The sequence below is a fragment of the Misgurnus anguillicaudatus genome, chromosome 13 (assembly GCF_027580225.2).
Source record: "Misgurnus anguillicaudatus chromosome 13, ASM2758022v2, whole genome shotgun sequence".
Lineage (NCBI taxonomy): Eukaryota > Metazoa > Chordata > Actinopteri > Cypriniformes > Cobitidae > Misgurnus > Misgurnus anguillicaudatus.
In genome coordinates, this window is record NC_073349.2 from 5,362,477 (window position 1) to 5,466,031 (window position 103,555).

Here is a 103,555-nt window from a genome sequence, read left to right on the forward strand (position 1 = left end):
GAAACAAGGCATATAAATACAAAGACAATTAAAAATAAGACAGGTGTGGTGTATTGGCGTAATGAGTCAATGAGAGTCCAGGTGAGACGGATCAGTGCAATACACAAAACATGTCACGGACTAGCCGTGACATAACCCCTCCCTCTACGAGTGGCTACCAGACACTCACAAAAACACAAAACAAAAACAAAGTCTGGTAGCGAGAGTCCAAGGGAGGGGTGGAGGGCTTGGGGACCCTGGCGAAGCCGGCAGCCGCCGGGATGAGACCAACAGGACGGTTGGCCAGACTGCATCAGGAGAACCGGAGCGATCGCTTCGAGAACCAAGGCAGACGAATTACCCCCCTTCTGGGAATCGTCGACGATCAGATGCCCCCGGAAGTCATCTCCCATCCCCTCGCGAAAACGGAGACCCTCCCTCGGTAGCCACCCCGGGGAAATGATCGGGCGTGGTCCGTTCCGGATCCCCCTGCGAGCAGGATGGTGGTCCTCCGAGGGACCGTCGACGAAGACTCAACCGCCTGGGCCGATCCTCCTCCCGCAGGTCCGCAGGAGCGAGCGATCGCTCACGGTGGTCCCCAAGAGACATCGGGGCTGATGGGGAATGAACCCCGATGTCACTACTCCCTCGACAAAACTCCTGGGGGAGCCGCCCTCCGTGAAACCGCTGCGTCCAGTTTGGCCGGATTATTCTGTCACGACAGGGTTGTAATGACAGGACGCAAACGCAAGGCTCCAAATAAATACTAGCCGTGACACCTGAGCAGCCTCCTAGCTGCTACAAGCACACTCTGAAAGTGGCGGTGGAATGTAGGAAACACAGCCCCGCCCCTCCCCCTGCCTGCAGAAGAGTGTCTGATACCAGGCACTGTTGCGCTTTTCAACCACATGGGGGAGCTGTTAGTCATTTTTACATGGAAACTACATAGTGTTGCTTTAAATCCCGTTGACACTGCTATTGGTCAAATTTGCTTTCCTTCATCCTCTGTTGAACACAATAATCAACAGGTTCAGGCTCTTTTTCAAAGGGATGTTGTATCTAGACCTCCCATTATAACTTTTCGGAATAGCCGTGTTGATAGTTTGATCTGGCATAGAATTTGGAAATTACTTCATAAATATTTATTAACAAATAAAGTAAAAGAGATCTTTTAAACTCATTTTTAAATATTACCCCAGCAAATACTTCCTTGTAAACAGAGTTAATTGTCACATTGACATTTTATGTGGTCAACATAAAGAAACATTTTTTTTTCATTTGTTTTGGAGTTGTGCTGATTCAAAAAAAAAAAAAAAATTGGTTAGATTTGTGCTCTTTTGTTAGAATTCATATTTTGCCCAGCTTTCAACTTTGCTTTGAAAATATTTTTATTCGTTTTTTCTCTTACGACATGTCATTACATAAGGAATTTTTCTGGTTAATTTGTTACTTTTGTTGGCAACAGGTGATTATAAACCATTATTCCAAATTTTGCTATATGAAGTTAAGAAATACCTAAAATGTATACGTTTTATTTATAATCTGATAAACAAGAAAGCTGGTAAATGTATTAATGTATATAAGCATTTTCGTGTTTTTATTTTTTAAAAATCCCTTCTTTTTTCTTTCATCCGCAGGCTAATGTAAAAAATTGTTGAATATGATTGATTCAATAAAAAAAGCTTCCACACGCGCACACACACACACACACACACACACACACACACACACACACACACACACACACACACACACACACACACACACCTGATTAAAAGTCTAGCACACCTTAAGTTAACAATCACATTTTTTCACCAAAGTTGTTTAAAACAGCTTACCATCTATTTGCCCAATTGCCGACGTCCTTAACACACCCTCTGTGAAGCCTAATGTGCAAAAAGTAACTTGTTTAAGATGCAGGTTCCGTTTTACGTCGCCTAATGCAATGTTGTTTGGTCACGAGCAACTTCGCGACCGTCAGCATTTGCCACAGATATGAAAACAACAAAATACAGACTGTCATAACCTGACACTGTTTACAAATACATCACGGAGCTCGCCAAAAAACAACAACAACAACACCGAGCTCTCTGTGCTACAGGTAACTTCCACTTTCTCTCCGAGTTAAACGGTATTTTGATACTGATGTTTGAATAATATAAAATAAAAAAACGGAATGTCACTGCGTGTGCAAATAGCATATTTTTGTATATTTAATGGTAAATTTATTCTGTTAAATTCATGGCAATTTACCGAAATTACCGTGTGCATACCTGTCAAGTATCCCGTTTTGGCTGGGAAAGTCCCGTATTTTACCCTCCTTTCCCGCCGTCCTCCAGTATTAGTATTTTCCCGTAAATCTCCCGTATTTTTACCTCCGTTATTACAAAAATAATAATGCCCGGGCGGAGTAATAAAAACATTCCCAATCTGAGCTCTGTCACTGTCTTATTATTCGTTATGTTATAACGATGTTGCACTGGACGTGCAGTTTGAAATAAGGAGACGTACAGAGAGTATTGAATAAACTTGGAGCTTTACTGATAACCGTGCAGCAGTATTTACATGTGACATATGACTGCCGCCAAGCGACCAGTCTCCTCACCACTTCCCTCATGCCGTAAATCAGTGTCGTAAATATTCAGTTCTTACATGAATATTACATCCCCTTTCTTTTAATAAAAACAAAGAAAACATTATTCATATAAATTATATACAGCATACATACTCCAAACATTACTATAACATAAACACAGAGTTTGCTGCATTTCACGAAACATCTCAACATTTCTGACACTTCATGTATCACATTATGCAACTGAATTGAACATTCAACATGTCTGAACAAAATGTCTGCAATTTTTTTTTTCTTTAGACAGCTCATACCAGATCTTAGGTTCCTTTTCTCATAGGGGCAGCGATCCGCCTACACCCCAGACGAATCACAAATCACAAGTCAAGAATTGCTCTAGGTCGTACTGCTCGACCTGATCTGGTATGATATTGTATGGGATGGATTTCACTGTCAATTGAACGTTGTGTTGATACTTCAGGGCATACCTGAGGTATAGATGAAGCTTCGCTGTCTTGCTTTTCCTTTATGTTTGCAGAAACGGCAGCGTTCTCCACAGGCTCTGTGGAAGCTTTTGTGTGGAGGAGATGACGACGGTTTCTGCGATACATCCGACCATCTGGGGTACAAACATGGTAGGATCTTTGAGAATTGGCAGGGTGGACAACAACAGCTGGCCTCCATAGGCCATGCTCCTGCATGCGAACAGACTGTCCAGTGTAAAGCTGTGATAGCGGACGAGTCGAACGATCATAGTACTTCTTCTGACGCCGCTGCTGTTCCACTCTTCTGGAGCGTGCCTCTGTGAAACTGACGGTTTTAGGCAGAAGCTGCTTGTTGGTGTTTGGCAGAATGGAACGCAGCCTGCGACTCATGAGGAGCTGGGCAGGCGATTTGAAGTTGTCGACAGGTGTGTTCCTATATTCCAGTAGACTAATATAGGGATCTCTCCGGTCCATCCTGGCTTTTGTCAGGATCGATTTTGCGATCTGCACAGTCTTCTCAGCCAAGCCATTACTCTGGGGGTAGTGGGGACTGGTGGTGGTGTGTGTGAAACCCCATGTCTTGGCAAAGTCCTCAAACTCCTTGCCTCGAAATTGTGGACCGTTGTCGGAGACGACTTTCTCTGGAATGCCGTGTCTCGCGAAAATGGCTTTGAGTTTGCTGATGACGGTAGCGGCTGTTGTGGTGTGAAGTTTGTCCAGTTCGAAAAAACGGCTATAATAGTCTACTGTAACCATGTATTCCTCGTTGTTCCAGGTAAGGAGGTCGGAGGCTATCACCTGCCATGGTCTGGTTGGTATCTCGTGGGGAATCATGGGCTCCTTGGTGTTTGAGCAACGTCGCTCCAGGCAAGTATCACATCTCTCAATCATGCGCTCTATCTGTTTGCACATTCCTGGCCAGAATAACACATCTCGTGCTCTTTGCTTTGATTTTTCTATGCCCATGTGACCGATGTGAATGCGTGTGAGCATGTCTTGTCTAAGTGAGGTGGGTATGACTATCTTCTCACCTTTAAGAATGATTCCATTTGTCAGTGACAGTTCATCTCGAAAATTCCAGAAGTCACTGATGTCTGCGGGGCATTTTCTCCTTTCCCCAGGCCATCCATCCAGAATCGCCTGTCTAAGCTGGACAAGCTGGCTGTCTGACTCAGTCTCAGCACGGATCTGTAGGAGCTTTTCATCACTGACAGGTAAGCTTTTGTAAACCATGTGAACTTGCATGTCCATTCCTTCGCTCAGATTGTCGTGCTCTGTCTCGATGAACTTCCTGGAGAGAGTGTCCGCCACCGGAATCTCCTTTCCTGGCCGGTGTGTGATGGTGATATCGTATTTCTGGAGCTGTAAGATCATTCTTTGGAGCCGCGGCGGAGCTGCAGCTAGTGGTTTTTTCATCACTGATTCAAGTGGCTTGTGATCAGACTCCACTATGACATTTCGACCATATACGTACTGATGAAAGCGCTTACAGCCGAATAAGACCGCATAGAGCTCCTTCTCTATTTGAGCATAGCTAACTTCACAGTCAGTCAGTGACCTTGACGCATAGCTGAGTGGCTTCCCGTCCTGCAGCAGAACTGCACCGAGACCGTATTTCGATGCGTCCACTTGAAGGTGCAGATCTTTCTGTGGGTCATAGTATGCAAGAACTGGTCCCGGTTCTGTAGTTATGAGATCTTTCATTTTTTTGAATGCTGCATCGTGCTGGGAATCCCATATGAACTCGCTGGACTGTTTGAGGAGCTGCCAAAGCGGTGCATTAATGTCCGATAAGCAGGGTGCGAACTTGGACAGGTAATTTACCATTCCCAGGACTGTTTCAAGTTCCGCTTTGTTCTTTGGTGGCTCCATGTGCTTGATTGCTGAGACCTTTTCAGGGTCTGGCTTGACTCCTTCAGCAGATAAGCAGTGACCGAAATAGCGAACTTCAGTAGCACTCACAATACTTTTCTCAGGGTTGAGCTTTACGCCTTTCTCGCGAGACCTTTGCAACATTGCGTGTAAATTGTCGTCATGTTCCTTTTGGGTTCGTCCGTAAACCAGAATATCATCGACGATCGCAACAACACCGCTTAGACCTTCATATGTCTCGTCGATTTTGCGCTGAAATTCATCCTGAGCTGAAATTATGCCAAACGGAAGACGCCGAAATCTGTATCGTCCAAATACAGTGTTGAATGTCGTCAACTTGGAAGACTCCTCTGTTAGTTTTATTGCCCAGTACCCTGAACGGGCATCTAAAACACTGAAGTGTTTTGCACCAGTTAGCTTGGGCGTGATGTCTTCTATTGTTGGCAAGGGGTAGTGCGGACGTTTAATGGCTTTATTGAGGTCGCGGGGATCCAAGCATATTCTGAGTTTGCCGGTTCTCGGTTTTTCCACGACCACAAGTGCATTTACCCAGTCAGTGGGTTCTGTTACTTTGACGATGACTCCTTGTTTTTCCATATTTTGCAGCTCTTCTTTCAGGCGGCCACGTAGAGCCAGAGGTATCCTTCTCGGTGGATAAACGACTGGAGTTGCATCGGGTTTTAGGTGAATTGTGCACTCCCCTGGAAATAATCCAATGCCATCGAATACATCTGCATATTCCTCCATGATGGACTTTTCTTCCGTTGATGCATTCACTGAGAGCACTAGCTTAATTAAGTCCAGGTCCAGACATGCTTTTAGACCTAACACAGGCGGTGCTTGCGTGCTGACTATGTAAAAGTCCATCAGTGTTTCTCTGTCTTTGTATCTGCACGATAACGTACATGTCCCTTTAACTGTGAGCATTTGACCACCATATCCAGTGAGGCGATGTTTTGAAGGTGTGAGCTTGCACTGGGCTTGCAGCTTATTAAATGTGTGTAGTGGAATGACATTTACCTGTGCTTCAGTGTCCAATTTGAAGCTAACTTCAGTTTTTTCATTTCCAAGCTGTATGTCTGCAAACGCTTGTTCCGTGTCACATGACTTTTTCAAAACTGCGTCCACGAAAAACTCTGATTGTGTGTCTTCCTCATCACACAAAGCCTCTTTGCCCACTGCATGAACGTTCCTTTTGTAAGCAGAGCGACACACTTTAGCGAAGTGGTTGCGCTTCCCGCATTTGGCACATTGTTTACCTCTTGCAGGGCATTTATTTGAAGCACTGTGAGCCTGGTTGCCACAGTAACCACAAGTTTTGTCGCGCTCCGCAACGTCATTGCTGCTCCGATGTAAGGCTTTTACTGTTCGCTTATGTGACTCTTTCCGTGTGTTGACTGCGTGCACTACTTGATCGTGGGGGCTGTTTGCAAACGTTTTGAGCTGAGCTTGTGCAATTTCGTGTGATCTGGCTATATCCATGGCCTTGTCTAGCGTTAACTCAGAGCCGACGCTCAGAAGCTTCTCTCGCACTCGCGGAGAGTGAATGCCAAACACGATGCGATCTCTGACCATTTCCTCGCTGTCTGCATAAGCACAGTCTTTCACTAACAGCCTTAGTTCTGTCACAAATTGCTCAAAAGTTTCGGTGGCTCCTTGAATTCGCTCATGAAATTTATATCTGGCGAAGATTGTGTTCGTTTTGGGCATCACATACGCTTCGTATTTGTCGTAATATTTTTGCAGTACCTTTGCTTCATCTGTTGTCAGCGTCCAGGTGTTGAAGATATCTCTTCCTTTCTCTCCTATCCACAGGAGTAAATAACTGCATTTTTCGTCTTCACCCCGTTTCTTTAACGGACCCGCGAACATGAGCTCTGCATGCTGTCTGAACTTACGCCATGCATCTGGTAAGTTAGACGATTCCCAATTCATGTGCGGCGATGGTACTCCTGCAAAATCCATTTTTTTACTTTTCTTCTGACACCATGTCTTATTATTCGTTATGTTATAACGATGTTGCACTGGACGTGCAGTTTGAAATAAGGAGACGTACAGAGAGTATTGAATAAACTTGGAGCTTTACTGATAACCGTGCAGCAGTATTTACATGTGACATATGACTGCCGCCAAGCGACCAGTCTCCTCACCACTTCCCTCATGCCGTAAATCAGTGTCGTAAATATTCAGTTCTTACATGAATATTACAGTCACTAGCCTCACGCAAAAAAATCCACAGATTCCGCTAATCCACTTTGTGTTTTCCCGCCCGCTCCGCAGCATCTCTGTGTCCACGCTTTGCCTGAAGAGCGAAGACGAAAGTTTCTGAAGTTTGTTGCATTAACAGGTAGATTTATTACATTATATCCAGTGGTGTAGTCTACGTGATACGCAGGACTACGCCGTATACCCACTAGAAATTGTCAAGGATTTCCGTATACCCACTAAAAATAGCGTCAGGATGCGTAACAGCATGGTTTTGTGACATTTCAAACTTTTAGTCATAATTTAGATGTGAAGCACTAACCATTAGCATGCTACACTTGCTACTTTAGCGGGTTTATTGGATATACATAAGCTATATATTTGATGACTTCCTGCCGAACTGCGCGATCCGATCGGCGTATGAAATCAAATTACTATAGCGGCGCTAGAGTGACTGGGGAGCAGACTGCTGTGGCGCCACAAGAACCCACAGGCGAGTGACAACAAAGTACCGCGAGAGCGATGCCAGTTATCACATGGAGAAATCTGCTTTGAATCGCTCTCGCGGTACTTTGACATCACCAAGAGGTCTGCTTAGCGCAAAATGAAGTCGAACCTGCAGCGTAGCTGCTCACGTGACACTGTAAACAAACAGTCCCTGGAGAAGTGAACGACAGTTCATTTATATATCTACGTTTATTACACGGCTCTCTGGAATGCTTGATTCTGATTGGTCAGCTGAGACATTTGCAGGTTCGTTCTTTTCAAATAATAACCGCTCCAAAATAATAACGCATAGCCGGTACTACTTGCACAAGTAAAATCGCTCCGCGCCAATAAAGATCAATAAAGATTGCTGTCTGTTTGGCGCCATCTTGTGACAAACACTCGACAACCACGACAAGACACAGACAGCTTACTAAGACTGAACTTGACAAAATAGAGCATGACAGCTACGAAGCCATCACACAAAAAATACAGAATGGGCATTAAAACTTCTCAAAGACTGGCTAAAAGAGAAAAAATGGAGACAGACAAGTATGAAGCAGAGGATCTTAATAAGGTATTACGATCATTTTATGCATCTGTGCAAAGTTTCGCGGAAGGATAAAAATGTTAATTTAAAACAAATATGCCAATAAAACGTTTCAAATTCATATTCATGTCCAGTTTTTTTTCTTATGTGGCAAGTAGCCGTGTAATAAGCGGGATAATGTAGAGGCAGCCGGTAGTTGTTGGGAAATAAGCCCCTTCAGTGTGATACAAGACCCTCCGCTTCGCGTCGGGTCCTGATCACACTGTCGGGGCTTATTTCCCAATAACTACCGGCTGCCTCTACATTATCCCTTACTCAAGATATGATCTTATATATCTTAAACTTCTATGATATATGATCTTAAACTTCTGTGAGGAAATTCATGTCTGCGTTGATGTTCAGTTCAGACTTGCAAATTAAAGAGATAATTTTCTTCACTTGGTTTTGGTGTCTAGGCTACATGATGGTCTTGTAATAATACTTAAGTAAAAGCCTATTTTCATTTTTAGACAATGCTTGTATTATATGCAAAAAATAAGCTTTTTATATCAATGACTATGCAAATTTAATTATTAGAATTTGCTGTATTAGAGTTAATTCATGGTCATCTTAAATGTGTATTAATTAAAAACATTTACACCATTAAATTACACATGGTAATGTTATCAATAGTTATGCATGTGTTAGCCACGGATTGAAGATTGTAAACAGTTTTTTAATTATAATTAACAGTTGAGTAAGTTTTGGCCCCGAGTTAGATGTTGATTAACACTAAACCAGTCTAAAAATCAGTCCAGTTTCCCCAGCTGTAAACCCATTGACTGTTAAACTCTTTTTTTTTCTTATAATAAACTGACATGTTGATAACACATTCAGTTTATGTGTTTATGAGTACACTTTCAGAATGCTCTGTTACATGAAGATCCATACTGTATGCATCTGTGAGGGTGGTGGTGCGTTGCGCTGGGACGAGTTAGCATAAGGGTGAGAGGGAAAAATCACAGTATACTCACTACAAAAATCTAGACTACACCACTGATTATATCAGTTGTTAAACCGCAGAATTACTATTTTGGAAGTATTTCTTCCGGTAATGATTTGCTGTGCTAACAACTTAGCAAGCAAACAACAACAAAATAACCACATTATCGCTTGTCTAATGGATTTAATGTTCCCGATCAGATCTAAGTTAATATAAACACTAAATTTGCTGTTGTTGGCACACTTTGTAGACAAAAAATCCAAAAAACACCAATGCCTTCACAAAATAAAGACAGAGAACGGAAAGGGAGGCTGCTAAAGGCAGTTCAACATTGCAAACATAAATTCAAAGCTTTATTAAGCCAGCATAAATCATAATATTTATTGTCACACTTTAATTCTTGTTATTTATTATAATTCCCATTATATTCACTTGTAATCAATCGTCTAAGTTAATGCTAGTAATATAGTAACATCATATATTTATAATACTTTATTAAAACCATACTAATAGTACCACCCTTTTTGGTTTGGGCCACTGCCCCATTTAGCATTTTCATTTTCTAAATGACTGTTCTCATTACAAAGAAAAGTGAATGGATTATAAATAATTTTGCCATTAAGGTATAATGCAAAAGAAGTTAAATTAAGGCATTTCAACCTAATGCCAGTGGGTTTTGTACAGATGCAAATTTGTGTGTATGTACAGTATGAGTGTGACTTATGAAATGTAGTTTTTACAGAGCTGTGTGTTTCACTAGTTTTCTTGCTAATAAATTAGGTTGTTTATGTGCCCTCACACATCGTGCCATTATTTACCATCCAGCCCTCAGCGTAAAATGAGTTTGACACCCCTTATATATACCATTTTGTGTTGTCATTTAGGCTATAGCACCAGTCTTAAAATGTAATGAATACTGGAGCTTGTTTGGGTTGGTAGGACTGCTCGCGGTGGGCGCCAGAAATTCCCCTTATTTTCAAATCCAAAACTTGACAGGTATGCGTGTGAAAGAGGCTTTTGACTTCTGTAGCTTCTCTTTTAGTTTCTGATATCCAGACTTGTACGTTCTCGTCAAAGACATCTCTAATTTGGCCGTTTAACTGTAATACTTTAGAGTCTTTATACTCTTTAGATACTTTCTTACTTCTTGTCTTTCTTTTCCTCCATTAGGCTGAACCAAAACCTGCCACACTAAAGCATAATTTTAGATGAGGCATCTTTTTATATTTTAAAAAGCAAATATTTTTTGTTAAATATGTTTGTGTCCTCAGGTGTATGTTGTATATGTGAGTGGTCACAAGAGGGCACCAAAGTGTTTACTATGTAAAACACGTTTGCGTTAATGATGATGTTTGTCCTCAGTGAGTTACCGTAGCTCAGTTTCCATGTTCATCAGTGTGTGTGAGAGCTGCTCTGACCGTGAGAATGATGCGTCAACAGCAAGTTAAAAAACATACTAAAAGATTAATCTCCATCCTCATCATTTACCAACGAATGCATCGCTAGCTGCAAACAGTAGTGTAGCACAACTCAATCATTTTTCAGTGTTTCTACTGGTGGTAGATAGACAAAACTGTAGGTGTGCTTATACAAAATGATTTGCCAAGTCAAGATGCACACAGAAAGACTTCATCACTCCAGAAGTCCCAAGTGTCAGAGAATATAAAACATGTAATGTACAGTTTACAAAAAACATGCTTAGTTTGAGAAGTAATGCACAAGACCAAACACAGCCCATATTTGTGAGAAATCCTCAAGTCTAATGCTTCTACCATTGACAGCATGATCATTTTAATTGACATTTTTTTTAAATCATCTAAATAAAAGCAGACTTATGTTACACCTCATTGTGTTTATTAAACAGACACATTCAAAACATCTTTAAAGTATTCTTACATGAATCATAGAGTATCATATAATAGCACATGTTTCTTATTCTCACTGCTGAATGTAATAATAATATAATGTAATATAATATAAAATACTGACAGCCAGGTGAACAATGCTAAAACAGTGCACAACAGATCTTCAGTAAAGCAAAACACAGTTCACAATTCCTTCATGGTCATACAACAAATTCTCACAAAAGTCAAACAGGGAAACATTATCATATGTGAACTACAGCAAACACACTCCAGAACAAATACACGACACAAATAAATAATATTTTATCCAATAAATACAGCAATACATTTTCCTCATATTTACAGTTACAGACCACTAAATATACATTAAGCAGTTTTATCAATATTTTAACCTTCAAAATAATCTGTTTCTTTATTAAGTACTTATCACATGGATGTGTGGATCATAGCACGCGCGTCTTGTGTGTATATGTTTGCTTATGTTTATGTTCATCAAAATGGGGAGTTGGTCTAACTCAACGCAGATCTGTTCAAATAAATATATCACAGGCTACCGTGAACTAATCTGATCATTAAAAGACCTTTTTTGATAGGAAGCAGTTTATTATATCTTGATAGTCTGATATTGATAAACAAACAATGCAAACATAATACACATTCACATTTCAACAGATAATGCCTCAACTAGCAGGTTCCCTTGTCTTTTACAAACAGCAGTGATTCTGGAGAAGACAAAGTGAAAAGTAACATAAGACAAAATCTAAAGAAACTGATGGTGCGTGTGCCCTTTATTCGGTCTGTGGCACAGAGATGGCCGGACCCTTGGGATCATCAAAGCGATCCATGGTATGAAGCTGCATGATCATGTGAAGGCCATAGGTGAGCACGAGCATCATGAGGAGAGACGTGACGAGACCCATCCAGATACCAGGAGTGAAGAAACCGGCACAGTCACTGGCGTAAGAGAAATCCTTCCCGGCCACGTTAAAGCCCTGGATCTGTAACATATGACAGAGATTCTTAGTTTATATTCATACCACACTGTATCGCAATAGAAAGATGTTTGAAAGACACCTGCAGCACTTCTGTAATGTGCCACAAATAAAGCAGATGACTTTATTTCATCCATCAGGTTTTGACTGGATTGTGAAAGTTATTGGCTAACATCATGAATACGGCTGACATGCTCAATGGTTGCACAGTAAAAATTCCCAACGGTTAGCATTAGCATTTCATATTTTAATCATTAATTGGTTACCTTTCTGTCCGTCACTCAAAGTTGTGCCAATGACACTTTACTTATGGGAATTTCTGAGCTATTATAGAAAAGGCCAATGAAATTGGCAAATGAAATGTGTATGCACAATCAATGGTACTAAAGGGTTTTTTTTTAAACCCAGAGCCCCCAAATTTCTTTCGCCAACATCATTGGCCTTTAATTTGAATAGTTTGGAAATGATTGGATACCTGTAAGTCATCAATTGAGATCTGCCACTCATTGGCGTTGTCCTTTTCTGAATGTGGAAACAGTTGAGGGTAGCGTGAGCTGCTGACAGATGCACATCGGTATGAGTATTCGGCTGGTGCGTAGATGTTACGGCTGCCGTTGAACAAGGCCTTCTTCCCATCATATTCCAACTGAAGCAGATCCATGGTGAACCAGCGGCGAGCAGAAACCTTGTAGTGACGTTGATTCATAATAAAACTGTGAAGGTATGGAGTAAAAGCAAAGATCAATCAGCTCTCATTGACTAAAACATAGGCGATGAGTGTCAAGGATGCACCAATCATGATTTTTTGCTTGGTGTAAGCAATAGACAAATACAATCACCTAGAGGATTATTAGGAACACCAAACGAATACTGTGTTTGACCCCCTTTCGCCTTCAGAACTGTCTCAATTCTACGTGGCATTGATTCAACAAGGTGCCCATATTGATAGGATAGCATCTTGCAGTTGATGGAGATTTGTGGGATGCACATCCAGGGCATGAAGCTCCCGTTCCACCACATCCCAAAGATGCTCTATTGGGTTGAGATCTGGTGACTGTGGGGGCCATTTTAGTACAGTGAACTCATTGTCATGTTCAAGAAACCAATTTGAAATGATTCAAGCTTTATCACATGGTGGATTATCCTGCTGGAAGTAGCCATCAGAGGATGAGTACATGGTGGTCATAAAGGGATGGACATGGTCAGAAACAATGCTCAGTTAGGCCGTGGCATTTAAACGATGCCCAATTGGCACTAAGGGGCCTAAAGTGTGCAAAGAAAACATCCCCCACACCATTACACCACCACCACCACCAGCCTGCACAGTGGTAACAAAGCATGATGGATTCATGTTCTCATTCTGTTTACGCCAAATTCTGACTCTACCATCTGAATGTCTCAACAGAAATCCAGACTTATCAGATCAGGCAACATTTTTACAGTCTTCAACTGTCCAATTTTGGTGAGCTTGTGCAAATTGTAGCCTCTTTTTCCGATTTGCTGTGAAGATGAGTGTTACCCGGTGGGGTCTTCTGCTGTTGTAGCCCATCCGCCTCAAGATTGTGCGTGTTGTGGCTTCACAAATGCTTTGCTGCATACCTCGGTTGTAACGAGTGGTTATTTGAGTCAAAATTGCTCTTCTATCAGCTTGAATCAGTCGGCTCATTCTCCTCTGACCTCTAGCATCAACAAGGCACTTTCGCCCACTGGACTGCCGCATACTGGATGGTTTTCTTTTTCACACCATTCGTTGTATACCCTAGAAATGGTTGTGCCCAGTAACTGAGCAGATTGTGAAATACTCAGACCAGCCCGTCTGGCACCAACAACCATGCCACGCTCCAAATTGCTTAAATCACCTTTTTTCCCATTCTGACATTCAGTTTGGAGTTCAGGAGATTGTCTTGACCAGGATCACACCTCTAAATGCATTGAAGCAACTGCCATGTTAATGAGAATTAATGAGAAATTGAACAGGTGTTCCTAATAATCCTTTAGGTGAGTGTACATGAATGAAACGTTCATTTGTGTGATAACAGGCAGAACAGCCTGAAGCATCTGGTTTCATTTTTTTTTCTAAGTCACGTGGTATTACTACTCTTACACATACTGCTTAATACGGCTTATTGATCCAGTACTGACGCTATTCTTAATGATACTTTTATAAACAAATTAGAAACAGAATTAACATTTGAAATAAATAAACCTTTTTCATGTTGCACTTGTATTTTTATCATAGACAACTTTCTTAATTTGTTTGCAAATTAGAAACGGTTGGTGAGATAAAATGTGCAAGATAAAATGAATGTAGCAATAACATATGAATCTTTCCTCCCTAAGGGCGGAGCTTATCGATACTCCAGTCTTTCATAATTTAGCCCCCGTGCTTTAAATAATAATAAGTTGACATAAATAAGCATCCATATAAGCCAGTTCCCTTCAGAGACACATTTATATAATGGCTTTGTTTCTGAAACTAAGATTAAACAAAACAAAAAAAACAGCCAGTTGCTGATTGGTGCATCTCTATTGTGTGTGTGTGTGTGTGTGTGTGTGTGTGTGTGTGTGTGTGTGTGTGTGTGTGTGTGTGTGTGAGACTTACATGAGCTTGAAGGAACGGAAACTCAGCACATCCTCATAGTTCAGAACCAGTCTGTTATTAAAGAGAATGAGACACAACACTGTTAAAGAGTCATAATGCCTGAAATCATATAGGACTTTGACTTTTCTTCATCAACTTTCATTTATTTATTTATTCACTGAGATGCATTGTTGTGGTTTTTTTTGCATTTGAAACATAAAAAATAGAAACAACAGCATGTATTTGTGAGAAACCTTAAAATATAGCACCTCGGTCTTTTAACTGAAATATTAATTTACAGTCATATTTTAGTGATAAAGTTTGCAGAGACTCATTAGATCAATCTCTTCTTGTATACATAACAACGAATTTCAAAATGGAGGTGAGGCTGTATCTTTGCAAAACTTTTGTGTATTGACATGAAACTTGGTATATGCCATACAGTCTCGACTCGAGGGTGTTTTGACACAGCACTGTCATATCTGATCTCAAGATATGAACGATAGTATACCCAGTGTTTTTCTGTTTGCCATTTTGGCCGTCGCAAGCTAAAATGGATATTATGCTGTGTCTTCGTAAAACTTTTATTTAGTGACATGAATCATGTTGCATGTCATTACTGCCATGACTTCAAGGTGTATGCATGGCTTCGTCACAGTGCCATCTAGTGGTCTTGAGATATGAAACATGTGAAAAATTTTTGCTTATAAGGTTTATCCTTCGTTTTAAACTGCTTTTCCAAACTTACATTTTGGTCTATCTGTGCCCTTGTTGGGCTTGACTCCTTAATTGCTGCTATATTATATTTAGAAATTGTAATAGAGCCAATCAACTTCAGATATTTTTTTGCCATTGGACTTTTGGTTGTCACTGTCACCTTTGGTTTGCTCACTGTGACATGACTAACATCATTTTTTTTCTTTGTTTATATCACTTTTTCTATATAATAATATTTTAATGATCAATGATCATGATACAGTGAGTAAAACTTAATCTTTATAAACAGAGACTTTACAAAAGTGAAATATGTGAACTCTGAGTTAAAAATCACATAAACATTCAGCCAGCGGGTGGGCATTATGTTGTTAATGTGTAACTTTAGCTACAGGTACGTAGCTCAGTCATGGAAATAACTGTACGACTACAACTCATGTGTTTGCAGTTATTCAAGAAAAAAAAACAATAACTTGCTTTAGCGTGCAAATTGTGCTATTGAACTTTGCAGATCAGAATCAAGCATTTCAGAGAGCCTTGTAATAAATAATGACCAAGTTTTAATTTTTGGCTGAACTATGCCATTAACAGCACTATGACTATAACAGTCAATGACAAACTTACAGACAAGTATATGTAGGGTTAGTATCACTATTGTCAATTTGCAATAATACCATCTATTCTGCATTTCATTATTTTCCTGTTTTGTTTTCTCATTATGTCTCTGTTGTTTGTTTTAAAATGTGCTTTCTGTAAAGCTGCTTTGCAACAATGCATTGTTGTATATTAGGGATGCACGATATTTCGGCCGACATATCGTTATCGGCCGATAACTGCTTATTTTTTATATTATCGGTCTGATAGCAAAATTAGGCAGATAAATGAAAGCCGATAAATGATGGATTATTTTGGTTTGTTGAACCACTTCACTTGCTCATTGCTGGCCATGTGGAGTTTTGATTGGTGCTTTCTGTGACATAGCACGAAGATGACACGTGTTGCGGGCTTAAGAAGAGTATGCTAGTCTACCGCAAAGACAAGATGTCCACGGTCTGGGAGATTTTCATTGTGAAAATAATATGAATATTTATCGGCCTATATATATCGGTTATCGGCCCCCCCAAATACAAGGAATTATCGGTTATCGGTATCGGCCAAAATTTCCATATCGGTGCATCCCTATTGTATATTTCAGTGGTAAAAAGGCAAAGCGGTCATTACAGAGGTGAGATTTACATCTAAGCCTTTAAGCAAGAGTAGAGTGAAAAACTTCATATTATTGATTTGTTACTTTAAAGCTATTTTCCTCAAATGGATATATTTACCGTGAGTGAGTCTCATTGCAAAATGATCCATCTAGGTTGGGCGTCACACCTTCACCAAAGGTTTTAGAAGTAAGATCGTGTCTTTCCCATTTTCCTGAACGATATTGGCTGACCGCCAGTTTCTCTGCCCACATTAGAATGCATGCTGAGCCCTTCTCCTTAAACTCCACCGGTGGATATGAAGCTGAAGATTCTTCACGCCGGGACTGCAGGAGAGATCGCGTCCCGACAGACTGAACGGCCAGTGATGTCTCTTCCATCACCCGTAACAAACATTCATCACATCACTTTCTACTTGACACAGTCATCATTCAGAGCAGAAAAATTCAGCCTCAGTGTCAGATACAAAAACTCTTTCAGCTGAGGATGATTTGGAAAACATCTTTGCTTTCTGTTAAACGTGAAGGGCTTTAAAGGTATGAGACTTTGGTGGTATAATAACCTTTAGCAAAAATACTATGGTTTTACAGTTTTGCTGTATTGCCATTGCAACACTAAAATGTGTTATTTTTCAAATGTCTGTGTATACAAACAACTTTTCAACTGGACACAACACATTTTATTTTGAAGCCACATACAACATGTATGCTAGGTAAAAATAAAGCCTTTAAATTATAATATTATTTCAACAACAACAAAAAAATTAATATATATTAAATCAATTATATGACTTAATGATTTAATTCATTTTGTGTAAACACAGCTCATACCTTGAATACAGTATCACAGAAAGTTTCAGTGGTTTTAAACTCTTTAAAACCTTGGTATACCTTAAAACCGGTAACCGGCCCAAGCCTTGTGTATATGTACTTAATTTATTCTAGACTCAAGGTCCATTAGAGGACAACAGTAACAAACACTGCAAGCAAGGTAAAAAACACACACAAAATAAGGATACACGTTAAAGTATAGAAGTTGCTATAAATGATCAAAATAAAGATGAAATAACTTTAAGCTAATTCAACTTTATTTTTATAATTTATAGCAACTTCTCACTAGTCAAGAAAGTTGAAAGTTGAACTTAAACATTTGAGTGCAACAATGAATTTTTCACAGTGTATATAACTCACAACAGAGTTAACTATTTTGAGTAACAGACTGAGTTATATTTCCCTGACATGAGAGAGATCTAGTGAGTTAGATTTAAAGTTGGATCTGTGGTATCTAACAATTTTGGACGTAGCCATAGTTGATCTATCAGTATCATCCAGAAGATATCCTATCGCTGCGTCTCTATTGATTATATAAATACAATCAGTGTGAAATGAAATGACTGCTATGAAAGATCTTGATCAATGGTGTGTAAATGCTCAGGGGTGTGTAGAGACGTCTTACCCGTGACGGCTGGAGTGCGGTGAACACTGCGGTATACGGCACAGACTGAGCTTTCATGATGCTCATCACCTGACCGATCACCTCATCTACAATAGACAACATCACATACAATTTATCTTTACTTTATTTGTCAACTGCGATCAATACAAAGCGTAGTTTGTTTGAATGTGATACCTACCGTTTCCACTGAGAACCTCTTTTGCAGACATCATATCAGCCCTGCAGGAAGACATGTATTCACTTTTCAATATCTCTAGGTTTAAAAACTTTATCTTACATTTCTTTTTATGAAATGCTGTTTTTCAATTATTACTAGAACATCTACGCTCTTAAATGCTACTTTATGCCATACATTTCCCAAGTGATACAGTTTTTAATTTTAAAAACAGCAGAAACTGACATAAAAACTAAGTTAAAGATATAGGGGTGGATTCCCGAACAGGGATTAGTTTAGGCCAGGACTACACCTTAGTTTTCTTATGAAATATAACTAGTTTTAACAAACATGCCTTACTAAATATATTACTTGTGTGCATTTTGAGGCAAAACAAAGGGCACTGATGTATTTTTAGATATGTCAGTGCAAGATGTTACCAGTTTGGACAGCTCTTACATTTATTTTAGTCTAGGACTAGTCTAATCCCTGAAATAAAGTAAATATACAGTAAATGACAATGGACTACTTGCACAATTACATCCAAGTTTTACAGATGTTTCCAGTAACAGCGTTCAGCACACGCGGACATCTGTTCATCATGACAATACGTCTTGTTTCAGGTTTTAACTTGACATGTGTTTACCTCAGGACTAGTAAATAAAGTTAGCCGTCCACTGTTATATTTTTTCATTAGCTCTCTGTCTCATTCATGTTCAACGACAATCATTTATAACACACAAATAATTTTGTTGTTGTTAATGGATTTGATTTTAAATAAAGTAGCTGTTCCGTCATGCTGCCTTTTTTTTGAAAAGTTGCACGGCAGCATTTTTGGTGATTATACAAAAGTTTCACAAAATGCCTTCCAGGAAAATTTTCTTCTAAAAATACATAAACATACAAATATATCAAATTAAAAAACAGACCCTCTGCTTTCAAACAAACAATAAACAAATAAAACGGGGAAAACATGCTTCGTCCTATCTATATTTTTTCTCTGCTTATAAACTCTGAAATGTGGGTATTTTTCTTCAAAAATTCACTTTTTAGCAAAAAGCTGAAATAATGGCATTTTTGTGAAGGAATTTTGTTAGAGATAAGATTCAGAACAATTATTAAAACATATATAAATTGGATAAGTGGATAATCGCAGTATAACAAATAATCATAACTAATCAGGAACACGTTTTTTTCATGCAAATATGTTCTCTTAATTGACGAGATAACTTGTAACAGTTAATGGCGGGGAAAGAGTTAAACAGCACACAGAACACAAAGCAGATTTAATGTCAAAGAAAATAGTAAAATAGTTCATTATATTTAAAAAGATTTTAAAAAAGTGCAAAATGGGTTTAAACTCAAATGTTACAACAACTACTTTTTAACCAAAAAAGTGTATTAACAAAAAGTGCATTCTCCTTTGGACAAATAGCACTAAACACCCTTATTGTGTTTGAATTCTGAAGATTTTATTTAATTGGACCAGCTGGTACTGAGACACTTTAACTGCATAGAATCAATGATTCTAGTGTCTGTGAAAGTGCAAAGCACTTACAAATCTTCTGTTAAGTTCTAACTTTGGGTGGGCTTTCATAGGAACCTGCAGCACATTTAACCCTAAACTAGTGAGCTGAACTATTTTAAATATTCATGAATGGTCATGAAGCTCAGTGCAAGTATAGTCCATTGTCAACGTTCAACAACATGACATCAACACAGCAAGTCAAGCAGTACATTATACTATTGTAAATATTGTACAGTAAGTTAGTATTCCTGAATATAGGTTAGTATTCCATGCATCTAACCCAGGTGAAAGAGGAAAAACTAGTTTACCCGCCACTGTAAGGGAGGCGAAACACCAGCAGGGCGGCGACAGAAGCATTGAGCCGCAGCTGAGCGAGGGTTTCTGGGTTCATGTAGAGAGGAGACGTCTGAATGTGATTCTGAAGCAAAGTGGAAACTGAAGCGGCAGCAGACGATGATACAGATGGCAACCACAAGGAGGAGGACGACCGGAGAGCTGCCTACAAAAAAATAAAACAGACAAACTTAGAAAAATGTACAGCTGCTCTGATGAAGAACAGTCCAAAATAATTGTATAAAAAGACCAAAACACTAAACACTGAATTAATATGTGGACTAACAGAAAAAATGCATCTTGAAAGATTCACAGAGTTTCATTATTAAACATAATAATAACATTTGTAAAAGCTATTCTTCACATCCACGTACCTCGAGACTGTGGAAGATGCTATCCTGTTTGTTTCCAAATACTCCTCCATACATTGTGAAATCATCAACGCTCAACTGAATGAGATCATGCAATAAATTAGATGGTCATTGTCTGTAACAGCCTTATGTTATTTATAAACAGCATATCTGAAAAGAATACTTAGCCATCATATTCACTGATATATCACTACTACTGTATATGTGGTTAGTGTGTGTATTTTGACATCACAGCATAAAATAATCTGCTTATGATTTTTCTCTTTATTAAAACTTTACACGATTACTTGAATCTCAAATATTCAATGTGGTCTCCAACATTGAGACATTATTTTATTTCTAATACATTATGGATTTGCCATGCATCTACTGAATGTATGCAGGTTATGTATGGGATATGTGTGTGCGTCTGTACCTTATCTTGCATGAAGAGCAATAGGTTATGAGGTGAAGTGCTCAGGGCTCTTGTCAAATATGATCCCAGCTCATTTTCTGACACTGTGTGTCCGGCTGACGGAGCATTCACAGGTGCCAGTGCAAACCTACAGATTAACATGATCACAATATAAATATCTGTAATATACAACATCGTTTAAACGCAACGGTTTCTTCTGAAGCAGCTCAGCAGTTTTTTACATGCATTATAAACTCGAGACACGTCTGAGTCACCGTGATTAAACACTGATCCTGGTACAGTATAATATATTATCAAGAGCTTTACTTCGAGAGTTTTCAGTACTGGACAGCGACCGTCGTGTTTGGCTAGCAGCGAGCCAACGCTAGCTAGCTCGCTCTCTTTCTCTCGATCACATTTTGATTATAACGCAGACAGTGATAAAATGTCGGTCATTTACCCTTCACTCGTCCACACCAGCAGCGGCACCTGATCATCGCTCTTCACCGCCACAAAAACACACAGAAAAACCAACAAAATCATCCTGCTGCCTTTACAGGAGAGCGTCCTCGCAGCGGCCATCTTCCGCGGGCTGAGCCGTGACGTAACGCCGGCCATCTTCCGCGAAATAAGCCGTGACGTCATCGCCGGACATCTTCCGTCAGCTTTGAAAAAATTAAAATTTGTCTAATCGTGTTATTTTTTTCTATTTTTGATCTAAACACAAATTCAGAAAACAATTTGTATTTTTTTATTTCATGTATATTTAACTTTTCAGTTGTACATGTACATAACATACTAACAAAGAAATCACATCTTACTATAATATAGTATGAAGTATACTTACATATTTGCACTTATTTTTTACGATTAAAATTTTAACATACTTCAAAATAATTATAATTTAGTATATTTTCTAAAAGTATATATATTAGAAAAATATACTTGAAGTTAAAGTTCTGTGCAATTTAATTTCAATGAAGTATTTTGATTAAAACTTTATTTTAAAATATATTTAAGGTATAGGCCTACTTTATTTGTTTGCTTATAGTTATCATTAACAATGCACTGAAAGCATATTCCTAAAAAACATTATTTAGTATCCTTTAAAATATACTTTTTCTAAGTCAATTTTGATTTGTGGTTTAAAACGTATATTATGAAGAAAGGTAACTCATTTGAAGTAGGTTTACCTAAATAATGGTTCTTGTCTGTGCTGTATTAGTATAAAAGTTGTGTTATATTACAATGCTAGATGGAAGCATGTCTTTTATTTTCAAAATTATGAAAATACACAAAATGTTAACCTACTGAATGAATCTCTAACATCATTAATGGTGACTGACAATCAACAAAAGAAAGCTTTATGCTGCAGTGCATGCTGGGTATCAACAAAGTACTAAACTCATTCATGACTCCCAACATGCATTGCAGTTGATTGGTTTATAATGTATTAGTATGATGATTGTCTTCATTGAGGTTTTATGATGAGTTATGATGTCTGAATGTGTCATAAAAGGATCAACCTCGTCATGTAAAGCGCCTTAACTTTATCTACAAAAAATTCAACCCCTTGGGAGTCAGCTGATATTAGCTTAAATTAGATGTTTCTTCTATAAGTTACATTATTACTCCGCTAACTAGTACGGTTTAATCTGAGCCACTGTACTTTGCTACTTTTGTAGTAATTTTTTGTGTTTTCTCTTGTTTTTATTAATGTAAAGCAGCTTTGGAACAATTAAACAATTGTGAAAAGTGCTATATAAATAACATTTAATTACATTTTTCTTTTTCAATGCATGTTTCTACACGAGACTTTTTTAACATGTCAAATAAATCTTCGGTGTCCCCAAAGAACATATGTAAAGTTTTAGCTCAAAATACCATATAGATAACTTATTATAGCATGTTAAAATTGACACTTTGTAGGTCTGAGCAAAAATGTGCCATTTTTGGGCACACTTTTGTCCTTTTTAATGCAGATGAGTTTATCTCTGCACTACATGGCAGTACTGTGGTTGAATAGTGCAAATTAATGGTACATTCACACAGGGCGTAAAAGCTTGATGGAGGGCTTGTCTGAAGAGTGGCCAACAGCCAATCACAGTGGCCACAACCTATGCTCCGGTCTTTCATAAACGTAATTGGCTGGCTCTGCCTAGGTTATTTGCATAAGGCGATCTGATTTGCTGACGCACACGTTGCCACTTGAAAAGTTGAGAAATGTTCAACTTCTGCCGTGGCGCCAACGGATCCACATTCAGTTTGGCAGCGCATGTCACCCATTAAAAGTGAATGGGAAGGGTTAACGCTTATGTCCCGTGTGAATGCGCCGTAAGGGGCAGTAAAATCCCCTTCTGACATCACAAGGGGAGCCAAATTTCAATGAACTATTTTTCACATGCTTGCAGAGAATGGTTTACTAAAACTAAGTTACTGGTTCTTTTTGTTCTTATTTTCTAGCTTGATTGAAGCACCAGGGACTCAATTATAGCACTTAAACATGAAAAAAGTCAGATTGTCATGATATGTCCTCTGTAAACACGTACAAACACTGAAAAAGAAAAAGATTTCACAGTAAAGGTCAAGAGTCAAGGGACTAACTAAAGCAAACATTGATTGCCATAATGAGGGTTTGTTTGAAATTTCTATTTTTCAATATTAATTGTAAACCTGATATTGATTCTGTGCAATTAACATTAACAAATCAACAATTTTTAACATTGATTCAATGGTTTCTGCCTGATCTTTTGCTTTCTGGGTTATCAGCACATGTTTTTTTTATTAAACACATAAGTACATAAGTATAGAAAAATAATAATTACGTTAACTAAAGCAACTAAAGCAAACACCGGTTTGTTGAAATTTATTTAATATAATTTGACAAATAAACCATATTTAACATTGATTCAATGGATTCTGTCTGCTTTCTTGCTACCTGAGAAGTGTCTGCTGATGGATGAAGGTTTTTCTGAGGCAAAGTCATCCGCTGATAAAGAGGTGATGGGTGGAGAAGGCAAGGGAAAGAGTTTGGGTGCGTCTGATGTACTACGGACATTGATGGTGTAGTGTGAGATTTTCTAACTATGTAAACACTGAACGAGGAGGGTAATGACTGATACTTACCGAGGTCAACGTCATCTTTAGTTTTGTGTTCTCTCTTTTGTCTGGTGTATGTGAACAACAGCATGTATGATGATGTAGAGGTCAGGGATATTATAGAAATAAGAGAAGCTGAATGAAACATTTATTATTTTTATTTACGTATTCGGCAGATCCAAAGCATTGCATTTAAAGTATGCTTTATCAGTGTGTGTGTGTGTGTGTGTGTGTGTGTGTGTGTGTGTTCTTGAGGGAACTAAAAATCTCGTAACACAAAGACTTACAGAAATTTTACCAACAATCATTGGCTTCAAACAAACTCCCACATAAATCCACATGAAAACTCAATGTGGAGTTGACCTCTAAAGCACTTTGGGTTTGACTGACTTTCATAGATTGAGATGCTATGGTGATTTCATTGTAGGTTGGTCTTCAGTATGTTTCTTCTTATGCCTCTTTAAAGTTTTTAAATAAGTGAAGCTCTCTCCACACATCGAGCAGTGGTAAGGTTTCTCTCCAGTATGAATTCTCTCATGGGCTTTAAAAGTACTTGAATCAGAGAAGCTATTTCCACAGTAAGAGCAGACGTACGGTTTCTCTCCAGTATGAAGTCTCTTATGGGTTTTTAATGAACTTAAATCAGCATACATCTTTTGACACTGAGAGCATTTGTAAGGTTTTTCACCTGTATGACTTCTCTGGTGTCTAACTAAACCGTCATGTTGATTAAAACTCTTCCCACAAACACTACAGTGATAAGGTTTCTCTCCAGTGTGAATTCTCTCATGAACTGTTAAGTGACCTGAGTAAGCAAACGTCTTGTCACACTGAGAGCATTTAAAAGGTTTTTCACCTGTATGAATTCTCTGGTGTGATACTAAATTTTTACGTTGACTGAAACTCTTTCCACAAATACTGCAGTGATGAATTTTCTCTCCAGTGTGAACTCTCTGATGAACTCTTACTTCAGATAAATCAGTGAAGCTCTTTCCACAGTAAAAGCAGGAGTATGGTTTCACAATGTGCACTTTTGAATGATGAAGTTTCTTCTCTTGTAAGGTAGTAAAGTTGCTCTTACATCTCCTGCAGCGGAAGAGTTTCTGTTCTGTGCATTTTCTCTCACGCGTCTCTAAATGTCTCTGTGAGCTCAACGTCTCTCCACAGGTGATGAAGGAAAGAGTTTGTTCTGTCGGTCGCGCTTTTGATGCTGAAGACGTTATTTCTCCATCACAACATGAATCTCTTTTCTCATCTGAAAGACACATGATTACAAAATATATACTGAAAAGATTTTGAATGCAACTTATCAATCACAAAAAAAGCATGCGATTGTGGTGAAATCTCACTTCTTATATTACTGGACCTCAGTACAACCTTACACAATATTACTCAATACACAAGAAAACTGTTGGCATTCATGGTCAGGTGTTAGCCTGGTTTAGATCATATTTAACCGACTGCTATCACTTTGTTTATGTAAATAAGGAAAAGTCATGTCACTCTGAGGTTAAATATGGTGTACCGCAGGGATCAGTTCTAGGGCCTCTCCTTTTCTCATTATATATGTTACCCTTTTGGAGATATTATCAGGAAACATAACATCAGTGTTTACTGCTATGAAGGGGTGGTATGTAAGGTAAAATTCAGGGAGACTAGTTGAAAATGCTTGATAGCGCCATGCTGTTTTGGAATGCATGGTCACATTTGTGTGGAAATCTGCATAGTCACATTTGTGAGAAAATCTCTTCTGAATCACAGTACATATTTGTTACACCTCTGCATTTTCCCTAAAATTGCCTTTTGTATTTGCAAAGCATTTTCTGTTTGTTTGCGAGTGGAGTTTTCCCTTTGCAAAGCAGATTGAGTTTGTTTGCAACATGCTGGATTTGCATGTTTAATTATGGTACAAAACTCACTCTATACCTTTCACTTTAATCAGCAATGTTTTGTTGGTATAATAATATGGGTTTTTTTTGTATTTCACTTGACTTGGTGTATATGTGCACTTCTTTAAGGTTAAAAAATGATTTTTACAGTGTGGATTTAGGTATTAAAATGTTACATGAGTCTCAGTCTACTGAATTTCACATGTCAAATGTAGCAGTAGCACAAAAGCCACTTCATTGAAATTCCAGGTGTTACTATCAAACCATTTCTGAATACAAATTCTAATAGAAAACACCAGATAAAAAAGATGGAAACTTACCTGAAGGAATACAATTATTATGATTGCCTTCATATTCATCTGCTGTGGTTTCAGTTTTGATCTCCATCATGAGGTTCCTGCAGTCGATGAGTTTGACTGAACACATCTTCAGTGTGGTCTGCAGGATCTGCTGCTGTTCTCCAGCGTTACAGACAGAATCCAGAGACTCTGTGGAGGTTTGATCAGTAGATTCATCATCCTGTGAGCCCTGTTTACTGTCACACGCTGTGGTGTCCTGAGTTTCTGTGGGCTTTGACTCAGTATAACAGAGTAAAGTCAAACTGAGCTCGGAGTCCTGTGTAGTAAATTCACAACAAACAACATCCACACAACACACACAAAAAAAGAATATAAATGATTTGATCTTGTCAAACAGACAGAGTGATTCTTCCATTTTAGTTTTCTAATCACTACATGAACAAACTGTATGATAACCAAACAAGACTTGATTCAGTCATATTTTATTTTGAGGAATGAACAAAACATTAGATTTTTACATTACTTAGAAGATTTATTTTTATTTTGCTTTATTACTTTAGGCATAACTTAAATTTTAAATATGCCATTTTAGTTTTGTACATTAACAAAAAGCTCTATTCATAATAAAAGACAAACAAATCTTGTGTCACTAGTCATTTTTATTTGGAGAAAAAAGGCAAAACTAAACAAATGCTATTGCTTACATGCTATAGCTTCCTCAAATGTATAGCTTATATTGAAGTTTATTTCACAGTAAATGCCCACTGGCGTTTATAATATAATGTTGACATGATATGTACCAAGCTACCTATGACACTGATTATCCTATTATTGCTAATTTTAGATATTAGAGCCTATTCTTTTAAAAATAAACATGTTTTATATGAGTTTTGTATGCAAACTGCATTGTTAGTACAGTTTATTTATTTAGCCGTATGTTCTGCTTTTTCAATGGGTTGTCTCAGTTCATTTTTAGCATTAATAATCACAGAGATATTCAAACAGTTTAGCACTATAGATTTCATTTTCTAGTTTTTGCTCACTTTTCTTTGAAAATAATTCAATCTCAAATCGTTTCCCCTCATTTTGTTTTTCCTTCTCCTGTCTTTACTTTCTTTTTTGGTGCCCTGATCCAGCTTTCTTTAAGAAAGACAATTCAACTACACCGCAGAAATTTGCGCTTCACCAGACGCTCAAAAACGAAAACAAAATGCGCGTGCAGATGGACTAAACCATTTGGCGCATTAGCAAGGGGTGGGACCTTGAGACTTTAGATAGTTTTTACTTATACAAAATGTAGTCAGTCAAACAGTTATTCAGCCAATACACTAACTTTACATTTCAAATGACATTCATTATAAAATTTATTTAGGAAAATGAAAATATCCAGGTAAAATAAAATATATTCCAGACTTTTCAAGGGCCCTCTCTCCCCCTGGGGCCCTGGTAATCAGTACTTGTTTTACTCCCAGTCCGACACACCTGCTCCCAAATGATGGGTTTGTGTCCACTGTCAGCGCTGAAACCACGCCTACTAGCGGGAAAGCTGTTAATCGATTTAGGAAACTATTAAAAGAACAAGCATGCTAAAAAAAGGTCATTCAGATTTCGCTCCCTATGTGACATAGAAAGGGATCTAGCTGTTCTCCTTTTTCCTATCACATCACATATCACATCCAAAAGGCCTTTATTTAAAAATAAAAGTGCAGAAAATGTTTGAAAAGTAGAAATAAAGTGCCTAACGAGTGTTTGTTAAAAGTTAAATTATTTATTGAGTAGGGTTAAGGTTTGGTGCCAGGAGTGGGGAACCCTGGGTCCTGGAGGGCCTCTGTCCTGCAGAGTTTAGTTCCATAATCAAACACACCTGAATTTCATTTCCAAGTAATCCTGAAGACTAATAAGATTTTTCAGGTGTGTTTAATTTGGGTTGCAACTAAACTCTGCAGGACAGTGGCCCTCCAGGACCAGGGTTCCCCATACTTTTCAATAAATCATCATTTTAATAAATATAATAATTTATACACCATGTTATTTTTGCTGCCTGTTAATGTCCAAAAATACAGAGGTGCAAATAGTATCTGGCAATATAAATAATATGTTTGATCTTACTCATAACAAACTAAAATGACAAAACAGACTAGTAAACAGACTAGTTAAATTAGCAGAATCATACAAAAATGGATACGTTTTATTTTACATTATAGTTTAAGCTTAACTTGGTTTGTCAGAAGCACAAGTTTACCTTTCCATAGTAATCCATTAGTATTGCTGAGACTGGTAAGCCTGCCATTTTCGGTTTCGCATTCATACTTGGGAAGCTCATAAATATTCATGTTAGCTCCGCCCAACGTCCAACTTTTATGAATTTTTAAATCAAAATTAGGCTTTTTATAATTTCTAGTAAATGCATTTACACTTCAAAATTCAGACAATTTGTATTCATCTGTGAAGATTAACTTGTTAAGCAAAACGTGTATGTGTCTTTAACTTTTGTTTAACACAGAGCTTATTTTTTGCAATAATCCAAAACTCTATGGGAAAGATTATTGGCTTTTTTGCGAGAGAAACACTGCCTCATGTCCGAGTTGCCCTACAAAAATATGTCATCCCTGCAGCACTCTATAATCCTGAACACAAAAATGTTTTTTCTCTCATTATTGTAATATTTTAATTTACAAAATCTGTATTTTCATTTAATGTATTGTATATCAAAACCCCGGCAATTAAAAATGAACACAAATGTTGAAAAAACTATGGTGTAACCAATTTTAGTACCACCTAGTTCACAGTCGTTGTAATGTGTTTCAGCAATGCATCATTTCTGACATTTTAGCCACCTTTCCACTGTACACGACAAATGACGGCAGATAAACCGGAAGTCATTTATTCTCTATGGAGAGTCGCAAAGGGGCTGTGCGAGGTGCCGACCGACTTAAAAAAAATTTAATTTGCACGACTAAGGCCCTGTCCCAAATGGCGCACTTCATATGGACTTTTGGTCTCATGGCCTTAAACTGCGTGTGCTTGTTTATTCTACGAGTCCGTAAGGGTGTCCCATCTGTTATTTTAAGACTGAAGTGTGCTCATCGCTCTCCCTTTGCATCCTTGATGCGGACTGCTGCAGGCTCCACACACTTCCCTACTGAAAAATCCAGCTAAGACCAGCATAAGCTGGTGAGCTGGTTTTAGCTGGTCCCCAGCTTGGTTTTAGCTGGTTTTGCTGGTGTAGGAAGCTGGTTTTGTTGGTGTAGCAAGCTGGTCTAGCTGTGTTTTGGTCACATTTTAAGCTGGTCTAGCTGGACTTAGCTGGTCATGCTGGAATACCAGCTCTCCCACCAGCATGACCAGCTTTGTCAGGCTGGGAGGACCAGCGTAAACCACCTTAAACCAGCCAAAACCAGCTACCAGCTTATGCTGGTTTTAGCTGGATTTTTCAGTAGGGTTTACCAACCCAGAAGTCCTTGCAAAAGAGCAATCAGATGACGGATTGGAGTTCATACTGATGGGATTTCAGTGACCGAGAAATATGAGTCAATTGATTATGTGAACGAGAACGATTTGTTCACCTAAAAGATTTGTTCAAAAAGAACAATTTGTTCACAAACGTAACATCACTAGATTAGAGTGAAGGGAGGAAACACGCATGGAGCAGTGAGGTAAAGAAAAGCCTCCTAAATGAAAACTGTAACACTAAAGTTGACTCGCTGTTCTTGGCTCAGGACTCGACGGCTCGACTGTTTAAGTTAGGGCTTGGATACATATATCGAGGGATTGTCATGCGCATCTCATGAGTAAAGCCAGTTCCTTGATTAGTAGTAAATCGCTATTAGCTGCTTTCAGATGGAGCGGCATTTACTACACAGAGCCGTTGTTCACTGACAAGCTGGGCCATATCGCATTAATTATCGCAGGCAACACCTCCTCGATAATTAATGCGAAATTGCCCCGATTGTCAGTAAACTACCGCTCCATCTTAAAGCAAGTAATGGCGATTTACTACTAATCAAGAAACCGGCTTTACTGATGAGATGCGCATGACAATCCCCCGATATATATCGCCCAGCCCTAGTTTAAGTTTATGATTTTCAATAAGCAGTGTTCATTTGTCCCTTTTCACACAGACATTCCAGAAAATACACGGAAAATGCATCCTGGATTTTTCCGGGATCGTTTTATTTTTTGTTCATTCACACTGCCATGATGTGCCGCCATCTGCAAGGTCCCGGAAAGACACGTGACCTGTTTAAAGCCCTGCACTATCTTCTATGCAGCGTCTGAAGTTTGAATATTATTTATTATTTCTCTCTTCAGAAACCACTCGCGTGCATTTTTGTTTATGATAAGACTATAAATGAGCACGCGTCCTCACTACGACACGCCCATTACGGCATTGTTTCGGCTTCTTCTTCACACAGAGGGTTTTTCATGTATCTTACAAGGTCCTCTTTCCGGCAATGATCTCAGAAGGTTTACGGAACATGTTTGTGTTCACACAGACGCTTGTCTGGCAATTTGTCTGGTGTTTTCTGGGACCAAAGGTCTGTGTGAATGGGGTAACAGAAGCTTTTACAGGTATTTTCTTGGACCAGGGTTGTGTGAATTGTGTCTATGTTTCAGAACCTGACAATGCTTAGGTAAAGCAGTTGGGTTAATTAACTCAGAAAAGCAAAAGTGCATACGTCTGCTCAGTCCCTGAAGTGGCACTAAGGACTTTTCCACGTCAAAGATTTTTATAGTTTTTATAAATATGAACTTTGCCGTGGATTTTTGCATATGCACATTTTATGACCAAATACGTATGCACACTTTATAAACAACGCCACAGGTCTGCAGCCTCCCCGAATAAGGGATTTACGATTAAACTGTCATTTCATGACGACTACCACAAGGGGGCGAACTCCAACAGTCATGTCCGCATGTCATGTACAGTGAAAAGGCAGAACAATTAAGTACTCTAAAATGAATTAATATGGACTTTAAGCTGTACAAACCTCTCTCTTCAGTCCTTCATCTCCTCTTGACCTCAGCTTTGTCTCCAGTAACGCCACCTCTTTCTTCAGATGAGAGATTTCTGTGATGAAATCATCAATATCCAGCAAGGACAGATCAGTTCCTACTGATTTACAGCACTTTACATCCATTTTAACACTACAGAGAAAAGACTCTGTTTACACTTAAAAAAACACTCTAGAGGTAAAAACACTGAGGATACACAAACACATAACACGCGAGCTCTTACTTTCTTTAAAGGGGTTTTATCAGCGGAATAAAAAGCTGCAGAGCGCCTCCTACTGTACTGGAGAGAGATGACGCTCAACACCAAGCCATGATATATATTATTAAACTATAGTTTCTGCTGAAACCGTCTACAATAGGGAATAGTATAAGTAGGCAAATTGGGATGCAGTTTATGAGTATCAATATAGCCGATTTGGCAACGGAAATCCTGCATTACAGTTAAAAGAACTAATAATCAATCGATAAAGACTGACGATCGTGTGGGGGGAGGGGCTCTATACAGTCACGTGAGACACTTGACAACCTGTACACAGGCTGTGACTAGAAGGGATCGTTACGACCAAAATCTATTGAAATATCTCCGGATGAGCGCCGTTTTCATCCTAATCCTACCCCCAAACCTAACCCTAAAACCACATTTCTCGGGATTTGATCAGAGGCGGACACAACTTGAGTAGGCTACTACTTTGAGTACATTTTCCAAGCATCTGTGCTTATCAGAGTGTTTGTCTTGGGAAAAAATGTACTTTACTTTTAAAAAATGTCATTACATTCTAAAGAATCATACTGTGTACTCCTTAATATTAAAATTGATTTAATACCTAATTACATAAAAATTGTGTACTTTTACTTTCTTGAGTAAACGTACATAAGTACTTTTTACTTAAGTAAAAGTAAAAAAAAAAAAAACACTAGATGTTTAATATTAAATATAAACCAAAAACTTGAAATTATGAAATGTAGTGGAGTAAAAATTATATGCTTTGGAATCTATGTTTTCCAAAGAAAAACACTGATGACATACGAATATATGAAAATTTACTTTTATGTAAAAAGTAAAAATATTTAAGTAGTTTCTGCCTCTGGATTTGATTTATCCTACTGAAAAATCCAGCTAAGACCAGCATAAGCTGGTGAGCTGGTTTTATGGTCTCCCAGCTTGGTTTCAGTTGGTTTTGCTGGTGTAGCAGGCTGGTCTAGCTGTGTTTTTGGTCACTTTTTAAGATAGTCTAGACCAGCTGACCCACCAGCTTTGCCAGGCTGGGAGGACCAGCTTAAACCAGCTACTGCCACTTTAAACCAGCTACCAACATATGCTGGTCTTAGCTGGATTTTTCAGTAGGGATAGCTATATCCTATCGCAGTGGTTCCCAAACCTTTTCAGCGTGCGGCCCCCCAAAGAAAATTTGTGACAAAAAACTGTTCTAAAACTCAACATTTTAATAAAAAAAAAACATTAAACTATACCAAAAAGTAGTGCTTTTGGTTAGTAGCCTATTTTTTTAGGTTTAATTACACAGAATTATTGATAAACTTAGTATTTCATAAAATGTCATAAAACTGGGGCCCCCCTGGCATCATCTCGCGGCCCCCAGTTTGAAAACCACTGTCCTATCGAACCAAACCCCACGCACAGTTTATTTATCACTAGAATGTGTATAAATAAACTAAATATACATTAAATAAATTGACTTTTACACTATGTATTATGTACCATTTATTAAAATATGAGAATGTAGCTGCATTTCATCATTAAACCAATAATTAGACTTAATAGATAAAGGACAATTATCCCATTACTCATTAAACAGAGCTTCAAAAGAACATGCACCCATTAAAAAAGTACACGACTCCAGTGGGTAAATGTCTTCTGAAGTGAAACAATGGGTTTAAGTAAGAAACTTTCATTCTTCTAACTTTTTAAGTCATAAACAGTGTCATCTGTAACATTCATGCTGCAGCACATTTGTTGAGGGAGAGGTTTCATCAGGTTACAGCATACAAGATCAGCAAATCAATGAAATGTACTTCTGCATACATCTTTTAAATTAACATTTATGCATTTGTCAGACTCTGTTATATCGGTGATGACAAAAAAAGTATTTTACTAGTAAAATTGTTATCATTCTAACTGCAAATGCAAAAATCGATTGATTGTGCATCATGAAAACACAACATATTGTGCTTCACAGTCTGTAAGGCATTTCTAGTCAAAATTGACATTTTATCATATAAATCATTCATTCTCATCCACTTCCTCTTAGACATGATATCCAGAAGATAATCCCTCCTCAATGATCATTTATAATAACAACAGATTTCTGTTTTCCTTCTGCTCAAATCTTCTGTTCATGTTGAAATCATTAGGTTTCCTTCATTTCTCTGTTATGTCTTTATTCACAGATCTTCACGTGTAGCTCTTTATTCTCTGATGGAGAGACTCAGCTTGGTCTTTCAAACTGCAGAGTTCCTCTTGAATGAAGTCTGTCACTACTTTCCGCATTTCCATCTGAAGAGCACAGGTCTCAATTACAAGATCAAGCGTAAAACATCAAAACAAAACATTAAAACGTAACTTTCTGTTAGCGTACCGGACTCGAGTTTTCCGCTTTTAATCCATTTACCAGGTGTTTGACTGTAAACGGTTTTCCAACTAGGACGGTTACTTTCTGCAGAAAAGAGAAATACATTTAAAGGGAACAGATTTAAGACATTTTAGGAGGTAAAATAAATCGTTGGTGTCTCTAGAGTACATATGTGAAATTCTAGCTGAAAATACCATATAGATAATTTATTATAGAATGTAAAAAGTGCCACTTTGTAGGTGTTAGCCAAAATGTGTCATTTTTGTGTGTTTCCTTTTAAACACAAATGAGCTGATCTCTGCATTAAATGGCAGTGCCATGGTTGGATAGTGCAGATTAAGGGGCAATATTATCCCCTTCTGATGCTGCGTTTACACCAGCCGTGTTAAGTGCGAGTGATTTCAATGTTAAGTCAATGTGAAGACGCATTGATGCGCGTCTGGAGGTCTCGCGGCGCGAATGAGGCGTTTAGTGCAGCGCAGTACACGCGATTCCGCCTCTTCACGTGAATTGAGCGTCTGGCGCGGTACGCGCAAATGGTGCTTTTTGTGCATTTTGCGTTTGATGCGAATTTGCAGCTGACCCCTGAGTTGAAAAATTTGAACTTTGGTGGATTTTTGCGCCGCGTTAATCAGGAACCTGCTTGCTGCTGTGGCGGCAGCCCCGCCCGGAGTCACTCATTCAACACGGAGGAATGCATGATATTGTCCGTGAGCAGTCACCCGGAGCTATACGACACAAGTTCTTATTTCTATAGAGACAGGAATAAAAAGGACCTCGCTTGGAAGAGTGTCAGTGAGGACATTGGCCAACCTGGTAAGTTGTAAATACACATTTCACTTTTGAGTCTTGTGACGTTTATCGACCTGCTGTATTCTCGCCGTTTTTTTAAACTATTTTCCCCCTATAGTAAGGCGACCAAACACAAACCGGCAACTCTGTATCAACATCAGCCATCCTGCAAACAGACAACCGTATAGCACTTGCCCCTCCCACAAGAAGCGGATTTCGCCTCTGACACGCGTCAAATGTTGCTTTTTCCACGTGTCTACTTCGCTCTAGACGCGCGAATGTATTCAAAATGTCCAAGCGGCAAACTAGACGTGGTGGACGCAATTTTGACGCCTCAAACGCGGCTGGTGTGAACGCAGCATGACATCATAAGGGGAGCCAAATTTCAATGACCTATGTCTTAACATGCTTGCGGAAAATGGTTTACCAAAACTAAGTTACTGGGTTGATATTTTCCACATTTTCTAAGTTGATAGAAGCACCGGAGGCCCAATTATAGCACTTAAACATGGAAAAGGTAAGATTTACATGATATGTTCTCTTTAAAGTCTTCTATAAAAGTGCAGTATCTTACCTGTCCAACTCGAGGGATGTATGGAGTTGTATTTGGCAGGACATCGTTCATTCCTAAAAGTAATATATAGCAATATATTTACAGTTAAATAAACATTTTAAAGAGGCTTGAGACAAAGAATACTTTAAATAAAAATGAAGAATTATGTGTCATGTTAAACTCATCTGAACTTCTGTGTCTATTCAGCTCACATCTCACACTCTATGTAGAAATAAGTCTATAGACATAATGATGATATATCAATCATTCAGATGATTCACTGGGCAGACATGTGTTTCCTGTGAGCACAAGTGCGTTCATCTTTTGAAGCACAAAGCGCAAAAAAGACAAAAACCTAAAGACACCACTTTTCCCATATATTCTTCTATTCTTATATCCAATCTTGGTATCTCCAATTATTATTACTAATATTCATTCTTCTGTAAGAACAAAATATTGCAGGTTACACCAAATTTACCAGTAAATTTGTCCTTCGTCTTGTCATTTTACCAATTGTGCCAAGAGACTCCCGCAATCATGCCCACAACCTTATGCATGAGTTTCTAATCCGTGCTCTTAGATTTGTAAACTCCCTTCAGCTTTTGCAATCTGTACCTATAAATTCATAAATCGTGCCCATGCCCATACTTTCGCAATCCGTCTGCTCGGTTTTGCAAACTGTACCCCCTAATTTTGGAAATCTGTGCCAAATTTTTACTCAAAATTTTTGAATTGATTTACTGGTCTTGTTTACTGGTCAGATGACCTGCGGGGCTCTGTAAAAAATGAAGTTAAAGCAGCCAATAAGAGTCCAGTATAGATGTGAACTCCTTCAACAGTTTTCAAAAGTCATCTCATTGTGAAACCTGAAGAAGATAGTTGTATGTACTTGCCTATATGCCACATAGGTAAAATGATTGGGTGAAGAGAGCAGTCGGCAATCAAACGTCCAATTCCTGTAAAAACAACAACAATTAAAATAACTGACAACTATCATTACCTAGAAGACAGGTTATTGAGTTGAATCTTACCCCACTTCAGCCTTATGAACTCTCCAGTCATGTTTACTTTACCTGGGAAGAGAACATGTTTTGTTTGTATGTTATAGCACATAAAAAATATTACACAGAGTAAAAGCAGAAATGCTGTGCAGTGTTTACCCTCTGGAAAGATGTGCACCCAATCCCCACAATTCAGTCTGTCCAGGAGAAAATCCATTCCTTTCTGATACACACCATCTCCTGAAAACCACAGACAAATCAAAATGTTTAATTCGTCGAAGAAAATTTCTATTCGGAAAAAAAGTCTTTAAAGGAATAGTCTACTCATTTTCAATATTAAAATATGTTATTACCTTAACTAAGAATTGTTGATACATCCCTCTATATCATCTGTGCATGCACGTAAGCACTGGAGCGCGCTGCGACGCTTCGATAGCATTTAGCTTAGCCCCATTCATTCAATGGTACCAATCAGAGATAAAGTTAGAAGTGACCAAACACATCAACGTTTTTCCTATTTAAGACGAGTAGTTATACGAGCAAGTTTGGTGGTACAAAATAAAACGTAGCACTTTTCTAAGCGGATTTAAAAGAGGAACTATATTTTATGGCGTAATAGCACTTTTGGGAGTACTTCGACTCGGCGCAGTAACACCCTCCCTCTCCCATTATGAGAGTGAGAATGGGAAGCGGACTTTTCAGGCGAGTCGAAGTACTCCCAAAAGTGCTATTACGCCATAAAATATAGTTCCTCTTTTAAATCCGCTTAGAAAAGTGCTACGTTTTATTTTGTACCACCAAACTTGCTCGTATAACTACTCGTCTTAAATAGGAAAAACGTTGATGTGTTTGGTCACTTCTAACTTTATCTCTAAATGGTAGCATTGAATGAATGGGGCTAAGCTAAATGCTATCGAAGCGTCGCAGCGCGCTCCAGCGCTTACGTGCACACAGATGATAGAGGGCTGTATCAACAATTCTTAGTTAAGGTAATAACATATTTTAATATTGAAAATGAGTAGACTATTCCTTTAACATTATAACCTTAACATTTTAACATCTTTAACCTTATTTACACACCAGTGTTTTCCAAAAAGGTTGGTGGTCATATTATTTGTTAGATGTTTAGATTAAACAAAAATTAATAAAAGCTTACATTATATTGAAAACATTAAGCAATGTGTATAATCAAACAAACAAAAAATACAAAACAAAAGCTTATGTGAAAACAACCCAAATAAACCCCTGTGGTTATCATGCTTATGTTGTTTCACACAGATTATTATATAAGAACAGATATAAGACTGGCCGTAGAGAAAGACACTTTGCGAAGATAATTGCTGATTAAATATTTGACTAGTTAAACACTTGTTGAATGGCTAACACATGCTATTTCTAATTAGCCTTATACAATCAAAGAAATTAGCTACATGTCAAATCCTTAATTCATCTGTAAGGTGTCTTTCACCACATCAGTGACCAAAACTATCATGTGTACATTCACCTTCAGTATATGTAATGTTCAATCTTTTTGATCTGTTAATAATAATGTTTTGCTTTCTCCATGCAGGCTGTTAAACTGTGAAAACAGAACAAACAGTTGAGCTAAGATATAAAGAGTGGCATTATGTGATCTTACCTCTAACCACAGGCACACATTTTCCTCTGCTGAAGAAGCTGGAATAAAACTTATTTGTAAAACAGATATCAGACGCAGCAGGAGCCCTGAACACACCCAGAGAAAACAACATGAAGTTCATCTGACAAGAGTTTCACATCATTATCTAGATTCACTCATACAGCCTGACTCACTCACTCGAATCGCTCACTCACTCACTCATTTGCACACTTACTCACCCACCCGACTTACTCGCACATTCACTCACTCGCACACTCACTCACCGACTTAATCGCACACTCACTCGCACACTAACTCACAAACTTACTCGTTCGCACACTCGCTTACTCGGACGCTCGCACACTCGCTCGCACACTCACTCGCACACTCACTCGCACACTCACTCACCCAACTCACTCACCCAACTCAATCGCACACTCACTCACCCGACTCAATCGCACACTCACTCACAAACTTACTCACTCGAACACTCACTCGCTAGCACACTCACAAACTCACTCACCCGACTCAATCGCACACTCACTTACCCAACTCACTTGCACACTCACAAACTCACTCACTCGCTCGCAAACTCACTCACTCACTCGCTCGCACACTCACTCACAAACTCACTCACCCGACTCAATCGCACATTCACTCACCCGACTCAATCGCACACTCACTCGCACACTAACTCACAAACTTACTCACTCACAAACTTACTCGTTCGCACTCTCGCTTACTCGCACGCTCACACACTCGCTCGCACACTCACTCGCACACTCACTCACCCGACTCAATCGCACACTCACTCGCACACTAACTCACAAACTTACTCACTCACAAACTTACTCGTACGCACTCTCGCTAACTCGGACGCTCGCACACTCGCTCGCACACTCGCTCACCCAACTCAATCGCACACTCACTCACCCGACTCAATCGCACATTCACTCGCACACTCACTCACAAACTTACTCACTCACTTGCACACTCACTCACAAACTTACTCGCTCGCACACTCACTCGCTCGCACCCTCACTCGCTCGCACACTCACTCGCTCGCACACTCGCTAACACACTCACAAACTCACTCAAACACTCACTTGCACACTCACTCACCCGACTCACTTGCACACTCACTCACTCGCTCGCACACTCACTCACAAACTCGCTCGCACACTCACTCACAAACGTACTCCCTCACACACTCACTCGCTCGCACACTCACAAACCCACTCAAACACTCACTAGCAAAGTCACTCACCCGACTCATTCGCACACTCACTTGCACACTCACTCAACCGACTCACTTGCACACTCACTAACTCACTCACTCGCTCGCACACTCACTCACAAACTCGCTCACAGACTCACTCACAAACTCACTCACTTGCACACTCACCGTACACTCACAAACTCACTCGCACACTCACTAACACAGACTGACTGACTCAGTCACTCACTCACACAGACTTACTCACTCACAACAACTCCCTCACCATCTCATTCTGTTAAAGGCCCAGAGCTGACGGAGCTTCAGGACTCCTAAAGTCAGAAGTACAAATACACACACACATATAACCCTTCAATATACCATTCAAAAGAGAAATTACTTTATTAGTCGGACACATACATAACCTACCCCAAATGTGTGGATCGTCCATACAGGACTGATGATTAGATAAGGTGATGAGAGGCGTGTCCCGGGGACGCTCGTCCACCAAATTGAGCAAAACATCCCGATTGTGCACTATTACAGAGTTAAAATGCTCTACAGAGAGATAAAGTCAGAGTTAGACGCTCTCGTTTATATCGCTAAATTTACATTAGAGATGAGGAGAAACAACAGACTCACTGGTCCACAGGTAACTGTATGATCCCACCATCCCCATGATCAGACGACTGGATATCCTCCAGCCCAGACGGGGGCATTGTGGGAAAGGCCAGGTCACCTCCAAGGGCATTCTTCACCTCACGAGGCATTCATCCACAGCACTGACAACACATGAATTCAAGCTCTCTTACACATATGATAGTCAAAGTCAGTTTATTTATTTCTGCTATATGTACAAGACATACAGATGACTGACATTACGTTTCCCTCAGACTCATAGTGTAAGACACACACAACATAGCAAGACAAAAGATAGAATAGAAGAATAATGTACACAATGTATGTGATGTAAGTTATGTGTGTGATGCAATTTAACGGTTTTTGTTTTACTCCACTTATAGATCACATGTAAAACATAGTAATTCAATATGTAGTTGGCTTTGTAAAACTGACTTCAGTTAGTCAAACATCTCGAGTAATTCTTGTTAGTGTCTAATTAAATTCCGCCGAACATGAGAGTGTAAAACTCTCTCGCTGTACGCATGCGTATTAAAAGGTCAAAAGCGTAATGACCACTACTATTACATTTGAGCTTATTTAGTTAGGCAAAGTTTTTCGTTATTTTCAGCTTTTATGTTAAGAAATACAGTATTGCTGTATTGTGAGGATAATGTTCGTGTGTCCCACCTTCCGTCCAGCCAGCTGATAAAAGCGGAATTGCAGCGCTACCGGAAGTACAACACTTCACGAACAATGCATGCTGGGAGTTGTAGTTATATGGATAATTCCAAACAGAAGTCAGCATCCCTTTGGCCAAAACTATCTTGATGTGTAGACGGAGTTGGGCAATATGTGTCTCATACTTTGGCCGATTAAAATACACTCGAGCAAAATACAGCAGAGCAATGAAAAGAAATGCCATTTTCTCTTTATTTGGAGCGACTGCTTGTTGTCATCCTTCACATTCAGCACTGAGCACGTTCATGTACAACGAGTAACGTTAAAGGGATAGTTTACCTTAAAATGAAATTTCTGTCATCATTTACTCATCCTCATGTTATTCTAAACCTGTATGAATTTCTTTTTTCTGATGAACACAAAAGAAGATATTTTGATAAATGATGTAAACACACAGCAGATAGTGACCATTGACTCCATAGTAGGAATAAAATAATATGATAGAATTTATGGGTACCCTTAACTGTGCTTACCATCATTTATCAAAATATTTTCTTCATCATTTATAACAATACTTCCAAAAAAAATGTCCTACTATAGAAGTCAACGGTCACTATCTGCTGTGTGTTTACCACAATTACTCAAAATATCTTCTTTTTTTGTTGTTAACCCTGTATTAACAATAATAAATACATACTTAATTTAAAATAATAATTACTATATTAATATGATTTTGTATAAAATATATGATTGATTTTTAAACACATTGTGTGTCATACAGTGGCAAAAAGTCACATGTCTGTCAGTGCTGTCAAAAGTGCCTTGTACAACAGTGGTGATCAGACCTTTTCTAAGTTTCGTTTAGCCCTTATGAAAATTAACCATGGTTTTACTACAGTTAAAATAAAAAATAAACATGTTTTTTTAAACAATCATTACATGAAAAAACCATGGTAACTAGACTTTTACCACACAAAAAACATGGTTCTTTTTCGTAAGGGAGGGATGGCACTGTCTCAATAAACATGGATGTTGTTTCAACCCTAACATGGACCATCTGCATCATTAACCCTAACCTGAGGGTGAAGTATCCAAACTTCTCTTTGACCACTGTATATTAACTTAGATTACAGAAAACATTTACCACTAAGAACACACAACATGAGATCACAAATCTTACAGATTGCTTCATAATCATTTAACAGCTTGGTTATTTGTCACAAAAACTTCATTCGTTTTGTCAAGTCAGCATCATTGTTATGTTTAATTAGCAGAGGAGAACTGGTCAACTACAAACAAATTACAGTAAGTAACAAAATATATTGAATTATGAAGATGGGCACCTCCTCTGCACACTCTTGAGAACAGTCTCTTTGTTAAACGTGATGAGGATAAAGGGATTTGGAGGTGAGGTTTCCCATCAGGTGAACACAAAGGAATTTGACATCCTTGATGATTTCCACAGAGCGGAGAGTGCTTGTTTTATCTTGTAGGGTCAGCAATCATTTCTTTAGGTTTGTCCACATTCAAGGAGTCTGCATAAGTCCGTTGAGTCTCTGAATCTCCTTTCAAGACCATGTCATCAGGAACTATGTGGTTGGAGATATGTGTTGAGGCATAGTTGTGAGTGGGCCGAGCACACAGCCCTGCGGGTCTCAACAGTGCTTTCCCTGATAGCACACAAACATCTCGAAGACGTCTATTTGATGTCTGCGTTTACATCTGCAAGACGTATTATTTAGATTGTTTGCTCATCTGCAATACGTCTCTGAGATGTTTCCTAAAAGATGTCATATAGACATATTGAAGACATCTGCAAGACGTTTTTGATTTAGAATGTATGTAAAGCAGCTCTTTCTAAGACCTTTATAAGACGTTTTTACACACCAGATGTATTCCAGATCTCCAGATCTTTACCAGACATCTTGCAGACGTACCTGTGCTATCTGGGTTGGTCATCATGGGTGTGTAGGAGTACATGTAGCCTATGGTCAGGGAGATGCTTGTAACTCACTGTGGTGCCGATTTACTGCGACACACATGCTCAATGTTTATTACTATTGTTAAAAAAAGGCTTTGTAATCTTTTCTTTTTAAAAATGACAGCATAGTAAGCTGACATGATTGTAATCTTCAGAGTAACAATCAAACTCCTTGGCGGCTTTTTCTAATACATTATCATATACATTATTCATTAAAGGGATGGTTCACCCAAAAATGAAAATTCTGTCATCATTCACTCACCCCCATTTTGTGACAAACCTGTATACATCTCCCTGTTAGGATGAACATGAAGGAAGATATTTTGAGAAATGCCTGCAACCAAACCATCCGTGGACCCCATTCACCTCCACAGTAGAAAAAAAGAATACCATGGAAGTAAATGGGGTCCACCAACAGCCTGCCCAAAAACATCTCTCAAAATATCCTCCTTCATGCCCATCAGAACAAAGACACTCATACAGGTTTGTAACAATGTGAGAGTGAGCAAATGATGACAGAATCTTCATCTTGGGTGAACCATCCCTGTAACATTATTTGAATAAATCCTATAGTTTCCCATCAGTTTGTATGGAATTGCTTTAAACCTTTAAACAACAGGTTTGCCGTAACTACAATAACTGTATTGGAGACAGATAAATCTTTAAATTAAAGCAAATCATCCATCAGTTGCTCTTTGTTTTGTCACTGGTGCAATAATAGCAGCATGGAATTTCCATCTTATATTATAACACATGATTTTTCAATTATCACTAGTTAAAGCAGTGATTCTCAAACTTTTTGGTGTGCCCCCCCCACTTGTGCAGGGTGCATCCCTTCGCCCCCCCAAAAAAATCATGACATAAAACAATCTCAAACTTTGAAAATGATACAATGTAGTGCTGTTGGTTAGTAGCTTTCATTTTCTGAGGTATAATTACACCATATATATTGGGTCCCCATGGCACCATCTAACCCCCCCCCCCCCTCCAAGTTTGAGAACCACTGAGTTAAGGTAACTTCTTAAAAAGTAACAGACGTTATTGCAAACCTTTTTTTACAATTACATCTAGTGATGCACCGATGTATCGGCCACCGATATTTATCGGCCGATTTTTGATGAATTTGAAACATCGGCATATCGGCAATAGCACGAGAAAGGCCGATACCGATTGTTTATTAATTAACTGCATAAAGAAATCCATTATATGTAAAAAAAAAGAGTTAAAGTTGTTAATAAAGTAAATGAAAAAAAATCATCTTTGAAGGTTGTTGTGCTGTCTTATTATATTTGTTTTAGCTTAATTGGTGCCTCTCTTATTATGTTGGTCAGTTAAATGTTAATTAGATCCAATCCATGTTCAGTAAAAATAATTTGATGCAGAAATAAACTAGCTAATAGACCAACTGTATAGTTTTGTATACAAGTGTTTAATATCGGCATCGGTATTGGCCAGAAGTTGTCTGTTTAAATCGGAATCAAAAAAATCCTATCGGTGCATCCCTAATTACATCCTTTGTATAATAATGTTTTGACACATAATTCTGTCACCTTGTGTTGAGTTATACATAGAAAGATTAAAGTCACATCCATAGAAAACCATTCTGAACTAAAACACCAATAAACACATAAGTTGCCATCTGGAAATTAGTAATGTGGAGCAATAAAGCTGAAACACTTCAATGTAAACTCATAACCCAGAAAACAGGCCTGAAAGCAGAAGAAACACAAAGCATCAACACATTTGATCATTTCAGCATTAAATATTTTACCCAAGTAATTAGCCATACTGTTCAGAAGATGTGTATATAGTTTATATCTCTCTGTGGGTGCATACGTTACATATTTAGGTAAACTTTTCCTTTAATGTGTTGCCAATGTCAATGTATATTTACTCACGGCATTGGCGGGAAATGCTCGTAACATGACAGCGCTCAGTCCTTTATAGAGACCCCTTGGACCTTCGTTTCGTAAGAGAGTTCGTAACACATCTACTAAACCCTTGTAATGTCCATCAGCAGCTGCAGGACAGAGTCACAACAGTGAGTCGTGTGGAACATTTGTTACATTTTTCGTATACAAATCAAATAAGAAACAAATTGTCGCTGTCAGCAAAAACCTCATATCTCCCTATTTCATCATTATTTATAAGTCACCCTTTGCTGCTATCTGTAGGATTTATAAATATTTAACAAAATGAAGAGTATTAAAAAGAGCTTGTGACTAAGTAATTCCACCCTGCTTCTTTTGTAAATGAAGTTCAGCACACATGTCTCTGCCATAAATGTGTGGTCTCTGCATATTTTTAATATATGAGCTCAGATGCAAAACCCTCTAAGTGCATCAAACATCACTCTAAAAATGGCTGGGTTATTTTTGACCCATAATGGGTAAATATTGGACAATATTGACCCAATGCTGGATTATTATACCCCATAGTTGCATAACAACAACCCAACATTGGGTCATTTTAACCCAGCATGTGTTCTGTCCAATATTTACACATTATGTTTAAAAATAACCCAGCCATTTTAAGAGTGATGTTTTCTTGCAAATTAGCATTTTTTATTTGACTCTTAAATAATGGATTTTGGAACAATGGAACAAAGCAGTATTTCTGAATGACCTGAGGGCAAGATTAAGCAGATTTCAGGCAGAGATGTTTTTGATAAAAGTATAATACATGCCGAGAGCATTCAGTTAATATCATTATCTAATTTTTGACAGAGGTAGCATTTGGCAGCTTTTGCATCTTGCATATTTACAGCGGGGAAAACAAGTATTTGACACATCAGCATTTTTATCAGTAAGGGGATTTCTAAGTGGGCTATTGATACAAAATTTCCACTAGATATAGTGTGTGTGTGTGTGTGTGTTTGTAAGGGGACCTGCCGTGTGTGTAAATGTCTCATTCTAAAGTAATTTTAGCAAAAAATGCATTCTAATTGCATTTTTGTCAAGAGATCCATCTAAAATTTACACAATGAACCTTTATAATACTGTGATTATTCTCGTAAACACTCTGTCGAGTGAATTCAGACACTTGAGCTCGCCCGAAGCGCTACAGTGTGGTCACTTTTATCCACAGAGATACAAGAAAAGGAAACGATTAGCTGTCAGTGTACATCGGTTGTACTCTTATTATTGTGGTGCATTGTGTGGTTGAATGAGTGCACTTAGTAATGTCCACTATGATTTTGGACACCACTAAAAATGAATGTTCCCTCAAGTAGAGCACTATTTAAAGGCATAGGGGCCTATTTCGGACACAGCCAATGAATGACATGCGTGAGTTTCGTACCTGTTTGGTATTTTGACTTCAGTACATCTGCAGGCAATGCAACCAGCCAGTTTAAAACTCCAGCGACCCCACCTGCCAGGAGAACTCTCCATGTGCTCAGCTGAGAAACACTAGACATTAAGGAAAATAATATTAAACCTTAATCCTCACATTAAAATTATTATTTACTAGTGACACTTACCTCTGTCCTTCAGAGGTTAGAGCTTTTTTAAGGTACTCGTAGGTTAGAAAGTATAAACCATTTGAAGGCACATCTAAACACCAAAAGAAAGAAAAACTGATGTTAGTGATTATCGCATTTAACTTTTAAAAAAAAGTATTCGTTATTATGAAATACTTTCTGAATGTTAATTGGTTAATACAGCCATTCACAATGTGCTAACAGATGTTCTCTCTCTCTCTCTCTCTCTCTCTCTCTCTACACACCTCTGATTAGAGTCAGTACAGTGCCCTTGTAAACACTGCATATTCCCTGTTGCTTATATAATTTAAGTACACAGTCAACAGGTCCAGCATACTTGATCTGACCAGCTGAGGACTGGATCTAAAACACAAATGCAATACACAAATATTATGTAAAGTTCAATACATCACATAAAAATGATCTCATAAAGGCTTTCAGGTAACACTTTATTTTACAGTGTCTTTGTTACAAATGTTACATGTAATTATTATAGTAAAAACAGTTATACATAATTACATGCAACTAATCCTAAACCAAACCCTAATCCTAACCCCAACCCCATAATAAGTACATGTTGTTTGATGATTATAACTTAGTACTTAAATATATAATTAAACTGTAACAGTGACGATGTAAAATAAAGTGTAACCGGCTTTCATACTGCGCTTAATCACACCGCTTTTATCTTCATTCTGAACCCCGCTTTTAACTCTAGGTTAAGGAGCATTTCAAACTTGTAATTTGGCGTTATCCATGAAATTAACCCAGGTTTTTGAAACCCTGCTCGGAAGCAGTGCCAAACGCATGCAGTGTGAAACGAAACGAGGTTAGAATGTAATGACTCAATCCTTAGCAATGGACAGCCAATCAGAAACTAAAGAGCATGTAGCTCATATCATGAGCTGTGTTCTGAAAAAAACTAAATTTGAGTAAATAGACATCCCAGGATGGAACAACCAAGAGAGATTTATGCTTCCAACTGTTCTGTCACTGATGTGGAAGTGCGAGACAAGCGATTATTTTAAGTGACAGCATGCTATTTTAATTCAGTCAGTTTGAGCTTTTTATCCAATCATGACTGTTGACTGCAAATATGCAAATAAACATGTTAACCAAGAGTTTAAGAATGCACAGTGTAAAATGTCAGATTATGAATACCCAGGATTATCTTTTAACCCCTTTTTAAGTATGAACAGTGTAAAATGTGAAAAAGATAACCCAGGATGACATAAACCCAGGGTTTAGAATAACCCGGGGTTAACTATTTACAGTGTGAAAGCCCTATATTGTACTCATGCCATGCCTGATACAGCATGTACTAGAATGTGATTTAAACTTTTTAGAGAGCGTGTAAGAAATCTCATGTGCATTACCAACTATGAGCTTCAAATTCTCAAAGGGTTTGCACACCAGATGGGAAGCGCAGCGTATTAACCATAAAAAATATTGTTTATGGTTTTTTAAGTGGATAAAAATGAGAACTATATTGTATGGCGGAAGAGCACTTAGTTTGCAGCACTTTGACCTCATCACTCCTGACTACTCCCCCTCTTGCTCAAACTTCCGTCAATATTACCGCACCCGTGTAGCCTGGGTTTCCCCATGCTGCCTTGCCCACAAATTTATTCAGGCTGCAAGTGTAGCATGGAAACTATTGACCAATTTTGGCCCTGAAATAGGGAACCAATCACAGAACGGGGAGAAGGCAGCATCACTATGACGACGTCTATGCGACACACTGAAGCAGTTTTGTTTATCCAACATGGCAGCAGACGCGAAGTTACTTTTCAATGCCGCCTTACATAGTGTTCGAAGTAGTTTTGAACGCACGTTTATTTAAAAAAAAGCAACTTTTGGCGTTAAACAATTTCATATCCAAGAAGGATGTTTGTATATGGCAAGACATGTTAGCCACTGAGTTTTATAGGACCAACCTGCTAGGCATCGTCGTCGACGAAGTACAATTAACTGATAAGTGGTATTTATTATTAATATCATATTGTCATTATGCCTGTACTGTGGTTGTCACAGTGCCACTAACATGTGTTGCTTTTCAATACAATATACTGCTATAGTTGCATACCTTTCAGCTGTGTGCACACGCACCGATAAAAGTTGTTTACGTTTGAATTTATGTCGCTCTACATACGTCATCTGGTATAATTGAAACGATTGGCTATGAGCTACGTACAGACACATTTGATAGACATTCGTAGTGCCCAATTAACGGCTTTGGGCATTCGTAAACCACGCCTCAAATACAAGAAAATGAGCATATGGCTATGAGCCAGGCTAACACCTGAGGTTGAAGTGCTGCAAATTAAAGGAATAGTCTACTCATTTTCAATATTAAAATATATTATTACCTTAACTAAGAATTGTTGATACATCCCTCTATCATCTGTGTCCGTGCACGTAAGCGCTGGAGCGCGCTGCGACGCTTCGATAGCATTTAGCTTAGCCCTATTCATTCAATGCTACCATTTAGAGATAAAGTTAGAAGTGACCAAACACATCAACGTTTTTCCTATTTAAGACGAGTAGTTATACGAGCAAGTTTGGTGGTACAAAATAAAACGTAGCGCTTTTCTAAGCGGATTTAAAAGAGGAACTATGGCGTAATAGCACTTTTGGGAGTACTTCGACTCGCCTGAAAAGTCCGCTCCCCTTCTCACTCTCATAATGGGAGAGGGAGGGTGTTACTGCGCCGAGTCGAAGTACTCCCAAAAGTGCTATTACGCCATAAAATATAGTTCCTCTTTTAAATTCGCTTAGAAAAGCGCTACGTTTTATTTTGTACCACCAAACTTGCTCGTATAACTACTCGTCTTAAATAGGAAAAACGTTGATGTGTTTGGTCACTTCTAACTTTATCTCTAAATGGTACCATTGAATGAATAGGGCTAAGCTAAATGCTATCGAAGCGTCGCAGCGCGCTCCAGCGCTTACGTGCACGCACACAGATGATAGAGGGATGTATCAAAAATTCTTAGTTAAGGTAATAACATATTTGAATATTGAAAATGAGTAGACTATTCATTTAAGTGCTCTTCCGCCATACAATATAGTTCTCATTTTTTATCAGCTTAAAAAACCTGCCACATTTTATCTTTTGCCGCCACTCGTGTAACTACTCATGTACCAGTCTTTAAATAGGGAAAACATGGAAGTGTTTGGTGGCTTCTGAATTAATCTTTGTTTGGATCCTAAGGAATGAATGGGCCTAGACTAAATGCTAACACATTCACAACGAGCTGTACAAAATTAAGTGCAAGCATTGAATAATGATAGGTATGTATTAATTTGTCTAAGCTGAGGTGAAAACATAGTAAAATTTTGAAAAACTGTGGTGTTTTCCTTTAACAAATATAACCTTATTGTAAAGTGTTACTATATTTTTTTGTAATGGCATTGACTGTAAGCCGAAAATCTCAGGCAAAGTTGAACTCATTTAATGACCTATATGTAGTCTGCAATATATCATGTTTGTGCCAAAACATGAATTATTGTATTTCTCTGTTAAAAATGGCAAGTCCTTGCTTTAAATGTGTCTATGCATGTGCACTAGGAGGATTTAAATGTACTGTGTAATGACCTGCAGTAAACACTTGATTCTTTCTCCCGGAGCCACGATCACAGTGGTGAAGACTCCAGCCAGCATCCCTGACAGGTAGATCTGTGTGTACCTGCCATCATTTACAATAAAGCCACATTTAAGAGGATTAGAAGCATATGTCTATACAAAAACTGTACCGGCACGTACATGAAAACACTCACAACATTACTGTACTAACGTGAGTGGGATGGTGGGGTCACTCTGCAGGAAGTCTTTTCCAAGCCCAAAGCCAAAGAAATTCATCGCCATCATTGGGGTCACACCAGCTAGTGGAGCACCCATCCCTTTATATAAGCCAAATATTCCCTGGAGTCATTAAAGAAGTAGATGTGATTGGAAAAAACATCAGAGAGAGACGGACTATGAAGACAAGCTTGTGTCATTCTGATCAATTGTGTGTCCTTACTGAAGACCAGCATAAGCTGGTAGCTGGTTTTAGCTGGTTTAAGGTGGCACTAGCTGGTTTACGCTGGTCCTCCCAGCCTGACAAAGCTGGTCATGCTGGTGGGTTAGCTGGTCTTCTAGCCGGACCAGCTAAGTCCAGCTAGACCAGCTTAAAAAGTGACCAAAATCTTCCTACACCAGCAAAACCAGCTATAACCAAGCTGGGAGACCAGCTAAAACCAGCTCACCAGCTTATGCTGGTCTTAGCTGGATTTTTCAGTAGGGGTGTTATGGTGCTTAGGCAGTTTGTGGTACTATTAAATCTAAGTGAACAAAGGGACAAAGTCAATAAAAAGACAAAGTCTTGTTTTTACCTTATTAAAGATTACATGAGCAGATGAAGAAATATCTGTGTCAACTTAAGGTAAAGTTTGGGTCATAAAGGAAAACCAGATGTGGATCACAGAATCAGCTGTAATTTGCAAATGTCTTATATCATCATATATCAAAGTACTAAAACGAATCAAAGGAATCTTTATATTAAAGGTGCTGTAGGCCATTCAGTAACTTTTTTAGACTTTGACACTGAATTAGACCACTCCCACCCTCCACAAACATCATGTGAAATGATTGACAGGCAGAGTGTGTTTCTGATTGGTTAAAAAGTGTGAGTTCCTCCCCTGAGTCTTCTCATTGATATCTGACTGTTGGAGTATTTTTTAGAAATGTGTCTACAGGAGTTTAAAGAGTGCTTCAATCACCTCTTTAGACAGAGTTTTTCGGAGGCAGTCGTATGTTCCTCTGTAGAGAACAGAATGTTGTGTTTGTAGACGGACCTGTGATAACACAAACAGGAGTTAAGAGACACACATTGATCTCTGCGGATGTGTGAGATAAAGCACATGTCTGTAGTTTGTGGATAAGTTATCAGTATAGTCACACAAAAGCCAGATGAACAGAGCTGGAGTCCGGTGTCATCATCTTATTTAATGTAGTGTTCTCAAAATATCAACCACACATGAACGAAATAGATGTTAAACATTGTCTTTTACAAAAAATAAACGGAATAATGTTAAAACTCTTGACTATGACTCTTTATCTTTTATAAGTGTTTTGGAATAACACTTTTAAAGTAGCAGTCTGGGTATTGTTTAGCTTGTAAAATAAAAATATAAAACACAAACCAATGCAAATATAAAATAAAAAAATAAAAAACAATGCAAATGATAGTAATCCCAGACAATGACACATCTAAGAGTGAATTTTTATTTGACTATGTCGACTTTACGTTGTTATTGTCATGGATTTAAGTTTTACACAGCACTGTCTTTTTAAGTTTTACCTTAATAGTGTCCAGTGGGTGTCCAGCAAATAGGAGACAGACACCACCAACCCCTCCAGCCACAAAGTTCTTCAGAGGAGAAACTCTTTTCTCTCCAGTCATCTTTAGGCTCTGTACTACACTACATACTGAAGAAAACTTTACATTATCTCCTCACAAACCATTAGCTCTGAGTCTCAGTGGACTTTTAACCATAATTTCACGAAGTTTACCCATTCATTCAGTCTGATACCGTCCCCTCGTGGTCATTATAATGCATTGCACAGAACATCGCGTGTTTTAGCCAAAGTTGCTTTTGTAACCCGCTGTAATAATTCAAAAGAATGCAGTGCATTTTGTATAAAACTGACAGGTCAAGTATGGAACGCATACTCGAAATGTAACCTCTGCAATTAACCCATCCCAGTGAGTAGTAGACAAGACCTTCTGGCCCAGAGACTCCAACCGGGAACTCTCGGGTTACAAACCCAACCCTTTAACCACTAGACTATGACTTTAATTTTACTGGCAATCTTTATACTGATCGGATTACTTACTGTTATTTGTTTTGTTTCATATTTAGTTTATTCAGTTAGAAAGACATATCGTATGTTTGTAGCAATGGTGAAATTCCAATTGATTGAAGCGCACACAGTGGCCGCTTCTCAATCTGAAGGCGGTAGCCTCCGGAGGTCGCATTTGCAGGCTGCATACGTCATCAAGCCTGGTTTATTTCAGTTAATTGAGCAAACATTTGCAAGCCATACGCGTATTACAACAATTTACGATAAATTGTGAATAACAGTCAACTTTATAATATTTTTAATAAATATTAACATTAAGTCTTTATGACGTATGCAGCCTACAAATGCGACCTCTGGAGGACGTAGCCTTCGGTTTGGGAAACGGCCAGTGTCAGGACGCAAATGGTCTTGACGAATCGCAGCAACGGACCACAGCGCTCAGTGCGCGTCTTTTTTTTTTACAGTCTATGCTTTTATTATGTGTATTATTAAATATTTCCAATTTTTCAAATTAAAGGTATTTTCATGACATAAGTGTGTGCACTTACAATATTGGCAAAGAATCATGGCATAAAACAAGAAACATACAATAACAAACAATAAGTTTTTTTTTTTGCTTGACAGAATATACAAAATACCAAGGAAATACAGTAAAACAAAAACTTGATAAAATTCCAAATCCAAAGTCCAAATAGCAGCATACCAATTAATAAATCAACAAATTTAGCACAATTAAAAAGCTACATAAATAAAATATTATAAAATGTGGACTTAAAATCAAATCTAAAATAAAAACATGTCAAAGGTGACTTTTAAACACCAGCTATAATATATATTACTATAACTATGGAGCGAAAGTCAATAGGCTTGTTCGACTTCATGCGGCGACGCAAGAACCGACAGCCGGATGACGTCAAAGTACCGCGAGAGTGAGACGAAATAAGACTTCGTAAGATTTCTCTAATCGTTCTCGCGGTACTTTGACGTCATCCGGCTGTCTGTTCTTGCGGCGCCGCATAGGCGTTGGCGGAAAGGAAGTCGTGACGCAGTTATCCAGCAGGTGGCAGTATGATAATAAACTGCGCGCGTTTTTCACGAGGAAGTGACCGGGCAACTTGCATTTTATTTTCATAATAAATGAAATATCAGTGACAGGTAAGAGCATCTGAAATCATATTTATGATTTATATCGTGTGCTTAGAAATTCAGTCAATCAGCAGTTGCTTCGTTGAACAGTACGTAGTAAAGTTGTTAAACTCTGGCAGACATGTATTTGTTTCATTATTATGTTGGTGTTTCTCAGATTCTCGCGATGTCTCAGAGGAAGAAGTCTCAAAGCAAGAGGGTCAGAAATCACATTTACAAATTGTACTATTTTACAAAGAGGTTACATCTGTGACTGTTTATGGTTATACAGATATTAAATTCTTGCGAATTTTCATTTGAAATAAGTTAGATGAAAGGATTTTTAATGTGATATGCTGCCAAGTATTAATAAATAAGACTTTTACGTTGATATAAATGATAAACATTATCAGTGAAGTTTTGAATTTTTTGTGTGCGTGTGCTAGTTGATGCACGAGGATGATGATGATGACGAAGATGTGACCGTAAGTCAAACAACATCATCACAGGCGCAGAGAGCTCGTGAAAACTTCACTTCAGATCAAATCGACCGTAAGGTAGACACCATTATGTTTGTATAACATTCATGTCATCATTAACTCAGCATCCATCAGTATTAAGCTCTTAATGAAAACACTGAAGCTTCACAGGGATGATAGGAGGACTGAAGGACATTGTTACAGTGCATGTAGCTCAGTTGGTAAAGCATTGTGTTAGCGACACATAAATACTGGGTTCAATTCCTAGGAAAGACACATACTGAAACAAATGCATACAATTACATGTAGGCATTTTGCAGACACATTTATCTAAAACAACAAATGGATTCATCCTAAAGAGGCATTAATATGAGAAGTGTGATGCTGTACAAAATAAAACTTTGAGCAAAGTTTTAACATTTAAAGAAAATATATTTTATTAACTGAATGTTTCTTGCCTTGGAAGCTTCTGCCAAATCCATAAAATGTCAACAAAACCTTTGTGTAATGTAAGTTAAGTTTATAATTTTTATTTTTTTGCTTTTACACCAAGGTTGCAGAAGTAGTTCAGTTCATCTTGGTTAAGGACCAGAAAAAAATACCAATTCGCAGAGCAGGTTTGGATTAAAATATTAATATTGAAGAGTCTTTTGAGAAACTCATGAAGTTGTTAAATGGTCCGTATGCGTTTACTTGGATTTTGTTTCAGATATTGTCAAACATGTGATGAAGGAATATAAACCCATCTATTCAGAGGTTATCAACCGAGTGTGTCGTACATTTGATCAGGTACGTGTGAAGAGGTGAAATGACTGTATGACCTTAAAATCCTTTACAAAAGTCCAATTGTAATCTGTGCGTTTGATCAGGTGTTTGGATTAAAGCTGATGGAAATTGATCCCAAGAATCACATTTACATCCTGATAAATAAGCTGGAGTCTGTTCCTGGCATGTAAGTCTCACACATATAAACAAACTAGGGCTGAGACAACTAATCGAAAAATTCGATAATAATCGATTAGTTGGTCTGTGACATCACATTCTCCCACACCAGCACGAGCGGTGGGCTTATAATTAAAGTCAAGCGCTGTTTGTTCATACAATGCGAGCTGCACGTTTATTAGGCGCTTCTTCTCACTGCGTGACCAGCAAGGCAGCGTTGCCAGATCTGCCGCCTTTCGACCGAATTGGGCTTCTTTTAAACCGTTTCTGCAGGTTGATGCGTTTGGATACATTTTGAACATAAAAGAACGCTGGTTAATAAAAGTTTAAATTCGTCCTTTAATAAAAGTAAGTTTGTATTTGTTTAATTGTTGTAGAGTTTTCATAAAAATAGTAATAAACCAGAAGCTAAGCATCTGTTTTAAAGTAGGGGGAATTCCTGGTTTTCATTACTGTAACAACACATGTCACTTTCATATCATAATGGCTTATTTATTTTTTGTTAACAAATAAAACGAGTGGATTAATCTGTGGCAAAATATCCTCACTAGCACATCCCTTTACATACGTTTATTTATATTTTGATATTTAAAAATGTTTTACTATTTAAAAGCTGCACAAACTTTCTTATTTAAGGCTTAAAATATCAAAAAGATTAAATTAGTAAAACATTAGTAGTGTGTGGCTTTTGCACTTTTAAAAGTACACTTCTACACGTGAATACACTAATTTAGTGCCTTATTAAGCTATAATAAGTGAAAAATATTTAGGTTTTATCCGATTAGTCAATTAATCAAAGAAAATAATGGCCTGATTAATCGGTTAGTTGCAACCCTAAAACAAACCTTCTCAGGGCTCCAGACTAACTTTTTTCACTAGTAGCACAGTGGCCCCCAACTGAAAATTTTAGGGGCGCAACCAGAAAATTTAGGGGCACACACTTTAAATCAACATGCTAACCAAATATTCACATTTCTACTAATTTCCACTGTATTACTAATAAATACTTTAATGATAGATGCAGAAAGTACAATGTGCTGTTTTCAAATTCAGTGTCAAATCACAAAAAAAGGTCAAATTTACTGGTCGCACATGTGCGACTGGATGTAAAATAAAATTCACACTCTCAAATTTTTGTGGCAGTCTGGAGCCCTGCTTCTGCTAATGGACTTTATAACACAAGTGAGTCTTTTTGTAATCATACAGGTGTCCCGGAAAGCCAAAGACCGGCCTTCTGTTTGTCATCCTCAGCGTCATCTTTATGAAGGGAGGTGTTGTCAAAGAGAGTGAGTAATCCTTGCTTATGTTTCATGGCTGTTTGAACAGCAACGTGTCTGTCAAATTATCGGTGTTTAACAAATCCAGTGATTGGTGAAAATGACATTTTTGTGCAGAACCTTATGAAATCATAATCCGTTTAATGTATTATTCCTGACAGGAATCTCATTTCAAATTCAGGAAAGTGCAATTAAATCTGAACATACTTAAAAATGACACCATAGGATTAGGGGTGGGCGATAAATCGCCTGTGATTCTCATGCGTATCTCTTCATTAAAGCCGGTTTCATGATGCTTTCAGATGGAGCGGCATTTACTACACAGAGCCGTATTTCACAGAGAAGCTAGGCAAAATTGCATACATTATCGGAGGTGATCTGTCCACAATTATGACTTTAAGGATAAAAAACTAGTGCTGGGCAAAGATTAATCGCGATTAATCGCATACAAAATAGTAATTTTTTGCATAATATATGTGCGTGTACTGTGTCTAATTATTGTGTATATTTAACCACACACACATTCATATAGACGGTTTCATCGGACGCACGTGATACACGTCTGGATCCTAACCTTACTTCTGGTTTCGTTTTTTTTTTAAGGTCTGACTTGCAAAACTGATCTTTTGAACAAATGCCTCGTCGAAAATAACAAATGTTTTGGTTTCCTAGGTAATCTATGTGTTGTTTTTTTGCTTGTTATATAAATAAACTACGTTTAAAGTACTTTGTTGTAATTTATTATTAGCGGAGTTTACCGGAAGTTACGTGCAGCCGCTTGTTTATGTTGTTACTGCTGAAACGGTCTATATTCATTTCAGAATTGTTTTACTTATATATATATATATATATAATTTTTATTTATTTATTTTTAATATAGAATATATAGAAATAAAAATAAATATATATAAACATGTAAATGTTTCTTAAATACATACATGAATGTGTGTGTGTGTGTGTGTGTGTATTTATTTATACATAATAATTACACACAGCACATACTCATATATTATGCCAAAATCACTTTTGTTTTGTATGCGATTAGTCGCGATTAATCTTTGCCCAGCACTATAAAAAACGCATGAAAATTGCAGTATTTCTTATTTTTACAGAAGTGTAAATGTGGCAACAATCTGGTTAAATTAAAATCCAGTTATATTATATGGTCATTTGTCCACTTGATTACTACAGGACCTTCACAGTTTACTTTATCAAAAAACTGTAAAAACCATTCATTGCCTTTAAGATTATAGTTGAACAGTTGAATGCAAATGTAGTCGAACAGTTTTTTGACAAAATTAAACATTTTTTAGTTTTATTGTATATAATTAAAGCTGATTCTGGTCATGATCATCTCCGTAGAAGCTGACATGGCGAAAAGAATGAACAGTCGTATGTGTTTATGACTAAGAGATCAATGAGACTCTTGTTTCATTATTCATTTATAATCGTATTGGTTCATTTTTAAAACTCATTGCAAATGTAAACACAATAAGTGTTGTGGATATCAGATAGACAATTTATTAATACAATCCTGAATATAGAGCTGTGATTGATGTAATGAACTGTCATGATGATGATGATGATGATGATGTGTTAATGGTCCTGAGTGCCTTTTTTGTTTTCTCACTGAACTCATTGACACAGATTTGATGAATAAAGTGAATTTATTCAAAGTTGTGAAGAGTTTCTGTGGCAGATATATTTCAAGTGTGTATTTTCTCTGTAGATCTGGTGTGGAACACACTGAAGAAACTGGGAGTGGATGCAGGGTTAGTGTAAAACATCACAGTTGGGATCCTCAGTGGTTTTAATGCTGTATGTCTGACATTGAGTTGTCTCCTCACAGGGAGAAGCACGAAGAGTTTGGTGATGTAAAGAAGGTGGTCACAGAAGAGTTTGTGAGGCAGAAGTGAGTGAAAGTCTTTAATGGCTCTTGATCACTCGTCTTGACCGTTAGCTCAGTGTGTAAGAGCTGTGAATATTGGAACTGAAGGTTGTGGGTTCAAATCCAGGCTGAGACAGATGTTGGTGTGTTCAGAGCTGCTGTTCCAGAGATCATGAGCAGGTGGTTTATATCACACCATACAGAATAAAGGAGTTGTGTTGAGTGAAGGATGAAAGAAAGAAAACATTCACCTTCGTCAAACGACTCCTGACATTTATTTGACTAGACTAGTAAACCTTTCATAATACTAAACTAACAGTTAGTGATAAGAAATGAATGCTTTGAGTTGTATGGAGTGTTATTGATGTGATACTCTTAAAAAATTGGGCAGATTTGTTTCTTTTATGAAAAGTGTATTGATTCCACGAAGATCATTGATGTGTTTGGCGAATGCTTTAATCCAAAGCAATTTAGGGTGCATTAAAGGGGTATTTCACAAGACTTTTTTAAGATGTCAAATCTTTGGAGTCCCCAGAGTACGTCTGTGAAGTTATAAGATTAGATAATTTATTATATGTAAGTTAAAATTGCCACTTTATAGGTGTGAGCAAAAATGTGTTGTTTGTGTGTGTGTCCTTTTAAATGCAAATGAGCTGATCTCTGCACTAAATGGCAGTGCCATTATTGGATAGTGCAGATTAAGGGGCGGTATTATCTAGGGGTGTAACGATTAACCGTGCAAATGCACGTTTTCTCAATGAATGAATCTGAATGAATTACGGTGAAATCCAGGCACATCCGAACACCAGGGGGCGCTCCCGTGCAGAAACTCCCTTTGTGCCACAGTCAGAAGAAGTGGCATTACGAATACTATTCCAGGAAATGTCTACAGGAATATTTATATAACTGTTCTTCAAATTGTTTCAGGTATTTTCATGATAATAAAGAATATTTTAAATGATTTGGTCTAACGTGTGTTTCTTTTTTAATTGCACTTTATAAACGACTCCAACTCGTTATGATTTTAGATTGATAAAGACTTCCTACTGACCAAATGCCGTAGTATACGCACAAGATGTGCATTAAACAAAAAATCGCAGTCTTGCGATTCAGAATCGATTTCAGACAGGCATTTTTAATTGGACACACAGTTGAATCGTTACATCCCTAGTATTATCCCCTTCTGACATCAATAGGGGAGCCAAATTTCAATTACTTACTTTTTCACATGCTTGCAGAGAATCTTTTACCAAAACTAAGTTGCTGGGTTGATCTTTTTCAAATTTTATAGGTTTTTAGAAGCACTGGGGACTCAATTATAGCACTTAAACATAGAAAAAGTCAGATTTTCATGAAATCATTCATTTTCATTTCATGTGAATCATTTCTAACTGTGATTAAAAGTCTTGTGATGTTTTAGAAAGCTGATCTAATTTAATTACATACAGTTTTATCATTATGAATAAATCACTTTTATAACTTCATTTTATAACATTTTTTATCATTCATACATGAAGCTAACTATGATGCTAAGAGTTGTATTTGTGTTGATTGTAGATATCTGGAGTACGTGAAGATTCCTCACACTGAGCCGGTGGAGTTTGAGTTTCGTTGGGGTTTGCGTGCCGAGAACGAGACGTCTAAACTCAAGCTGCTGGAGTTTGTCGCTGAGGTTTGTTTCATTCACCGGTGGTGCAGATGCTCTTTCTTGTCTTATTATAGCTGTAAAGACGACTGATCTGTCTTTAGATTCCCAGAAACTCTTCAAATAATCTCACATCCACCCACAATTAACAAATGAATGATCTAGAAACTCTTAACTCATTCACCGCCATTGACGCCAATACCGCTTTTATCCACCAGATGGCGCCAAATTGAATTTATCAAAAACGGAAGTTAAAAAGATTTAATGGTTATTTTAACTGCCTTTATGTTTGATAGTCATTCTGAGTCTGATCTCTAACATAAATTCCTTTACAAAAACAAAAATTTTTTAAGCTTTTTGCTCAAAATGTTGTATTTTTGAAGAGAAATATCCATATTTCAGTGGTTAAATTAAGTAGAAAAAGTAAATATATAATGAAACGTTTTTTCCCCATTTTGTTTGTTTGTTTGTTTGTTTATTGTTTGTTTGAAAGCAGAGGGTGTGTTCTTTAATTTAATATAATTTGTATGTTTATATATTTATAGAAAATGATTTTTCCTGCAAGGAATTTTGTGAAAATTTTGTTAAAATTACAAAAATGCAGGTGGGCAACTTTTCTCAAAAAGGCTGGCGGTGAATGAGTTAATAACAGACAGCCGATGGGCTTAACAGTGAAGTCTCAATGCTTTCACTAAAGTTACTTTCACTTTTTAATGATTTTTATCTTAAAACATCAACATGCACTTACAAGTCAACATGCACATTCATCAGTTTATGGTCTCTTCTGTTTCTTTGTTTGGATTATTAAAGTTTTAAATGAACACAATCATGTTGACTCACTGCTGTGTTGTGTTTGTTCATTTGTGTGTTGTGATGTTTTCTTTCACAGCTTCATGATCAGGATCCTCAGAGCTGGAGTCAGCAGTTCAGAGAAGCCAACGCTGCTGCTGAGAGTAACCAAAGATCATAAACAGACCCGTCACCTTCGGCTTCAATCAAAACATGTTTTGTGTAATGCTTTTGTTTTCATATGTGAAAGTGCAGAAACTTCTTCAGTAGTTGAGTTGTTTTGTTTTATTTATTGTTTGTAATAAAAATAAAAGTTCTTTTACAATATTCTGCTAGCAGGTTTGTATTTATTATCATCACTGTAGTCTCATGCTTGTTTAGTGTCGTGTATTTTATTTGCTTCACATTTTCTTTCAGCTCAAGCTTTAATACAGATAAATGTTTTGCAGTCAAATTCACTTTCATTTTAATTCACTCTTATCAGATGATCTCTGTGTTAAACGGTTGAATGCGACTTTATTCTGTACCAGGGGTAGGCAACGTTGGCCCTGGAGTGCCAACGTCCTGCAGATTTCAGCTCCAACCCTGATAAAACCTAGCACTTTTCAAGTGACTCGTTGGACCATGAATAGTTGTTCAGTTGTGGTTTTTTAAAGCTGGAGTTAAACTCTCAGGACATTGGCTCTCCAGGACCGACATTGCCTGAAACCTGTGCTATTGTACAAGCAGATTACTGATGACAGTGGAGTATAACCCATCTTATAATCAAGACTTTATACTTAAAAAGAATTCCACATGGTTAAACAAGAACATTACAATTCTAATACTACATTTAATGGAAAGCTTTGATAGTTTCATAGCATTTAGGTTTAAATTACACAGCATACCACTGCTTTATTATTAACACTTTAACACTCATTTTAATGAAAAAAAAGAAAAATCATGTTATATCATGAATTAGCTGGCTATAATTTGTCAAATGTGTTTGTAACATATTAATTCATTTAACATTCTTATTAATACAAAAATATTGTTTGTTTCTTTACAGTATTAATACTAATGTTGAAAAATAATAAAGTTGATCTGCGAGTAACAGCGTTACCATCTACTTTTCAAAAGTATAACATTTGTTCCTGATTTAACTAATATAGTAACATGGTTACATTGACCTTTACATACATCATTACAAGTGTAAATTATAATACAGTTCTGTACACTATATCAAATTATTATAAATGTAAATAATTGTCCGCATTAAAAATATTTTCAACAAAGTATTGAGACAACCCTGCCTGGCACAAAATGTAAATGATGTCACTTAAAGACCACTCAATAATCTATTACTGCCATATTTCTTCTCATCATAGTAAATCTTTAAACAGTTTATCAATGACTGTGATGTTTTTCTTCATGATCTCCTCTAGCTGTGTTGTGGTACCGTCTGTAAAGCATCCTCTGGATCTCTGTCCACATCCACATTCTGAAACATTCACATAAGATCAAGAACACAAGAAATTAATTATGAGTCCGTTGTTAAAATCGTGCGACAGTACAGTTACAAATAAATAAAATTGGGTATAACAAAACAAAAAAATGAGACCACATCAAACACACCAGTGTATTAAATTTTACAGAAGATCAGTGCTAACACTTAGGGTGTTTTCACACCTAGTTCGTTTGAGCCCTACAAACGCTCTCGGAGCAGTTCAGGGTGTATATGTGAACAAACCAAATGATCTCAGACCCCCCTAAAAAAAACCCAAACGGAACCGAACTCAGACCACGTCTGGAGGTGGTCTGAGTACGGTTCGCTTTTGGGTTCTTTTGTGGTTCGATTTATTTTTGAGAAGTGAAAACAATGAGGTCCCAGTCTGGTTTGCATGTCATTTGGACATTGTATCAAAATAAACTGCTGCACAGAAAGCTGGGGTCTGAGTTCTTATGAAGTTGTTATGTGAACAGAAAGGGTCTGAGATCACTTCAGTTCTGAAGAGGAGCAAAAATAAGAACTGGGTCCTCTTTTGAGTCCACTATATTGTGAACACCAAAAGGACTGAGGTCACATTCGGGTAGTTCAATTTGTCCAATAGGCATGATGTAGATGATGAATTGTAATGGTCCGAGAACTGAACCTTGAGGGACACCTTGTTTGAGTAGGACTGTTGGTGATTTATATTTGTGCATGGAAATAAAATGTTGTCTGTTTGTCAGATTGGAGGAGAACCAGGAAAGCGCTGCTCCAGAGATACCAATCTCTGAGAGGCGCATCAGTAATAATCTGTGGCAGACATTATCGAAAGCTGGGCTGAGATCGAGTAACAGCAGTAAGGAAATATTGCCGGAATCACCAGATAGTAGGAGATCATTAGTAACTCTTACTAAAGCTGTCTCGGCACTGTGAATTAACCATGCATGCACTTCTGGCTCTTTTTTGAGTCCAGGGCATCTGCATTTTAAATTACATTTAAGATTGGTTCCTACTAGCTCAGTCAGAACGGTTAGCAGTTTGACATTGAGATGTTTTCCCCACCCATAGTAAACACTCGGGTTGAAGCTATATGCTAGGTAAAGTGTTCTTTTTCCTGGACAGAAAACACATTGTCTGGTGTGATATGGGATTTGACGATGATCTATCTCCTGCTGCTATCATGTCGATCCTCAATGCCCAAACAGGGTACAGTTAGATTGGAACAGGGAGTAGACTTCCAGTCGAGGCAGGGGCTGAGGCCAGGGGTGGATCCTATGGTACAGATGTGGCTGAGGCTTTGTCTGTATGCCTTCCCTCCAATTTCTTTGATACTGGAAGTTCTGGAAAGTTTGCAATTCTACATTTTCATCCAAAAACCACCCGCCAAGGGGTTACACGTTAAAGACTTTCTACCCTTTCTATGTGGACAGACCTTGATTCTCACCTTGGGTCCACACCCGGGGTATGTCATACTTTACTCCAGATCTCCTTTTACAAGGAAGCTTATGCCCTAAAATAGCGTTATGGTAAACAATGGCTGCCAGATCCAGTTAACTGCTCAGCTGGGACAGTATTTTAGTTCCCTGAGAAGGGAATGAGACGCTGCATCACCCTGCCATACTTCCTGCATCCCTTTTGCCCTTACTTTAGTAGGATTGAAGCTATCACTATACTTTCTGGATGCACTTTTATGCCCCCCACACAACCTCATAATGAAATAAAACATTTAGTTTAGTTAAATAATGCATGTGTGTAATCTTCACATACTGTAGATGCAAATTAACTTGAATGAAAGAGTGCAGGATTGCAGATACTCAGGTTAGTAGTAACTGATGATAGATAGCTGGTTAAGTGTCAAGTGGAGTATTTTAGTCTTTTACCTGTAGACTGAGTTCAGTCAAGCCCAGATCCTGTAAACGGGGAGCTCTGGTGGGCGTAGGACTTGCCATCGGCTGGACCCGAACAGAACGATGAAGAGCCGTGTGAGGGCACTGAGTGTCCACATTCTGTTAAAGGTTTAAGGGATTACTGATCTCGCTTCAATTCTGTGTGGTTTGCTGCTGAATTAAAATCTTTATAATGTGGGTGATGAAATGCTAACTGTATAATTTTTATCTCATATCAGCCAAGAATACTTTAGTAACTCAAGTCTTACTACACATACATGTCACATTGATTAATATGTCATTACATGCTAAATTTTTCATTGCCACTAAGTGTAAGTCATAGGATCATGCTTAACTTCTGACAGAAAATAATCAGAGGCTATCTTTGTTCGCAAAACCATGAAAACGACCACCTTTAAATCTCGCTGTAACACAAAGGACCACAATGTAGGAGCTACGAAAGTAGAAATAGTCACAAATGTTTCATGATGGCAATCTTTGGACAACTGAAAATTGTGCAAAGAAATTCTTTGAAAATTGCAGCTCTTGAAAATATTAGTCAGCGCCTCTTTGGGTCAGCTGGTCTTCCAGCCGGACCAGTTAAGTCCAGCTAGACCAGCTTAAAAAGTGACCAAAACACAGCAAGTCCAGCATGCTACACCAGCAAAACCAACTAAAACCAAGCTGGGAGACCAGCTAAAACCAGCTCACCAGCTTATGCTGGTCTTAGCTGAACTTTTTAGAAGGTGATAAACAGAAGACAAACAAACTACCACTGCCTTGACTTCACAGATAACTAACTAAAAGACAAACATACTTAAAGGGACAATAAGTAAGATAACCCCCATCTAATGGTGAAATTGTATTTTGCATTGAAAAGAATAGTGCTCTCTAGGGCCTCGCTTTTCCAAATGCGTGCAACTACAGTAGCCGTTATGTAATCACGGATCTCCTACTTCATGTGTTCTGAATGAAAACGTGTTGTGGAAACGCATTAGTAGGCTAGTGCTTTTTGTCCCTCTCTGCTACTATAGGGTTAGGTTCATACACCAAAGGTGTTGTCAGCCATGCAAGGCGCCATCCAGCTTGTCGGGAGCAGCTGGGGTTAGGTGTCTTGCTCAAGGACAACTTGACACTTGATCAGGTGGAGCTGGGGATTACACCACCAACTTTTTGGTTTGTAGACAACCTACATGAACCACTGAGCCACTGCCTAAACTTTGCAATAAAACATCTAAAAATGCCAAACTAGTTCTGGACTACCACTGAGCCACTGCATAAACTTTGCTATAGAACATTTGGGGGCGGTTTCCCGGACAGGGCTTATCCCAGACTAAAATGCAAGTTTGAGCTGTTTTAATTTAAAAACACTTTGTCCTTTTTAATTTTAACATTTTTCGTTGGCATTGTTTTGTAAGGTATGTTTGTAAAAACTTCTTAAAAGACCTAATATTAATAAGGCCTAGTCTTGGATTAACCTAAACCCTGTCCGGGAAACCGCCCCCTAAAAAGCCAAACTAGTTTTGGACTATTTTCCAACCTGTATCAAAATACATAAAGAAAAAAGGATTGAAACAAAAGGATTAAAATTAATTGAAAGGAGTTGTGCAGCATACTCTGTAAGGTGATCTTCCTGAGGTTGTATAATGCAAACTGGCATGACTGAGTGTCTTCATCTTTGCAATGTGGCCACTGAAGGACAGCTGGTGGTTTTGGATGGTGTAGCAGGATTAGGTGAGCTGTGACTGACAGCTGATATCACCTATTAGAGAGTGGCAGTCCCCTTTTAAACGGTGATTGGCTGCTGCTCTGAATGCGTCATGTCCGACTTCCCCCTGGGGGTTTGCAACGTTAGCGGCAGGTGAGATCTTGCTAACACGCTATGGTTAGCAGTTTTAATCTATGTTTGTCATTTAAAAGTAATGTTGTGTTGGTTTTAGTGTGTTGTCTGTCGTGCTGGTGCCCTTGTGCTGTTAGTGGTGTACGTGATGGTGTACCCTCAGTTGGCTATGGGTTTTCCTGCTGTTGGTTAACCTGTGCCATAAAACAGTAAATTGTCTGGGGTGATACCACTGTTCGGTAAGTGTCTAGCACAAAGTCAATGTGTGTGTATGATGTAGCGATTAGTTTTAATATTATATTTGTTTGTTTTAGGTTTCTCCCTTTCGTTCTACGCTGCGTCTCCCGTTGTGCTGTCTTTTGATTCTTGCGCTGCAGTGTTGCACCGCGGTTACCGACGTCATTATCTGCGTCATTGCACACTGGACTGTGTACTGTCTGGTTCTGTTGTGAGCCTAGTGTTTACTCTCCACGTGAGACGTTACCATCTCAGAGCCGTGGTTCGCTCTCGGTGTGAGAAACGAGTCGCTTTCCATTGGCTCTGCTTTTAATGCATCACTTACGTCTTTTTGTTTGTTATCTTATTTTTTGAGATTATAAATTGTGTTTGTGAACCTGTTTGGGTTATGAGCAATGCTGTCAACATTCTGTATTGCCCATTCTAGCTGGTTCTTGAGAACCTCGTTTTGTCCATAATTGTGACTGATTCATTGTTAATTGGATCTTTTATATTGTTTATTATTTCCCTTTGGTTTGGACTAGTATAATTCATTTTTTTATTGTTATAACTTTATTTCTTTTATTGTTTGTGGTGGTCGTCGGCTTTGTGAAATAAGGCTGGTCGCCACCATTTTGTTTGTATGACCCAATTATTCATATTGTTTTGATTTGTTGCAGGAGCTGGGGTCCCACGGGTGGATGGATCTGTCCGGTGGTGGTACTTCCTCCTCAGTGTGTGCTGTGTAACACTTGAAGTGTGTGGTTGTGTAATCTGAGTGCACCGTGGTGTGTGTGCCTTTCTGTAAACACCAGTCGCGATTAAGTGATTCCTACCGCTGGGAACCTCAGCCCTGCTGGTTATTATATGTTTGTTTTGTTTTCATTTACCTTAATTTTGAGTGTGTGATTGTGATGCATTTCCAAGTGGAGTGACTGTATGTTTGGGAGTGCTCATTTAAAAGGGGTTATGTGTAAATAAAAGTCTATTTTTGTACTATACCCACGTCTCTTGCTCACTCTTCCTTTTAAGAGGAACGAACTTGTGTGCCTTTCCACCCTTTTGGGTGTAAGGAATATTTCCCTGGGTGTAAGTCCCGGGGTGGCGTAGTCGGAATTTTACGTAAAATCTTTGCTTTCGTCCTGAAGCTAAACTTTCACCCCTCGTGATGCCACAGTTGTATTGTCAAGTTGAATAGAGAGGTCGTGCTGTATCTTGGGGTGTGCTGGAAATACAAGCAGCTCCGTCTTCGCTAGGTTTAACTGGAGGTGGTGTTTCTTCATTCATGCCGAGATGTCTACTAAGCAGGCTGTAATGCGTGCTGCTATGGTGGGATCATCTGGTTGAAATAAGAAGATCTGTGTGTCATCAGCATAGCAGTGGAAGGAAAGCCATGTGCTTGTATGATAGTCCTTAAAGATGTTGTGTAGATGCAGAAAAGAAGTGGACCAAGCACTGATCCTTGAGGGACCTCCGCCCTTGTAGTGTGTCCGTGACTGACAGTAGTGCCATCTCGGTGGAGTGGTTGCTTTTGAAGCCTGCCTGCTTGTTGTTCATGTCATTCTGAGATACGAAGGAAGATACCTGCCCTTTCAAATATTTTCACAATAAATGAAATTCAGTGTTGGATCTGAGGGTAGTGTGTTCTGAAGTTTTTGTTGGTGAAAATTGGTCAGACATGTGAAGAGGTACGACCATAATGTTGTCTGTAGTGCAGCTGTGAGTGTAGAAAAGATCTAGCTGGCTTCATGATCTGTGATTAAGCAGCAGTGGTGAGGTGAGTAAAGTCGAAAAAAGTCGAAAAAAAAAAGAGCTGTCTGTTGTGGATGACAAGAATATACTGGAAAAACATGTTGTAGGTAGGAAACAAAAGCGAATTAAAAAGGAAAATTTGTAAAATACTCGAGTGCCTTGTGAGTGTCAAATATGGAGGTTTAAATGAAGTATGATATTCTGGAAAGGTTAAGTCAATCACGCGATTTAGCTCGACTGAGTGTGCATTTAACTTGCTGAAGACAAAACTAGGTGGAAAGAACGGCTGAAGACAACTGCAATAAAGACCTGGCAAACCATCATAAAGGAAAAAATCCAGTCTTTGGTGATCCTGTGGGTTCCAGAGTTCAGGTGGTGATTGTATACAAAGGATTTTCAACAATATATAAAAAAATTATTTATAATTATATTAATTTTTCCAAATAAAATTGAATCTATGAAAATAGGGGGGTTGTGTATTAAGATGGTGGCAATTCCTAAACCTTTCACATATTTTTTTCAACCCTTTGAATGAAAGCTAAAAGCCTGCAAATTTATCTTGATTGTTTCATTTTAATTCTTCTCTGGTGCCATACAGAGACAAAACTATAAACATTGTGTCAGTGTCCAAATATGTAAAGCAGAATCTGTGGTCTCTTTGTGAAATGAATATTTTGTAGAAATCTGTTGAGTATGAAGCAATTGCTTGAGGGGATTAAAATAAATTGTAAAGGAAGTTAGAGTTGTTTTAATATATTTAACATCTTAACAGTGATGGTATCATACAGTTATACTATACATAATTTGACATAGACCAAGGTCATTTTGTGCTACTTTGGATGCTTTATTGAAGTACCTACCGAGTACCAGTAGGCTACTGACAAGCATTGGCTAGCTTGCTATGATTTACAGATTTTTTATCTTTTACTGTCTATAATTCTTACGCATACGGGAAATAGCTACGAAAGACACCATTTTTCACTTCAACTGTCTTGAAAAGAAACGCTCCTTAAAAAATATCTTGGTTAGGGTGTGATGCCTGCTCGATCCCTGATGCGTTCTTCTAGCCGTTGTCTGCTGCTACCGAACTACCACTATTTTACAACATAAGAAGGCACGACACAACACGAAACTTTGCTCAAAGTATCACCTGGATTTTTACACATGAACGTGAGCATTGAGAACATTGTTTGTGTACACAGAGTTTACTAAAAAGAAAGGTTTAGAACAACAGACTTCGGCTGTTTTGGTCTCCGCTCGTCATCTTTGCCAGACATGAATCGATTTTCATTCAAGTTTGAGATGTGAGTGACGTCAGCTGATATTCATGAATACGCATGCCCATATCAAATATGGTGTCAATCAATTTTAATTGGTCTTTGCGTGACTTGACATCAGAACATGTGACACGAAATAACTGATAAGATTTGACGTTATTAACATTTCGCTGTATTTCATTTCAAGCACAATTACACAACATGCATACAAAATCTTCAATTTATAATATTCTTGAAAAAAGTGTGAAGTTGACCATCACTTCGGTCCACTACTGTATATACAGTATGCAACTGTAACGTGTAGATTCTAGCTGTATTTAAGCAAATGTTTCAGTGTAATGAAAGTGTCCTTGTACTCACCACTGGTCTTTCTCTATGTGTGTTCACTGCTTCAATATTCAGAAATTTGGACTCAAGCTTACAACCTGGAAAGCCAATAAGGAAATAATTATTGAGGTTGAAGTGATCTCATGTATGTAGACAATAATAGTGTTGATAAGAGACTGACCGTAAGCCACAGGAGTGAGTTTTAAAACTGTATGCAGAGGACACTTTAGATACGGCAACTCATCTAGAGACATTAAACAACAATTAATACACATATATACACAGTCAACCTGGGTCCCAACGTTCATCACTTTTATTGCAGTTATATGAAAAGAAATCATTATTCAGGTGGCAACTCCAAAGCACTGTCTGGTAAAATTAATGCTTTTCATCAGAGGTGACGGTTAACGCCATCAAATTGCTTGTGAAGTTTCCTGGTTTGTAATTTGTTTGGGATAAATATACATGATTGATTGATAGAAATAAGACAGAAATTATTCATCGTTACTGGCTGCTACCTGGTCCAAATCTCTAAAACCCAAACCTACACAACATTTTGTGTAGTAGTGTATAATCAACACCTGTTGAACATTACGCAACGAATCAAATCAAGCATTAAACAACCATGTGGTATAAATACCATTAAATATAAATTAAATATAATTTTGTCCATTGGAAATGTTTCTCTATGGGGTGGTTTCCCAGACAGGGATTATCTTAAACCAGGACTAGGCCTTAGTTTAATTAAGAAATATAACTTGTTTTAAAAAACATGCCTTACTAAAAATATTACTAGTGTTCATTTTGAGGCAAAACAAAGGGAACTGATGTATTTTAAAGAGCACCTATTGTCCAATTCACGTTTTTAAATTTTCTTTGGTGTATAATTGTGTTAGTACATGTTAACGATATGCAACCACTGATGTAAGTTATCGTCTCCAATGTAAATCTCTTTTCTTGGACTACAACTGTCATGGTTCTGCCATTTTGTCCTTTGTTTAATCTAGTCTTGTGGCAGAACCATGACAGACCCATGTTTTGTGTGAGAGCACTGGCTTTGTTTATTCCTAGCCATGTGCTCTCAGTCTCGTCTCTTGATCCCGCCCCCTTGTTTCCTCATTAATTATCCCATTATTGTTTGATTCCTGTCACCTGTTGCCCTCATTAGTTCTCCTCTATTTAAGATCCTTGTGTTTGTTGTCCTGTGCTTGTGCATTGTTCCTAAAACCTGTAAGTACGTTGTCTTTGAAGTCTAGTCTAGTAGTGTTTATTGTATTTAGTCAAGTTTATTGTTCAGTGTCACCCTGTCTAGTATTAAGTGTAGTTTAGATCTAGTCTTGTTTAGTGTTCTCTCCCTTTGTTATAGTATCTTGTTTATGTTGTTTTGCCCCCTCGTGGGTTTTGTTTTCTGTTTAATTCATTAATAAATATCCTTAGTTAACTTTTTGTTGTCTGCACTTGGGTTCATCCTTCTTCCTAATAACATAATGCACAACCCACAACACACCCCAGCAGACAGCATTGGTGGTCCCGCCTGGCGGCTGGCGGCTGACGTTGACCTGTGGTGGCAGTCGAGTGCCGCCGACATGAAGATGGGCAGGGCCCCATTTCCTCCCCAGCAGGAGAGGTCCCTGAGGGGGTATGCCCAGGATGTGGAAGCGAGGAGGGTTTTGTTGCCAGAGACCCTCCTCAACTCCTACTTTATCGCGGGTCTCAACTTCCCTCCTCCCTTGCCTGAACGGGAGGGGCTGATCCGACGCACGTTTCGTGAGGTCGTGGACCAGTTGTGTCGGGAGGAGCTTGAGGTTCCCACCAGGGCTTTACCATCTGCCACGCTGCCATCTATCCCGGAGGGACTTATCTTGGGAGTGTTGGCGCCCGGCGACCCAGAACGTTCCCCTCCAGCCCCAGAGAGCTCCTCCCCACCAATGTCGCTTCGTGGTAAGCGTGAGAGGAGGGTTTCATGGGAGTCGCCGTCTGAGGGGTCCTCTTCGGAGCCGGCTGCTCCCACCACTGTCCTCACCTCACCTGACACAGCATCTGCGCCACGCCCGAGAAGGAAAAAGAAGAGGAGGGGGTTAACTTCACCACCGGCGCAGCCTCTGCCTCAGTCTGCGCAGCCCCTGCCGTCTGCGCAGCCACCGCTGCAGCCCCTGCCGTCTGCGCAGCCACCGCTGCAGCCCCTGCCGTCTGCGCAGCCACCGCTGCAGCCCCTGCCGTCTGCGCAGCCACCGCTGCAGCCCCTGCCTTCTGCGCAGCCACCGCTGCAGTCCCTGCCTTCTGCGCAGCCACCGCTGCAGTCCCTGCCTTCTGCGCAGCCACCGCTGCAGTCCCTGCCGTCTGCGCAGCCACCGCTGCAGTCCCTGCCGTCTGCGCAGCCACCGCTGCAGCCCCTGCCGTCTGCGCAGCCACCGCTGCAGCCCCTGCCGTCTGCGCAGCCACCGCTGCAGCCCCTGCCGTCTGCGCAGCCACCGCTGCAGCCCCTGCCGTCTGCGCAGCCACCGCTGCAGCCCCTGCCGTCTGCGCAGCCACCACTGCAGCCCCTGCTGTCTGCGCAGCCACCACTGCAGCCCCTGCTGTCTGCGCAGCCCACCGCAGCGCCCCCTGTCACGGTCTCTGTTTTGTCTCCGCTGCCGGAAGCAGCGCCCCCTGTCACGGACCCTGTCTCGTCTCCGCTGCCGGAAGCAGCGCCCCCTGTCACGGACCCTGTCTCGTCTCCGCTGCCGGACGCAGCGCCCCCTGTCACGGACCCTGTCTCGTCTCCGCTGCCGGACGCAGCGCCTCCTGTCACGGACTTTGTTTTGTCTCCGCTGCCGGACGCAGCGCCCCCTGTCACTGTCTCGTCTCCGCTGCCGGACGCAGCGCCCCCTGTCACTGTATCGTCTCCGCTGCCGGTCGCTGTGCCCCCTGTCACTGTATCGTCTCCGCTGCCGGACGCAGCGCCCCCTGTCTCTGTTCCTGTCTCGTCTCCGCTGCCAGCCACAGCGCCCCCTGTCTCACCGGCTCCTTCTGTTGCTTCGTCCCCTGCCACTGTCTCCATGTCCTCCCTTGACTCTCTCCCCTACCCTGTGAGTCCTGGCTCGCCCTCATCTGCTCCCTTGTCTTCCCCTACCACGCCCTGGAACCCTACCTTGCCTCCTTTTGTTCCCCTTACCCAGTCTGCATCCCCAAGCAAGCCTGTACCCTCCAATAGCCCCACCAAGTCTGCCCGGACTCCTCGTCCTAAGCCCTCCACCACCCCTGAACCCAAGACCCCTTGCCCACCCAGCTCCACCCTACCTGGACTTCCTCACGTGAACTTTGTTTTGCCTCCGCCCCCCCTCCCTTGTTTGTTGTTTTTATTGTGCCACCCCAACCCTCTTGTAATGTTATCTTGTCTGCCCGTGTGTATATTTATCATGTTTTCTTGGTGTCTGTCTATCTGTCAGTCTGTCATGTCTCGTGTTTAGTGTTCCCCTGGGGAGCGTCTGGAAGCCGCTCCTTAAGGGGGGGATTCTGTCATGGTTCTGCCATTTTGTCCTTTGTTTAATCTAGTCTTGTGGCAGAACCATGACAGACCCATGTTTTGTGTGAGAGCACTGGCTTTGTTTATTCCTAGCCATGTGCTCTCAGTCTCGTCTCTTGATCCCGCCCCCTTGTTTCCTCATTAATTATCCCATTATTGTTTGATTCCTGTCACCTGTTGCCCTCATTAGTTCTCCTCTATTTAAGATCCTTGTGTTTGTTGTCCTGTGCTTGTGCATTGTTCCTAATACCTGTGAGTACCCTGTCAAGAAGTCTAGTCTAGTAGTGTTTATTGTATTTAGTCAAGTTTATTGTTCAGTGTCACCCTGTCTAGTATTAAGTGTAGTTTAGATCTAGTCTTGTTTAGTGTTCTCTCCCTTTGTTATAGTATCTTGTTTATGTTGTTTTGCCCCCTCGTGGGTTTTGTTTTCTGTTTAATTCATTAATTAATATCCTTAGTTAACTTTTTGTTGTCTGCACTTGGGTTCATCCTTCATCCACATAACAACAACAAACACATGGATTGTAGGCAACAGTTTACTTCCTGGGATTGGCGATGTAGACAAGACCGACATTATCATAATTCTTCCTGTATCAGGCTCAGCCTGTAAGTTAACTCCTGTTATCATTGCATTGTGACCGAATCTTTCAAAAATGGTAAGGAGTGTCACATTTCCAGCTGACGTCAGAGGTATTCAGGCCAATCACAATGTACAGATTAGCTGGCCAATCAGGGACACAGAACTATTCAAATCCGTGCATTTCAGGAAGAGAGTGAAATCTGGAGCTACAAAAATGTATGGTATGTGGAAATAATGTGTTTTTTTAACCATAAACCAAGCTAACACATGTATTATATTATTTATTATGACTCAACTTGTATACTTAAATGTTCTGATTTTTTGTATGAACTCAGTATTTGGCTTGATGGCTACATCTGGTGGAAATTTTGTGTCAATAGCCCGCGTAGAAATCCCCTTTCTGATAAGAAGGCTGATGTGTCAAATACTTATTTTCCCCGCTATATGTCAGTGCAAGTTATTTTCAGTTTGGATAGCTCTTACATTTATTTTAGTCTAGGACTAGTCTTATACCTGTCCGGGAAACCGCCCCTTTAGGTGTTTATGGATATTTTATCCCAGTAGTTTTTTTACCTGCACTTTTATCCAGGAAGTATGCCAGAAGACAACGCATGACCGCCTGATGACAAATGACCAACACATTCTCCTGTCTCTCCAGCTCCATGATCACCGGCTCTAAACGTTGAACCAGATCCTCATACGACTTACACACACACACACGCACACACACAAGAAAGATCTCTACTGATCTGTATGTAAATGTGTTTGCTCTTTGGTTCAGAATGATTAATAAATGTAAAAGTAAAAATTGCATAATAGAGCTTTGACTCACCTCACCCTTCGGATAGCGATACCTGTATTTATCCTGATCTCTGAGAGCAAACTCCTCAGGAAAGTGATCTTGAATCTCCTCATACGTCAACTCCTCACAAACACCCTGTAGATTAACACACGCTTCATGACCACAGGATCTCATCTCACACAAACTGAGAAGCGTTTTTGACAAATGTCACGTACAGACAACAATGCTGTTTACACCTGCCAAGATGACTAAATCTATTATTATTACATGTCCCAGATCAATAGATGGCGATGTTACCATGTAAAGAAACACTACATGATTGCACACATACACATTCGTCTACAGAGTGATAAATATAAACAACCCAGTCTCACCCCATGTCGTCAATATTTGACGACACTTGACCATTCGTCAATATGTGACGCGGAGGGTATACCTTTCGCGTCATTTTTTGACGAACTGGGGACTTCAATACTATTACGTCCGTTGCATTCTCTTCTCCTATTTTCTTACCATTTTCGCGTCGGTTTAGGGTTAGATTTACATAATGACATCCCTACCCAAACCTAACTCTAACCCCAACGCCAGGTGACAACTGTTTCTAACCCCAACGCCAGGTGACAACTGTTTAATTTTGCGTACACTGTTTAATTTTGCGTACACTGTTTAATTTTGCGTAATCTAACCCTAAACTGACGCGAAAATGGTAAGAAAATAGGAGAAGAGAATGCAACGGACGTAATAGTATTGAAGTCCCCAGTTCGTCAAAAAATGACGCGAAAGGTATACCCTCCGCGTCACATATTGACGAATGGTCAAGTGTCGTCAAACACCGACGACATGGGGTGAGACTGTGTTAATATAAACAATCAAGATGGCGAAAGCATCGAGCGGTTTTGATTACATGGATGGTAGATTTATTACTAAAAGTAACCAAATACTGTAAACTTTGTTGGAGAAGTGTTAATAAACTCAGTGGGCGCAATGCAGCGCAATGCGCGAAGCAAGTGTCTTTGCTATTTTCCACCCTGCGCAATTATAATTTTCACGTTTAGCGCCGCGTTGTTTAAATAGCAAATGCATTTGCGCCTCCTTTTGCGCCCATGGGCGTTCTGGTCTGGTGTGTTCAGGCGCATTGTTGGCCCTTTGCTATTTTGAGGCAACTAAAATAGACTACGCCATTGACCAACAAAAACCTGCTCTAAAGTCTAGTCAATGGCCCAATATGTTTTTTGTTATTTAAAGAGCGCATTAGTAATATGCGCCTAAACGGGATGACAACGCGGGTTTGCTTAACACTTACATGAATGCGCAGCAGCACAAAAACGCTTTTAAATATGAAAGATTAAATGATTGAACGTAAAAGATTATTATTGAGTGTCTTGGACATAAATGAGGACCGATTATGAGACGTTAGAAGGCACAAAGAGCTGCTTCACCTGCAGCCTGGTAAGTAAATAAATGCTTTGCTTTAAACAAATGCATCTGTTTTTAAATGTTTTTTTTTAAATGCTACCTCACGGATTTATTGTATATGATGACTCTGTACCTGTGGATATGGTGAGATGAGAAACATTTTTAAGTAATGCTTAAAAAAACTGACGCTGTCCAAGTGCTGAAACGTGAGGAGAGCCGTTTGTAAATTCTTTATCTCCTGTTTGTTACAAACAAAGTATTTTTAGAGTACAAACCTTTTCTTACATACTTCTCACAAACACCCTGTAGATTAACACACGCTTCATGACCACAGGATCTCATCTCACACAAAGCTGGTCACACTTAGGCTATGTTTACATGACAATGATATAGTGAGAAGCGTTTTTGACAACTGTCACGTACAGACAACAATGCTGTTTACACCTGCCAAGATGCCTAAATCTATTATTTTTTATCTCCTGCTTGTTACAAATAAAGTATTTTTAGAATACAAACCTTTTCTTACATACTTGTAAATTATATTTTGATGATATTGGATAGCCATACATTTAAAGCAATTAAAAGCCTGCTTTTTTACTTCCATGACTAAATGAAAACGGGTTTTAAAGTTTTTAATGAAAAAATAACAATTTCAATACAAGTGAAAAACAACACAATTATTTAACATTAATCTTAAAATGGAGATCTTCTTCCTCTGCTTAGTTTTTCAGTTTACAAAGTCCATCATCTAAATAGGGATTAGACATAGCGCCAGCGCAACAGGCTTTTAAAGGGGATGAGAGCTGAGACTCTCATTGGTTTATTGCACGTTACGCCCAAAATACTCCCATTAATCATTAAAAAATAGGACCAACCGTTTCCGACCATGCGCTCAGCGCACAAACCATTTTTCCCAATATCTTGAATGCCAAAAAACAGTCCTGTAGGCCGCCATTGTTGTTTTGGTTATACTCACACATGCTTATAGGCTGAATTAACACATGCGCATGACGTCACCGTTATCACAGATTCACGCTCCGACAAGGCGTCATTATCAAAAATTTGCACTTTGAAAACTATCTTCAAAGTTTGAATTTTCAGGACCTCAAAACGCTGTTGTTATGTAAATGAACAGCTAAACCGCATAAAATGTTTACAGTTTACAATTAAAAACAGTGTAAACAACCCATTAACAAAAAACTCCTGTGGTCATGCTCCAGACTTACAGCATCGATCTCATTCAGGGCTTTCCACTGTTCATAAGGTACACCGATAGCTTCTGCGGTCTGGATGGTTCTTCTCATGTGACTGGTCCAGATTTTCAGGTCTGGGATACACTGACCTCTGATGTACGTGCCCAAAGATGCTGCAAACTAACAAAAACATCAGCCGAACTTGATGTGCATGACATAGCGGTGTACCGGCCGGTTGCCAGGGCATTGCTATGTGGTTGCTAAGGTGTTTCAAGTGTTTTTTTGTATAATGTTTCTAGAGTGTTGTGGGTGGTTGTCAGAGCATTTCCATGCAGTGATGAAGTTGTTTTTAGTGCCTTAGGTAATGTGCACACCAAAGCTTTTACCCCGGCTTATGTTTTCAATTGTTTCCGATGGAAGCGTAGTGCTTTTCAAAAAAAGCCAGCAGCTGGTGTTTTTTTCCTCACTAAAAGCCGGCGCTCTGTGATTTTTCTGCGTTGAGAGTTGAAAAATATTCAAGCTCCGCTCTTCAATGTCAACGACTGATAAACAAAGCAGAAGTATCACAGCAACTAAAACGCTCAGCTGATAAAAGCTAGCAGTCGGCTGAAAAAAAGCTGACAGTCGGCATCTGCCTGCCGTTTTCAGCCGCGTTTAAAAGCTTTGGTGTGCACACGCCCTTAAGTTGTGTCCCATTTCGAAGGCTGGTTCCTTTGAAGGATGTATCTATGGTTTGTTTTCTAGGACATTGCTATGTGGATGTGTGTCACTGTCAATGATGAAATAACTGCACTGTGAATGATGTGAAAGCTGAAATAAACATCTACAAGCAATCACGCTCACCTTGATTCCCCGCGGAGAGAGGCCAGAATCGCCTCCGATACGCCCAAGAAGGTTGAGTTCACTCTCTCCGTGTCGACAGAGATAGATAGTGCGAGGAGTGACGTGGATGTTCATCAGGTAGTAGACGATTCTGCTCTGAATGTGATCCTGAACCTGATTCACCAGATACCTACTACCTACATTAAATATCTTAATGTACGACAAGTTCCTATGGACACACAGATTTCCAGTATAAGCACCTCAAACAACAGATCTTTGTTAAAACGGTCCTTCATCTACATTTATCTTTAGTCTCCAAAGTGATTTACTATGAGGAACATTATGAGGGATGTTGTACAAGAGTTACGATATACACTTGTGTATATAAGTCTTGTGAAAGAGTTGCTAACTTAGTCAATACTTTGTAGAGCCAATAATGCAATTCCTCCAGTAGACTTGATTGTAACTTTCACAAAGCTCTTTGGAGTAGATAGTCAGAACTCACATGTCTCTGTCATCATCCAGAGGAACGTATGTGAGCTTGTAGCAGTCAATTCTCTTCAGAAAGTCGGCCACAGCTTCCTCTTTATCACAGTTAATGTAGTCAGGACTGCTCAGTTTCACTTGCTAACACATTACAGAATATACACAGTAAAGCACAAATATAAATGTAAACACATTTTTAAACAAAGACCTGGGGTCATAATTATGGCGATCAGTGTTTGTTTTAGGTAGACTCTTGACCCTTGACGTTTTGCTTGCCATGTTTTTCCCTGGTTGCATTAACTTTGTGTGTATAAAACACATTTGTTATGGTCATGTAAAGTTAATAGTGCAATTCTGTTGTGGTTGGTACATAATGGTAAAGATCATCATCCAATTATTTGATTTGATCAATCATCAAAAATGTCTCTTTTTTCAATAATGTATATGAGATGCAGCACTCTCATAGCAGTTTGTCATTAAGGATTTTTAGAAACTATGGACAAACATTTTCCACTGTGTACTTGGGCCGCACAAACATCAAGAATCAGAGTATGAATCTTAACAATTTTTTTATTTAATTGTCACCATTGTTGAGATTCATACTTTAATTCTTGATGTTTGTGTTACTAAAAATAACACAGTGGTTCATTTTTTTATGTGCACAGTGTTTCAAAAGACAAACTTTTCTGTTCTGTAGTATCACATTATTGATGGAAATTAATTTCAATGAGTGAGTAAGTAATGAATTAATAACTCAAATCATTAGATGATGAGCACTACCATCAGATACTAACCACAACCATCATACTAAATTACAGACTTCTTTTTGCCATAACAAGCGTGATTTCAACACACGCTTATAGCAGCCAGGAAAAACTAGCAAGCTATAACTCAAGGGTCAAGAGTCTGATTAAAACAAACATTGATCACCACAATGATGGCTTCAAATGAAACAAAACATCAACGTCTAAGCCTAATAAGTGAATAGTGTTTTCTTTTTACAGAACATTCAGAAATAATGTTTTATAATTTCCCTATCATTTACAAAACAAGCTAAAAAGTTCATAAAATATGAGTTAACATTAAAACATTGTGATAACATTTATAAAATGATAGAATGTAACATTTCTCTAAAATTCACAAAACCAAGAAACGTTCTTAAAACATAAAAACTGACAATTTTTATGTTGGTCTAACATTTTTTAAAAACATTGGGAACTTTCAAAAAACGTTTTCGATCTTTTCTCTGTTAGCAGGGTAGTCAAAGTGTGGAGTACTCAGAGCATCTGTACGGGTCTCACCTCGGCAGTGTTGAGCCACCAGAACTGAGTGATGGCTGTCGTTTGCTGGAAACCCTTGAGACTCCAGCATACATATGACCAACAATTGTTTTGTTTTTTTTGCATATGAAGCAGTAGAAAGCCCTGAATGTAATTTTTACAAGCCAAGTATCACTAAACTCACAATTCCTCCTGTTTTTTCATAATCCTTAAAAAAAGTTTTTACTCATGCTTCGTGTGCTGCGTTAGGTTGACTGAGACAAGATTCAAAGCAGTTATGCACTGCTGCCCTTGTGTTGATGTACCTCCATGGTACATACCTTCCTCATGTGTATGTCACTTTGGATAAAATGATCAGCTAAATGACAATGTCAATTATTTCAAATTCTTTACAGAATACTTCAGCAAATTTAAGACTTTTTTAAAGTCTAAAATTTTCATTTGGACTTATTCAGAAACCCTGGTAAAAGCAATAAACACATACACGGATACTGTATGAATCTAAATTACACATAATACACAAACAATCTTAAAAATGTGTTTTCTGTACCTTGATGTTTTCTGCAATGATTTCTGGGTCATCACACAAAGACTCCACAAAAAAGACCTAACAAAGTAAGACACCATTAACAAGTTTGAAACGGGTAGATTTGATTTCTGAATGTTTAAAGAGATAAAGCTAAACTCACTTTATAGCCGTTCTCTTTAGCAAAGCTCAGAATGAGTTCTCTACGATCTTTTGTTGTGTTAGTTGCATCAAACACCTGGACACAAACAAAATGCTCCCATTGTTTTCCTTATATTATGTGCATTTCTGTGTGTATGTGCGTGTGCAGACTGTGTGTGTCCTGTCACTCACCGCCACCTGTCCATGATCCTGAGTAAAGTAAGAACAGACGTCCTGCAGTGCTGTCAAAGCACAGGCTCTAAACACACAAACACAATGCAATTTACAGAAAGAGCCCTAATACAGCAGCAAATGAACTACAAAGTTAGTTTGTTTCTCACCTGCGAATCTTCATGGCTTCTTCATTGTCTGGCCGGAAAAATTCAAAACTCTTATAGCTCTGCACGGCATCTCTACGGTACTGTCCAACATTAAACACTGTTAAAATAATTTCACATCTGTGATTATAGTGCAGGAAAATGAAACAGCATCAACTGATTCAATCTACACTGAGATGATTTTTCACTTGAATGATGTTTCTGAACTTTTACACACAAACACACTTTTATAAACAAACCCAAACTTTAATAATAACACAGACAGTGGGTTTCTGCCATAACTAATAATCGACTCTCACCCTTAGTGGGAACTCCAATCCAGTTGAGGTATCGAGTGAGTTTCTTGGAGATGTAGGTCTTTCCACGGGCCGGCAGACCAACCATCACAATCATAGTAGGTGAGTTAGTGAACTGTGGTACTGATGCTGAAACAAACACATAACACAGAGTGAAACATCAGAGACAACAGTAAAGTCTACAGTAGTTTATACTACAAAGCAGGGACGTCTCCATAGACTCTTTATACTGGGGCATGAATCTCTAAATGAAGCGTTTCGTTGCAAAACGAGATAACCACCATTTTTTTAATTGTTCAGAAATCTTGTTTTTTGGTTGTGCATTCCAATTAATTTCAATGCAACTGCAGTTGGTTTGTTTTGATTTAAACCTTCATAACTTAAAAAATACAGCTAAGTAGCACCATAAAACAAAATAATAACATGATAACATAATAATAAACATGTTTTGACAAAAATGTTAAAAAATGGATTTATCTCGTTTTGCAACAAAACTCTTCATATATTGTCTGACAGGATAGGTTATAGTAGACAGATACGTCTGACAAACAAGCTTTCCTATTAATATTATTTTCTTATCGTATTAGTGTAGCTGAATGAGGACATCCAGTTTTGTACTTGGCACAGGTTTTATTAATAACATTAACTTGGTAAATTCTGTAAAAAAGCTTGTTTATCTCTTCTAATGTGGCTTAATCTCCTCAAATGTTTTAAATTGATTGCTTCATTTAGGTAACTGAACAAAATTATGAACACTTTTGTCCCCCCCCCCATTTTTTATGAGCTGAACTTTAAGATCTAAGACTTTTTCTATGTACAAAAATTTCTCTGCTTATTTCTCTCAAATATTGTTCACAAATCTGTCTACATTTGTGTTAGTGAGCACTTCTTCTTTGCCGAGATAATCCATCCACTTCACAGGTGTGGCATATCAACATGCTAAGACAGCATAATTAATGCACAGGTGTGCCTTAGGCTGGCCACAATAAACGGCCACTCGAAATTGTGCAGTTTTACTGTATTGAGGGGGTCCGGGAGGGGGAGTTGGTCGGAAAGCATTTGCCTCATGCAGAGCAACACATCGACTTCGCATAGAGTTGATCAGGTTGTTGATTGTTAACATGAGATGAGCCGAAACAGCAAGTGTGTTATGTGATTTTTGTGACAAGGCAATTTTGGTAAAATAGTTAGGGAGGGTCCTGTGTTCCAGTGATGATCAAAGTCTAGAAACAAAACACTCCTGTTGATGAGATGAGGGTTTGGACCGTCTGGTGACATGCTCTGTGTGTGTGTGAAGGGCAGTAAACTGGACCCTACTGAGGTCAACAACCCAGAGGACACATATTACCTCACACAACACACAAATTATTACACACAAATATATATACAACATATATAGCAAAATCTGCCTTGAATAATAAAAAGAGGTGCTTTTAAATAAACTTTTACTAAAAAAGCTTTTACATAAAATTCTTCATAGATTTGAGGGGAAGTATTTTTACAGATGTAGTTTATGAAGGCTTACAAGATGAGGTTTACAAAATGCATCTAACCTGTGAGCATCTGACAATGATTACAAAACAAATTGGTAACAGTATTGTTTAGTAATGTAATATAAAGGCAAATGACGTAGTTATGAGATGTTCAGACTTACAGCCTCGTCTGCGTCTCAATCTGCTGCTCATCCACGGCACCCAGATTTTCTCCAGAGGATTCTGAGTGAGTTGAATTTGAGAGTCAGACATTATAACCTTTAAGTGTGTGATGAAAAATCACTGACAATCTGATGTCCTCTTGAGAGAATAGATATAGTGTAGTCGTGTATGATACAGGTGTGTACTGTAACCCCACTGGAGGAGGAGCATCAGACATTACAAAACACTTCTCAACATCAAACCATTCATGTGCGTATGCAAAACTGTGAAGGCTGAAGCCAAACGTCCCAAATATTCCCACATAAATAAATGAAGACTATGGCATTGGACATCATGCATTGCTGCTTCATGGTGATAAAACACGATGTAACACATGACTGGTTTGTTTGCAGTGATTTAAAAGAAAGAAAGAAACAAACAAACAAACACATGAATGCACAAATTAAAATATCTAAGCTGAGAAAACAAAACTGCAGTCTCAGCCGTCTATGTTCTTCACGGCTAATGTGTAGCCAATTTTATAGAGATTGTGTCTGATCAATGAAGAATGAGACAAAATAATAAGTTCACTACAGGATCTAGAAAAAAACGAATTATTACCTAAATTAAACCTAACAAAACCAATTTCTTAAGTTTCGGCTTTTAAATGTTAGATCGCTCACACCAAAGGAAACTAATGTAAATGAAATTATTATAGTTTTTTTATTCTATGTTAAATAATTTTTTTTTCAAATGTGACGTGAATGTATTTTCTTGGATTCAAATTATGAGCTCAAAAAATACAGTTGTTGCAAAGTACATTTGGTTTGTTAATCGCTTGCAGAATTAAGAATTGTAATGCTATTTGGAACAAAGGACCTCTCAAACAACCTCTTATATTTTTATTTGCTAGAAGAACAAACATATTTTTTGTGAAGAAAACGAACACTATCAGCAGTCAGTTCTCTGCGCCACCGCCTCACACTCCTCCTGATGCAAGCTCGCTCCCCTCTTTCTCTCTCCTAAAGCAGACCTTTCCCAAGGTCTTTACTTCTAACCACCCGACTACATGCCTGTTAGATCCCATCCACACCCCCCTTTAGGCCATTTCTTCATCAGTAATCCCTGCTTTCACCCACATTATCAACTCATCTCTTTCCACTGGTACATTCCCCACAGCTTTTAAAGAGGCCCGTATAACTCCACGGCTGGAGAAACACTCACTTAATCCTGCAATGTTAGAAAACCACAGACCGATATCTCTCCTTTCTTTCACTGCCAATACTCTCGAGCGTGTGGTTTTGACCAGCTCTCCTTCTTCATACAGAATAACCTCCTGGACAACAATCAGTCTGGCTTTAAGAGTGGCCACTCCACCGTCGCAGTCATTGAAGCCCTAAGGCAGGCAAGGGCAGCCTCCAAGTCATCTGTACTGATCCTACTGGATCTGTCTGCTGCTTTTGACACTGTCAATCATCACATCCTCCTATCGACCCTCAAGACTATTGGTGTCTCTGGAATGGTGCTACTATGGTTCAAGTTACCTCTCAGGCAGGTAATTTGGAGTATCCTGGAGAGGTGATGTCTCTGAACCCCTACGTCTCAATACTGGAGTCCTCAAGGCTCAGTTCTGGGACCACTTCTCTTTTTATATATACATTACATCTGTGGGTTCTGTAATTCAGAAACATGGCTTTTCCTACCATTGCTATGTGGATGACACACAACGCCACTTGTCATTCCAACCTGACGATCCAACAGTTTTTGCCCGCATCTCAGCATGCCTGAGTGACTTCTTACTCTGGGTGAAAGATCATCATCTCCAGCTGAACCTGGCAAAGACAAAACTGCTTGTCATATTGTCTGACCCTGAGATTCATCGCAATCTTTCAATTAAACTATAGGTCCTTCCACCATTACGCCTTTCAGGACAGCCAAAAACCTGGGAGTGGCCATTGATGATCAGCTTAGTTTCACAGAGCATGTTGACAGCACCCCCTTACCTTCACTTGCTTATACAGACTTATGTAGTCTCTAGATCTCTGAGCTCCGCCAACAAGTGACGTCTTGTGGTACCATCCCAAAAAGGGAAAAAAATCACTCACTATCGCCTTCTCTGGATCTGTTCCACATCTGTGGAATGATCTACCGGTCGCGACACGATCTGCTGACTTTAAGAATCATCTAAAAACCTCTCTTCCGTCAAGACCTCACTTAATAATTTACTTTTCTGTCCTTTAATAAAGAATGAGAAAAAGACTTGATGAGACTAGTTCTAGTGCACTGTTTTGCTGTTCTTGTGTTGTTCTAATTGCTTTTATGTTTTACCTCATTTGTAAGTCGCTTTGGATAAAAGCGTTTGCTAAATTACTAAGGGGCGGTTTCCCGGACAGGGATTAGACTAGTCCTAGACTAAAATAAATGCAAGAGCTGTCTAAACGAAAACTACTTGCACTGACATATCTTAAAATACATCAGTGCCCTTTGTTTTGCCTGAAAAGGTACACAAGTAATGTTTTTAATAAGGCATGTTTATTAAAACAAGTTAAATTTCATAATTTGCAGGCGAGTAAAGCAAATTGAGTCTTTCTGGTAGTAACTGGTTGTAATGATGATGTCCAGGTTAGAAGGCACACACACAAACAATGATGGTTACAGGAGGTGGTTTGAGTAGTACAGAAGATTGGGTGAACTTGAAGGACTTGGAGAACGAAGGAGATCAGGATACGGAGACAGGACATAAAATTTTTTTTTTTACAGGTATTGAGTCTTTCAAAATAATGAGGATTATGGTAAATGGAGTACATAAGGTGAACAGGCTGGAAAACATGACAAGGAACATTAAATATTTATTTGAAATATTTTATTTGCTAATTTTTAAGAAAAAAGACCTTCCGCGAGGAAAACCTATTTATTTTCGGTTTTAAGATAAGACAATACACTCTAAAAAAACAAACGGTGCTATATAGAACCAAAACTGTTGATTTGAATCGTAACCATAGAAGAACCGTTTTTAGTGCCATATAGCACCGGTGAAGCACCAGTGAAGCACCTGTGTAGAACCATATAGGGGCCATATAGAACCACTATAGCACCAAATATGGTTTTACATAGCACTATATGGTTCTACACAGGTGCTTCACTGGTGCTTCACCGGTGCTATATGGCATTAAAAACGGTTCTTCTATGATTACGAGCAAAGAACCACTTTTGGTGCTATATAGCACCGTTTGTTTTAGAGTGTACGTTCAAATGTTACAAACACACTATTTGGTTTGATCATTTGTTAATATAATGTCATATATGTCATTAAAACATATTTTTATTTAATTTTGTGTAATATTAAACTTTACCCATCAAAATAATTTGCAGGCTGCGGCATCCAGGTTACCGTGTGTTTTTGAGCGGTAGTTATCTGGGAATAACAAACAAGCAAATGTTGTGACCGGCCAATCAAAATCAAGAATTTTAGAGAGCTGGGTAATAATAATAAATGTTCAACCCTCAAGAATCTATATTGCCCCTTAACGACAGCGCAAATTTTTTTACAGGGTTCCCACACCTTAGTTAACTTCAAATTCAAGGACCTTTCAAGGACTTTCCAGGTCCAATACCCTCAAATTCAAGGACTAAATATACATTTTAAGTGAGAGCAAGGTTACATTGTGTTACCTTTTAAGATACATTGTTAAAGTTCCCTTTCGAGTGAACTCGCGCTGCGTCACTGCGGTGACACTTTGGAGACGCCTCCAGGGGTAAGTGCGTCTTAATGTGTATATCAAATTCAACCAACTGTGAAGCTTAATGACAAAGACACGGTTACGCGGGAGCCAGGAAGTATATCGCTATCTGAAATATTGCCAAAGACGGCGTTACAGGGACGCAGGAAGTATGGCAAGGGAGACGCAGTGTCTCGTTCACTTCTCAGGGAACAAGTGTTACATAAGTAACCCGAGACGTTTTCATGTGTCAAACACAACTATGCAAAAAGCATTTTGGTATGAATCAACATTCACATTCAGAAGATATAAGCATTTAAAGCGAATGTGTGCTTATAAAGTCTAGAACTTTATGATATTATCCTACACTACACAGGGAATAATATGGATTTTTTTCCAGAAAACGTCTTGCATAAAATAGATTCAAGCAATTTTAATGACCCATGTATGTATATTTTCAAAAACTTCCCAGGGCCTTGAATTATTTCCCCCAGATTCACAAACTTTCAAGGATTTCAAGGACTTGTGGGAACCCTGATTTTAGCCATAAAACAGAAGAATTAAATAAACGTATCACTGCGTCTGAACCAACATCTTTATTAGATCCCACCCCATACCAAACTATTAAAAGAGCTGCTACCTTAGAGCCTCTTCTTAATATCATTAACTCCTCACATACACTGGGTGTTATTAAAGGGCACCTACTTCATTGCTAAAACAAAATCATGTTGATTGGTTGTTTTGTTAAAATTTAAACAATTATATCCTAAATGTTAATTTACTTTTATATTTAGGAAAAAGGCATTTCTTGGTGTCATTTATTTGGTTCACCATGTTAAACTCCAGGTTTCCCAAACTTTGGATTTGTGTACCTCTTTATATTAGTGTATATGGCTGGTGTGACTTGGATTCATGTCTAAATTTTTAACCAAATAATGTCTTTGCCAGTAAATCCATATGGCTGTAACGATCAGTCAGAGAGCACCAATACAATAAATCAGCGGAAAGAAAAACAAAATCGACTGCGGGACACTGGCTATTTATGATTTGCTTCATGTATTATGATCAGCTATGATGTGTGTACAAATCACATTTGATTTAAAGTCGTTTATTTTAATGGAAAACATTTATTACAGTTAAAACCTGCAGATAGTACAATACATTTAAGGAGTTCAACAGGAGTACAACTCTTTCTCTAATGTGAAATAAAGCTATAAAAGAAAAGGATATTAGGTGTAATATTAGCCATTAGCTACAGTTTCAATGCATGATTCAAATGACACGACTCTAAGGCATGAGCACAATAGAAAACACACTGGAGGATTCAAGTGGAAAGATGAAACAACTGAAAATACTTTCAAAATGTGAAATATTTTTGACTTGCCAAATGCAGTAAAGGACACAATAAGTAAGAAAAATAAAGAAGCCATGGTTTCTCATTCATTATAAGAAATGATTCTGGGAATGTGAGGAATGCTTCATTCATTGGGATTGGGGTTGGCGTCAGGATACTGGGACAGGTCAAAGGTCAACACCTTACTGATAACACAGTCTCCTTGCTGTTAGGACAGACAGACAGAGAGAGTGAGTTATATGTACAGTAATGTAATAAAGTCATGCTGTGTGTGTGTCTGTATATGTGTGTAAACTCTGACCTCAGGATAGACACCAATCAGCGAGTCTGCTTTAGTATAAAACTCTTCTTTCAGAGAGATCACAATAGCCTGGAAGTTCTGTACAGACTGATCCTTGATGTAGTTTGCCACCTATACAACACAAAATAACACACTTTAGTGTAATTGCATACTTGTAAATCTGTATAAGCGTCACAATCACTCGACACAAACAGACCATAGAAGTACATTAAAAACTCACGCAAACTCTATCAGAGACACATAAAGAAGAGAACTGTTGTCTGATTTAGCATCGAGCAGTCATTTATTCATCATCGAGAGATTTCATTTATTCAATTATAAATATTCATCATGTGTTGCCTGCATTAATATATTAACTCACTACATCACATCCAAATAATAAAGGATACTAAATAAAAGCATCAAATTTAGAAAATTATGTTTCAAGAAAGTTTTTCAAGTCAAATGTTAAAGGTGGGGTGCATGATTTTTGAAAAACGCTTTGGAAAAGAGAGTCGGGCCAAGTACCAAAACACACTTGTAGCCAATCAGCAGTAAGGGGTGTGTCCACTAATTTGGGTTGCGAATGTGGGGTGGGTCTATCAAAAAAAGGTCCAGATTCTATTGGGGTGGAGGCGTGTTTGTTAAGGTGATTTCAAATATCAACATTGGCTTTCAGAGATCATGCACCCCGCCTTTAACTGAACTTCACTTGAGCGTAGTCGTCACATGATCTCTGAGATCTGTTGCTGCATCGTGATGTCAAACTCAGCAAAAAAATCCATCATTTTTATATTGAATTTCTTTTACTTATCTGTTCTATTACTTCTTTATTGTCTTCTCTGTTTAGGTTAGTTTTATTATTTTGAATCAAAACTCTGGATACTCATACGAAATGTTTTTGAAATGAAGAGCTGGGTTCTGTATAAAGAAAGATTTCATGTATAGGTCCATCTGCATGTCACCGGATGAAGTGAAATGCATGTTCCAATGAGTGTAGATGATGTGAAACCCACCTTGCCGATGTTGGTGTTGTCCAGCGCAGCATCAATCTCATCCAGCACAAAGAAAGGAGCAGGTTTATAGCTGTAATGATCAGATGGCTCACAGTCAGGAAAACATTGATGAACAATGCATTTTAAATTAGACCTATTATGCAAAATTCACTTTTACATGTTTAAACATAAATGTGTTAGCAGTGTGAACACAATCCATTATAATTAAAACCCACCCACTTCAGTTTCAGTGTTTTAATCCCCAGAGAACTATAAAGCTAGAAGTATAGTCCCATTTTTTACGCATACGTGAAGGACAGCATACAGTGCATGTGAGACAAATTTTACCACTCCATCGATATGCTCCATTGCTTTTGTATTGCGCATTTGTTTGTATCACATAAACGATGATGTCACGCTGTTAAGGTGGTGCAACAGTATTGATAAGTCTATAATCCCACTTACTTTGAAGCGGTACTGATCTGCAGTGGTAAACCAATCCAAAGTCGAGCAAGCCGCGTCGTGCCGAGCCTAGTCGTAGCACGCAATGAAAACCTGGATATAAGTACCTGTGAATGGCGAACAGCAGGGCCAGAGCCGCCACAGTCTTCTCTCCTCCAGACAGGTTATCCATAGGCCTGAAGCGTTTGCCCGGGGCCACACAGTTGTAGTTGATGCCATCCAGATATGGTTCCTCTGGGTTCTCAGGTCCCAGAAACGCCTGCAACACAAAGAAGTTGATCACAGAGGAAACAAAGAGAGCTGTCGGCAGCGTTTACGATGGGTTTATTGACGTACCTGGGCACTGCTGTTGCGAGACAAGGATTTATAGATCTCATCGATGTTGGTGGCCACAGACTCAAAGCAGGCATTGAAGCGGTCAAACCTCTCCTTCTTGATCTGCTCAAATGCCTGCTTGGCTTTCTTTGCTCTCTTCCTGGCAGCTTCAAACTCTACAGAAATGAACAAAAAACCCAATTTAGTTAAACAGTTTTCTTTTAATAATAATTGCAATTTCTAATCGTATGCCCATCCATCCATCGAAACAGACAGAAGAGAAGATCTTACCATCGCTGGTCTCCTGGAACTTGTCTCTGACGCTCTCTAGTTTCTCCATAGCCTTCATGTTAGGAGCACTGATCCTCTGTAGGATGTTGTGCTGTTCGTTCAGTCTCTGCTGTAAGGTGTTCATCTCTCCCTTGATCTCCTCCTCAGACAGCGAGTCCTGAAGGAAACACAGATTTGAATCAGGGGATTTACTGCCGATGTTCCCCAGGAGTGCAAATAAAAAGCACAGTACTGTAACATATAGTGCCATATAGTGTATACACAGTAATACAGGGCTAAATGTACCTTGAGGTCCTCTGAGAGACTGCTGTAATCGATCTCAATGAGAGCTTCTTTGGCCAGGACGGTGCTGGAGGTCTTCTGACTGCTGCTGAGACTCTCCTCAGCTTGAGAGCTACCCTACAAACACAACAAAACATAATCTGAGACCATCACACTTAAGCCCAGTTGAGGCATGCGTTTTAGTCTTTAAGCCTTATCTGTGAAACCAGGGGTAAAAAAAAGATCTATGCAAAGATTTACTAATTTTCCAAAATAAATGTCATGTCTGTGGCATGTGAGCTACATCATACTTTGATTTTAAAAGCTCTTTTTATCGGATGTTGTCAGGAAATTTATGATGAAACGTACCTCTTCCTGGCTGATGTCATCCATAGTTCCTGATCGGAGTGGAAGTCGAATGTCCTGCATTTTACAGGCCTGCAGCAGGTTGTGTCTGTCACTGCGTTTCTGCTCCAGTTTGGTCTCGATGGCGGTCACTTCCTTTTGCAGTTGGGTCAACTCCCTTAAACATAAGCATCCCAATGTCATGGCCATTTCTTCTGAAACATGCTACATAGATTTGTGGAATTAAAGTTCTTACTTGTTGGCACCTCCCAGTTTCTTGCGGATCTCCTCCATCTCGTGGTTTTTGTCATTAACCTCCGATTTCTTGGCGAGATGTTGGTTTTTTAGATCTTGCAGCTGTGCCATGGTTTCATCTATGATCTTCATGTTCCTCTGCTCTTCCTGTAGGCACAGACTGAATTCATTGAGTTTTTTCCACACAAGAGTGAGTATATTTACAGAAAGTATCTGTAAGCTCTCACCTTCTTGAGTCTCTCGATTTCATTCTCATCTTTTTTGACCGTTTGTTCCCACATGATCACCTTCTCTTGGTCTTCCTTTAGCTGGTTCTTCTCATAGTCCAGCTGGATGGCCAGGCGTGTCTTCTGAGTCTCAAACTCAAGACTAACAAACAGGAGATAAAACAGAATCAATAGCAATGGTTGAAGCACAAATCCTACATGTCTGTGTCATATTTCACTATTATAAAGGGAAGTTATAACTTTAATATGGAATAAAGAAAATGCCAGAACTCGTCAATTTAGAATAATTTATTTAAAATCTATTAAAAAAGGCTTCACTGTATTTATGCAAAATCTAATTAAATTTTGTCTTTTGATTCAGGGATAAAATGTGAGAGGTTTTATGATATATGATTAAAATTTCATGAATCAAACTTTTAAACATCTCACCGTTTCTTTGCGATCTCATTTTGTCTCTTGACTTTCTCTTCTTCAAACTCACGAATGTTACGCACGCCGATCTCTTTACAGAACTCCAAAAAGACTTCATCCTCCACCTGAACAGAAATAAAAACATCAAAATGACTGAACACAGCTGAGAAATGATCATTTAGTTTTATTTCAAGACTGTGCTGTGACTTACCACATTCATGCGGTCCTTCAGGTCCTTCATATCTCTCTCGCGTGACTGGACGATTCTCTTAATGTCATTGATACGAGGACCAAAGTTAGCAAGCTCACTCTCCAGTTTAGACTTTTCCTGAAATAATATAAAAAATATTATTGATGGGTAAGTTGTAAGTCGCACGAGTATATTGTAGAAAAAGCCAAAAATACATGGTGTGGGTCAAAATTATAGTTTTTTCTTTTATGCCAAAAATCATTAGTATATTATGTAAAGATCATATTCATGAAGATATTTTGTAAATGTATTCAAACTTTTTGTGAGTGGAAGCAGCAAAATTGGCCAGAAATTCACCTACAAACCTAGCAAATTTTCCATTCAAGTTTGTTTTTTATGTAAAAGCTTTCAGTCAACCATTCAGTCAACAATGTCATTACATTGGTAAGCCAGTTTCTCAATATTCTTTTTTTGCACTCTTAAAGGCGGAGTCCACGATGTTTAAAAAACGCGTTGGAAAAGGAGACGGGACGACTACCAAAACACACTTATAGCCAATCAAATCAAATCAAATGCCGGGTTGCGTATGTGTGGGGCGGGTCTATCAACAGAAGGTCCAGATTCTATTGGGGTAGGGGCGTGTTTGTTTGGGTGATTTCAAATATCAACATTGGCTTTCAAACATCGTGGACTCCGCCTTTAAAGGTCACGTTCTTCCTGATCCCACTTTTTAAACCCTAGTTAGTGTGTAATGTTGCTATAATAGCATAAATAATACCTGTAAAATGATAAAGCTCAACGTTCACTGCCGTTACCGCCTGTATATTTTCTTTAACAGAATTCGCCTTTCAAAGCCTACAGCGAATAGGGCTGTGTTTAAAAAAATCGATTCACCGATTCTGAATCAATTTTCATGTTAATTTTTAAAGATCGATCCGTAACTCATACTGCCTATTTTTAATGTAATGTATGCATAAATACAATGCATACTATAGCTTCAATAGTCTATAAAATTAATAACTCAATTAAAAACAAGATGCTGTCTATCAAGACTTAATTTGTTGTTATCATCTGGGTCATTTTCACCTTTACATTATTAACTTTAAATTGTCCATGTTTTAAAACTTTGGTGAGCAGTTAAAAGCTATAGTGAGTGGCAAATAACTGCACATTTTTATAATCCAAAAATAATATAAACTGAAAAACATGTATAGCATGAAATATACCGTTCCCGTGAAATAAAATGAAATAAAATGACTCATTCCGTGAAATAGATTTTTGGTCATTCCGTGCACCCCTATCTGGCACCATTTCGGGCTTTTTTCCAAAACACTTATCTAAATCTCGAAGATCTATCAAATCTAAATCTCGAAGATTGGATTGAATCAAACAATTATAATCGATTCAAGATCTTGAGAATCGGAATCGAATAAATTATTGAAATTTGAATCGAAACCCAGCCCTAACAGCGAACGATCGGTTTGGACTACAGCCCTCTACTTCCTGCTTTAATGACGTCAGTAGAACAGTTTCTGACTAAACTCCACCCAAATGAATACGTCAGTCCCCAGCTAAGCTAACGGCAAACTAAGCTGCTATCGAATCACAACACACTAAACAAACTACACAATCAGAACTCCATATATATTTCTGAAGGAGGGACTTCACAGAACAAGGAAGACATCAGCCCCGTTTGAGGACAGTGAAAAAAGCGCTATACATATATAAGTAAATTGTGTGAAAAAAAATTTCATGAACACATGTTATATTGTGCACTGTAAACACAATCAAAGCTTCAAAAACACAGAAAGAACGGGACCTTTAAGATTCCAGATGTTCAAAATTGTATCTCGGCCAAATATTTTCCTGTCCTAACAAACCACACATCAATAGAGAGCTGATTTATTCAGGTCTCAGATTATGTATATATCTCAATTTAAAAAAATCGACCCTTATGACTGGTTTTGTGGTTAATACTATTCCAAGTACTGTATGGCACGAAGGTTTGAGCAAGCGTTGGGTGGACGTGTGTGAAGGTTTAAGTGAGTGTGGTACCTGCATGTTGAGGGACAGGTGTCTGGTCTTTGTTTGCTCCAGGTCACTCTGAGAATATTTGAGTCTCATCTGCAGGCCGTGAGCTTGAGATTGCACCTGACGCAGCTCTGCCTCCTTCCTCTTGGCCTTCATTTGCTCCTGAAAACGAGACATGGAATTCAGCCAATCAGTCCCCTGCAAATGTACTTTCGCTCATTTAAAAGAGATGTGATTTTAGCATCTCTTACTTTTAGCTCGTCTGTGAGTTTCTCCTTTCTGTCTTTCAGTTTATCCACAGCTTTCTCATCCCATCGGCGAGCTTTGGCCTTCAGATCACTGGCACCGCCAGATATGACACCTGACTTCTGAAACAACGTCCCGTCCAGAGCCACCGTCTGACCAAAACAATGCATGCAATCATTTAACTACTGTAAACACAATTAGTTTTTACTGTGCAGATGTCCAGGTGTTTTGACATGTCATATGGTTGCTAGGGTGCTTTTAGTCTTTAGGGACTATATAAGGCTTTTTGTTCTGCTCGCTGCATCAGTCAACATCACCCAACACAGGATGACTTGATGTATTATTGATGGATATAGGCACAAACATATCCCTGAAGATAACTTTTGGGTTTTCTTCAAATCAATGAGCATTAGAAGTAGTAGTGCTTGTTATATATTTAATATCAATTATTAAATACAGTCATCTTTCCACTGTACCTTGTGTCTGTATGGTCCCCCAAAAGCGATTCGACGAGCATCCTCCACATTCTCACAGACCAGAGCGTTTCCACAGGCATACTGTAGCGCTTTCTTAATATGTGGCGGCTCATAACGAATCACATCGATAACCAGTTTAGCACCACGCAGCTCACGTAGCTTCTCATCTGTGGGTCTGACCTGTCGTGGACATCAGAACATACGAGTCAACATGTCATCCTATCATGTGACAATCAACCTCATGACATGATAAACGAGTCAGCACCTCCAGGTAGTCCAGAGGAAGGAAAGTCTCAGGTTCTCCGCGTTGCTCTTTAATGTACTGGATGCAGTCACGACCGGTTTTCTCAGAGTCCACGATGATGGCGTCCATGTTTTTGCCCAGAACTTTAGTGACCGCAATCTGGAATTTCTTCTGCGTGGGCTGGCAGAGGTCTATAAGTCGGCCATACTAGAGAAAAGAGGAAGATGCATGATCGTACAGTCGTACAAAACAGAAATGTCTCTCTGAAATAAAGTGTGAAGGTGTGACTCCTTACCACTGATCCAGGATACAGTCTCTTGATGCTCTCCAGGATCTCAGCTTTACGCTGCTGTCTGCTGTTCTCCTGTCTGTCAATACGAGCGTCACCCAGCTGCTCCATTACCTTAACAACATCAAACGTCATAAAATTACAGTATTGTCCTGCACAATCCAATCATTTTCATCCATAAGGACACAAACAGCCGAAATACGATAAAAAAACCTCCTTAAATTGCAGCTCTTCTTGTAAAGTTTAGTCAGTGCCTCACTGACAACAAAACAGCACCACCATAGTGGTGTAATGCTGGAACTGCACTTACAAATGATAATCCACAGAGTGCAATGATTGTTCGTGCTTTCATGAAACATGACAAACACACGTGTCGAGAGCCGGAGGCGGCACAAAATTTGGTGGAGGCAGGTGCCTCCAAATTCTGGAGGCCAAAATTCTCTACACCTCAAAAACCCTAAAAGCATTTAGATGTGTTTTGGTTTATTTGTGCGTGTTCACTGTATTTTCGAGCAAGCAAATGTTTGTACCGCTTTTCCTGTGGTTTTGCATTTATATGTCATCAACAGCTTATTAAATTAAACGTTTAATTTATTAACATGGAAAAATGTGAAGCGCTTTACTGTAAAACAGATCTAAAGCTAGCTTAGACTTTTACCTGGTTGAGCTCCATGTTAATCTCATCAATTCTTCGTTTGGCCTGTTCCACTTCCTCTGTCAGCTCCTCCTCCATCCTTTTCTGCTCATCTAAGGACTGCCTGGAAAGCAGAAAATGATTGGATAGTACAAGTCCGTGCACTGACACTTACACGCCTTTGTCAGACCATGATGTTTGTGTACCGGCTGGTTGTGATGTAGTCCTCCAGCTTCTCAATGCGTTTCTGATTTTCCTCAATCTCTCTGATCTTCTGCTTGATCTTAGCCTGTAGACGACAACACTCACATCATTCCAGTTGCTGATTTTTTTATTTTTCACCGTGTAAACTTGGTCCACAGAAAGTCGTAGTACCTCAGTCTCGATTTTCTTCCTCTCCTCCAGGTCCAGTCGATCCTGGTCGGCCTTCTGGTCTCGGTTAAATTTCTCCAGCTCTTGGGCCAATGTTGCTGCGCGCTTACTGGCCTCCTCCTTAAGACGGTGATATGCCTTAACCTACACAAACACAGACATGAACTCTATTAAACTTACAACTCACTTAAAAGACTTTTACATTTCTATACGTGATGCATCATAATCCTGAAGACTTTGATTTGATGTTTCAGGTGTGTTTAATTAGGGTTGGAACTATACTCTGCAGGACAGCGCTTCATTGAATTTAAAATGCGCGCAGCAGCTTTATCATGGATTGCTTACAAGACGACGTACAGTCTTTTTTGTCCAATGCTATTTTAACTTCATGACTCGTTTTTTGCAGCAGTTTAGGTTAAGATATGTAGGCTTTTATATTAAACACGTATGCAAGGTGTGCAGACGCATGCGAGACGAACACGAAAGTCAAGTATAACGTTACCCCGCCTAGCTTTCACTCTACATACTCCGCGAGGTCAGACAGAGTCCTTTTCATACAAATCAACTGATTTGTCACGTGCATCTGAATTGATACAGAAGATGCTGTATCGATGTGCGCATCGTCAGGAGTTTGTGACAATGCATTGTTGTATCGATATTTTTAACACAGCACTACTTTTATGTGAGGATAGTAATGTCTGACAAGACGACGTTGCAGGAAATTGTGTGCAACAGGTCCAGAGCATCAATGATGAATCAGTACTGCCGCTCCCTGTACAGCGAATGGAGAGTGAAACTAAACACTAGCGCCCATTAAAACAATTTCAATACCTGATGCCTGAATTACAATACAATATAATTACCTAACCAAATCTGAGAGAATGCAAAAACATTAAAATATATATTTTCCTCCCTAAGATAGCCCAAAGGGCAGAGTGGTAATACATTTTGGTAGCCCGACAAAAATTCACAATAGCCCCGGGACAATTTAGCGATTAATTAACCTCCCATTCCAGTATTAATCAAAATTAGAGAATATTTTGAGATGTTCCCAAGGTGTCAGCCAGGCGTACCTGGTTTTCTTCTAGCTGAAGATCTTGTCCTTGACTCTGAGCCTCCTCCTCCATACGTTCTTCAAACTCCTGTCTGGCCATCTCCACGGCACCCTGTTCACGGTCCAGCTCCTCCATGTCAGCCTTGCGTTTTTTGTAGCATTTCTGGGCGTTCTGCAGAGATTTGCGGGCGGCCTCGAGTTTCTTGATCTTGTGTGCCGTGTTTTCTTTGGCTTTAATGTACAGCGGCCTCTTCTGATTGAGGTCTGCATCCTTCTCCCTGTTCACATAACAAACCAAATCAACATACAGCACACTGACATCTTAACTAACGCTCAGATTAAAAATTTAGTAAGGGCAGTAGTTTATCCTTTTATAACATTTTGAGTTTTGATTTTCATGGCTGACCCTTGGTTTGCAAAACTGAGTGCTTACAACACTACATATACACGAAAATGTTTCAGAAACAAGTATAGTGTAGTGTCGATAACCTGTGCTAATAACAGATGGCAGTAAGTGCATTATTTAGGGTGCAAACCTCTGTTTAAGAAATAATAATGAGAAGTTGTCCTATGACTAATCCTCCTTAATCTCTTTCTCGATCGTCTGCTGGTCTCTCATCATTCTGCCAAGCTCTTTCTTCTTGTCCTTCAGTTCATCCTCCACGCGGTCCATGCGCTTCCGGTCTTTATCAATCTCTTTGTTGCGGTGGGCCAGCTCTCGGTTCAGTTTCTCGATCTCAGATTCGTTGTGGTAGAGTTTAAAGAGCTGTAACTGAACGTTAGCCCGCACCACCTCGTCTTTCAGCCGCTGGTAACGCTCTGCCTGCAGAACAAACACATTATTAACCAGTGAGACATTTTTATAACAGTAATAAACAGCATCATGACACAATGTACATGTGTGTTCAAGCAATTAAATTGATATGAATTTAAATGCTCGGTTTCAAATATTTTGACAATGATTAATAAACACAAATGGTATTGTTAAAGGAACAGTATGTAGTAGTGCTGCAACGACGCGTCGACGTCATCGATTACGTCGACTATGAAAATACGTCGACATGCGTAAAATGCGTCGACGCGTCGCTGTTTACATTCATTTCGCGTAATGGCGGCTTCTGCTCCTGGCAGTGTTATCCATACATTGATTTGTTTGTGTGCGCCACAAAATCAACAATGGCCGCAACATTTAACGTTACATTTTTATTTTCATTTAAAACGGCTTCATTTATTGTTGTGCGCGCTCGGTGGTGCCTCTCTTGTGCACGCGCGCTCTCTCTCTCTTTCTCTGCGTGAAGCCCCTAGAGACAGCGCTTCTCATACATGACACTGAATGAAAGAATTAAAAGTTGGCTGTGTTTTGTACTTGCATTTTCACGTAAACGTCAGATGTTACTGGCAGAGAAGACGACTGTTTCGAGTTTATCATGAAAGATTAGCAGTGTTTTCCCACACAAACCGGTTATGTGCTTGTGCGCGAGCTCTCTCTCCTATGCCCGCGCATGCCTTCTGTAGTAACTCTGTGTAATGGCAATTTTTTAATTTGCGCCGAATTGTGAGTTGTCATGCCACCGGGTTGAAGGTTGCTGCTGCCAGCACTTATTCAGCCCCACTCGCCTAATTTGCCGGCTTTAAAAATGTTAGCGCAAGACGCACGGGTTGCTTTTCAAAGCGCTCGCCTGTGAACACGAGTTTAGATTCAGATGCGTCTGTATTTGAGGGCGTTTGCCGCGCGTCTAGATGCGCGACCTGATACGAACGGCCACTTAAATGAAAATGAGAAAAATAATGAATGATCTATGAATAGTTATATTATTTATCGTCTTCTGATAACAAAAACTTATTTGATGCAAAACTCATCAGTTTATTTAAAACGTTTCATATGAATATAATGTTTTCTTAAGTAAAACAAGTCCATTCAATATTTGTTCTTTTATGAAAGGTAATTGGCAATGTACATGATCCAAGTACTAAAAATTAAGATAAGGATTTTTTATTTTTCCTCCTGTTCCTCTGCATACTTGATAAATCTTGCTTGTGTATTTATATCAGGGGTTTCTAACATTTTCAACCCAACAGGTAATCTCAAGACCCACCTTTTTTAAAAAGAAATATAGGGGAAAACACACATTTGTTCCCTTTTAGTAGCTTTTGAATATGTTTAATTGAATAATATAAAAATACCTTATCTTAGGGCTGCAAGATTAGAGCAAAAATCATAATTGTTTACTGTATTTGCATTGATTTGGAAATTATCTATTTAAAAAAATACAATGAATTGCAAGGATGCAGAAAACAGTTCACTATTGCACACTTATGTATATGCTACTGAGGATTTAACTGTATTATTTTAATATAGTCAGTCATGAACTAAAGTGGGCCGGTCTAAGTCATGAAACTCCATGGGCTGAAAATGAGTCCCACTCCGGCCCTGGGTGGTTTCCATTAGCTTAAGCTAGGACTAGACCTTAGTTTAATTAAAAAATATAATTAGTTTAAACAAACATGCCTTACTAAAAACATTACTTGTGTGCATTTTGAGGCCAAACTAAGGGCACTGATGTATTTTAACATATGTCAGTGCAAGATGTTTTCAGTTTGGACAGCTCTTATATTTATTTTAGTCTAGGACTAGTCTAATCCCTGTCTGGGAAACTGCCCCTATATGTCTGACAACAGAACAGATAATATGTGAAAATAGCATTCAGTTGTGTTAAAATACAATAAAACAAACAATAACTGTCAGATCAGACAGAGAGTAGAAAACAGATTATCCAACAGATTAAATAGCTAATCAAAAAAGAACACTGTATTAATAATAAAAAATAGTCGTTAGACTAGTCGACTAATCGGAAAAATAATCGCTAGATTAGTCGACAGAAGAAATAGTCGTTAGTTGCAGCTCTAGTATGTAGGATTGTGGCCAAAACTGGTACTGCAATCACAAAAACATCACTTGAGGGCTGCAACTCCACTTTTTAAATGACAATATCCTGGCCGGACCACTGTTGTCAGTGATATATAAGTATTTGAATTGAAAATGATTTCTTAATGTATAGTGACATATTGGGGCCATTTTATGATTAATTGATATACATTTCTTACTGTTCATTTAAGTATTGTGCATTATTTTTCATATTTCTTTTAGTATAATGAAATCTGAATCAGAACCGGCATCTAGTCCACTTCTATTGTTAAATGAATATATGTGAATGATCTTTGAAGCTAGATAAGATGATGTCCACAGCCTGCCTCTTCTTTCTCCTGCTTGGCTTCTTTTCGCTCAGCAGCGATATTTTTCTTACGGTGGTAGTTAAACTGCGTGTCCTCCTCGGCCTTCACCATCTCTTTCTTACGTCGATCGTACTCCTGTGCCAGTTCTCCGGAGCGAGAGATCTCCTCAAACAGAGCTGTCCTCTCTTTAGGGTTCTTCATAGCAATGGACTCAACCGCACCCTGAAAGAAACATAATAATCAAAAGTAGCATTAATTAAACTCACTGTCACACCAGTCAGATATCTGCGTTTCTTTCACTCCTGCATATTTTAGACATAAGCTCAACAAATAGTTTTTGTCTGCATGTCAATTCTTGAGCCATTTCTTAAAACACTACATATCAAACAATCTTCAAAGTGTTACAGCAATTATGGGAATTAAGTTATGAAAACATACGTAACAAGAACTAAAACCCACTTAATACAAGTTGGTCGTATTTTACTGGGCTTGACAGTAAGGATAGCCCGATGTCCCGGGGCCAGTGTTAGAGATGACACAGTTGACACAACTATCACTTGCCCCATCGGGCCAGTGCTGCATCATCACAGTGGTTTATCATTTGCACGTGTTTTGTTTCAATCTAAATATTTAAGCAAAGACAGCGTGAAAGAGATTTCACTGTGCTCCTCATGCGCTGTTTGAGAATTTTAGAAATAAAACATGTGTTAATGCATTAGGTCTTAAACGCGACAGTAACCCATATAAACATTAAACAATTTTAAACATTAAAATTGGGGAAGACTAATTAAACAACAACAGACCAAAAAAATTCACTCACTGTTCTTGATGGATTCACTTTTTAATAAGTTTTAATCTATATTTAATTTCTATTTAATTTCTGTATCTGAAAAGTAAAGTAGTGTTCGATAATTTTGAAAAACCTGAACAACACTGTTTATTTCATTTGTATGTTTGATCTGTTGAATTGAATTGTGCTATTGTTCATAATTTGATGATTTGTTGTTATTTTGTGTTCACCCGTATTTAACATTTAAAATTTATACAGGGCTCGAAAGTACATGCGACCTAATTTCTCAATGGTGCGACTTAAAAAAAATCTTGGGTCCCACCGGTGCGACCAGGCGTCCGAGGGAAAAAGCCGTGGTCCAGATGTACGTGTGTGTACATTTAACAAGTTTTTACAGCACAGTACGTCACTTCTTAACCTACTTATCCAAGTTTCCCTAATTAACAAATGTATTGAATTTTTACGGCAATCCATATTTCCGCTATTATCCCCCAGGAGGCGCTCCTACCCACCTTATAAAACACTGAAGCATCCACTGAACCAAAAACAATAAACAAAAAACTGTGTATGTTTTAGGGTTGTGCCGATAGACGATAGTATCGTTTATCGACGATCTTCAGACATATCGCCAATGGCAGCCTTTCATGGCGATAGTCAAGACGATAGTTGGCGAATGGTTATTATTATTATTATTATCATCATAGTTTTATATTAACACCCACAATGCATGTTTTTCCTCACATGAGGGTTTGTGGGCTTCACTTTACGTGGAGAGCTTGTAAAGAGAGAATTCCTTCTTGCACGTACCTGCACTTAATGCGCGCGTCTTGGTCTCCTACCACTAAATCCAGCGCGCCACGTCATGAGCAGCTGCGCTTCTCTCTGTCTCACGTGAACGCGCTCTCGTGTCTGTCCGAAGTCTAAACATAAACTAAAGTAGTTATCCTAATGTCTTTGTTCAGTTTAATGCGTTTCATGCGAGCTGAGGCAAACTTTACTTTTTGTTTAAAATATGACCCGCTGCATATTAGCGCCTCTCTACTCTCGCTTACGTGCAGAAAGCTGCGCTCTGTCCGAAGTCAGATCACTAGGTATTAATCCTGTTTATGATATGCATTTCAAGGAGTTGTAGCACGTTCCTCGTGTTTAATATATGATTGTGTTTAAAATATGATCGTGTTCCGCTGGACCGATGCGTTTAAAAAGGCACCTCATGAGAGCACCACTGCTTGACACGTGTAGTCTTCTGCAACAGCACTAAACCAATGCATTGAATTGTTTGTATGTGCGCGCACATGTGTGTGCGTGCGCAGATGCATGTTTTTACAGTTATTAAGTAATCATAGGGTTTTAATGACGCGCTCGCATTAATGGCATCAGTTGCGGTCATGAAGGTGTTGCTCTTGTTCTTTTTTTGTCCACCAATCAAGGGACTTGTTATAATGAGTAAAAAATTAACAAATAAAAAAATTAGTAAACTACTGCTCCGCCCCCCGATACTATCGTGTATCGCCGATCTCACAGGCTGACGATAGGACGATCTGAAAATAGGGCATATCGCCCAACACTAGTATGTTTGAATTATCGCTCTGAATTCGATCTCTAACAAAAATCCTTTACAAAGGAAATGTCTTTAACCTTTTTAACCACAGCCCTTGTTTGATTTTCTGTGCATTAACAAACAATAGCGCACAGCACTTAAAGGTGTATTGTAGGGATGTGTGATAATTTGCATCCAATAGTAATTGCGCATCTTGTCAGTGAAGCCGGTTCCTTGATTAGTAGTAAATCGCCATCACCTACTTTCAGATGGAGCCACATTTACTGCACAAAGCCTATCGCATGCAAATTATCACGCATCCCTAGTGTGTTGTAAATATGTGCCTTAGCCAAAGCCCTTTAACCATGGAAATAGTCATAAGATCCCAAGACCTCTCATATCTTAACTGTATAACTAGAAAGCAGCGCTGACCTGAAAGACAAGGAAGTTTCGGGCCTTGATGAGGATTCCCAGTTTTTCCAGTTCTTCACTGTACTCAGCCAGGGGTACCACTTTACTATTAATGCGGTACTCTGAGGAGGACCCTACGTGACACATGATGAGATCAGACATGAAAGAAGGAGAATGAGTTACTTCTAACAGTGCAGAGCAAATGTTCAGATATAATGCTTGCATGTAGGGTGTATGATGTACCTATGATGATTCTGGAGAATGACAGATCCTGACCACTGTCCAGCTGGTAGACCATCGTCACAAACGCACGGTTAGCTGCAGGTTTACCCACCGGAGCTCCATGAATCAAATCTTTCAGGGTTTTCACACGCAGGTTACTGGTCTTCTCAGCCAGAACAAAGCTGATGGCGTCCATGAGATTTGATTTGCCTAGAGAAGACAAAATATCATTCAAAATTTTAATACAGATAAAACAGCTCAACCTACGCCATAGTAAAATAATTTACATTTATCTGTTATGGAGAGAAAGCGTGCGTATATCAGAACAGTGAAACACAGGTAATAACATAGAGAAATAACCTTTTTGTCTTGATTATCATAAGCAGAGCAGATACGTTAGAAGTGTCAGCTCTCCCATTGAATAAAAACTCTATGAAGCAAGAATCACTCAAATCTAACCTTTCAAATTAAATGATAAATAAGTGTTTTCAGCAAACACACTCGGACCACATTGCAATAACACTACATGTAATGTCAAAGGTGATGTTTTATGACGAGTGTGTGATTACTACTGTACTGTAATCTGTTAACATCACGAGCTAACACACTCACCTGATCCATTCGGCCCAATAATCGCTGTAAATTTGTGGAAAGGACCGATTATTTGTCGGCCTTTGTAGGATTTAAAGTTTTCTATCTCTATTAACTTTAAATAGCCCATGATGATAAATTTGACGTTACTCGGAATTTAACGAAGGCAAAAATATGAACAGACTGTTGCGCTAACTGTTAGCACGACGAGCCCGCGCTATCGTCACATCAAATACAGGCGATGAGAAAACAATACTCCCAAACAAATAGCATTTCAAAATCCACCAAGACTGTCGGAAACGATTAATTTGTAATCGTGTGCATGTAATATTGTACCTAAAGCTCATACAGATTAAAATGTAAAAAGACTTAAAATGCTACAGCAGCGCGCGCAATGGCTGCTCCATAACAATGAAAGTATCGCGAGAATTCACACCAGACCCACAAAACAGAAAAGAGCAACATCTCGCGAGGTTTCATAAAGACTCTCCTGGGAGGGGTTTTGTGGCTGCGTCCAACTTGACTACTCACATCATTTATAATTTATAACGACTGTTTGTTTACAATTTTTTATGATACAAAATAAAACACAATCATGCAAAAACTTGATTACGTACATGACGTATTTCCCGTATTTGGCCCAAGTGTTCTAGTGGTGTAGATCCCAAGCGTGCATTTAGAAATATTTAACCATGGGACACACACAAGTGTAAAGGTGTTAATCCAGGTAGTGGCAGCAACGTGCACCAAAACATTTGTTTTTATTCAGACGACTTAAAAAATATATATTTTTACGTTTTTCTTTAACCCTTTAAGCATCACTCCCCCTTCAGGATGCACATGAAAATGCACTATAAAATAGCTGTAATTCATGAACGGTTGGAAAAAGGTTGGTCTTATTTGAAAGAAGACACTAAGACGCTTATTCCTGAAGTAAAATAATTAAAAAATATAGATTTGTCTAAAAAATATTAAAGTTATAA

At 38.8% G+C, this 103,555-nt stretch overlaps 7 protein-coding genes and 1 long non-coding RNA gene across 11 annotated transcripts; 2 read left to right on the forward strand and 6 right to left on the reverse strand.

Annotated features, from left to right (window-relative positions):
- Nucleotides 1-10,963: 10,963 nt before the first annotated feature.
- Nucleotides 10,964-21,377, reverse strand: atp6ap1a (ATPase H+ transporting accessory protein 1a). The gene is made up of 10 exons (XM_073874890.1): nt 21,184-21,377; nt 20,745-20,871; nt 20,333-20,407; nt 19,934-20,124; nt 18,122-18,162; nt 17,942-18,029; nt 16,609-16,869; nt 14,591-14,641; nt 12,464-12,701; nt 10,964-11,994 (listed from the first exon to the last, which is right to left on the reverse strand). The coding sequence occupies exons 1-10, from the start codon at nt 21,366-21,368 to the stop codon at nt 11,785-11,787; spliced, it is 1,467 nt and encodes a 488-aa protein (XP_073730991.1). The 5' UTR covers nt 21,369-21,377; the 3' UTR covers nt 10,964-11,784.
- A 2,585-nt stretch (nt 21,378-23,962) lies between these two features.
- LOC129431460 (uncharacterized) lies at nt 23,963-31,279 on the reverse strand. Its single transcript, XM_055189368.2, has 3 exons — nt 31,002-31,279; nt 26,032-26,326; nt 23,963-25,077 (listed from the first exon to the last, which is right to left on the reverse strand). Exons 1-3 carry the CDS (start codon nt 31,149-31,151, stop codon nt 24,230-24,232), a joined length of 1,293 nt encoding a protein of 430 aa, XP_055045343.2. The 5' UTR covers nt 31,152-31,279; the 3' UTR covers nt 23,963-24,229.
- Nucleotides 31,280-32,733: 1,454 nt separating this feature from the next.
- tafazzin (tafazzin, phospholipid-lysophospholipid transacylase) lies at nt 32,734-40,250 on the reverse strand. The gene is made up of 11 exons (XM_055188685.2): nt 40,103-40,250; nt 39,437-39,576; nt 39,224-39,352; nt 39,081-39,126; nt 37,600-37,685; nt 36,120-36,200; nt 35,991-36,032; nt 35,853-35,915; nt 34,981-35,033; nt 33,621-33,698; nt 32,734-33,538 (listed from the first exon to the last, which is right to left on the reverse strand). The coding sequence occupies exons 2-11, from the start codon at nt 39,543-39,545 to the stop codon at nt 33,437-33,439; spliced, it is 789 nt and encodes a 262-aa protein (XP_055044660.1). The 5' UTR covers nt 39,546-39,576; nt 40,103-40,250; the 3' UTR covers nt 32,734-33,436.
- A 2,327-nt stretch (nt 40,251-42,577) lies between these two features.
- LOC129431519 (mitochondrial carnitine/acylcarnitine carrier protein) lies at nt 42,578-51,640 on the reverse strand. Of its 2 annotated transcripts, XM_055189454.2 has the most exons (10): nt 51,437-51,640; nt 50,901-51,028; nt 50,320-50,394; nt 49,353-49,480; nt 49,154-49,244; nt 45,801-45,918; nt 45,556-45,628; nt 45,375-45,484; nt 43,973-44,094; nt 42,578-43,783 (listed from the first exon to the last, which is right to left on the reverse strand). In XM_055189454.2, the coding sequence occupies exons 2-10, from the start codon at nt 51,000-51,002 to the stop codon at nt 43,721-43,723; spliced, it is 882 nt and encodes a 293-aa protein (XP_055045429.2). In that variant the 5' UTR covers nt 51,003-51,028; nt 51,437-51,640; the 3' UTR covers nt 42,578-43,720. The 2 variants fall into 2 exon arrangements, with proteins under 2 accessions (XP_055045429.2, XP_055045428.2); XM_055189453.2 differs by lacking the exon at nt 51,437-51,640 and having other exon boundaries at nt 42,579-43,783; nt 50,901-51,400.
- Nucleotides 51,641-52,442: 802 nt separating this feature from the next.
- ndnl2 (necdin-like 2) lies at nt 52,443-59,875 on the forward strand. Its single transcript, XM_055188218.2, has 11 exons — nt 52,443-52,558; nt 52,707-52,748; nt 52,975-53,085; nt 53,561-53,624; nt 53,717-53,796; nt 53,877-53,959; nt 55,156-55,235; nt 56,956-56,998; nt 57,076-57,138; nt 58,672-58,786; nt 59,649-59,875. The coding sequence occupies exons 2-11, from the start codon at nt 52,716-52,718 to the stop codon at nt 59,727-59,729; spliced, it is 753 nt and encodes a 250-aa protein (XP_055044193.1). The 5' UTR covers nt 52,443-52,558; nt 52,707-52,715; the 3' UTR covers nt 59,730-59,875.
- Nucleotides 59,876-60,302: 427 nt separating this feature from the next.
- LOC129430718 (6-phosphofructo-2-kinase/fructose-2,6-bisphosphatase) lies at nt 60,303-81,534 on the reverse strand. 3 transcript variants are annotated; one of them, XM_055188216.2, is made up of 15 exons: nt 81,354-81,534; nt 79,703-79,828; nt 79,407-79,503; nt 79,258-79,324; nt 79,088-79,162; nt 78,949-79,005; nt 77,138-77,259; nt 76,654-76,861; nt 75,844-75,990; nt 73,232-73,336; nt 72,973-73,102; nt 68,496-68,558; nt 68,348-68,412; nt 62,897-63,022; nt 60,303-61,028 (listed from the first exon to the last, which is right to left on the reverse strand). In XM_055188216.2, exons 1-15 carry the CDS (start codon nt 81,442-81,444, stop codon nt 60,969-60,971), a joined length of 1,539 nt encoding a protein of 512 aa, XP_055044191.2. In that variant the 5' UTR covers nt 81,445-81,534; the 3' UTR covers nt 60,303-60,968. The 3 variants fall into 3 exon arrangements, with proteins under 3 accessions (XP_055044191.2, XP_055044192.2, XP_073730992.1); XM_055188217.2 differs by lacking the exon at nt 62,897-63,022; XM_073874891.1 differs by lacking the exons at nt 60,303-61,028; nt 62,897-63,022 and adding an exon at nt 66,169-66,297.
- Nucleotides 64,628-66,115, forward strand: LOC141369269 (uncharacterized). The gene is made up of 3 exons (XR_012372845.1): nt 64,628-64,763; nt 64,843-64,981; nt 65,057-66,115. It is a non-coding gene; the product is annotated as an uncharacterized lncRNA (long non-coding RNA).
- Nucleotides 81,535-86,159: 4,625 nt separating the features above from the next.
- smc1al (structural maintenance of chromosomes 1A, like) lies at nt 86,160-103,003 on the reverse strand. The gene is made up of 26 exons (XM_073874892.1): nt 102,594-103,003; nt 102,003-102,191; nt 101,781-101,893; nt 99,033-99,240; nt 96,365-96,603; nt 95,804-96,058; nt 94,734-94,874; nt 94,565-94,647; nt 94,383-94,482; nt 93,731-93,838; nt 93,457-93,642; nt 93,192-93,371; nt 92,721-92,867; nt 92,494-92,631; nt 90,460-90,576; nt 90,267-90,373; nt 89,838-89,979; nt 89,612-89,757; nt 89,380-89,533; nt 89,035-89,148; nt 88,750-88,906; nt 88,480-88,634; nt 88,251-88,402; nt 87,703-87,772; nt 86,708-86,818; nt 86,160-86,611 (listed from the first exon to the last, which is right to left on the reverse strand). The coding sequence occupies exons 1-26, from the start codon at nt 102,700-102,702 to the stop codon at nt 86,531-86,533; spliced, it is 3,702 nt and encodes a 1,233-aa protein (XP_073730993.1). The 5' UTR covers nt 102,703-103,003; the 3' UTR covers nt 86,160-86,530.
- Nucleotides 103,004-103,555: the final 552 nt, after the last annotated feature.

What these genes read in the sequence shown, in the direction of transcription:
- LOC129431519 (XM_055189454.2), bottom strand. Translation starts at nt 51,002, where the DNA reads ATGACTGGAGAGAAAAGAGTTTCTCCTCTGAAGAACTTTGTGGCTGGA. An exon ending in TGTACTGACTCTAATCAGAG is followed by an intron (nt 45,629 to 45,800) that starts GTGTGTAGAGAG and finishes TTTGGTGTTTAG; the next exon opens with ATGTGCCTTCAAATGGTTTA. An exon ending in CTAACCTCTGAAGGACAGAG is followed by an intron (nt 45,485 to 45,555) that starts GTAAGTGTCACT and finishes CTTAATGTCTAG; the next exon opens with TGTTTCTCAGCTGAGCACAT.
- LOC129430718 (XM_055188216.2), bottom strand. Translation starts at nt 81,444, where the DNA reads ATGTCTGACTCTCAAATTCAACTCACTCAGAATCCTCTGGAGAAAATC. An exon ending in TCATTGCAGAAAACATCAAG is followed by an intron (nt 77,260 to 78,948) that starts GTACAGAAAACA and finishes GTAATGTGTTAG; the next exon opens with CAAGTGAAACTGAGCAGTCC. An exon ending in TGACTGAACTCAGTCTACAG is followed by an intron (nt 61,029 to 62,896) that starts GTAAAAGACTAA and finishes TGAATGTTTCAG; the next exon opens with AATGTGGATGTGGACAGAGA.
- smc1al (XM_073874892.1), bottom strand. Translation starts at nt 102,702, where the DNA reads ATGGGCTATTTAAAGTTAATAGAGATAGAAAACTTTAAATCCTACAAA. An exon ending in GACTGTATCCTGGATCAGTG is followed by an intron (nt 93,643 to 93,730) that starts GTAAGGAGTCAC and finishes TCTTTTCTCTAG; the next exon opens with TATGGCCGACTTATAGACCT. An exon ending in TGATTGGTGTCTATCCTGAG is followed by an intron (nt 86,612 to 86,707) that starts GTCAGAGTTTAC and finishes CTGTCCTAACAG; the next exon opens with CAAGGAGACTGTGTTATCAG.
- atp6ap1a (XM_073874890.1), bottom strand. Translation starts at nt 21,368, where the DNA reads ATGACGTCACGGCTTATTTCGCGGAAGATGGCCGGCGTTACGTCACGG. An exon ending in GCACTCCAGCCGTCACGGGT is followed by an intron (nt 16,870 to 17,941) that starts AAGACGTCTCTA and finishes TTTGTTACGGGT; the next exon opens with GATGGAAGAGACATCACTGG. An exon ending in TTCCGTTCCTTCAAGCTCAT is followed by an intron (nt 12,702 to 14,590) that starts GTAAGTCTCACA and finishes ATACCTTCACAG; the next exon opens with TTTTATTATGAATCAACGTC.
- LOC129431460 (XM_055189368.2), bottom strand. Translation starts at nt 31,151, where the DNA reads ATGGATGTAAAGTGCTGTAAATCAGTAGGAACTGATCTGTCCTTGCTG. An exon ending in ATGAAGGACTGAAGAGAGAG is followed by an intron (nt 26,327 to 31,001) that starts GTTTGTACAGCT and finishes TTTACTACACAG; the next exon opens with GACTCCGAGCTCAGTTTGAC. An exon ending in TAATAATTGTATTCCTTCAG is followed by an intron (nt 25,078 to 26,031) that starts GTAAGTTTCCAT and finishes TGTGTCTTTCAG; the next exon opens with ATGAGAAAAGAGATTCATGT.
- tafazzin (XM_055188685.2), bottom strand. Translation starts at nt 39,545, where the DNA reads ATGCCCTTGGAGGTGACCTGGCCTTTCCCACAATGCCCCCGTCTGGGC. An exon ending in ATACAGTTACCTGTGGACCA is followed by an intron (nt 39,353 to 39,436) that starts GTGAGTCTGTTG and finishes ATCTCTCTGTAG; the next exon opens with AGCATTTTAACTCTGTAATA. An exon ending in GTTCATAAGGCTGAAGTGGG is followed by an intron (nt 35,916 to 35,990) that starts GTAAGATTCAAC and finishes TTGTTTTTACAG; the next exon opens with GAATTGGACGTTTGATTGCC.
- ndnl2 (XM_055188218.2), top strand. Translation starts at nt 52,716, where the DNA reads ATGTCTCAGAGGAAGAAGTCTCAAAGCAAGAGG. An exon ending in GGGAGGTGTTGTCAAAGAGA is followed by an intron (nt 55,236 to 56,955) that starts GTGAGTAATCCT and finishes TTTTCTCTGTAG; the next exon opens with ATCTGGTGTGGAACACACTG. An exon ending in AAACTGGGAGTGGATGCAGG is followed by an intron (nt 56,999 to 57,075) that starts GTTAGTGTAAAA and finishes GTCTCCTCACAG; the next exon opens with GGAGAAGCACGAAGAGTTTG.